This window comes from Dermochelys coriacea, chromosome 12, assembly GCF_009764565.3.
Source record: "Dermochelys coriacea isolate rDerCor1 chromosome 12, rDerCor1.pri.v4, whole genome shotgun sequence".
NCBI classification, from domain to species: Eukaryota; Metazoa; Chordata; order Testudines; family Dermochelyidae; genus Dermochelys; species Dermochelys coriacea.
The window spans coordinates 28,181,533-28,325,711 of NC_050079.1; positions in this window are offsets into that span (position 1 = coordinate 28,181,533).

Sequence of the window (144,179 nt, forward strand, 5' to 3'; positions counted from 1 at the left end):
ATATTGCACAGGGATGTGGGTCTTGCCTAAGCCTAAAACCCCCCACCCAAGCAAAGGCGGAGGGGGTAGGGGTGAAGAAAGCACAAGCCAAAAGTATTGAAACCAAAAACAGGTTCTACTTCACATTTATTCACATGCAACAAGAAGTGTGTGACTGTTTTAAAATGCAACACCAAACTATAAAAGTCTTTCCATACTTTGTTACAAGTAAACTCTCATAACAGGTTTTCCAGCAAGTTTGCTAAAGTTTCTTAACTATTAGAGTAAATCTGGTCAATATTTTGAGCAAGAACAGTCAGCCAATCAATGACATTGCATGAAACACATATGAATACTACCGAAGAATTTAGCACTGGAAGGGATCTCCTAGGTCATCAAATCCAGTCCCCTGCTATTGCAAGCAGCACCATCACACAATCTTATTAATACATTTATCAAGCTCCATTTTAAAATCAGGTCATTATTTTGCCCCCACTACTCCCACTGGGAGGCTGTTCCAGAAACTCTCTCTTCTGATGATTAGAAAACTAAATTTACTCATGGCCAGTTTGTACCCATTTGTTCCTGTGCCAACATTGTCCTTTAGCTTCAGTAGCTAAATACTGTAAATAGTAAATACTAGGATGTGCAGTACATCTAGAAAATAGTTTGGTTTCATCTTGGCACTCACATACGATTTCCAAACACAGCTAAAATGAATTACAGTAGTCATCTGGCACAAAAAATTTTTTTCCCCTCATCATGGCAAAAATCTTTCGTGAAAACATGGCACATTTTTTCACAAACCCCAGCAAACCATTTTTAATTCTCTTTGTGCTATTTGTGCAAATTTTTGCCTATTGTTCTAATGAGAAGTTTAAGTGATAGAGCAAACTTTTTGGGACTATGTAAATATCCCCTCTCTTTATGTCTCATCCCAAAGATTGAAAAGGAGAGATCCTCTCATGGAATAAGTTCTTTTCAGAGGGATCACAGTAAACATTACTGGAGCAGCTGAAGAACGAGTATTTTTATGAATAAATTGGTCCAAACTGGAAAGGAGCTCATTAAATGTAGATTCTCACTCTCTTCCCACCAGTGTTCAGTGTTGTTCAACTCTGGGGGTTGGTTTAGCTGGTCATAGAAATCAGGGCTAATCATGAGATTTGGTTCACATCCATCTCCATTTCAGTCATATACAACAAGCAGCTTATTTACAATTACAGATCCGTCCCCTTTATTCAAAACACTATTTTTAATCAGTGTATTGATAGCAATGGTCGGGATTTCATATGACAAAATATGCATTTAAAAGACAGAACACAAGTCATTTGACAATCAGCTACTTATATGCACACCATGGAAAAAACTTGCTTTCCCTCCAAAACCAGATAAACACGAGCTCATGGATTTTCCATTTTCATTTCTGACCCCTTCTGCAACTTCAGGTTCATGAAGACATGGGGTTTTTTTAATACATTTGAGGTCATGTTTCCTAGTACAATGTTTTGACCATATATGATTATATAGCTCACAGAGTGGAGAAAATTACACAGTAATTTAGAGACAAATTCCAAAGGAATGTGCTCTTCAATTTAGAAAGAAATTCACAGAACTTAGTTGTTTGTGCTAGTTCTAAGCACGGTTTAAATCCACAGTAGCTTGATGTATCATTCAAACAAATGTGATTTTATATCTTTGTCTCTCTCTGTCCAGTGAATTCAAATCAGATTGGAGAAATCATTCTATTGCCACTAAGTACAGAACCCCACCATGTAGTTGATTATGCATACATTTGTAAGAAAGTAAATATAGTAAATCCTCACTTAAAGTCGTCCTGGTTAATGTCGTTTCATTGTTGATCAATTAGGGAATGTGCTCGTTTAAAGTTGGGCAATGCTCCCTTATAATATTTTTTGGCAGCCGCTTGCTTTGTCCACTGCTTGCAGAAAGAGGAGCCCATTGGAACAAGCTGGTGGGGGCTTAGAACCAAGGTGGAACAGCAGCCCCCTCATCGGCTCCCCGCCCCGCTAAGTTCCCTGTGTGGCAGCAGCCCAGCAAGCTATCAATTGCTGCAATTCAGCTCTCCCTCCCCCCCACTGCCATGTGCTGCTCCTGCCCTCTGCCTGGGAGCTACTCCTGGGAGCCTCCTGCTTGCTGTGCTGGGAGGGGGGCGGGCAGTGGCTAATGTCAGGGTGTCCCTCTCCCTCTGCTTACCCCATCTCCATAAAGCAGGGTAGGGACACAACAGGGCTCAGGATGGAGGGAGCTTGCTGGCAGCAGCTGCTGTCTCAATTTTCTGATCTACTTAAAAAGGCAATGTACTTAGAGTGGGGTCAGCGTACTTAAAAGGGCATGTGCATCTCTCTCACACACTGCCATGCCGTCTCATTGCTTTTGTCCAATATGTACTTTCAACTACCCATGTTACTAGCTCCCCCAGCATTGCCTGCATTTATGGAACAGATGAAATCTGGAGTCCGCACTGAGCCAATACAACAGCTTTTCTGTGGTCTATTGTTTCCTGTCAGCCCAGTTTATGATGATGTACAGTTGATGTTAGGGGTGAGGTTACTGCTGAATTAAGCCATTGAGTGGCTTCTTTTGTGTACATTCTCTTCTCCTGTTTAATATGGTTTTAAAGGATGGGGTGGAGTATGGAAGAAATAGAATAAGCTCCAGGGCTCAACCCAGTTATGACCTGAACCGTGGCTGCATGTTGCCACAAGGCACATTAGCTATGAGAAAAATCTGAAGGACACAACATAAGTAGGGGGTTAGATGTGAAACTAATGATGCAAAACTTTGATTTATCTGGATTGAAGGTCCAATGTGAGATGTGACAAGGGAGATTAGTTTTGGGTGGAACAATATGCCTTTCATTCCAGCCATATTGAGATGCATTAGAAGGAAAGCAAATGTGTTTGGTTTTGCTGCACTACACACAGAGTTGTTTATGTGTTTAATCTCTAAAGAAGAAACTGGATAATCACACACCCTATAATTCACACTAAAACGGCCTGTCTCTCTCTGGTCCCAGCAAAGATTTAATAGCAAAGCACTGTAGTGAGGCCACATATTATTACAGTGTTATTTTATTTTAGTCACATAAAAGCACTGTGCATGTTATATGATGCATAGCCTTGCTTTTTTTAACTCTGTGTTTGTTCACTTGAGACCCATTCTCCTTTCACTCAAATCCAGGGGAATTTTGCTGTTGATTTCAGTGGGTGCATGACTGAGCTCTGTAGTCATTTGCAATTGTTGTTCCAGTAATAATTCTTAGTTGTTCTCAAACAAGGTGTATCTAGTTCTGTAAATTTAGGCCTTGTCTATACTACACATTTTTGTCAGCCAAACAGTGGAGTGTACGCACTATAATGCTACTTCAGCCAGCAAAACTCTCTTGCTTTGCTGACAAAATAAAACCATCTCGATGAGAGGCAAAGAGCTTTTTGTGGCAAAGTTACGTGGACAAATTGTCACAGTAGATACGGCATTCATTTTGTCATTGTAAATGACCTCCAGGAAGTATCACACAATGACCATCTGACTGTTCTAGTCAGAAATTTAAACTTCGATGCCCTGCACCCAAGTACACAGGCATCCGCCCTTCCCCCTTTAAAGGCCCAGGAATATTTGAAATTCCACTTCCTGTTTGCTCAGCATGGACAGCTCACATCACATCTTCCCAGCTGACCATGGCAGCTCCACGCAGCAAATCATTTCCCACTTGGAGCACAGTTGTTGGATCTGTTGGCACTGTGGGGAAAGGAGGCTCTGCAGTCCCTGCTCCACTCCAGCCATGGGAACTTCAATATCTATAGGCAGATTTCTCATTGCTTGTTGGATAAGGGCTATGGATAGTACAGGCAGCATTGCCATGCAAAGATAAAGGAGCTGAGGCAGGCATACCAGAAGGCAAGAGAGGCAAACTGATGCTCTGGGGCTGCGCCGAAGACCTGAAGATCAAAGAGCTTCTATAAGGAGCTAGCTGCCATTCTGTGCTGTGACCCCACCTCCACCATCAGGAGCCCCATGGATACTTTGCTGGGGCTGGAGGCGCCAACAGTGGACCTAATCCTGAGGACGAAGTAGTGGACGAGGAGGTCAAGTTGCAGGATGATGTGGAGCACACGCCAGGGTTGTCCAGTGGTGTTGCAGGTCAGGTCCTCTTTTCACACTCTGGAGGGGTCTAGGCATCCCAGCTGTCCATCTCTGGTGCGCATGATGCAGGAAGGGGAGCCTGGTAAGTGAGCTTTTTGAGTTGATGCTGCTCCCTTATATGAGATAGAGTTCATATGTCCTTTTCTCTTTATATTCTAGAAGTGGGTAAAATGTACAAGACTAGATGTGTTTGAGTGTACTCCACATTCCCCTGTGCAGCTAAGTAGTGCAGTGGAACAATGTGTTAATGCACACCAAGGTTTCACAGGAGTCCTCCAGAGAGATCTCTAGAAAACTTTCCTGCCGATACTTGCCAATCCTCTGCTGAAGGTTCTTTGGCAGAACTGTTTTGTTCCATCCTCAATTGTAGAAATCTTTGCCACACCAGTCAGCAATCACTTGTGCAGGGACCAAAGTAGCACATAGGCAAGCAGCACAGGGACCAGGTCTGAAGCCACATGTGTGCGGGAGATGCACTCTTGCATCATTGCTTACCTGCAGGAGTGAGATATTGGCTTCAATTAACCCTGCCTATAGAAAATGGTTGCAGAACTTACAATATTGTCTCTAGTCACTTGCTTTGCTCTCCTTAAAAAGACACCTAGTCTCTTTGCCCCATCTTGAACACCCAACCCTCACCAGGGCTGAACTCACCATGTTTAGAGTCTTCGCCAAGATGTGTGCTTGCCAAGGGACATTTAGAAAGTGATTGGCATGTTAAAAGAGGTGTATTTTACCTCAATAATTTGTTGCTGTGCATGAACAAACAATCATGCTTCTGTATATTGCTTCTTGTGCTTCTGCAGATTATGGCCTCCAGGGAGACCCCCTACACACACACAGGCAGAGCACCTCCGATGGATAAGGAAGCAATCAAGGAGGAGCAAGGAAGATATGTTCTGAGAGGTGCTCCAATCTTGAGAGGCCGGAAAAAAGAGAATGCAGGAAATGGAGAGAGATCCTGAAGGAAAAATTTAAAATGGAAAGGCAGGACAGAAAAGAGAGTGATCAGCACATTGCAAAGGGCCAGGAGTTAATGATAAAAGTGAAGGAGGAGAAAACAGAGATGTTGAAGTCATGCTCCTGGCAGAACACATGCATGCTCATCTCCCCACCCACCCTACCCTCAGCCAATACAGAACTGCTTTCGACGCCCTCCCCAAACTCCTCCCACACATTCCTTGCAACTTCCCAGAAGATCTCAATACCCTGTTCACTCCATCCCCTTGGACAGCTTCCAAAATGATAGTTGGACTTACACACAGCTATGAGCACCTACACTGCCCTGCACTGTTATTGCCTTTCCACCAAGCCTTCTGTGTGTTGTTAATGCATATTTAATAAAATACAACATCTTTAAAAGATAACCAATTTTATTTGTCTCCTACACATGGTGGTTGCTTCTGGTAGTAGTACATAGTGGCACTTTGATCGTTTGCTGACTACAAATCCCGGTCAGGAATCACCACAATTTTCATGCAAGGCATCAAGTTAACAAAGCATAGCAGAGTGCTATATAGAAAAAAACATTACTGGGGCTCATTATCAAAATGTTGCCTCAAAGCCTCCCTGATTCGAATAGCCCCATGTTATGCCCCTCTAATAGACCTGGTATATGGCTGCTCAAATTCAGGAGCCAGGCATGACACCGCTGCACACCTCCCCAGGGGAAACTTTTCATCCTTAGCCTTATGATGGAGTGCAGAGCAGGCTGCTATGACCATGGGAATGTTTTCCTCATCTACCCTACCATAAAGGCAGCACCAGCACATTTTTAATCTGCCAAAGGCACATTCCATGGTCATTCTGCACCTGCTCAGCCTATTGTGGAAGCATTCTTTGCTGCTGTCTGGGTTTCCTGTGTAAGGCTTCATGAGCTATGGGAATAAGGTGTATGCTGGGTCTCCCAGGATCACTATGGGCATTTCTACATCCCCCACTGTAATCTTCTGGCTGGGAAAAAGTCCCTGCTTCGAGCTTTCTATACAGGCCAGTGTTCCCGAAGATGTGTGTGTCAGGCACCTTCCTGGGCCACCCTGAGTTGATGTCAATGAACTGCCCACAGCGATCCACAAGTGCCTACAATACCATGGAGAAGTACCCCTTTCCATTGATGTATTCCATCGCAAGATGGTCTGGAGCAAAATTTGGAATATGCATGCCATCTATTGCTCCGCCACAATTAGGAAATCCCATTGCTGCAAAGCCATCCGCTATTTCACGCACATTGGCAAGAGTCAGTCCTTCATAGCAGGATGTGATTAATGGCCTTACACACTTATGTTAATGCAGGTCCAGCGGTCGACATCCTGACTCCAAACTGATTCATGATGAGTGGTAGGATTCTGGAGTTGCCAACTTCCACACTGCAATCACCACACACTGCTCCACCAAAAAAGCACCTCTCGATTTGGTGTCCTTGCACCACAGTGCTGGGATGAGCTCTGCACACAGTTCCAGGAAGGTTGTTTTCTGCAACTGAAAGTTCTGCAGCCACTGCTCATCATGCTCGACCTACATAATGATGCCCACCACTCAGTGCTTGTTTCATGAGCCCAAAAGCAAATGTCCACCTTGTTCAGCTGCTCCATGAATGCCAAAAGTAATCTGGTGTTTCTTTCCATGGCACACAGCAGGTCAGGCAACTCTGATTCACATTCAGATAATTTGACCTGCAAAGTACTACTCTTAGGAAGGACTAATCAGTTGCACACATTCAAAATGGGAAATGACTGCCTAGGAAGGTGTACTGGAGAAATAGAACTGGGGTCATAGTGGACCACATGTTAAACACGAGTCAACAGTGTAATACTGTTGCAAAGAAAGCGAACATCATTCTGGGATGTATTAACAGGAATGTTGTAAGCAAGAAACAAGAAGTAATTCTTCCACTCTACTTTGCGCTGATTAGGCCTCAACTGGAGTAATGTGTCCAGTTCTGGGTACCATATTTCATGAAAGATGTGGATAAATTGGAGAAAGTCCAGAGAAGAGCAACATCAATTATTAAAAGATCTAGAAACCATGGCCTAGGAGGGAAGACTGAAAAAAACTGGCCTTGTTTAGTCTGGAAAAGAGAAGACAGAGGGAACATGATAACAGTTTTCAAGTACATAAAAGATTGCTACAAGGGGGAGGGAGAAAAATTGTTCTTAACCGATGAGGATAGGATAAGAAGTAATGGGCCTATATTGCAGCAAGGGAGGTTTAGGTTGGACATTAGGAAAAAACTTCCTATCAGGGTGTAAGCATGGAATAAATTGCCTCGGGAGGTTGTGGAATCCCCACCACTGGAGACTGTTAAGAGCAGGTTAAACAAACACCTGTCAGGGATGGTCTAGATAATACTTAGTCCTGCCATAGAGCAGGGGACTGGACTAGATGACCTCTCATGGTCCCTTCCATCAGTGATGTGTCCATAATGGTGACCACAACACTAGAGAGTAGTGTGGGACCCATCCTTTCAGACAGAGATGGCAGGTGCACAGTAAACAGGGGCAATTAGAAAATGCTGTAAACCGCAATTGGAAGCCCATGGAATGCTGGGATGGAAAGAACTGCATCATCGGACACTGAGCCCGCACCCATGATGCACTGCAATCCACTCCATCTTCCCATACCTCCTATCTGTAGAAGGTAGTGAGTAGCACAGTGGGATAGCTACCCACTGTGCACTGCTCTCACTCTCGATGCTACAGCACCAGGTATGGATGAACTCTGGTGACAGAAGGAGCATAGTGTGACCATGTACAAGTGATGTAATTATATTGTTTTTTGATTGTCAGCTTAACTTGCATTGACAAAACTCTGTAGTGTAGACAGAGCCTAACACAGTGCAAAGGAATGCAGGAAGCCTTCAACTGCAGCCCCTGCCATGGGATCTGAGATATGGAGCAATGGGTGTACTTTGTGAGCTGAGGATAATTAGTGTAAAGGCACAAAAAGGACAAAAGTGATTATCTTAATAGTCAGTGTTACCTGTTTTGTTTTTAAAGGCTTAGAAAAATCTTTAGTGCAGAGTGTGACTAAAATATTAATAATAAGAGAGGCATTAAAAGGCCTGGATGAATTTAGTAATGTTAACTTTATTAAAATCAAACATATAGAAAAAACGAGAAATTTATTAAATTATTTACATTTTTGGCAAGCAAAACTTTCAGATGCCTTCTCCAGGTCCCAGCACACACTCCGGATGCACTCCACTCAGAAACTTCCTTTTCTGTTAGGAGAGATGCTGAGGTTAAGTAAATAAGATTGTTTCCAAGTGGCTGTTCTCTCCATTATCCTCAATTTCTGTTTGTATATCAAACAGAGTAGTTTCAAAACCCGACATGGCACTGTAGTGTGACCAAGCAATTGGCAAAAAATAATGGAATACTTACCAGCTTGGTGGCTTGGCTTTTATTTTGCACCCTGATGGTTTTAGGTTTACACTGTCAATTTCAACAGCTACTAAATATTTTCCCAGTGGGAAACATCTGGTTGCCTAGTAGCAACAACAGAACATGTTTGAAGCAGCATCAAAGAGACCATTTTACTTTGTATGTCCTCTTGCCAAAAATGTAAAGTATCCCTCCCAGAGACTCATGTAACAACAGGTATAATTAAATAAAGAACTTAAATATGGAGAGAATGTATTTACTGTTTTTCTTCCCATAACGGTTTTTCTTGTTAGAGCAATTGATCTGGGTTACAGCTGTAGTTACTTGGCACTGCAAAATTAATTGTTAACCACCCTATGCAGTAACATCAATTACAAGATCATCAATTTTGATAAGTTGGAAAATGTCAATGACCAGCATGTGTGTGTGTTTTAAAACAGCTTAAAATCTATGTCAAATATACAAAAAGGAAACTATTTAGACATTGCTGTTTGATCTGTTATGTACATCCCCTTCATCCCTGGAAAACCCATTGCAAATCTGAAGCACGGCAAGCTACAGAGTACAAAAATGAGAGCTGAGAAATTTCCAAATATATTTCAGACACTCTCTATCATAGAGAAGAGCTCAAGACACTGGCTGATAAAGGGCTCAATCCTGCAATCCTTACGCAGGCAAGGTTCCACTTAATACTCCCAGTAGAAGTTTTTGCTTGAGTAGGGCCTGCAGGAATGGATCCAAACAAATATCACTGTGTATTAAAATAAGGGCATAGAGATCCTCTGAATAGTTTTCCCATGTAGTGCAGATCTCCTCATTGCAAAGGCATCTGGGTGCAGATACAGAGAGTGGGATTTCCAAAGCTGCCTAAGGAAATTAAGTGTCAAACTCCAGTTCAAACCCAATGGGACTTAGATGTCTGGGTCACTTAGGCCCCTTTGAAAAAATCTCAGCTAGGATCATTTTATAGCCATTCATGAGAAAATTTCTCAGAAGAAATTAGATATTAATTCTAGCACCATGTAATGACTTTTTTTCAGATGTATAAAGTTAGTTGGGACACAAACTGAATTAGTTATAGTGAGTGGTGGAAAAGGGGTATGTGCACTGATCTGCAGAGAGTGACTTTTAGGATGGAATTTCTGTTGTGTTATGATGCTATGACACAAAAAAATTACAATATTGTGGTATTTAGTCATGGGGATGTAACTCACAAGTCTATGTACCATATCAACAATACTGGGCTACTCATGCCATTAATTTAGCTGCTAAAAAGTAAATGTTCAAATGCCTGATTGTCATGGATTTTAAGAATCACATTTGAGGGTTGTCTTCACAGCTAGATGTGGTGACAGAAAATAAAGGCCCAGTTCTGTATCCACTGAAGCAAATTCCCATTCACTCTAGTTACACAGGATCCGACACTTAAAGTTTTTGCAGGATTGAAGTCTATGAATATACATAAGTTTTACCATTGTGAGTAGTCTCGGACAATTGACACTGGTAAAGTTAAGCATGTACCTATGTGTTTACTGGTTGGGATCTTTTGACAATTTCAATAAATTTCCTCCCTTTAAAAAAAAAAAAAAGTTGAGATACAAGTTTCAAAGCTGTCAAAAAATTTGTAGAGCAATTTTCTAAACAGAAATTAACAGTTGTCTAATTCAAAATTACTTTTCCCCCTAAATTAAACTAATTAGATTTTAAAAGATTAAAGCAAAAAGGGAAAAATTGAAATGAAATATTTTCATAGAATATCAGAGTTGGAAGGGACCTCAGCAGGTCATCTAGTCCAACCCCCTGCTCAAAGCAGGACCAATCCCCAACTAAATCATCCAAGCCAGGGCTTTGTCAAGCCTGACCTTAAAAACTTTTAAGGAAGGAGATTCCACCACCTCCCTAGGCAACACATTCCAGTGTTTCACCATCCTCCTAGTGAAAAAGTTTTTCCTAATATCCAACCTAAACCTCCCCCACTGCAACTTGAGACCATTACTCCTCCTTCTGTTATCTGCTACCACTGAGAACAGTCTAGATCCATCCTCTTTGGAACCCCCTTTCAGGTAGTTGAAAGCAGCTATCAAATCCCCTCTCATTCTTCTCTTCCGCAGACTAAACAATCCCAGTTCCTTCAGCCTCTTCCCATAAGTCATGTGTTCCAGTCCCGTAATCATTTTTGTTGCCCTATGCTGGACGTTTTCCAATTTTTCCACATCCTTCTTCTAGTGTGGGGCCCAAAACTGGACACAGTACTCCAGATGAGGCTCACCAATTTTGAATAGCGGGGAACGAGCATGTCCCTCGATCTGCTGGCAACGCCCCTACTTATACATCCCAAAATGCCATTGGCCTTCTTGGCAACAATGGCACACTGTTGACTTATATCCAGCTTCTCGTCCACTGTAACCCCTAAGTCCTTTTCTGCAGAACTGCTACCTAGCCATTCTGACCCTAATCTGTAACTGTGCATGGGATTGTTCCGTCCTAAGAGCAGGACTATGTACTTGTCCTTGTTGAACCTCATCAGATTTCTTTTGACCCAATCCTCTAATTTGTCTAGGTCCCTCTGTATCGTATCCCTACCCTCCAGCGTATCCACTTCTCCTCCCACTTTAGTGTCTCTGCAAACTTGCTGAGGGTGCAATCCACACCATCCTCCAGATCATTAATAAAGGTATTGAACAAAAATGTATCTAAATGAAACATTTGAATTGATCAATTAAAAAAATCAGTTTGTCTGTGGAATATTTTTGAGATTTAGAGTTTGTCCCAACTCATTATGAGACAAAATTTCAAACTCCAAAAAACAGTTGTGGGATCGAAAAACTGTTTCCCATCCAGCTCTAGAAAAAGTTGGAGAGCAGACTTTAAAAAGATAATACTATCTTCTGTCTCAAACCTGCCAATCATCTTCAGATAATAAATTCATATAGTGATCATTTACCTACATTTTCAGCATCTAATAGGTACACTATGTTAACTGCCTACCCTCGGGGCTTTTAATTATTATTTTCAACAGCAGATTCCACAACTGAATTCTGATTCCAGCTCTGCCCTATTTTCCATAAGGTTTAAAGATCAGAATTAAGAAGCACATTATCATTTTACCTGGTGGAAAATAGTAGTTATTGTATTACATTGGGGGGGAGGGGAATCAAGTGTTTTCAGATGTTAATATTTACATTTCATTGTTAATACAGTAGCTTTTTGTAGAACCTAAAATAAATGTGCAGGCCTTTCCTTTTAATGCAAGATAAAATATATTCTTGTCAATCAAGAGCCAGAGATGAGTGGGCCTCAAAAGAGTTGGATCCTTACTTTGAGGACAAGCAGTTTCCAATCAGTTTTGATTTTATCCAGGTCATTATGAAATCTGTTTTTCAAGCAAAATACAAAGAAAGAAGCCTATCATGATCCTCTGTTTCTCACTGCTGTAAGGAAACAGGGAACCTGTGTGCCAGACCTGCAGACACTTGCACAACGAAGACCCCTTAATTTTTTTAAAACTGTCTCACATAAGCATCTGTTTTCCCCATATGATATAGTTGATCCTTTGTAGAAGTACAGTAGATTCATTATGATAGAAACATTACTCAGATAATTCTAGAATCTCTGAAGTTACAAATCAATACTTAAAATGGGCTTAAAATGAATAAGCAGAAGGTTTGCAGATTAGCCTTTCTTTAAAGAGAGTTAAGAGACTATAATATGGAACAGGATATATAGTATTAAGAACTAGCTATTCAGCACAAGCTTAATTGTGCTGCAATCTGATTGTTTTGCCATTGGTTCATGGTTTGTTACCCAGAATGTGGAGTCAACATAAGGTCATGACCCTTGTTTCATGAATATTCCATCAGGCAAATGGTATGACAGGATTTTAATGTGTGCAAAATGTCTGTTTTCACAAGAACAAAACAGATCTGTTGGCTAAGATGAGCCACAAAGATTAGCATGAGGGGCTTTGAGATTTCCATTGGAGCTCAAATACTAAGAAGTCTGATATTCAGTTCAAGACATAGAACCTTTGGTGCCAACTAGAACAGACAAATGGGGCCACAGTTTTGCAGTGATAACCTGGGTTGGATATCTGCATTATAGTTCACCAAAGGGTGGCATCTGTGGTCTTTACCAAGAACCAGTAGCCCCATGGCTCATCACAATCATTGCAAAAATGTATGTACAGATAATATATAACTCCCTAAATAGCTATTCTGAAAATTATGCTCTTAAGGACTTAGAGTTAATGCAGGTCACCATGAGGTGATGTACTTTGGAGATTTTCCTTCAGGCAAGGAAGTAAAGGACATCCATCTTCCTGTCTAGCCATTTATACATTGTATGCTTCACAACACGTGCTTGTTGGCCCAGGCGTGAACTGAGACACTGAGAAATCTACAATAGAAAAAAAAAATCTACAGGAAGAAAAAGTGAAACCTTAGTGCAAAAGATTTAGAACAGAGTTTGGGTAGAACCATACTGACCAACCAGACCCACTTTAATCAGACAGACTGAGCTGAAACTCTTTTCCCTTAATCTGTGTATCACAATCATTTACGCTGAGAAAACAAATTTCTCCCCATAGCTTGGACATTTCTATTAGTAACAAAAACAAATTATACATTTATTTAAATATCACTTTCTAACAATGACAGGAAAATGCTTTACATACAATCGTGCCAGATCCTCAGCTGATGTAAATCAGAGCTTAGCCACTCTACACCAGGTGAGAATTTGATCCATTCATTCGGAGGGACTCCTACTTTCAGTGAGATTGCTATAGAAGCAGAAGCAGCAGTATGCAGCAGAATCATTACACTCTATAACTGGTTGTACCAGGCCCTTTACGGCCCCATGGTCCTACTGCACTCTGCCCTAGGGAAGAAGCAGTGAAGGTGGATCCTCCAGGCCTGCCTCAGGAGGCTGCATAGAAGTAGCCAATCTGATCCCAGCAAGCTCAGATAAAAGGAGCTGCAGGGGCTGAGCAGGACCAGATTTACTGGGCCTGGGAACAAGAGGACCTGACAACTGTAACCCTACGGTAACGAGTGAAAAGAATGGGGCTATGGGGAATAGACCCAGAGAATAGCAATAGCAAACTGAAGGCACTGGTACATGACTGCTGTTTATAGGGTCCCTGGGTTAAGACCTGGAGTAGTGGGTGGCCCTGGGTTCCCTCACTGGCCACTGGGAAAATGGTCTGTGCCCCAAGAAGGAGACAAGGATCCTTTAAAAGTCCGAGTGAAGGGTTGTATTTAAAGGGCCCAGATATAGGGCTGAAAATGCTGGTGAGGGCAGATAGTTTGTTGGACTTCTGCTATGCCAGAAGGGGTTCATCCATATTGACTGTGTGACTTGGCTGGAGGGCTGAGCCCCTGAACACCCACCTAGTGAGGCTGGCAATTTACAGAGGATACCATAAGTAGGGAAAAAAAGACTGCAGCACCACACCTGGTTGATAGGAGACATTCACGAGAGGCTAGTGTCCTCTGTCACACATTCATTTTAGTAACTCATAAGTTTAGGCACAGAGACTTTAGTAATTTGCCTGAAGTGACAAAGTGGGGTAAAAAGAAAATACGGCAGTTTATAAAGTAGAAAAATAAAATAGGTAAAATAGATAATGATTTTAAAAAATGGAAAAATTAAATTTAAGAAGAGACATGGGATAGAGCTAGATAACACATGGAAAACGGACAAGGTCATCACCTCACATTTTTCTTGTCTGATTGCTGTTTGTCTCAGCTCTGTATATTGTAAGCTCTTAGAGGCAGGGACCATGTCTTTGGGTGTCTTTGTGTAACGCTGACAGACCCCTGTCATCAGTGGGCAGGATTGAACCTGGAACCTCTAGAGCTTAGTGCACGAGCCTCTACTGCATGAGCTAGAAGCCGGCTGTAGAGCAGACTCATTAACCCTCTCTCTCACTCTTTAAGTAGTCTCGGTGCCACTAGATGGGACAGAACGCCACACTCAGGAGGTGTGTGGGTTACATTTGTACAATACCTTACTCAATTGGAAGTTATGGGTTTGACGCAGGAATTACAAGTGAAATCCTATGTCCTTTGTTCAGCAGGAAATCAGACTATAAACTCATAATAACCCTCAATAAGGCCTAAAAATCTATGAATGGACCCCACTCCTGATAAGGGTCTCTCAATGCTACAAAAGTAGAAACAAATACAATTTATCAGTAAAATAATAGGCCTATTCTACACTTACTTCCATGCTTAACTTTATACAAGTGAGTAGTTTTGCTGACTTTGAGGGGCAAATTTCACTGGGGGCTACTTCCTAGCTAATAATTCTTATAGAATTTTAATGTATATCTACCCAAATAATGGAGCAAGAAAAAAACATGTACCATGAATGAATAATAATTTATCTGAAAATTTCCCTAGTGTTTCAACCTCTCTCACTTACATACACTAATGTAAGGTTGAAGTAACTCCATTGGTTTTAATGGAGTTGATCTGGATTCAGACCCGATATGAGACTTTAACTCGGAGAAAGTAAAGCTAGAAAAAAAAAACCTACAAGAGGACTTTAAGCCCACCCTCCTGCCAATATAAGATTGTTCACTGACATTATCCACTGCTTTCTCTGGTCCCTTTTTAAGGCCAGGTCTACGCTACAAACTTATATTGGTATAACTACATTGCTCAGGGATGTGAAAAATCCACAGCCCTGAGCGACTTCATTATACCAACCTAATCCCCTGTGTAGACCGCACGATGTCGATGGGAGAGTTTCTCCCATCAACACAGTTACTACGTCTTGGGGAGGTGGCTTAACTATGCAAATTGATGGAAGAAGCTTTCCATTGATGTAGTAGTGTCTTCACTAAAGCGGTGCAGCTGCACCACTGTAGCACTGTACACGAAGACAAGTCCTCAGTGATTTAAGCCAATCAGCTAATCACAATTATACTCTCAACTGAAATAAGGATAAATAAGTTATTTTACCACATTCTACTTTTACAAACTATAGATCAATTAAACTAAGTAACGAGGCCAATTATACAGTTCATTCAGAAATGAAGGTTTTTAAACCACTTGCAAATTAAAGCCAAAGTAAAATAATGGGACCCAAATTTTGCCTTCTGAAATCAATAGTGTTGCACGGGAAGACAGAACTTGAATTCAAGTGTACATTGTGTCAACAATTTAATAATTAATTACCTTAATTTAAGTGCACGAGCCTCATGTCAAAACATAAGATCTTGTCATTGACTCAATAAAGATAATAATATTAATCATAAATTAGGAACTAAGGGCTCTGAATCAGACTCAACTAGTATAAACATTCACTCTTTTTTCCTGTTTTTCTCCTCTGTTCTTTTCCTGTTTCATTAAAATTTGTATTTGCAAGCTAGGGCTCTTTCTGATTGTTTACAGTTACACGGTACGATTTTTTCACCACAAGCAACTTGAATACTAAGAAGAATATAAATAGAATCCTTTTAAAGCTCTCTGCCTCTCCATCCTTTTGCCTTCTTCTCTGTAGGTGAGTTGTAGCTTTTATATGAACATATCTAATTAATATTACATCAGACAAAACAGATGTAAAGTATATATTGCAATCCACATTTGTTTGCTAAATGTCTCTTTTGTTGTTTTTAGGTTTTTGGTCCCTTAACTTTGTCACATTTTAATATTTGACAGGAGGTGTAATGTGTCCTGTCAAAAAAACAGATGGTGGACAGAAAAACAAATACTTTACTATCCTTCATCTTGACTGTAACAGACAGTACAGCTAAACAACTTTATGGGCAAATTCTGTTCTCATTTACACTGCAGTAAATAACTCTATTGAAAGGGCTAAATTACAAAGATATATTGTGTGGGACTAATCCTGCATTCTTTATCAATAAAATACTTATTGACTTCAGTGGATATTTTGCATTTATGAAGACTGAAGAACCCAGTGGATATTATACATTATATCCATATATTCCACCTTTTCCCATTCCCCTAAGCCTTTTGCGTCTCTGTATTCCTCCACTAGGCCTCCCACAGTTCCCTGCACCTCTCTCCTTCCAAAAGTCCAGTTCCTCCATGTTCCCTTGGTATGCTGCAGAACTCACTGTGACCCCATTCCATCCCTCACCCACACTCCTCTATACTTGGTTAGCCTTCATGTCCCTTCTCTTTTTTCATGCCTTCTAGCATGATCCTGCACAGCCTTCCATCGTTTGACCCACTGCCTTATATCCAACTAGTGCCTTTCATCACCTCCTTGCCTGCCTCCTTGCCTTCCTGAAACACCCTACTCTTCTGTTCTTTGTTCTTAATACCTTTTGACCCCGGCCCAAACTCTGTATCCCCTCTGTACTCTCTAGTCTCCTGACTCAGGCCCAACCAGTCTACTGTCCCCATTCCATGCACTCCCTCCCCTTCTTCCTCATGTGTCACCCCACTCCAACACTTGGGCACATCACCCTTCAAACTGATATCTCTTCAACCCCTGCTCCACTACCTATCCACATCAATTCCCCACACTCCTACTCCTCAACATTTCTCTCTAGTCTCCTACCCTTATTCTCTGCCTTTCAAAAAAAAAACCTATATCTTCCTCTGGTTCAGCCCAGAGGTGCTTCAGCAAAGCCAGAAGTTCAAATTTATAAGGGTTTTTTCATCTTATCTATATTTTAAACATGCTCTATACACATGCAAAATATTTCATTATAGCTTTAAAGTCCCCACTAACATGCCAATTCCCAAAAAAAAGCATTTTTGCTCAGCAAAGCCAACAGAACACCTGTAGAATTTGCAGACCAAGCCATTTTGGAGATATGATGAACCAAATGATTTGGGAATCCTTTAAAAACCAAACAAATGCTGAACAGCAGGTACCTTTCTGATGAAGCCTAACATTCAAACTCCTTTCTATTTTTTCCAAGTTGATAGGCCTCTTATTGAAGAAAACAACTACACGATACATATTTTAGGCACTTGTTTGTAATTTATTTTACCACTGCTGTCTCCTTCAGATTTCATCTACACACATTTATCCTCAGGATGCACTTTAATCAGTTATCTATATAATCTAGAAATTATCCTTTATGTGCTACTCAGATCTATTTCACATAGAATTTAGCATTATTTTTAACAGTAAAATATATTTTAAACTGAAGTGGAGCTGATAAATTCACTGAATTCAGGGAATCGGAATACACCACAACAGAGTACAAATATGACCAATCAAAGGTAGTTCCAGTTAAGTGTCATAGGCTGTTACCTTTTTTATTATTATTCCATTTCCCAGTTTTGTCACAGATCCTATAGGCACTTCCATAAGTATATTCGAAAATACACTGAACATGAACAAAAATTAGAAAGATTTTGCAACAGTGCGCTTCCTCTTGTTGTTATCACTGAGGATTTCAAATTCTAAAAAAAATATTTCCCCATGATCAGACAGCTATACTCGGCAGTATTTCAGAAATTATGACCAAGATTTTCATAATGACTATTGATTTTGGATACTTTAATTTTTAGTTGTCCAATTTGAACAAAGGACTTGATTTAAAAAAAAAGTGAGCATCCACTGTATAAGAATGTGGTCCCTGTCTCAAGTTGGGCTATGAAAGATTAAGGCTCTCTAAATCACTGGTCACTTTTAAAAGTCACAGCAAATATATTTTGACTCAAGTGTAAGGATAACAGATGGTGGGCAATACAAGAATGACATTAGTATTGGTGTCAAGAGGTCCCATTAATCCTTTCAGCTGAAAAAAGGAGTGCAAAATTACTGCTAAAAGGGGAAGAGCAAGCAGAGATAAAATGGTGTTTCTTGAATGAAGGGGTGGAAATTCTCAATCACTGCATATATTGGGACAGGCACAGCTTTTCATAAAGAGAAGCTAGGTTTGACATCTTGGGGTACCACATTAACACCATCACCAAAAATACACGATGACAAAACCATCCTCACATAAAATATTACTAAATCCCCACCTGTGTAGTTTCTATGCTATAAAGGGTTACTCCTATGTATAGATTGAAATATGTCAAAGGTGGTTTTGTATAGATGTGAGATTTCTGCTGCTCCAACCAGGTTTTCAAGAACATTCACTAAGAAAGGTAACATTCTTAACTGCTTAAAAAAAGTGTGTCATTCAACATCAAAACTTCATATCAATATTCTTCTGATGTTAATCACTCACTTTAACTCGTTGCAGACCAGCTGGATTGCAAGATGATTATCAGTTGACTGTCCTTCAGTGCTATGTAGTTCTGGACTGAACACCATTGAGTGGCATGATGGGAATTTGCAATTATCACATTTGGCTTGTCAAATAAAATAATATTCTGATGGAGGATTATAGGAATAAGAAAAAATATTTGAAACAGGGCCTCAAAGTTTAAATAGCAAGAGATTATCTTGAAACATTTTCTTCAAACACTTTAAGAAAATAATTAAAGCCATTGAAATATGTGACTTATTTCTGTATACTCTTTCCAACATGGAAGAGAGACATTCAGTTACTTTACTCATGACTCCCCATGATTTGAGAACCGCAGATTCTGCTTATGTAATGCATTATTATGCCAAGATGTCTCTAGGAGCATAAAAGATGGACAATCATTTATATCTATGTAGGTTTTTAAGATTAGAGCACTGACAATGTAACTTATTTTCTGCACACTCATTTTTACCAAATTCACAGCTGTTGTACTGTGTCTCCCCCCCGCCCCACACACAATGAATCCTTCCCATACTTATAAACAGTTAATCTAGAAAGAGCATAAGAATAGTCCTGGAAACATAAGTTGTTCATCCTGCATTGTGCATTAAAATGGCAGACCCATGTGTAGTGTATATTCTAGAAATGAAGAAATTAAGCTGTAGTTCCCCCTCCCCCAAATAATGATTATATCCCTGCCTATCAAACCAACTTGTGTTCCTGTTGGAGGATACTTAGTTATTCCAAAAATAAATCACTCAGAAAGAACTGTTGGGGCTTAAGCGATGTAAATACTGCAGCAAATGTCCTGTGGTAGGTAGACTATGTTATACTATTACCCCTGGATCTTGCAAGGGAAGAGAACTTGACGGAGGTATACGGTAGCTTTAAGGCAATCTTGTTTATACAAAAGGAATGTATGAAGTCTAGTTTCCCTGAACATAGGGGGAAACAAACAAACAACAGGGAATGGTTTGTTAGCTTTACTGAGGTAAATAATAATAATACTCTATATTCTAAAGATACCATATTCAATCTTACAAAAGGCAGGAAAAGCCTCAAAACTCACAGTTAAAGAGGAAGTCACCATTTGCTGCCTGTATTTAGGAATAATGCAGTACTCACATTTTAAAGAGGACCTCAATATGGCAACACAGGAGGTCATGGATAGATTTCAAAGTGCAAGAGTATTTTCAATGTTGGTTGCAAACCAAGGATTTTGTCAGGTCTGTCTTGATATAGAAATTGCAAAACTTTGCATCCTCAGCTCCCCTTTTAGTAGAAATGTGTCTCTCTGGGATTGCTTCAAGTATACCAAAACAGCACATCCTAGATCTCTATAGAACGGGATAGGAATGAAGTAATTCTTGATGATTTACTGATTTGGGTTCAGCACCACAAGGACAGACTGTTCTGCATCATGTCAAAGAAAAGAATGTTACACTGAATAGGAAGAGAAGCTCTATATAACCGCGTAATGGCCAAGAAATTTTATCAAAACTAAGGAAACTGAAAGATCCCCAAAGAAGGAGGCCTTAAGAAGATTCATGACTGTGAAGTTCATGGCATTCATACAGAGTTAAAAACACACATACATGTTCCTCTGAAAGGTTGCAACATAACACTACTTTATTTCTTAGAATCCAGAAATCTAGCATCAACCAAATAAAAGAGAGAGATGACAGGCTGCTGTCTAAGGACAAGAGGCATTACTCATCCCACCTTGGTCCAGGACTGGCTCTTTTACAGACTGACTTGAGGACGCAGATCACATGCTTCCCTGAGAGCTCCCTAATTTGCAAGAGAAACCTCGAAGCTCTTAGAATTTAAAGTGATAGCTTGTATTTTAGCACAATTTTCAATACACTACATCATACTAACCTATCTAAGAAAATTCATCCCTAATTTGTCATAATGAAATGATCAATTTAGAATATTGATTGAGGATAATATAGAATGGCACTGGAATATTTCCCAAAAGTTTTGGGGAACTGAAACTAGTAACCACAGAAATGTTTCTAACACTAACTATTTTAAGATTAAGAGAGTTTAAGATCTCAGTAAATGCTATTTAATATATTTTAGGAATTCTGCTTCTGCAAGATGAATATCTCAGTGACATATGCATCCAAAGGGCTGACTGAAATCCAAGAAAACTATACTCAGACTGAAAAAAAAATGCTGGCAATTGATTTTGAGTAGTTCCATGAATATATTTAGAGGCAGAAATTGGTTGACACAGAAACAGATTACAAAATATTTAGAAGCCATATTACAGAAACCTTTGTGCAAAATAATAGCTAGGTATCAGAAAAAAGATTATGAATTTGCAAGAGTATTGGTTAAATATGAAATGCACACCTGATGAGCAGCTTCTTATAGTGGGCATATTTTCAAGAGTGCCTATAAAACACTGAAGAGAAGTTTGAAGTAAATTATTCAAATATTACCCATTTCTGAATCAAAACTGAACACCCTCAAATAGAGGGGACACAAAATAGCTGAAGTTTACAACAGCTTGAAAGATAGTTAGATGGCCAACAGTGAAGTCAAAGTACTTTCAACTATAGGGACTGTAGAAAAGCTGAAATTTTGTAAGCTCTCTTACATTTCTAAACTTATTCTGGAAGCAACCTATATCTCAGACTTGATTATAATCTTATTTTCCCAATGGTATTCAGGAATAGTTTACCTGATATCAGTGTAGTTATCCTTTGTAAACCCTTTGTAAATGAGATCAGAATCAGGCCCACCATATTTATGGGGAGATTACTTAACAATACTGCTATAAGTCATGGAATAACACATTTAAAACCCTAATGGACCATTGAACCCGGATGATTACACAGTGTTTGTTACCATTAAATTGAGCCTAGATATGGTATAGTGGAGAATTTTTCTAATTTAACCTTGTATCTCGAAAATAGGCTAAAATCCTAGATCCAGAAAAACCTGTGCAGAATGAGAGACTACAGTACCTTCTCTATGATCTAGAAAGAGTAGAAACATAATGTAGTTACTCAGCAGCACAATTTGGAAACTTAAATCAATGGTTCCATAACAAGAAACTATAGTTCCAAAGGCAAGAATAGCCTCTTTCTGGTACCTCTTCAAAGCATATATATGGGTCAAATATAAATCCTTTAATAATTACAGCTTCTTTGAGCTCTTTACATAAAATTCTGTTCCAGCTCATGAATGTTTCTTCTAATCCGATTTTTTTCAGAACTAAAAATAGGTGCCTCCATTTTATCCTATGAAATGTCCTCCCTTCTCTTAAGCTATATCCAGAGAGAATTAAAAAAAATAAAGCGTGTAATTTAAATAATGACAGATACTGTTAGATGAAAATCTGCCAGGCACATGTTCCATTTGATCTACCTTAACTAAGCCAGAAAGCATCCCAAAATATGATCAGCCTTTGAGATTCAGGCAGTTCTTTTTGAACTGCTTTTCCTGGACGTTCCCTCGGGAAATAGGGAAAATAGTTTTTTGGGATGGTTCGATAAGTCCCAAGCAAAAAAATTGGGCAATTACATATTCTGGACAGGTTATGGCCATTTATGCACAAAACACTTTATAAATATCCATCTATCAAATAAAAACAAGACACTTTGGGGATAAGTCCAAGCACGTTAATTTCAGCCCCACAGAAGTTTTTAGAAAGTTATGAACAGGAGTTTTTGATGAAGGGGAAAGTAGATGGTGTTATCCAGTTACCCAGTATTTATTTGAAAAAAAATCTGGCTCACAGCTGAGTATAAGTTGTGACAACCTTAGATGTACTACATTTGATGACTATGAACCTGTGACCATTCTAATTCTTAAGGAAGGGTGGTTTGATGATTAGGAAACTAATTAAATCTAATCAATCAAACCTTTCAAAAATTCCTACTTGAAATATTTTTGCCATGTTGTCCATTGACTGTAGTTCCAGAAATGTATTATACTGTACTTCCATGAATGAGAGAACAGAGGAGTATCTTGTTCAAACCAGCATAGTTGCTGTTTGGACAGTGTTTATGTCATAACCACCTTGGTTGAATATAGTGCTTAACAGTTTGTAAACAACCACTAAAACTAACAGCCTTTCCAAGATAATGCATAGAATGAGGCCTAGAACATATAAGTTATGTTGTTAAGCCAAAGTTGTAAGTGGTATTAAAATACATTTTTAAAGCTTACAAATTCATTCTTATGTACCTTTCAGACAGGCAACACTGAAACTAATTGCAAAGATCCTATTGTACTATGTAAAACCAATGCTTATGCACTCCAATGTGTTTCAAAAATAAAGTTATTGAACATTAGGGTGTATGGAGAGTACAAAACATTTGACAATGTACAAATTCCTGCATTGCTGAGACTTTAGGAGAGCAATAGGAAAAGATGGTATTGTGTGACCAGAATGGTAGTAAGGGCTAAATTATGCAACTTTTTCAGTGTAAAACACACTCATGATGGTGTCTGAGTCTCTAGCCTTTTTCTTCTTCATATTTATTGATTATTCTATTAACACCTTCCTTGCTGGATTTGTGCACATGGAAGCTTCCTACACCTAATTGTACAAATTATTTACAAAACAGAAATCTTGGGCACATGCATAAATCTTGAGCACAAACAGATCCTTTTAATAATTCTACTATTTCTGTGCATTATGATTAACAAAATTATAAAAATATAGCTTTCATAGTCTTCCTTCTCTCCACTTTCCAAACTTTCAACTTAAAACACCTTCTCTCACTAAAGTTCTTTATGACAGGTATTTACCAGGGATGCTGTTGAAAGCAGGTAGTGAGGGCAGCCAGTAGCACCAGGTTAGAAGAAAAATAAATAAAAGGAAACCACGTTCTACCGGTGGCAAATGCTCTGTTTATTTTGTTTTCACCCCAACACGAAGATGACAGAGAACAGGAATCCTAATGACCCAAAGCAGTAGTCCATTCACAACATGTGAATTCGGTGTCTCCCCTCATTGATTTTTTTTTAAAAAATCCACATAGTGCCTTCCTTTTCTTCATCCTAAATGATGGTGCTATTTACAAATATTAGCATTATTTTTTCCACTGTATCTTTCCATGCAACACAGGTTGCTCACCACTACCCTAGACCACGTCCTTCATTCGTGGAAAATCTACTCAATGGTTGTCACAGATGTAAGAGGCGCCTTCAAACTCCCACGTTGCTTGGAGGCCCCCCAGCTTATTAATGCTGCCTCAGCATGATACCCTTTCATAGCTATGTTTTTACTATGTCACTAATCTCTGACAGGCTTGATATTTTAGCTTTAATTCAAACCAAAGCTCAAAATCAGATGCTGTGTTGGTTTGGACTGATTTTTGCTGCCATTTCAAGGTTTTATGCTCATAGTCTTTTCCTCTTGGCAATCACAGTCAATGATTTATATGCATCATAATACTGCTCAGAAGACACTAGCCTGTGTCAAGCTCTTTGAAGCAAGCCATAAGAAGCTGATCTTGTTTTGGTCATCCAGCTTTCCTTTCCATAAGGTAAATAGGGATATTAACCTTCACAATACTGTCAAACCTTTGCAGTTTAAGCTTGTTGGGGAGCTAAGCTATTTTGTTGTAGTGCTGCTGAATATCATGAGACAGCTAAAATGTTTTCTAGAAAGAGTTAATAAATCTAGCTGTTTACTTATCTTTGTTAAAGCTAAAAAAAGACTTAAAAATGAAATCACATGCATATATCAAGTCAACAAATACACATGTCCTCTGTGCTTTACAGATTTTTCCATATCTCTAGCAAGTCAAATCCATGATTAAATACATATTTTAAACTCCTTGCATCTCACTGTAAGTGAGAGTTAAGCTGCAGCCGCTTGTGGGATGATGAATCCCACATAAATGGTCTGTCTTACCATACAGTTTTTCTGTTTACTATTTCTATTTGCATTAAATTAGCATAATTCTGAAAAAATGAAGTAGTAGAATCTTTTCCATATCCAATGGCAGATTAATGCATGGACCCATGGGTCCCATGTCCAGGGACACTGGCCAATTTTGGGGCTCCCACAGGAGTGATTGAACCTGTGTAGAAGCGAGGGGTCTACCAGCACATGCACTGTGGCCTTACTCCTGTTCCTCCTCTTCCCCCCGAGGCCCAACCCCCATGAGGGGGGCAGGGGGCCTGAGAGCAGCCCCAAGCCCATGTCCCCACTCCCCAGATAGGGTTGCCAGCTTTCTAATAGCACAAAACTGAACACTCCTGCCTCTCCCCTTCTCCAAGACCCCCCACTCACTCCACCCCCCCCCCATTGCTCACTCTCCTCCACCCTCACTCACTTTCACTGGACTGAGACAGGGGCTTGGGGTGGGGGAGGGCTCCAGCTGGGGGTGCAGGCTCCAGGGTGGAGCTAGAAATGAGGGGTTCAATGTGCAGGAGAGGGCTCTGGGCTGGGCAAGGAGTTGGGATGCAAGAGGGGGTGAGGGATCTGAGGTGGGGCTGGGGATTGAGGGGTTTGGGATGCAGGAATGGACTCAGGGCTGGGGCAGGAGGTTGGGGTCTATGAGGAGGCTCAGGGCTAGGGGTTGAGGGAAGGGGTGCATGTTTCAGGAGGGGGTTCTGACCTGGGGCAGAGGCTCAGGATTCAGGAGGGGGATCAGGGTGCAGGCTCCAGCACGGCAGCGCTTATCGCAGGCAGCAGCACAGCAGGGCTAAGGCAGGCTCCCTGCCTGCCCTGGCTCCGCACAGCTTCTGGAATCAGCCAGTATGTTCCTGTAGCCCCTATGCAGTGGGGTCAGGGGGCTCTATGCTTTGCCCACACCTGCAAGCCTATGGGCTGTAGTTCCCAGCCAACAGGAGCTGTGGAGCTGGCACTGGATCAGCACGCAGAGCTTCCTCGATCGCCCCTCCACCAAGGGGCCACAGGGACATGCCACTCACTTCTGGGAGCTGCGCAGAGCCAGGGCTGGTAGGGACCCTGCCTTAGCCCCACTGCGGCACCAACTGGACTTTTGATGACCCCGTCAATGACCCTGGACTTTTAATGACCCTGACCAGAGCCGCCAGGATCCCTTTTCAACTGGGCTTTCCAGACACCTGGCAACCTTACCCCCAAGGTGTGCCATCAGGGCAGGTGGAGGGTCCGGGTCTCCCTGGAGCAGCCCAGGCTCCCTGGGTGGACCTTAAAACTGCCCATCTCCAGCTTTGGGCAGGCCAGGAGGTGGGGACTTGGGGGGAGAAGAGGAGCAGGGCCCCATTGCAAGTGGAGGCTAAGGCCCTTCTCAGCCCCCCACCGTAAAGAGGCTAGCACTACCAGCAGGGGCTGCACTTTGTGGTGGGTGAGCCGATAACCTTATCAGTCACCCCGCCCAAGGCTATTATGCCCATGTTAAGAAGTGGGTAGGCGAGGCCCCCCCACACCCAATTTCAGCATCCCTGGGCCCCAGGTTGTGGGGGCCCAAATGTTCTTTGTGTCCCTGAACCCCAATAAATCTTAATCTACCTCTGTCTATAATTAAGCAGTGATGGAAACAGAATATGCTGTTCCTAGTACCTGTGCTTATTATCTTCCTACAGGTTCGGCACATGTTAAAAGTAGTATTAACTATAAGCTTCTTTCTCTATATACACTTTCTCTAAAAAAAAATTAGGCTGAAACTCTGGGTCCATTAAGGTAAATGGAAGATATCTCATGGACTTCAATGGGACTAGGATTTTACCCTAGGCTTCTTTTCTCTTCTGCTATTATTATAACAAAATGTTGTTTATGCATTTGGGGCTAGATCCAAAGAAGTCAATGGAACTATTCCAATAAATTCACAGTAAATCAACTTTGGATCAGGCCCAGGGGGAAAACACAGATTAATGTTTTCAAAAATAAAATCCTCTTAAAAGCATAGCCTAATTTGAAGAGATCTATTTTGTGGCTCTTACCAAATGTGGTTTTTTTTTTGTGCTATTTTTCATTGTACTGTAGGCAGAGCTGACAGCATTGTCTGTAGTTAAGGTTACCTAATACTTTCCATTAGGTGCCTTGGTTTTCAATTGCTCATAATATTGCCAAACAGACTATTGGGCTTTACATTTTCCATGCCAGGTGTTTGCTTCAGGCTGATTTTTTTAAGTTTCAGCAAAAATAGTTTAGCCATTTCCAAGAATGAGGTTAGGAGAAATTGTTTTGCCAATGTTATTCTTCCAAAATTAAAAAAAAAAAAAACAACCGCACAAAACAAAACCCACACAATTTCATAAACTGCTTTGTTTAAAAGCACCCCCATTCACTGTAGCAAGGACTCAAAATTTGGCGGGGAGGTGAGGAAGGAAATCATGGTGATGTCATGAAATTGCCTTTTGCTATTCTGTGAGTATCCACCCAAATATGAAAAGAATTTAAGACTCAGAAAATCATTTGTTAAGTATAGGCGTGTTAGAGTTTGGAAACTAAATTATTTAGTCACAGCTGAGTGCACTATTGTAACTAAAGACTATCATAATGCATAAGCATAAGGTGGCCATAAGTGTGGTTTTTTCTAATTTCTGAGTGGTTAACTTTGCAATGTTAACATTCTTTTGTATGAATTGTCTGAAAGTATCACAGTAATCCTGTTTTAAACAACAATAATTTACATTGCTGAAAAGATGTCATTACAAATTCAGGCATTTTGAAAAGAAAAAAAAATATTGAATTGTGAATGTAGATTATAAAGTGACCAGCCTTGAGGGCTAACCAGTGACTCTTTTGATCAAAAGAGACCTGCAAATAAACAGCCTGTATTTTGTTCAAATTTTAGGTCATCAAAATGGAGTTTTAAGACTACGATACTTTACATGAGTGCTTTGAATTTCAGAAGTGCTTAGTTAACTGCAGTAGGGGTTATTCTGTCTTGAAAGAAGCACTGTATTTGTTGTCCATTGGGCTGAATCCTGGGTGAAGTTACACTCTGAAATAGAATATGAACTAAGTCGCATCTAAATGGCTGATGGATCTATTCGCTAACCTCTTCTACATTTATCTGTTTATGTTAAATGAGAAAAAATTAGTTAACATTTGTATTAAGGATTTTGGAGTTAGTGATTCTGAATTGAGGAATATATTCTAGTTAGCTAGCTTCATTTTAATACTATCACAGGGTCTACGCTGGCACTCCCATTTTTGTGCCTGCACTCTGTGTTTAGGCTGGTATAATAAAGAGTCCCACCACCTTCTTCAGTGGTTTCACCTTTGTGTCTTTATTTACAGTGTTCTTGTACAGTCCCAATTCCCACAACAACAATTGCACCACAGACCCCTCCCAGGGTCTTCTGGCCCTTGAGATTCCTTCCAGTAGGTAAGGAGACAGAAAAAGCCCTCCTGTCTCCTCTCCAGTCACCCCCTCACTGAGGTTTTCCCAGGGCTTTTATAGCCCTCCCAGTCTTTAGCCCAGCTGTTCCCACTCGGCCCAGCTTGTTGCTCTGAGCTAGCCCTCATTAGGGCTTACAGCTGAGCTCCCTGCTGCATACCCATGTCTCTCTGCCTGGCCTTTCGACCAGAGAGCCATCTGCAGCCAGCATTTTGGCAGGGCTTTAAAGGGGGTTTTACCCCTGCCCTGCCCCAAACACATACACATACACAAGGGGAAGGAGAAGAGATTCATAAACATACAGCATTATTTCTAGAATAATGCAGTGTTGCAGGAGATTTAAGAGGAGAGTGGGCAAAACACTTGAATAGACTGGCAGGGAGAATTACAAGGCAATCTAATAATTCTTTTCCATTTCTAGTTTTCCTAATTCTGTGCCTGAGCTGGATTCACTCTTCCTCCCCTCCCCCACAAGCCATCTGCACTAGCAATAGTACTAACTGCTAAGAAAGCAGAACTTTCAGAACGAGTTGTCAGTGGCAGTAGCATAGATGTTGTGAGGGTAGTGACAGTGCGGTCACAGTCACTGGACTGCATGGGGACTTGACAGATCCAGTTATATCTTTCTAAACGTTTCCTTGAGCACCTAAAGGCTGCTGGATGTGCTTTCAGTTGCATTGTGACTGTGTTATCCAGCTGTTTCACCTTATCAAATGCTTCTTCCAGGTCAATTCAAGCCCTCAGCATAGTTGCTTTTTTTTAAGGAGGAGGATGCTCTCGGATAACCCTATTCTCCAGTAGCTGATCTTCAGCTCCCTATGTACCTTTCTTGACAGATCCTTATTGCCACTTTAAATGATGCTGGAAATAAACATTATATGGTATTTCAGTTACCTGCCTTATTCCATTGTTTTTGCAAGACATGTTACTAGATTTCAGAATAGCAGCCGTGTTAGTCTGTATCCTCAAAAAGAAAAGGAGTACTTGTGGCACCTTAAAGACTAACAAATTTATTTGAGCATAAGCTTTCGTGAGCTACAGCTCACTTCATCGGATGCATATAGTAGAAAATACAGATTTTATATACACAGAGTACATGAAACAATGGGTATTACCACACACACTGCAAGGAGAGGGTGATCAGATAAGGTGAGCTATTACCAGCAGGAAAGAAAAAAAAACAAACCTTTTGTAGTGATAATCAAGGTGGGCCATTTCCAACAGTTGACAAGAACTTTTGAGGAACAGTGTGTGTGGGGGGGGGAGGGGAAAATACACATGGGGAAAGAGTTTGGGGGCTGAACGTGATGGCTAGTGGTGTTCTGTTATTTTCTTTGTTGGGCCTGTCCTGTAGTAGGTAACTTCTGGGTACTCTTCTGGCTCTGTCAATCTGTTTCTTCACTTCAGCAGGTGGGTACTGTAGTTGTAAGAGCTTGATAGAGCTCTTGTAGGTGTTTGTCTCTGTCTGAGGGGTTGGAGCAGTTGTAATGTAGAGCTTGGCTGTAGACAATGGATCACATGGTGTGGTCTGGATGAAAGCTGGAGGTATGTAGGTAAGCCCGTTGCCAACTGTGCCCACATATCTATTCAGGGGACACCATCATAGGGCCTAGTCACATCAGCCACACTATCAGAGGCTCTTTCACCTCCACATCTACCAATGTGATATATGCCAGCAATGCCCCTCTGCTATGTACATTGGCCAAACTGAACAGTCTCTACGCAAAAGACTAAGTGGACACAAATCAGACGTCAAGAATGATAACATTCAAAAACCAGTCAAAAAACACTTCCATCTCTTTGGTCACTTGATTACAGACCTAAAAGTGGCAATTCTTCAACAAACAAAAAAAAAACACAACTTCAAAAACAGACTCCAACAAGAGATTGCTGAATTGGAATTAATTTGCAAACTGGACACCATTAACTTTGGCTTGAATAAAGACTGGGAGTGGATGGGTCATTACACAAAGTAAAACTATTTCCCCATGTTTATTCTCTCCCACCCCCCCTCCCCCCATTCCTCACATGTTCTTGTCAACTGCTGGAAATGGCTCACCTTGATTATTGCTATAAAAGGTTCCCCCCTCCCCTGCTGGTAATAGCTCACCCTCATTTGTGTGTGTATGGTAACACCCATTATTTCATGTTCTTGGTGTACATAAAATCTCCCCACTGTATTTTCTACAGCATGCATCCGATGAGTGAGCTGTAGCTCACAAAAGCTTATGCTCTAATAAATTTGTTAGTCTCTAAGGTGCCACAAGTACTCCTTTTCTTTTTGTTTTAAACAGGTGTCAAGAGCTCTGATTTTCTTAGTAATCATCTCAAATTGATGAAGGAGGAAAAAGCAATGTGCAGCGAGTGGAAGTCAGTAGAATATGACGCCAGCTTTTCTAATGTTTGTTTACCATTTGTTACTGGCCTATGAATTGTCCACACATAAAGTTAAAGAACTTAAAAAAAAATGCAGCTTCAGCTATTCATGTACATATTTCCTACCTCGTGTCTAATTTTTATACCCTTAAATGACAAACCAGTGCTTCTCAAGCTTTTTTTTTTTGGTTACCCCTTTCACACAGCAAGCCTCCGAATGCGACTCCTCCCTTTATAAAATGTTTTTTTAATTTATATTTATTATAAATGTTGGAGGCAAAGCAGGGTTTGGGGCTGGAGGCTGACAGCATGTGATGCCCCATTAATAACCTCACAACCCCAAGGTGTCACAACCCACAGTTTGAAAACCCCAATGTAAACCATCCATCTCTGTAACCCAGTCAATAGGGGGTAAGAGAGTCTGTGCTAAGACATGTGCTAAAGTTCATAAAATGTAAAGAAAAGGAAGCAGAAAGCCAGAAGACAGGAAAAGTATATGTTACAGCTATACTCTGCAATGTAAAGTAGGGGAAACAAAAATAAGAATTATGACAATATGATCCCATCAGTGTCTTATAAATATTGTTCTACTGAAGAGTGTTGATGACTGCGAGCAAGTGTCTGATCTCTGGGCAATGACGGACCTCACTGAAGCTGTCCGGTGTGTTACCTTTCATTTTCCTGCTAAATGAATTAAGCTCCTTTATGGAGTAAAACAGTTGAAACAAAAGCCAGCCAGCCCAAAGCAAGGACCCCATGGAAGGCCTGAGCTAGAATTAACTCAAGAAGAGTAAGTTTTTCCCTCTTAACCAATTATAAATGCAAGGGATGAGGCATTGATTGTGTATCTCAGAAGCAAAACTCTAGCAGGAAAGCCACGAGACAGAGAGAAGCACTAGTATTGATGCCTTGAGAAAGAGCTTCTTTTGGGGCAGAGTGCTGGTTGGAAAAGTAGGCTTGGAATTGTGAGCAAGGAAAATGCCTCCTACTCTGTTTGTTCCTACTGTGCTCTGGAAAAAGGGACTTGCTTGTATTCTTTGTAAATAAGGAAGGTTGCACTGAAGAAATGTGACTTTATAATGGGAGGAAAAAAAAAAGATTATGAACAACCTGCAAGACCCCAAATATTGGCTAACTGCTCTGGCCAAAAGGAGCAACCATTAACATTTGACTTCCCACTAAAGGCACTGGAGTTTCAGGTGCTCAGTATGATGCTTCCTGAGGAGGAGGAGGAGGAGGAACAACAAGACTATGAATCACCTTGTTACTCCCCTGCCTCCAGTAAAGGGGGAAATTCTTCTGATTAACAGGGTGTCAGTTCCCTGACATCACCAGTCTGTTAGCTACCCTAACAATCTCTTCAGGGTAACAGGTTTCAGAGTAGCAGCCGTGTTAGTCTGTATTCGCAAAAAGAAAAGGAGTACTTGTGGCACCTAAAATTTGTTAGTCTCTAAGTTGCCACAAGTACTCATTTTCTTTTTTCAGGGTAACACTAGCTCTCACTTTGCTTTGCAGGTTAACAATAGGTGCACCCCAATCTCCAAGCCCCTTTGAAGCATTTGCCGGGGATATCCAGCTCCTGTTACGGGCTACTCTCTGAAATACCAGGTTTGCTATTCCAAAGGGGCGTGTGTACACAACAGCTTGTTTGATTCAAGTGAGGATCAGCTCCTCTATCTCATCACTTCAGTAGATATATTTATTGATTTCTTATATAAACAGTGCTTCTATTGTGTTGGTTGCAATGCTTGACATACATGTGAACTGTGATAAACAGGTGACTATATATCCTTTGGCAGAAACCTGTCAACTGTGTGTTAATACAGAGTTGTATGTATAACATACATACACACACAAATCCTTACGTAGTACTAGTATATACATTTTATGGGGATATTCATAACCAGTGTGAAAGTTGGCTTTCATTTAAGACTTTATATGATATTCTTTATGGATAAATACTATGAAAGTGATATGCTAGGCATAGTGAGTTTGTCAAAACCTGCTAAGATTTGCTGTTACAGAACAGCGAACACTTTGCTAGCCGGCCCCAAAGGGCCTCCTTCACACTTAGCACCTTTGAAAGCCAAAATTCCTAAATTTGGATTTGAGAACCTAACCCAGGTTTTTCTATTCCAGCTATAAGTTTCTGGGGCAGAGACATTGGGCCAAGGTCTGTTCTTATTTATGGTAGTGCAAACCTAAAGTAACTTTACTGAAATCTGATTGGGGTTACTTGAATTTACAATGATACGAATGGGAGAGCTATTTGCCCTTTAGTTCATGGCGCAATTAACTCCAGTGTCCAATTATCCAAAATATTAAAGACAGCATATCGAAGATGAAGTCACCATTAATTGCCTTTGCAATTACACTGCAGATACCTGGGAAACTGGATTAAAGGTCTTTACCTTTCATTTCCAATAATATTGTTGATTCTCTCTACCCTGGAGGACTGGGAAAGGGAGCACAAGGCAGCCCAGAACTATTAGTTTGTTTTCTCTTCTCCTTGAGAGGGTCATGGAAAGAGACAAGTAGACAAAAAAAAAAATTCACCAGTGTCTGAAACTGAAGTTGTTGCAGGGTGACTGAAAAAAACAAAAATCACCCCTTCATTGCTGAAAATTGCACCATTGAATGCAGGAAGTATTTGACCCAAAGGAGAGGCACAGCAGCCTGCGCAACCAAACCTAGGTATACCAATACAACGTCTGAAAACTACTTGGAAAGTCACTGAACACAGAAACAAGAGGAAACAAAGTACCCTTGGGGAGCAAGAAATAACTACCTCAGCACTTAGCAGCAGTTGTACCAGGAGGAAGCCAGTCTAAATAGTAAGAGGGTCGGACAGCCAAGTAGAGCAGAAAGAACAAGCTGTAGAACTCCTAACAAGGTGGTTTAAAACAAAACAAAAAAAACACCGACCAACCCACCCACCTTTCCAACTCTCCTCCACACAGGCTATAGTTCTCAGTCCTCCAGTCCCTCCCAGCAGAATAGACACACCTTCTGTCTCCCAGGGCAGCATGGCTTCTGAAAATTGCTTTCCCCTTTTTCTCTCCTGATTATTTCCTCAAACTCAAGGATGGTCTCTCCAGACTTGCCTGTAAAACTTACCAGAAATGTCAAGTATAGCTACTGCCTACAGGCAGGGCCAGCTCCAGGCGCCAGCAGCTTACCTCTCTCTCCTGCTGTCTGCAGTGGCAATATATTTTTTTTTCACTGCTTGGGGCAGCAAAAACAGTAGAGCCGGCCCTGCCTACAGGCCAGATTTAAGACCACCTTGCATAGGTCCAGTGTGAGGTATTGTACATCCCAACCTTCTTTACGGCCCAGTAACACTTATGCATCTTTGACTCCAAATACGTACACAGGAACTTTATAAAACAAGAGCACTTAGTAATAAAGTTTTTTATTTAAACAATAAATTTTTGGAATATCAATACTAACAGCCTAGTCTGCATGGAAAAAGATATCCCTATAACAATATCAAATTAATAGGTGACAAAATAAGCCATAAAGTAAACAATTTCCATCTCAAGCAAGGGCTGAAGAAGTGTGTGGAGGGGAAAAATGATACTTATCAAAGCACTTTCCAATTAGCATTGGACGTGTCACGGGAGCACCACTGACCACCAAACTGGAGCCTCCTTTTAGTCGCTTTGGGGATTAGCTCAAGGCTAATGCACCCATCCGCAGTCCATCTCCGCATCCTCTCTCACAGCTTCAGCAATCACACCACCCTCTTCACGACTCAGCTGTCCGGCTGCATCACCATCTGTGTTCCCCCATTCCAGGGGATAGTGTTTCAGTCCAATAATCATACCATTTCCCCAGTGGAAAGTGGGTTAGGGTGGACATGAGCCTGCCAACTACTCCAGGTCCTAGCCCAGAGACCTTCTAAATAGCAGCCTCTTGCTGCAACTCTTTAGCTTCTTACCATGCTGCTAGTCTCCCTGCATCACTTCCCCACAGCCCAAGCACCTTCTTTGCCCTTGCCTCAGCGTATGTAGCTACCCAGTCTCTGTAACAAGTGTCCCTCTTTCTCCCCCAGTGCCTGCCAACAGTTGCTCTGTCCAAAGCGGATGCAGATGTCTCAGGCTGCTAGAGATACAGTCTACACTCCTTGAGCTCCCAGCAGCAACTGATCTCAGCTCTACCCTGCAACTCCTTTTATGGGAGCCTGCTGTGCTCTGATTGGCTGTTTCTTGCAGCTTCTCTCCTATTCGCTGCACCTCACACAGCCTCTCCGGACAGCTTGGAGGACTCAACATCTACTGCTCCCTGCTTAGACTAACCCTTTCTGCACTTATATGGGGAAAACACCCTATCACAGGAAGCAGGAAGCACTGTTAAAGAAAATAAAGTCTCACCAATATGGGAATGACTACAGTGTGTGCATCTCTTTAGAGCCCAGCCATAACAAACAAAGCTAACAGTGTTGGTCACTTCTAGGATGAGCAAATACATTCCTAGATGTGAAGAAGTTCACAAAAAAGTGTATGCACAGGCAATTAATATGGAGCAAAAATAAGCCAGGCCCACATTAGTATACACAGCCAAACAATCCACCGTACAATCTTTTTGGGTCTTCCCACAAATCTTAAGATATAACATGTTATGAAATTTTTAAACCATTATAAACTACTCATCTTGCAAAATGTTGCAAAACTCTACTTTGAAAGTATCATTTAAGTGTACTGTAGTATACTAAGAAATACCTTTTTCAAAAAAGCATCTTGAGTAAAATATGTAATAAAACTAATGCTTGCGGTGCTTTTCATCTTAAAGTGTTTTAGAAAAAGAGATCAGTACCATTACTCCATTTTACAGATGGGGAAACTGAGGCACAGGAAGGGAAGTGACTTGTCACAGAAAGCCAGTGGCAGCTCGAAAATTTAACCCATGCCTCCTCATGCCCAGTCCATTGCTATTTTGTTCCAAATTTCTAACAGCTCTGTTGACTTGATCTGGTAGTCATGTTGCACCTGAAATTCATTATTAAGACATAGTCCTTTTATGTTATGTAACTGTGGCCTAGATTTCCCATCTGGTGTATCTGCACAAATTGGGGCAGTTGTTGTTGTCATATGAAGGCCTTAAGATGAAGCATTTATCTTGTCTGTGCTAAAGAACTCCCATAAAGCTGTGCAAAAAGTAATGCTAAAAAGAGATCATATAGAATTATTAGCAAGTAAAAGCTAAGCTGCTTAAGTGAAAATATGTTTAACAACATGACCTTTTGTTATAGCTGTATGACCTTGTTTTAAATCGCATATGTGCTTGCTAGATAAAATGTGATTGACTAAACAACATGAACAACAAGTTATAAACCACAATAGAAACAAGAAGAAAGGGATAAGTAGATTTAAAAACATTGTAAAAATTGGTGAACAAAACAAAAAGTTAAACATGATGGAATATAACATTAAGAATGACTAGTTGACAACTTGTTCTGAACCCAGGTTTAAGTAGGTAAAAGTTTTCATGCTTTTTTATGGCTGGAAATTTGGGGCAAGGTGGAATTTGTAAGATGTTAACATTTGTTAATAGTTGGATGACAGCAGCTATGCTAAACCACAAGAATTGTAATATGGGATAAACAGGGAGAAAGAATATATATAAATCCTTAGGGTCATAGCCCACTTCAGATCAGTGTGAGATGGCAGTCTTGTTACCCCAGAATTGGTAAGTTAGGCTTTTTCTGTTTGATCTCAGATGTTTAGTCTGGTTGATAAACCAAACTTGAGCTTGACCAGTTGATGTCTTAATTAAATAATGAACAGAACCCCTTAGTTACATGATGCAAGTATGTGTAATGAGCAACATGTACGTGTATCTTTGGGTGGGCTAGAGTTCATTTCATTTCCCATCTCCAATGCCTTAAAAAAAAAAATAAAAAAAAAAGCCAACTCCCATAGAAAGTAGCTAGAGACCCACAGTTCAGTCTCTAAGGATTTATAGGAAGGATTACATAAGGTCAACCTCCCCACCCACATTCAAGTCCTAAAAAGGAACTAAAGAAATGAATTTAATTAAATAACTTCATAAAATCTTATGACAAAGAAACAAACAATAATCTAATTTTTACAGCATGACATGGCTATTTTATAGTCCACAGAAATTACCTTCACAGTTCTACATAAACATAAAGAAAACAAATTAAAATCTGAACAGATCAGTCCCCACAGAAATACAGTGAGAAGAAACTGAAAGTTCCCAAAAGCTTAGGTTTTGTTCACCTAAGTCTCAGTCAGAGTCTTTGATCACCAAATTTATACAGTCTTCTGAGTCTAAAACAATATCTTCTTTCCACTTGCTTGTAGGAATCTTCAGTTGGAATCCATGCAGATTGTTCCTCCGCTGAAATCACTGGTAGCCAGTCAGCTAACTGATTAACCAATCACTCAGTTAAGTGTAAGGATTTAAAGAAAACCCTGTTATAAGAAAATACAGAACTGAGAATAGTGACATATACATGATTCTTTCCCCAGTACTATATTTAAAGAAAAGTTGGTGACTCAGACTTGTTGAGACAATTGAACTAGAACAGTTTGGGTAAAATCAAAACAACATTCAAAGCATACAATTAAAATAGAAGTTATTTTTCCCTCCCAATTTCCCCCTGACTATAATTAGCATTGTCCAGGCTTCCCTGCTACAGGGTTAACAATATCACTAACCTGTTTCAAAATGCTTCAGAGTTAGGGACAACAGCCTGCTTCCTGCTCCTAGGCTCAGCTTCTCCCAATGCACACAGGGTAGGTGGTCTTCTGCAAAACAGCTACCCTGACCACTTGCCCTCATTGAATCTGACCCTGCAATAGGGAATCTATTGGAGCATACCCAAAACTACCACACCCAATTCCAGAAGTTTCTGGATGTGGAGTGCTTAATCGGCCTAGCAACATTGAACCGGACACAACTCACTACTACCTCCCCCGAATGGGTCTGTTACAGAGATATCTCGCTATTAGGCGCATGGGTTACATCCAGGGTAGGTAAACTTTTTGGGCCGAAGGCCACATCCGGGTGGGGAAATTGTATGGGGCCAGAGCAGGGGGTTGGGGTGTGGGAGGGAGGGCGGTGTGCAGGAAGGGCTCTCAGGGCAAGGGACTGGGGCAGAGAAGGGGTGCAGGGTGTATGAAAGGGCTCAGGGCAGAGGGTTGGGGCACAGGAGGGGTGCGGGGTGCAGCAAGGGGCTCAGGGCAGGGGGTTGGGATGCAGGAGCAGTGCGGGGTGCGGCAGGGGTCTCAGGGCAGGGGGGTTGGGGTGCATGGGGATGCAGGTTGTGGCAGGGGGCTCAGGACAGGGAGTTGAGTCTAGGAGGGGTTCAGGCTCCAGCCCAGCGCCGCTTACCTAAAGCGGCTCCGGGATGGCAGCGGTGTGCATCGGGGCCAGGGCAGGTTCCCTGCCTGCCCCGGCCTCGTGCCACGTTGCTCATGTCCCTGGGGGAGAGGGGAGCGCGAGGCTCCACGCACTGCCCTGGCTGTGCCTCCAGGTACCTCCCCCGAAGCTCCCATTGTCTGCAGCTCCCCATTCTCGGCCAATGGGAGCTGCAGGGGGCAGTGCCTGGAGGTAAGGGCAAGGCACGGAGCCCTCTGCCCCTGCCCCCCACCCCGGCACGTGGTGCCGGCCACTTCTGAGAGCGGCGGGGGACCTGTGGCACCAGGGGGCAATCCGGCGGGCCGGATCCAAAGCCCTGAAGGGCCGGATCCGGCCCACGGGCTGTAGTTTGCCCACCCCTGGATTACATACACCTAAATCAGATACACCCAAAATTTGGGAGTATAAGCTGCAAATAAAAGATTTATACTGAATCAGATTTCTTTGCCTCCATTACTTGGAATTTGAGTAAACAGAAATCTGACTGGGAAGAGCTCACCAGTGGAGAATCATAAAACTGTGCTCATAGCGCTGTTTTCTATGGAAAATTAAGTTTTTGACCATTTTGTTTGTTTGTTTGTTTTTGTTTCGCAAAACGTCTGCTTTCTACAGAAATGTCAACAGTTTGTTAGAAAAAAAACCCCATGCAATGCTCTCCAAAATTTGATGTGGACATACTGCAACAGCGCCACAGGGGTTTTGACATTTTTGTACCTAATCCCCAAAGTTCCCCTATATGGGCAAGCTTATGCCCAAATAAATCTGTTAGTCTTTAAGGTGCCACCAGACTCCTCATTGTTTATATAGGCAACGTTCCCTGGCTGGACTCTATCTCCCATTGTACACTGCAACCTGGGGACTCATGAAGCACTGCAGTGGCTTGGTAAGAGAGGAGACGATGATACGTCATGGAAACTCTAGTCCCGCCAAGGAACCTTGCTCATAGAGTTGAATGAGGAGATGAGGCACCTGAACTACATCTCCTTTTAGCAACCGTACCAGAATTTCCAAATTAAAATTTTGAACTTCAGCTGAAAAGCCAAGTTTTTCCAATGAAACCCCTCTCCCCCCAAAACACAACCAAACCCACAACTTTTTCCATCCAGTTCTACTCATTGACAAGATTTCTTGAGTTTCATGGCAGCCTCTCCAGTTAGACAAATATTACCCAGGACATGTTCCTATCTTAAACAAGTACATATTTTCAATTGTGACATCAGATATGATCAGAAAACAAGATATGTTGGAAACAAATTACATCTATGCAAACGTTAAAGTATTATAGGTTAGCCATTCAACTATAATCAAAGAAATGTGCATTGTGCACTCTCTGTGTATCTCCACTTTGCCAGAAAACTTGTGAAACTAAACTTCATAATTGTTTGAATTCATCTGTCAACGTTTATTTAAACTTTGTATTACCATAAAACACCATACATTTCATTTAATTCAGGTTAATTAAGGCTTTAATAGACTTTAATAAAGTTGTATTTAAACAGAAAAATATTATTTGACTGAACTCAAAATGTTTAGTTCAACAGATTAATAACCATTTTATGTTAAAATGAAATTCTTACTTTATTTCTTTATTAGTTTAGGTTTAAGTACATGGATTTGTGTGAATTAATTATCTGTGGGTTCCAACCATATGTAAGGGTTCAACTTTACACAGAATTAACTACTTCAGGTGATTACAACAATTTTTTTTCTCTGCAGTACAATTATATAGTTTACTGAAAACAGTGAGTTGACCAATTTGTCAGATGCTTCATTTAAAATACAACATTGACCTTCAGAAGTTGATTTTTTATTATTTATTTTAAATTTATTTAATTGATATTTGGCAAGTATTCAATGTGTTTTAAATCAGTAAAAATAACATTTTCTGGAAGAAATTTTGGAGGCCTATAAGCAAACCAAAGTAGCAAGGTCAACAAATTGACTTCTTGTATTTAATTATAGATCAATTAATAAATAAGTTTTTCAGTTTCATATCTAGTGTCACAACTGATCTATGATTTATGCCTCTTGATAAACCTTGCTATGTGCAAAAACATGCAACAGGAAGCTACATTTGGATGGCTAATGTTTTCAATAGATTTCCTTACTATGCATGATGGAAAAAGAGGTTCAGGGTGGATCTCACTGTGTACTGATCTTAAAACAATAATTATTGACTACACTAAAATACCAATATTTGAACTGAAAAAAGTATATTCAGCGTTACACCACTATACTATAGCTTCTCTTTTTATTTTTCCAGTGTTGGAATTACACAAGTGAGCATTCACATTTACAGTGTCTTTCTGCTCTGCATAGCTTGATTACCTATTGTACAATACATTAAAATGTACATCATTAAATGGAAATGAAGTGTTGAATCATACTTAGCCTGACAGTTAATATACCAGAAAAATGAAGGCTCTCACTAACATGCAGAAAAAAGTTCATTATATCCAGTATTTATTCAGAGATGTGTGTGTACTGATTATGTTCCTTTGATGAAGGCAACTAGGCATGACATATCACTCTGATGATGAATTTTAAAAAGGCATTTTGTATTCTCTCCCTCATACACATGGTCACATACAATGCTTAACACAGGACAGAATCCTGAAGTCTTTTCTCAGGCAGAACTCTCTTTCCTGACCATGAGTTTTGCCCAAATAAGGAAAGGAGGATTTGGCTCATACTCATTACTAATTAAGCAATGGCAGTTCAGCACTGAAGAATGCAAAACATAAAGGCAACTCCTTCTCCCACATCCCTGCAAGATGAACCCGCCTTACAACAGGCATAAGTGTACAAACTCCAGTGACTGATTCACCACTGGCATAAAGATGCCAGGTTTCCCTCCCTTCTTCACTCCCCAAAGGGATGCAAAATAATGACATATAAAACACTAATTTCATTTGTAGATTGACACTAACAGGCTTGGTGGAATAAGCACATTTGAGAGAAGAGATCAGCTTGAAGAGTATGGGATCACTTGACAGGCTAGAAGAAAAGGAGTACTTGTGGCACCTTAGAGACTAACAAATTTATTTGAGCATAAGCTTTCGTGAGCTACAGCTAACTTCATCGGATGCGTTTGGTGGAAAATACAGAGGGGAGATTGATATACACACACAGAGAACATGAAACAATAGGTTTTATCATATTCACTGTAAGGAGAGTGATCACTTAAGAGAAGCCATCACCAGCAGCAGGGGGGGGGAGGGAGGAAAACCTTTCATGGTGACAAGCAAGGTAGGCTATTTCCAGCAGTTAACAAGAACATCTGAGGAACAGTGGGGGGGTGGGATGGGGGGGAGAAATAACATGGGGAAATAGTTTTACTTTGTGTAATGACTCATCCATTCCCAGTCTCTATTCAAGCCTAAGTTAATTGTATCCAGTTTGCAAATTCATTCCAATTCAGCAGTCTCTCGTTGGAGTCTGTTTTTGAAGTTTTTTTGTTGAAGGATAGCCACCCTCAGGTCTGTAATCGAGTGACTGGAGAGATTGAAGTGTTCTCCAACTGCTTTTTGAATGTTATAACTCTTGACGTCTGATTTGTGTCCATTTATTCTTTTACGTAGAGACTGTCCAGTTTGACCAACGTACATGGCAGAGGGGCATTGCTGGCACATGATGGCATATATCACATTGGTAGATGCGCAGATGAACGAGCTTCTGATAGTGTGGCTGATGTGATTAGGCCCCATGATGGTGTCCCCTGAATAGATATGTGGTCAGAGTTGGCAACGGGCTTTGTTGCAAGGATAGGTTCCTGGGTTAGTGGTTCTGTATTGTGGTATGTGGTTGCTGGTGAGTATTTGCTTCAGATTGGGGGGCTGTCTTAAGCAAGGACTGGCCTGTCTCCCAAGATCTGTGAGAGTGATGGGTCGTCCTTCAGGATAGATTGTAGATCCTTGATGATGCGTTGGAGAGGTTTTAGTTGCGGGGCTGAAGGTGATGGCTAGTGGTGTTCTGTTATTTTCTTTGTTGGGCCTGTCCTGTAGTAGGTAGTGGACACCATGAAAGGTTTCCATGAAAGGTTTTCCTCCTTCCCCCCCACCCCCCGCTGCTGGTGATGGCTTATCTTAAGTGATCACTCTCCTTACAGTGTGTATGATAAACCCATTGTTTCATGTTCTCTGTGTGTGTATATTAATCTCCCCTCTGTATTTTCCACCAAATGCATCCGATGAAGTGAGCTATAACTCATGAAAGCTTATGCTCTTATAAATTTGTTAGTCTCTAAGGTTTCAGAGTAGCAGCCGTGTTAGTCTGTATTCGCAAAAAGAAAAGGAGTACTCGTGGCACCTTAGAGAATAACAAATTTATTAGAGCATAAGCTTTCATGAGCTACAGCTCACTTCATCAGATGCATTTGAAGTGAGCTGTAGCTCACGAAAGCTTATGCTCTAATAAATTTGTTAGTCTCTAAGGTGCCACGAGTACTCCTTTTCTTTTTGCGAATACAGACTAACACGGCTGCTACTCTGAAACTTGACAGGCTAGGAAGGGGACAGAGTTCAAGGGACCTAAACTAAATGGATGGTCAGCTCCCTGGAGCAACACCTCCATGACAGCAGTTGGGAGCAGGAGTGAGGACCAGCTGCTCTCACAATTGCTTCCCCTTCCCCCTAGACATGGACAATAGTGGACTCTTATCATCCAGGGGACCAGGCCACAGCAGACTCTCCTTTCCCCATCCGTAGGGGAAAGGCTAGGGGATAAAGAGCTGGAACTCCTGGCAATGCCCCAGGACCAGACACTATTCAGGAGCTGCAAGTGGCAGTAGGGCAGCCTCTATGACACAATCCTGTTGGAACACCAAACCACAGGGTTGGGCAAGCCAGATGTCCTGGTGAAAATCAGCAGGACCTTCCTGGAGTGTGTCCAGACTTGTGGCAGCAGAGACTTCCCCAGCAGAATCTGATAGGAGCAGCAGAAGCAGAGCTAGAGGACCTGCAAATTAAAGACCTGCACATTTTAGCTCCTAAAGTTATTTAAATAAATAATAGGCCTGAAGCTGAGGGTGGGAGAAGGAACTTAATAGTGTAGTTGTGCAAGAGGCTTTATCAGAGTGGAGGGAATTATAGAATCATAGAATATCAGGGTTGGAAGGGACCTCAGGAGGTCATCTAGTCCAACCCCCTGCTCAAAGCAGGACCTATCCCCAACTAAATCATCCCAGCCAAGGCTTTGTCAAGCCTGACCTTAAAAACTTCTAAGGACGGAGATTCCACCACCTCCCTAGGTAATGCATTCCAGTGTTTCACCACCCTCCTAGTGAAAAAGTTTTTCCTAATATCCAACCTAAACCTCCCCCACTGCAACTTGAGACCATTACTCCCCCTTCTGTTATCTGCTACCACTGAGAACAGTCTAGATCCATCCTCTTTGGAACCCCCTTTCAGGTAGTTGAAAGGAGCTATCAAATCCCCCCTCATTCTTCTCTTCCGCAGACTAAACAATCCCAATTCCCTCAGCCTCTTCTCATAAGTCATGTGTTCCAGTCCCCTAATCATTTTTGTTGCCCTCCGCTGGACTCTTTCCAATTTTTTCACATCCTTCTTGTAGTGTGGGGCCCAAAACTGGACACAGTACTCCAGATGAGGCCTCACCAATGTGGAATAGAGGGGAATGATCACGTCCCTCGATCTGCTGGCAATGCCCCTACTTATACATCCCAAAATGCCATTGGCCTTCTTGGCAACAATGGCACACTGTTCACTCATATCCAGCTTCTCGTCCACTGTAACCCCTAAGTCCTTTTCTGCAGAACTGCTGCTGAGCCATTCGGTCCCTAGTCTGTAGGAGTGGATGGGATTCTTCAGTCCTAAGTGCAAGACTCTGCACTTGTCCTTGTTGAACCTCATCAGATTTCTTTTGGCCCAATCCTCTAGTTTGTCTAGGGCCCTCTGAATGATGATGAAATAAGTGCAGGAGAAGAGCCCTGATGGTGAGGATGAGAAATATGAACTTCAAGGAGAGGAAGTTAGTGGGAGAAGATTCAGGTAATATTTTAAATTTGCAAAGTCTTTCCACAAATATGTGAACCAGGAGCAAAATTCAGCTCTTTCTATTTAAACTTTAAGGAGATGAGATTTGTGTGAAGAATTATTTCGGGAAGATGAAATTCACCCATTCATCCCTTCAGCAGCTGTTATACCATACCCTGGGCTGGAAGGATAGCCATCATCTTTACCCCTGCACATATTTCCTGTCCCAAACATTTTCTTCTGTGAAAACTTATAATGAACCAGCACAAAACCCCACTGCCCTAGTGTACAAGAGGCATAGGGAACACCCTATGGCTCCTACCTATCTTCTCCACCCACTCCCCACTGCAGGGCTTAGGTGGTGGGAGGACCTTGCACTGACTTTTTGTACTTACGTAACAGAGCTGGTGGCTCAGTATCCACATGACTCAGAAGACCTTGGATCCCTAGCGCTCTAGCAAACAGCTGATGTGCATCTTCATCTTTAAAGTAACATTGGGTATTTTTATTGTTTAGGACTAAGTGTGAATTAATATAAATTATTTAAAACATAGATAAATACACTGGAGCTCCATTAATGTTAATCCAAAATGCATTAGCACATTGCACTGGGGATATTATCTTCTAGTAACAAAGTACTAAAAGTTCTGTGCCCTTGTGGGTTACATACAGATCATATCAAAGATTATTATTTTCTGATTTCTTTTAATAATGTGCTAACACTTAAACAGCCCTGGCTGTTTAAAGGAGAGCAAATGAAAACAATGAGAAAACAATTAAAATAAAGAGCCCCAAACTTCCAATATGCTTTAGGTGCATTCTAAAAACAGTCTTGATTATTATTTAAGAGCAATTATTTTTACACTGTTTACATTCGTGGAAGTGTGCTATGAAGCTCTGTAGAGATCTGAGAGATATGTGCTAACTCACCTATGTGATTTGTATACACCGAGTTTGTTGTGGACAGTGAACAGAGGGCAGAAGCAGAGTAATATGACAGATTTCATATGTAGTCCTAGTGAAATACTGTTGCCTGATGGCTCTGGCATCCACATGCAGATTATGACCAGACTTAATAGATTTGGATAACTGCTAATGCTACATATGTCATTCACTCTGCAGTGCATTTTGCAACTAAAGCGTGTTACTGATATCTCCCAGATTTCACTTTATGAAAGCTTTCCAATCTGTGGGTGTATTTTATAGACAAGAAAAACTCAGATTAGGAATGAGTACTTTTGTTGCAGCCCAGAGATTTCCCTATTTCTGCTAATGTTTGTTTTCATTATTAAGGCAAAATTACTATTCACATTGAACAACCTGCTGCTTATCACCACGTGGACACAGACAGAATTCCTAATTAGTAGCACTCATTCAAGACTGCCCCTAAATTAACCTTTTTTTAAAAAAAGGTAAGGGAAAAATGCTCTATTACTGTCCAAATTAATATACTATTTACAAAGTTTTTCCTTCTTAAGTAGATTGTCAGCAAAGGGACTCATTTCACTTTTTCTCATCTTTTCACTTTCTTTTACGCAATATCAAAATTTATTTGTTTGAAGTACTAAAGTGATTTAGACACATATAACATATTTGAATCTGAACTTCTAAACATTATTTTAAATTGTTTTTGCAGAACCATGGGAACTAGCTAAGGACAGAATGTTGCTCAAGAAGTCTGGGCATTTGTGGCACAGATTGTAACTGTACCCAGAATCCATTAGCCTATATAGCTTTTGCACACTAAAGGATGTGAACAGTGATGCCATGAAATGGATGTTGTTAGAGCTGAAAGGCCAGATCCTCAGCTGACGTACACCAAGTAGCTCTATTAAAATCAATGGAGCTATGACAACTTATAGCAGCTAAGGATGTGGCCCAAAGTACTCCACAGCACTAGTTCTAAAATGTGGTTGCTGGAAACAATGGAAAAGCAATTATAAAGTTTAATATTTTATATAGACATGAATTTAGTAATGTTGGGATCTGGAAGAAACCTGCAAGCCATTAAAAGAGAAAATAAATCACAGTGAAAACATGGAGTGTATGAATAAACTTGAAATGACAGAATAAGGTGAAGAAATGAAGATTAGAATCAATATGGACAGTATTCTACTGTTATGCATTACACTGCCGGATTACACTGACAAAGACTTTTGCAGATTGAATAAGCCTCCCACTTTAGTTGCCTAAACTGTGATTTAGAATAACTTCTCTGTTGCTGGTATTTGAAAAGTGAATGTAGAACCTTAAGGTTTCTGTTAAAACTCAGAAATATACTGTATACTTAAAGCCAGATTTTTAACCCTTAACTAGTACCTTACACTCTGAGTAGTCCCATTTTCCTCAATGGAGTAAGGCACTAAATAAGAGAACATTAACAATTATTTGTGTGCAAATATTTCTAAACTCAAGCTAGCTAAACCTAGACAAATTGCATTTTTAGTGCTCAGCCCAAAGATATATTTTAACATAATCAGCTAATACTTTGAATTGCTGTCTAAATTGCTAAGCAAATTTGAAAGTGGAATGATGAGAAAGGAGCACTGTGGCCACCACTCACAGTGGTCAGGATGTGCTACCTTGAAATTCACATATAACAGATGTCCTTGAAATTGAAATGAGGTGGGGAAATGAGGTGAGAGAGTGTGTGGGAAAAGCCTTATGCAAAGACAGGTCAGGGAGAATCATTTATCTCAGTGAACCTGTCTGTCAAGTGAATTGAGACTCAATGACTTTTCTCACTCTGCCTTCCAAATTTTTTACATCTTTTTTTAATTACTCAAAGGAAGAAGTCAGGGAAGATGTCCATTTCATTGTAAATACTTTGGAGACCTGCACTTTAAGTAGAGAGAATTAAGTCATTAACTAGAGAGCTATTGATAAGCCACCTTTGGAAGCAGAGCATCTGTTGCAGTCACTTTTTAGAAGCTGCATTCACCAACCTGGTTTATCAGCTTTGTATCTTTACTCCTTCACTATTAAAGGATAGCCACTCTTAGCTTAGTAGCCTTTCTAGAGAAATAAGTCATATATATTTAACTAGTATTCAAGTTAGATACTTGCCTGTTACTAATTTTTCTCCTTTTAATTCACTGAGGGTGTATTTTTAATCTTACCATTACAAGACTTGGATTTTTTTTCTTCCTTTTCCTTATGTTTCAAATCATTTGGTGCTTTGAACATTTACCAGCCATTCAAACTTCAATTTACATTCTGCTTAAATGAACACATCTTATTCTGAAGATTGTTTTCCTACCATGATCTTCATAATTTATTAACTAAATTGGGACCAGGTACACAAATCTAAGGGCAGAACCTCGCCCAAAGTGACAGCTTATTTCAGTTAAAAATGGATGGATGAAAAGTGTCACATACATTAATGACATATCACCATGATCATAGGCCCTGATCTAAAGCCTACTGAAGTCAAGGAAAGACTCCCATTGACTCCAGTGGGCTTTGGATCAAGGGAGTAAAATGCATTGTGTGGGCATGACTATCTTTTGCAATGCACATCTTCCCAAAGAAACAAGGTTACTCATGTTTGTTATATTCTGTTAATATGTAGGGTACATATAAATCTAAGTAACAATTCTAAAGAATGTTTCCATGCACAAAAAAGGGGCATATTTTTCCTCATATGCTGAGTTTATACATTGGTTACAAAATTAGTAACGTGTTAAATACTGCACCCCTCTGGTTAAAGTAGAAATGTCTTCTCATTTAATGTTTATTGCATTATCCACACTTTCTGAATCATTTTAAATTAGTTTAGGAACTTCACAATTCTTGATTATTTTCTTTTTATTCATAATAGTCAACTTACTTTAATGGGCTGTGTCACTAAACTGGCATTGGAGGTCCAGAAAGAAAAGTTTAAAACGGGAACTATTTAAAACCTGGGCCAGCTCTAGGTTTTTTGCCGCCCCAAGCTCCGAGAGCGCAACTGCCCAAGCAAAAAAAAAAAAAAAAAGGTGACCGGAATGCCGCTCCTGGAATTGTGCCTCCCTAAGCACGTGCTTGCTTTGCTGATGCCTAGAGCCGGTCCTTTTTAAAACCTAGGGTTTTTGTTTTGTTTTGTTTTGTTTTTTTCTTTTGTGGCCAGCTTCTCAGTTATTCAAACACATTAGCTTCATACATTTTCTAGTTTAGAACCAGATGAAAAAGTACAAAAAATGATCATTATAGTCAGTAACTGCTGGCAGCAGGACTGTAACCACACATAGTACCCTGCCAAAGAGAATAATTTACCCTCTTCATGTCAGCCCAAAGTAAGAGGCACAGTAGATCGAGTGCAGTTCATAATTAAAAGATAAAATCTTAATTTAACATGATCTAACAAACCTACATAAACCAGTAATCATTCTTAATCTATTGCACATCCAGAGATACTGGATCTGCTTCACCTCTTTGGCTACAAGGTGTTTATAACTGCAGCTATGCCTGAGGGGGAAATTTATCCCACGGGGGAAACAAATATGGAACAGATGCCACACACACTTCTGGGATTTCAGCTATGTAGGATCAGCTTTAAAACTCTGGCCAAAACTCCATGGAAGCCAGGATGCCTGGGAAATGTACAGATGAGCACATATCGTAGGTGCTCTGGCCCCAGTCTTCCTGCCCACTTTGAACCATATCCAGAGTCCATTGAAATCTTTGGGACTCTATTGATTTGAATGAGCTCTGAGAATGGATCAAGCCCTTTATGGGTTGCATTCGCCAGCTTCAGAGTCTCAAAATACAGACATTTCTCCCACAGCAATTTTTTTTTTTGAAAATGGCTTTCTCAAAGTTATTCTGAGCTACTGCCTCAAACAAGCTGCCCCCTATAGGACATCTGGTAATCAAGGTTATAAACCAAAGAGAGCTGACCCTGGCAGCTGAAGGAGAGGACATAGCAAGTTTGCTCTCCAGTATAATGCTTTGGGGCCATATTGTCAGAGATAGGCACTGGCCCACTGTTGGGGAGTGGCGCACAGCTGCATTATCACAGATGGATTATGTTTCCACCAGCTCCCTGGTATGCAGTACGATTATATATTATAGATAAATGCTAGTATAGCCTGTATTCTCTTAGTGCAACTGATCTGCTACTCAGACCAATGCAAAGAGTCTAGTGAGATCATGGCTGTCCAACTTCCTCTCTCCTTTTCCACTCTCTGTGGGTGCCTTGGGCATTAGAAAGAAGCATTCTCTACACTGTTTAGAGTATGGATTGTTCTTGCTTTTAGACTTTGGGTTAGGGCCCTTAAACCCTTCATTCAATGTCAGATAATAGAACATTCAATAGTGGTGACTGTTTCCTGTGAAGACAGGTGTGTCTAGTGCTTCAGGACAAATAAAGATGGAAAAAGAAGCATGTCTAACACATCTTCAGAGACTGCACAGAAAACAACTTGAAGTAGCCAACATTCTGATTTTAAAAGTGGTGAAAGCGAATCTAAGGAAAATACTATGTGACCTGTCAACTGTACATGCAGTAGTCTCAGGAAGTAGTAAAAATGTTACCAGACAGAATTAAGGGAAGGCTCCAGAATTATGCAAAATAAACCAAATTAGGTTTTTGGATATCTAAGCCTGAAAGAAGAAATAGCTGAAGGCTCACATAACATAGAAACAAGTAAGCATTGCCAGAGATGAAACAACAAATTAAGTGGGGGAAGGAGAAAATGGAGGTCTAAGAAAATGGGTCATTCAGATAGTGTCAGGTTCTTGGAGATACCTGAGGGCACAAAAACAGGTCAATGGAAGCTTTTGTTAAACATATTTTACCTATTATTTTGGACCCAACATCTTTCTTGATCCATTTGTCGATGTGCATGCAAAGCACTAATACAGAAAGCAAGCCCAGGTAGTAGCCAAGTCCAATTATCCTAATATCCCAATTACAAAGATAGGGATCAAATTCTCAAAGCCACAAACCAGATAGGGAATATTGAATAGACAGCATTAGTTTTGTCTTTCTATCTTGATTTGTCTTGGAAGCAAAGAAGAAAAGAAAAATATTCCAGAAGTAAATCAAAAGCTAAGAGAAAGGACAAGAGGCAGGCTCTGCATTGCCCATCCATACTTCGAGTACATTATGGATGACAAGTAGCATTCCTCCAGTAGCCTTGAATATTTTTTTTTTTTAGGTACAGATCCTTAAGCAGTCTATAAAGAAATATGCTTTCAAACAAGCTAGAAAACATTTGGGATTATTGAGTATTTGGAGAAAAACTCATCTAGGGAAAGTGATTTTCAATTTTTATTCTTCAGGAAACTAATTCTTTTCAAGACTGATTATAGATGGGTTTCCCTAGAAGAAATATATATATATATATTTAGGGATTATTACCTCAAATAATATCTGATCATTTTCCTGTAATTCTCTTTAAGCAATCTGTTAAGGTTCCAGACCAAGATCATCTACCACTGGAATTCTTTCATTGATATCATCTCAGCAAGAAGGGTCAAAGCAGTCAAGTCTATAAGGATCCCCCCAACACTCATGAAGACCTCAAACCTGGCATATCACAGGGAGACAGAGAGACTCAGGCTATCTGTGCAATCTCCCCCCACTACCCCCAATATTTCAGGCCCCTTCTAACTCCACTGAGGATTGTGACTGCCCTCTGATCAGGATGTAGCGTAAGGGTTGCAAGGAAAAAAACAGAGGGAGGACAATTTGTATTCCACTCCCAGACCACCACTCTAAATCCCTCCCCCAGTGTGGATTTAGGACAGGGCAGGTCATGGAAAGAAGAGTATTACGGAGATGGTTTAGCATCCCTTTTGTATGAAAGTGGAAAAATCCATGCATGGATCTAGAGAGCATGATCTCTTCCTTTATTATTAAAATATATGAAACAAAGAAGTTGGGACTTGTACTCCTTAGGAATCATTAAAGATTTAGTTAAAAGGACTATTCATCTGTAAGAGAAAGAAAAAGAAAAAGAGTAGACTGGAAAATGAATTAGCTGAATTGAAAGAAAAGATGATAGATTTTAAGACATCATTTAAGTGAAAATAGTACATTGTTGGGTACAGGTGGAAATTAAATTGTTGTTGTATGTTTAGTCTCAAACATGAGACACAAATAAAAAAACCCATATGTATCATTTTTCACATCTCATGGTTTATGTTAATCTCGTGTTTGGTTGTTATATCTCATGATTCATTTTTGCATGCTGGGGTTGGCTATGCTGGAGACTTTATGCATGTGGCTTGGATATGTAGATTGCAAAATTTTCTCAGAAGTTATTGAACATATGCAAGACTTGCTGGAAGTGCTTGGTTTCTTTAATCCAGATATTTGTCCTTTAAATACTTTAGTTATATTATTAACTAGACATGAAAAAAAATGTAAGCTTGTAGTATTGACAAAGTTAGAAGCATTTCTAGTGAGACATCAGATAAAATAAAATATGCCTTCTATTTCCAGATGGATTAAGGGTATAACCTCATGTACTCTATTAGAACATATCAATTCAGAGGACAGGTAAAGTAACTAAGGATCACTTTATTTACAGTATAAGTTATATTTATTTCCACAAGTTTTTGAACTGATCATCTTGCTAAAACACATGGTATTTATATGTACAATTTACATATAAAGATCATCTTAGAGTAAATGGAGTATACAAAGCCAATGTTTCAAGATTGCAAATACTTATGCATGTGTAGTACTTTTCACATAAATAGTTCCAGCAGCTTCAATTGGACTACTCCCAGGAGTAAAGTCACATCTGTTTGCAGAATCAGGTCCTGGCATGCATGCACACATTTATTCCTGCATATATACATACTCCAACATATAATTTAATTGACTAAGGGCATGTCTTCCATGCAGCCAGGCATGTGAATGACTACCTCATTTAGATCTACCCACACTAGCTACATTCTAGCTAAAACGCTAGAAATAGAAGTGAGGACACCACAGCAAGGAGCGTACAAGCCTTCCTGCTGACACTCCCTCTATAGTTGTATATACGATTGTATGCTAACAGTAGAGTTTGTAAACAGCTCCATCACCCCCGTGGTCTCATCTGACATTACTGGTTTCAGACTCCTAGAATGAAATATAAATAGTGCTATAAAAATAATAGTGAGCCTTGAAATTATTTTAACAAGGAGGTCATTCATACACAAAGGACCCAGTGTGTGTTTATTTTGTAATTTATTGTATGTGATCTTTCACTTAAAAGACACACAGGCACTGTTGTACGTCTAGAAGATGCCTTTCAAAATATAGCAAATCAATACTTAATAAAATAATTTAGAAAAACAGAAAAAAATATTGCATTTGAAGACTAAATGTGTTCATATCTATTTATAAAATTAGTTTTGCCGAAGGATTACTGTACAGCATACACCTTAGGGAAATAAAGAAGTGCATTTTTCATTGTCTTCAAATCTATGTTATGCTCCACTGGAGTCAGCACCAAATTTGAAGCAGAGAAATTATACATTAATAGTAGTCACTGAGTAGGAAGTTTAGTAGAACATTTGATGGGAAAGTTGGGGGTATATATTAAGTTGCTGAAACATGTTTAGAGGCCCTATTGCTTAAATCCTGGCCATGTATACAAGATACATATGTATCTAACAACAGAGTGAAGCATTTATATCAAAAGCTACAAAGTAAAAGTCTTAGGTTGTTCAGTTTGTGTTTGATTTTACTCCACATATAAATAAAGAAAATAGAAACAAAGAAAATAAACAAAACAATGTGCCATATAAACATACATCCCATGTCCCGTAGGATCCCATTTCATTATTTATCCAGAGATATCTGACCTGCTGTTATTATTTCCTATCGTAAGTTTAGGGAAAATCTTATGGCATCTCAAACACAATATTATTGTAATTGAGAAAATATTCACTGTCTAATGGTGACTAGTATATAGTGCTGTGCAGTAGTTGTGTCATTCAGTATAATATAATATGACCTTAACCCAGCACAGTGCTTAAGCACATACTTAAGTGCTTTGCTAGATGGCAGCCTATTGCCCTCTTCTGGCATGATGCGGGATCGGATATAGTTTCTAATACATTTTTTATAGCAATATGAATTAGGAATGGTATGTCAACTAACTTTGAATTTCCTGGCTTTTGTCTGTTTTAATAATTAAATCAAGTTGTGTTAGGTTTAAATCAATTCTGTTTTAGGCAGATGACTTGTAGCTAATAGTCTGCTCACCTAAAAATCAATGATTAAAGGTTTTCTTATAAAAATCTATCTTCCTCTGCAAGGAACGAACTGAACCATATCACTAGATTTCATTGAATACACTCCTGATCTTTGAAGAAGGCATTTTCAGTGCCTTTACAGTCCTGGTGCAGTATCTTTCAAATTCTCCCCAAGAAACATTTGTAAAGTCTCATTTGGCTTTTTTTTTTTAGCCACAAAAATGATCTATGCAGAAAAATTCCCCTAGAAGATGAAAAATAGGAAGTCAAAATGAATTGCAGCAGTAGATATAAATGAAGAAAAATTAAGGCAGGCAAGAGGAAGAGATATTTGGTAATTTTTAATGTACGTAAAGAAATACTTAACTTCAAAAGACTTACTATTAGTATACCTGGCCAAATGTGCCTAGCTAAAAGCATGTGATTGTCACCATCATTTTAAAAAACTTGAGGGTCTTTATCATTCAGATATGTATAAATAGGTATTGAGCCATTCCCCTCTCTATTTCTAGTGAAAAAATCCAGCCCACTAATAGCATGTTATTGGTTTGCTGCATCCACAGCACAAAGGACACCACCGTTCATTGAGCTACCTCCCTCTATCTCCTCAGACATCCAGGCTGATACCAAGTCTTCCCTCTTCATCTTCTACAACAGTTAAAAATCTGATAAAAAAAATCAGCTTCCAATGGACCAAAAATCCAGTTGTCGAGAACTAAAAGCCTATTAAGGCTCATGTTGGTTTGGATCCCGGTGTACCTCTTAAGGCTTTAGTGATGGCCCCAATGCACTTTTCCTAAGGTTCATTTCAGGTCTTGATTCTCCAGGTATCAACAGGTCCACAGAAAAGGGAGAAATGTCTCCCTGTTTCTGTTCCTCAAATCTCCACTATCTCCAAAGGCACCAGCAAAGGTCCTATGGTATGCAGAAACAAGATCTCCAGAGAGCAAGTACTGGGTAAGCCCAGGGTTCATGGGAGAGCTTCCTGTCTTTTTGCTCACCTAGCTCTATGCATCCTGTCCCACATCTGCCTTCTGATGCTCTCCAGAGCATACAGCTGAGTAACAAGCAAGGAACCAGATATAGCTTAATGACAGAGCACAAATTATGCCAATATTACTCTTTGGTTAAACTTATTTTAATCAAATAAATCCTTGGTCCTGGATACTAAATATTACCTAGGGGAGTCCAGAAAACACCATCAGATTTACATGCACAAAAGTGAGGGCTGTGTGCACGAACACCAGGTACTCTAAGCTTAATACACTGCTAGAATGCGCTCAGATATTATGGTGATGAGGGCAGTATAAAGACCTGTATGGAATAGAGTTAAATAAAACTCAAAAACTTCCAGACACAATTTTAGAGGCAGGTTTGTAGTATAAAGCTGTTGGTAACTAAATAATTGGAACTATACTATGGAGTAAAACTATGGAGGTTTTTGTTCGTGCTCTCTATGTGTTCCCTCTCAAGACAAAGAGAAAGACCACGCAAATAATCCAGCTCCGGCTGAAATGATAAATCTAAAATTACAGAAATAGTAAGAAATAGCAAGGAAATACATTAGATTATCTTTTGTTTTAGCTTGTGAATTTTTCCTATGCTAACAGGGAGGTTTATTGCTGTTTTTTGTAATTTTAAAGTTTTTCCTAGGGGGAATCCTCTGTGTTTTAAATCTTATTACCCTGTAAAATTACCTTCCATCCTGATTTTACAGAGGTGCTTCTTTCACTTTTTTTCTTTATAATAAAGTTCTGTTTTTAAGAATCTGATTGGGTTTTAGTGTCCTAAAAACCCAAGGGTCTGGTCTGTGCTTACGTTATTTACCTGTTTGTTTGGTATATTATTCTCAAGCCTCCCCAGAAAAGGGGGTGAAGGGACTTGGGGGATATTTTGGGGAAACAGGAACTCCAAATGGTCCTTTTCCTGAATCTTTGTCTGGAGGGAACCCTGACAATGCCACTTCACAAAAACAACATGCACATGGAAGAAATGAACAAAAAGTAGTAGAGAAAGTCTAGAATTGTAGCATGATGTCAACAGAAAGGAATGGAAGAAACCAAAGTATTATTCATCTCACGAGAGCCAAATTTAAGGAGCACTGAGCCTCTTGGCAACCATATCAAAAATTGCAGCTTGGGTAAACATTCCAGCTATCCACCAGAACTTGAGGAATCTGAGGGTTTCAGCTGAAAGTCTCCAAAGTTAAAGGAGGTTTGTCATGGCAATAGGTAACCCAGAAGCAATAGGGAAAGAATGCAAGAGTACCAGGCCTGTACAAGGGAGATGGGGTCTGAGGTAGCCTCTGAATGAGAATTGGTTGAGGTCACTGAGTTATCAAGGATGAGTAAGGTTGGACAGTGGGAGGCACTGTCAGACCTCACCACCTTATCAAATGAGAGCCCATTTATTCTTTCTGTTCATTAGATACAAGCCTGTCTAATAGTCCTTTCAGCTTCTGTTTGCCAGGTGAGGTTTTTAGCCCAGGAGTGGCTGAGACCACTATGATGGCATTACCCATATGGCCTGGGGTGCAGCAAAGACTCAGGCATTGTGGGACTCAGTAAGTACAAGAAGGTGACAGACCTTACACTTTTGGTCTTGATCCTGTATGATACCGAGTGGTTCATGGAAGAGCTCAGAGCACTTCCCCAGGTGCTCTTCACACCAGGTACAGTCAGGCCCTAAGAAGTCTTCATGCATTTGTAAAATGGAACAATACAGTTTGGCAAAGGATTTGAATAAAAGCTTCTTTCCAAAATGAAAGATATTACCAAATAATACTGGATGGATTGTGCCATTTGTTCAGTTATTAAACCAGGAAAAGGACACTGTTGTCAAGAAAAATAATGTTGAGGGGGCCCCAGGTCGATAGAAGATACAGCTCTTACTGTTCTGTAAGAGACTAGCTTTTTTAAAAAGTGATTTTGTGCTCATGAATATTTGAAAAAGCTTTAAAATAAATTCTATCGTGGTTAAGAATTTATTTACTGTGTATGAAAATAGTTCATGTGCTAGCGTAAGTACTCTGTGCTGGAAAACTGCTGCTTTTTGTGTGTGTACTTTGTCCACAAGTGAAAATGAATTAAAAAAACATATTTTGACATAGCATACCTGCAAAGGTTTAATCCTGTTCCCAGTCATGCTGTTGGACACCAGTTTTGCAATTTTATCCTTCAGTGCTTTTCATTATTCTTTCACATTTATTGATTGTTGACAGTATTTACTATTAAGAGTAGATCTAATCAAAATACAGGATCAGAGCTATGAGCACCATAGATAAAAGAAGCGGTTTAAGGATCATTTCTAAATATCTGAAATATTATAGCCTATGGAATACAACATGCTATTATGAAAGCGTAATTAACCTTGACGCTTGAAATGCAGTAGTTCTAGTTAGTACTGGGGGATGAGAATTGCAGATCAAGTTAATACAACGTTTTAGCTCTTGTAAGATGCTCAGGTCCAACAGTGTTACACATACTACCAACCTGACTAACTCAGATGGGTTATTTGTACGGGCTGGGAAGAGGATATCTGTAATCTTCCTGCTGTGCTGGAAGGAGGAAGGACCCCTCCCTTTCTCCAACACCATACCTAGTCAGTGAATACAGTAGCTCTGAATGACCAATTTTCAAGCTGGCTTGCTGGGAGTTGATGGGCCGTATGTTTCCTGCTCATGAGAACAGCCATACTAGGTCAGACCAAAGGTCCAACTAGCTCAGTATCCTGTCTTCCTGTAAAGGGTTAAGAAGCTAAGATAACCTTGCTGGCACCTGACCAAAATGACCTATGAGGAGACAAGATACTTTCAAAGCTGGGGGGGAGGAGAAACAAAGGGTCTCTCTGTCTGTGTGATGCTTTTGCCGGGACCAGAGCAGGAATGCAGGTCAGAACTCCTGTAAAAAGTAAGTAAGCAATCTAGTTAGATATGTGTTAAATTCTGGTTTGTTTAAATGGCTGATAAAATAGCTGTGCTGAAGGGAATGTATATTTCTGTTTTTGTGTCTTTTTGTAACTTAAGGTTTTAGCTAGACGGATTCTCTATTATTTGAACCTGATTACCCTGTAAGGTATTTACCATCCTGCTTTTACAGAGGTGATTCTTTTACTTTTTCTTTAATTAAAATTCTCTTTTAAGAACCTGATTGCTTTTTCATTGTTCTTAAGATCCAAGGGTTTGGGTCTGTGTTCACCTATGCAAATTGGTGAGGATTTTTATCAAGCCTTCCCCAGGAAAGGGGGTGTAGTGCTTGGGGGGATACTTTAGGGGGGGAGATGTTTCCAAGTGGGCACTTCCCCTGTTCTTTGTGTAACACTTTGGTGGTGGCAGCATTTAACCTAAGCTGGTAAGAATAAGCTTAGGGGGTCTTTCATGCAGGTCCCCACATCTGTACCCTAGAGGCCAACACCAGGTGCCCCAAAGGGAATGAACAGAACAAGTAATCATCAAGTGATCCATCCCCTGTTGCCCATTCCCAGCTTCTGGCAAACAGAGGCAGAGGCTAGGGATATCATCCCTGCCCATCCTGGCTAATAACTGTTGATGGACCTATGCTTCATAAATTTATCTAGTTCTTATTTGAACCCTGTTATAGTCTTGGCCTTCACAACATCCTCTGGCAAAGATGTGAAAAAAGACAGAGCTCAGACTGGGTGTTGTGCTGTGAAGCGGGTACCAGTTTCCTTCCCCTCCTTTCCTTTTCTGTCAGAATTGAGACTGGTTCAAGAGTGGTAAGTTAATTCAAGGGTTGTTGATTTTGTGGCTGAGGCTAGACATTTGGTTTCAGCTATCTCCAAGTCACACTTTGGGGTCAGGAAGGAATTTCCCCAACTGTGGATTGGCCAAGAAGTAGATTTCTTTTCCCCTTCCCCAAGACATTTGATAAACCTCAATGCTCAAAACCAGGACTATTATGTGTTGCAACTATGGGGGCTGACCACCACAGAAACCATTGGTGCAGGAGGCATATACCTGTCCCACCTGAGTACCCATCTAAAAGTTTTGCTTAGATCCTGAGGTTGGTCAGTTCAGAAAGGGGAAGGCTTCCAGGTCAAGTACAGACTGAAAAACCTCCTTGGGTGGGCCTTTATGCAAAGAAAAGATGTTTGATGTGATTAAGACCAGAGGCTTTAATCTATGGCATGGCAGGCCTCTACTACAGGTAATGTTCCCTATCTGTGATGGCCTTTGGCTGCTATCTGGTTATATACACTGCAGCATGTAACATCCAGGTGAATTGCTTGCTTACTCTATTTTCTTTCACTGCATTTATTAATAAAGTTTGCAGCCACTGTTTCTTACCTTACTCATTTTGTCTATCTCCTTCCCTCAGCATCTGGGCAATAGTACAGAAACAGAGAGACGTTGTAATATTTCAACATCAAACAGGATGGTACCTGATGGAATTCTATCAGCATTTTTACATGGATTAAATGAAGATTTCTTATTTCTTTATTATCCAGCAGATTCCAGATGAAACAGAGGAAAGTCTTAGCATCCATCTGAAAATCAACATTTCAGCAAGCAACCAACAATGGACCAAATTCAGTTCCCAGACACAGGCAACTTCCACTTAAATGCAGTCTTGACCTCACCCCTGAGCGTTACTTTGACACTGCCTACCTTTAATAGATTCTGTCATCACACCTTATTTTGGCTGGCAATCTGGCCAGTGCTGTGGCTTTGACAGCAAGAAATCTGATCCTCCTTGACCTCCATTTGAGTTCATTTCTCTTCCTATCTAAGAAAGATCTTGCAAAAAGTGTATTGGAAAATGGAACTATTTTTACTGCTGTTAGCCCTTGTAAGCAGAATCTTCCCCTTTATTCTGTATTTCCTGTATTTTTCTTTAAGATTGATTTTTTTAATTTAGTGTTTTAATTTGTGTCGGGGGGGAGAGGGTGTTAATTGTGTGAGGTATCTCTATACCAGTGGTGGGAATGGTGAACCTCAGCCACTGGGAGCTGCGGGTGGCCATGCTTGCAGATGGTCAATGTAAACAAACTGTCTTGCGGCCCACCAGCGGATTACCTTGATGGGCTGCGTGTGGGCCGCAGACTGCCCACCACTGCTCTATACTGTTGTACAGTGACTGAGTGCCTTATTGGGATGTAGTATAAATAGGACTATCACATAATGACATTGTTTGGCCCAATGTTTTTAAATTTCACTCACATGTAAAGATATTATGGGCAGACCCTCAGCTGATTTAAATCGGCATAGCTTCATTGACTTCAATGGGCACAAGTTTGAGTGTCTGATTCTGTGTTTACATTTCTATAACAGAACAGATTAAAACATTCTAGGGGATGTTTCAATGACACAAGAAAGAATGCCCCCCCCCAAAAAAATGATGGAGTCAGGAACCTCTAGAACTAATACCTCTAAAACTGACACAGTAAGTAATAAACACACATGGACAATATTTTATTGTCCTCCCTGAATTGGCCAATCCTTTTGCAAGAGAAATGAAAAACAATGTATTAATAATGTATCATTGCAACATTGGGAAGGATTACTTACATTCAGCAGAAGCAAATGCCTTCCTCCTAATTTATTAGGACATTAGAAAGGACCTCCATTTTAAATAGCTATGGAAAATTGAAGGCATAGTATGGGGAAGATTTTTACCAGTTAGAACATGTTTTATTTTATGAATAATATTCCATTGCTTCTTCAAATATTCATGAACACTAATCCACTATTTTTATAAAGGCTGCTCCTCCACTACAGTATAGTATAAGATGCATGTATTTTATAGATTTTTTTTGGACTGACTACTCATTTTTCCCCTTGACAAGAGTGTCCTTTCACTGCTTTAATAGCTGAACAAATGACATACTCAATCCAGTGTAATTTGGTAAGTATCTGTCATTTTTTAGGATTTATGCCAGATGCACTCTGGCAGCATTTGTAAAGTTCACTGCTGAAATAAGACTGGGGCAAGAAGCAGGTATCAGCCCATCCTTAGTTACAGTGGATGATGGATTAGAAAAGACATCTGTTCAGAAGGACAGCATCAGCAGACTGCCTAGATGCTCTTGTTTTTAGAAAAAGTATTACAGATTTGCTACTTGATATAGATTGCCATTGAAACAAAACAATAGTCAATTTTTTTGTTAAGATCTGAGTTTGGTTCATTTGATAAAACCCCTATATAAAACTCTTTATTTGAATTTAAACAAAGTAACATGAAAAACAGTGACCCTGAGCTGTAGGCACCCTGGTAGTCAGTTTAAAAATTATCAAACCAAAGCAGCAGCACATTTCCCCCCTTCTCTGCCACACACTCAACAAAACATAATACAAATATATATCTATCCCTAATTTACCCCAAAGCTACCATCCAAAAAGCCTAATCCCTTCTATAGAAATCCAAGAATCCTGCCTTCCCCAAACATCTGGCCAAATAGAAGAGTTTTGCCCCATGACCAGAAGGACAATAAATTTGGGTTTTTCAAAACCCAGATGGAGAGTGAATTCCAATGGCAAGGGGTCTTCATAAAGAATACCCTGCCAACAGTTCCCTTTCATATACCAAGGAATTGACGTCTCAAGCATATTAGCTTATCTCAACTGTGGCAATGTATCCAGGGGAATGAGTCAGAAGAACAACTGCTCAGCACTACTGTGATATTTTGGGGATCACCCAAACCCGTAAGCGGTTCTGTCACTGCCTGCCTTGTAATTTTGGGTTTCTTACTGCTATGACTTAGACCCCTGACACCCCTGGTCAGTCCACAATCATAAAGGTCTCATCTCTGCTTCCACCAGCCTGGTTACACCTCTTGGGTGACACCAGCCTCCATCTACTCCAAGTTCTTAACTACCAGACACTCAGAATTTCCTCCTCTAGGAGAAACCTTTCTCCCAGTTACCAGTTAACTTTGGCACATGCATTCCACATGGTTTTCACACTAGAGCCTAGTTCAGCAGTGTGCAAAGTCTTTGGCCTGAGGGCCACATCTGGGTCTGGAAATTCTATGGTGGACCATGAATGCTCATGAAAGTGGGGGCTGGAGTGCAGGAGGGCACTGGCTGGGGGTGCCAGCTCTGGGGTGGGGCTGGGGATGAGGGGTTGGGGGTGCAGGAGGGTCTCCAGGCAGGGACCAATAGGTTAGGAGGATGGGAGGGGGATCAGGGCTGAGGCAAGAGTGTGGGAGGGGGGTAGGCTCTGGGAAGCACTTACCTCAAGCAGCTCCCAGAAACAGCAACATGTCCCTACTTTGGCTCCTACATGGAGGTGCGGCCAATTGGCTGCCGTTCCTGACCAATGGGAGCTGCGGGGGTGGCGCTTGGGGTGGGAGCAGCGTGCAGAGTCCCCTGGCTGCCCCTATGCATAGGAGCTGGAGTGGGGACATGCCACTGCTTCTTGGAGCTGTGTGGAGTGGGGCAAGACCCCAACCCCGCTCCTCAGCTGGACTTCTGGAGCTGGGAAAGCTCCAGACATGACTTCCCGGCCGAAGCTCGAGGGCCTGCTTAAAATGTCTGGAGGGCCGGATGTGGCCCCTGGGCCATAGTTTGCTCACCCCTGGGCTAGTTTATGGTAAAAATAAATAAAACATTTATTTAATAGAAAAAAAATCACAGATTCAAAGATAAAATAGTTAGGAAAAGTAAAAACAGATCCAAGTTACACAGAAAATAAACTCAATAAAATACTCAAAAATACTCAATATCAGGTTTTGCACTTCTATATGCTTGAGATGTTACAGGAACACTCAAGGAAGACAAGACCATTGCAAAGAAACAAAATAAGTTCTTTGCATCAGTCTCCATTGCAGATGATATGAGAGAGATTCCCACAACTGAGTCATTTTTAGCCACCATACTGATGACTAATAACCAAAGACTCTGTTATGAACAGGGTAATCATCTGGGAATATAATATCGCTCACAAACCTCTCTGGAAAACCACTGGATTTATTAGTCTCCAAAGGCAGAACATTAAAACAGGCTCCTTGCCCAAAAAGAAGATGTGGGGAAAACATGTTAACAACGTGTAGAAGAGATACTAGGCATGGCATTCTAAAAGATATAAAGTAGGAGCTGCAGAGGAAACATTAACCATTGTCACAGAGGAGAATGGATCATGAACTACAGCTAAGAAATGAGTTTATATGTCACCCCATTGTACAATCTATTTTCTTTCAAATTTTTCTTCTGCGACAGGAGAGCATTTTCAGCACTACTGCTTAGAACGCGAGAGATAAATCTCCTCAGCTTAACTCTTGAAAAGAATTGAATATCTTCAGATATGTCTAAATTATGCTACATTAACTTTAGCCCCAGAAGTTGGCCAACTTTTATACCTATCATTCAGCAGAGTTTTCTGATTTTGTTCCATGTCACATTTTCTGTTACAATAGTGTGAAAGTTTGCTTGAATGTCTATTATTCACTCAGCATGACTAACTGACATGTTCCTCCTCGTGCTCTGTACTGTAAATATATCCATAAGTTACATAAATGCTCGTGCTACGTAAAGAAGATGAAACAATGAGTCTTCTCATTTCACTTTACTACATAAGATAAAAATATCGTACTGTGTATTTAACATCAGAGACTATTTCTTTTCTTTTATTTACAAAAACTTTATTAGTGGTAAAAAGGGAGAATTGCTCAGGGATGAAAGAGTAAATGTGAGTCTCTTAAGAAAAAAATAATCACTAGAAGTAACTTAATCCCTAGTTTTAAAATGCTGGGAAGATGAGAAAAATTGCCACAGAATAGCAATACTTCCTCATTTCCACATCTGAGAGGTGCAAATTCATGCATTACTTATTGCTCAGAGTGTCCCTACCACCATGGTGTCTTGTACATCGCCTACCTTGTAGTTAGCACAATCAAGGGTGTACTTCTACTTTAACGGGTCCAAATCACACCCTTCCACATGCAGTGGACTAAGTCCCCCAACAGTGGTGGTTGTGATTGGTTACAAAAATGAATACGAAAATATAATGGTTTCAGGTTTATGTTGACTGCAGTTATTTTTAATGAAACATGCATAAAAGCTGCCATTTGGCAAGAATATTAACATATGAATAATTCTGTTTTGAGAAAGCATTAGCATTCTTTTCCTAATTTCCTACAACTTTAATACCACATGAATGCTTAAATGCTTAGAAATATTAAGAAAGTTGATCACTTTGTAGTCAAATAATAAAAAAACCTGGTTCTTTGTTCACTTTTAAACATTATAAAACAAATAAATTAAAGCTTTTTAAAACAACCAATTAGGTAAAGTGAATTGTTTCAGCACTTCTCACTGGACATATAGAGACGGGGGGCAAAATATTAAAAAAAATCAGAACCTAAAATTAGGCTCCTAAAGATAGGTTTCAGAGTAGCAGCCATGTTAGTCTGTATCTGCAAAAAGAAAAGGAGTACCTGTGGCACCTTAGAGACTAACATATTTATTTGAGTAGATCATTAAGTGTCTTCCCGTAGGGCTAATGGATGCTCAGAACTTTTGGAAAAAAAAAACAGGTGACTTATTTAAGAGCTCCTCTTTTTGAAAATTTGGGCTGTAGTGCAACTAGATGATATGTTGATGTGACATACCACCAGTGAAGTCAATGGCCTCGGTGGACTTCAGTGAGGCCAGATGTGCACCAGAGTTGTATTTGTTGACAAATGAATATAAAACAAAAAGTTTGACACTTTGGTACCCAACTATACGTGTGAATCCCTTGATGTTTATGCACCAGCTGGTGTTTGAATGCCTACATCTATGAGTATAATTAAGGCTCCGTGTTTGTCACAGAGGTCACAGAAATGGATTCCATGACTTTCCGTGACCTCCATGACTTCTGTAGTGGCCCCTGCGATTGGCCCAGGAGCTACATGAGCAGCTCGGGCAGCCCCTGGGCCAGTCACACTGTCTGCTGCTGGGGCAGTCTCGGGCCTCCTCACCCCGCCCCCCGCAGCAGGAGTTTGGGTGTGGGGGGGCTCAGGGCTCGGGGTTGGGGTGTGGGGTTGTGCTTACCTGGGGGGAGGTGCTTACTTGGGGGGGTTGCTCCCCAGAAGGGCAACAGGAACTCCCCACCTTCAGCTCCTAGCTCCATGTACTGCCTCCGCCCACAGGCACCGCCCCTGCAGCTCCCATTGACCGCTCTTCCCAGCCAATGGGAGCTGCAGAACCAGGACTTGGGGCAGAGCAGAGGTAGCACATGTAGCTAGGAGCTGGAGGTCACCATTTCCCAGGAGCTGGGTAGGGAACCTACTCTAGCCTCACCAACACCCCCCTCAGCACCCGTGGTGCCCCCCCCACCATATGCCCCCAAGGACTTGCAGTGCTCCCCTGGGCTGCGACCCTGCCCTGCTCTGGGGAAGACAGAAACCACCAACACTTCAATTTGGACAACCTGGCAGTGAGGGAAAAATTTCTTCCCAGCACCCCACCCCCACCCCGATAAAGGAGCGATTAGGGTTCCACTGCCCACAGCGAATCCTAACAAAAATTGGTGCTTTACTGCTTCCATAAGTGGGAGGTTGGGTGCTACTCCATCTGGTTCAGGTAAGAGAGGGCTTTTCCTGCACCAGCATGTACCCGTAGAGTCCCCCCTCTCTTCCAGTCACCTGTGAGGTGATCAGCGTCCCCACACTGAACTGGTGTGCTGCTGCAGTCAAAAGCTTCTCTCTTGCTTTCTAGCCCTGAAAGGGGCACACACCTTTCCCAACAAGCCAGACAAAAGACCTCACTGCTTAAATGTGCGGTGAGGTCATTGAAATCAATGGAAGTTATACCACTGGGAGCAGAGTTAGGTCAATACTGAGTGCTTTCAAAAATCCCACCCCTTATGTCTAACACAAGCTACAAAGAGAGTCACATTATTTAGAGCTGCTGGACTGGCCAACAGTAATCCCATTACCCAAGGAAGGATGCCATCGGTCAGTGGACAAAGTGACACTCCTTTTGGGGTGCAGCTCGACCTGCTGATTCCAGTCTCTCAAACAAATGCAAGATGAACATCTTATTTTATATTATTTAAATGCAAACTGGTTATGTGCCTACAATGTATTTTGTCATTTGTGTTCTGAAGAACCTGTTGAGCATTTTCATTAGTGAATAATAAATAATGAATCCCAAAGAATCAAAGGTTTCTTTTTGAAAAGCCAATAATAAATCAGTTTGTTTTCTCTTATCTGAATAATGTAAAACAACAAAAAATAGCATAGTTCTAATTTCAGCTTCCTAGAATACGATCAGATTTTCTTAGCATATTTTCTAATGCAGTCTTAGGATTGCACATTAAATCAATCAAATGTTGTAGCAGATGTCTAATGTAGTCCCTTCATGTGAGCCAAATAGTAGGGAGTAGCATCTGTGTCAGATGCAAGCATGTCCTCTTGCCAGCTATGTTGGCCACAGGAACAAGCTGGATGTTTGATTGACAATAGCTATCAGAGGTTGAATCAAAGTTGGACAGAAATCTGAAGAGGGTTATTTTAAGGATGAGAAACATATGTTTCTCCAAAGATTTCATTTCTTTCTCTTCTGATTACAATAAAGAATACAGTTTTATTGGAGAATTGACAAATATCATATAGATTTTAAAAGATGTGCATTTTCTTCTATTTATAAATCATAGGGTATTTTTTAATATGATGCTCTGGTGATTGTTTTTACTTAAAACTATTAGAGTACAGATGTATCAGTGATTTATGAGACTGGTATATTTTGTTAATGGAAGATAGATCTTATTAAAGCTAACATTATTTTAAAGGGAGAATATCCACATTGTATCACTACTTATAAAAAGAGGAGCAAAAGATATAAAGTTACAGGGGGAAGAATGATTTTGTGATAAGGCAAGGACACTACCACCTGTAAAGTGTTAAAAAAATCCTTGCCTGTCACATGACTACTTGGGGCAGAGCATAAAGGAAAAAGAAGCTGGGTCAAAGGGACATTAACAGGATGGGTGTGTCCTCTACGTTCTTGGCTGTTATTCTAGGCAGTACTGCATGATCCAATCTCTCCAGCAGCTCCTCCCGAGTGTCTCAACATCAACTAAAACAATGTCCTCTCATGCATTCAGGCTGTGGCCAAATTCTGGTGTTTCTTCCTCTGAATTTCTAAACTCTCTGTCCCTTTAGATAAAACCCCCCATCTTCTTTCTTGATTTCTATAATTTCCTTCTCCTCAATGAACTCACTAACACACATCTTGCCCAACCAATCCTTATAAAACAAAGCTACAAAGAAAATCATCCTTATCCGGACCAGGCCACCTGCCTCTTTCAATAAATCTACTGGCTTCCCTTGTTCCACCATATCATGTTGTGATCAAACTTCAAGGCAACACTTAATTCTGTGCCTTCTCATTTATTTACCCTCTCTTTCAGATTGCTCCTGCATCACCTCTGATTCACTTTAATCCCAGCCCTGACAAACCCTTTATCCACTTCTACACAAGTCTCTGCACTTTCTTCCATACCACCCTCTCTCATTTGGAGCCTTGTCCAAAGTCCATTAAAGTCAATGGAAAGATTCGGTAAGGCCATTACCTTCTCCACATAAAAATCCCCCCTGAAAATTGATTTCTACTTTGACAACTATAAGATATTATCTGACTAAAGACAATAAGAATGAAGGAAACAATTAGGAATTATATCACAAGATCGGACCATTATAAAGTCACCTAACTTTCCAATATAGAAGATTCTTTCAACCTTTTGGGGAACGGCTCTTCTACTGTTTATAGCAGAGCTTTGATCTTTGGCACAGGGTAACCTGGGGATCAAGGAAGTGCCTTTTGCTGGTCCCATGAAATGCTGGTAATTATAAGCTTTTGAAAGTCATGATTTCCTGTTTGTGGCTTGTGTTATAGAGCTTGATTTTGGCAGCATGATAAAACCCAGAGCTTAAAGGCCTGCTTATATAGCAGGCTGGTGCCACCCTGTAGTATTCTACTGAGAGCTCAACTCCAGACAAGATACTGCTGCACTGGGAACCCCTAGGAGCAGAGAATCAACCAGATGCTACAAAGAAAGTCAATGTCAAAGCCAGGAGTGGAAGTCAGAAATTTGACTCTCGACACTCTATTTAGTCCATTATTTCATGCTACCTCCCATTGAGAGTTTCACTTTTTTTCAATGCACTCACATATTACTACTAATTAGAGCTCCTGGATTCCATTAGAACATGACTTTCTGAAAATTAAAATTGCATTTATATCATTCCCAGAAATCATTCCCAGTACTGTATGGGTAAGAGGGATATATTATTCTCCCAAAGTTATAGTGTACATTGCTTTGTCATTTTAGAGTAATTCTGCTTTCTGTAATATGATTTGGTTTAGTATAGTACAGCGATGTCTTCTTTGAAAATGTCTTAATTTCACAGAATCAATTGCAATGAAAGGAAGGGAACACAGAAAAGCCTGGCAATAGAAAATGGTCTAACAAAATTATCCCTCTGAGAGGTTAGCTTTCTACTGCCTTTGACATTTAATAAACTCAAGTTTATAGTGTTGAAATGTGCTGGTGCTTATCACCTGATAACATATTGACATTCATGTTTCCTTTCCCGTTATTAGTTTATGGTCATGCAGCTCAATGTAAGCTTACATAACAATCTATCTAAGATCTTGCAGAAAGTGCACTAGCAGTCACCACCAAATGCACCGTAACATTTATAGCATAGTACAACATACATTTAAGGACTCTGAGGCATGCACAGCTTTCAGTAAACTTGGCCTACATTTTCAGAAGTGATTAGTGGTATTGAGTGGCTCAGTTTATGGGTGCCCAGCTTGACACACCTTGAAGAGGCCTGATTTTCACAAAGTGAGGACAAGTGTTCAACACTTCCTAAAGATAAGAGCCCTTTAAGATGTCTCAAGATGGACACTGATAAGTTTAGCCACCCAGAATTACTAGCAGTTTCTGAAAATTGATACCTTCCTTTTTCCAAGGTTAACTATAAAGATTCCTTTTTTCTTTTTTACTTGTGCCCTTTTATGTTCCTTTATGATGTATAAAGATGGGATCAATGGGGGGAGGCATTTTTCTCTCTTCTGTTTGTTTTTACTTTAAAAATGGCAAGAGCATTAGCTCTGCTTTTTCCAAGAGCTTTTTTTCCCCCAAAAAAATTAATGAATGCGGTCAGAGCACTCATAATTTATATGTTCCAAAACTCTGGTGATGTACATACAAAGGTAGCACTCTGAAGCACTATATAATTATTTTCATTGCCATTGGTGAAGAACAGAAAGGCATGAATTTTCTACTGCAGTCAGCAAGAAAGCCTTCAAGTTCCCCTGTGTTTCCTCCACTAGTACAAGCACAGTCTCCAGAATGGATGCTGTAATTTTGGTTTCCATGAACATGGCAGTGCAAATAGCTTTTAGATTCCATAGCAACAATCCCTTTTTTTCCCATCCCATAATCCCAAATCCTTGTAGTAGCACACAAGACATGATGTGTGGAGAAAATGCTGCACCTTTGTAAGATACAGCTGCTTATGAATTTTCCATTTTTTCAGTGAAAAATACTTTTATTTTAGTTATCTAAAGAACAAATTTGCTTCTGTCTCTCCATAAAACAAAGGAAAAAAAGTAAAACTTCTAAAAAATAAAAATAAAAATGCAAAGAAGAGCAGAATACAAAATATAATGTAGCAATTTTCTATTCAGCAATTTGTTGGAGTTTTTTGCTTTCTTTTGTTTTTAAAACCACAACAATGCACAAACACATCTCTAGAAATGCTTTCAAGAATTCCTTCTGACTGTGATTTTTTTTCTGAGGCAGACAACAAGGGGGAAAAAAGGAACTAAGTGAAAGAAAGCCACAGACATCATTCTCTTGATCTTTGAATAATCTGATACATCACACATGAGGGGAGTAAGTACGCTATTGGTGCTGCGGAACTGCTTGAGTGGATAATGGACAAGCCTGGTTATTAAAGAGAAGTACTTATAAGTGAACTTAGTTTGGTATGAATAGAAAAGACCAGTGAAGTGCACAAAGATCAATATTCAGACAAATTTTGTTTATTTTATTTAAATCAATAACCTGGGAGAAGCAACATGCAAGGAGAAGGTGAACATTTGCGGATTGTAGAAAACTGGGGTCAAGCTGGGAAGGGAAGATAACCAGTACGCATAAGAAGAGAACCACCACCAAATTCAGAACAACACGCTAAGAAGAGGAGAAGAGACTTGCCCATACAGTTTACTGTGAAGAATTGAAAAGGGAAATACAGGGACCCTGGGAAATAAAAACACAACAAAAAATGTCAGTGTAACTTCTGTGGTCATATTCTAACACGCTGATTTGCCTCATTGTCTCAGGATAACGGTGTATAAATAGCTACAAATACACCAAGAGCAAAAGCATGGTAGTTTAATACTTACACCATAAATAGAGACAAATGTTAAAGGGAAGACAATATTCAAACACTATTTATTACTGGTATTCTTATTTGGTATTTGGAATACCTTTCACAGATTAGATTACATTATTATGTAAAATATATTGTAATATGTAGAGAGAGTAGAGCAAGGTCAGTCAGAATGCAAAAGAATTAGCCAAAGGTAGAGTCCTATATTTAAAAACCTGTAGATTAACAGATGAGCTATATACAATTATGCAGTGAAAACAAAATTATATTCTGCTAGGCTTTTTATAATAGTATCTAATACAAAAATCAGAGGCACTGATTTGCAATCAGCTCAAAGAGCTGGACACACACACAAATGTGTGCAGACTTTCTTTCAATAGAATAGTCAATATAGAGAATAAACGGTCAAAGCATATATTTTATTCCAAGTCTTTGGGGCGGGGAGGGGGAAAAAGCATTATTCTAGCACAGATGTAGAGTTAAAGATGCTGGAAGTATTTGCATTCTTTCTAAACGGGCTACATGTAAAATTATTTTAAGAAAATGTAAAAAAATATTTAGAATAAGCCAATGCTGCTGCTGCTACTAATAAGACCTTGATTCTTTATCCTTATCATGCTTAAGTTTGTGCTACTCCTGTGCACTTGCCACTCACAACCTGGAGCCGATGGGTGGACTACTGACAGAGCCTTGCATCAGCTCCCATCCAGCAAGGTGGTCAGAGAATCCTGGTCAGGGATTGGCCAGCAGCAAATTCTTAGCCAACGCCTCCCCCACCTCCTCCCCCACACACCCACACACACCATGGAAAGGAGAAGCAGAGAGGGAATTTTCTTCCTGAGGGTGCAGGAGGCATAATAACTCCAGAAATACCCTTGGGGTGGTGCTTATGCATTGCAGCTTACTCAGCACTGAAAGCACAACCTAGCTGTAAATACTTAGACAATTTATTTAAAATTTGTTCTCTATTTCTGTGGGGAGGAATAAATACCATGTAAATATTTCAGTGACTTTCAGTTTAAGATTTATTTATTTTTGAATAGCAATTTATCTTTATTCCAAAGAAGTTACCTTTAAAAAAAAATCTTAGGGGACCAATTTGGAGAGAGTGAAGGCCAAGATACATATGAAATAAATGCATATGTATACACCAATATTTATGCATGCAAACCAGTTAACACATGGACAAATGTAGGTTTAGAGTTTTATCCTGTAATTTGCAGAGTTCCCTTATCTCCCATGGACTTAACTGGGAGTATTCAGTATTTTGTACAACTGAGCCCTTAAGGGGGCAATCCAATTCCCATGCAAATCAATATAAACACTCCCATTGACTTCAGTGGGAGTTGGACTGGGCACATAAAGCATCTGTTTGTGTACCCACCAGGATTTTCAATCAGACATGAAGTGTAACAAAAATTATTTTAGTGGGAGAAGAATCAGGCACACGATCACATTGAAACATTATTTTATCACTGCAAATATAGAGCTAGGATTTGCAGATCACTATTATGCAAAGCTTTATACAGTAATTTTACAAGTAATCGTTCATTGTAACCTCACAGACTTTGAAAGCATCAAGGATTTTGTATCCTGCCTATGTATAACAGTGTCCTTGAGAAAACTTTATGAGAGAAATATTATTGAATACATAACGCAGCATTAAGGAGCAACATCAATTTAGTCAATACACGATGTTTATGATACAATGCAGAATTTTTTCAAGGGTTCAACTAGGGTGAGAATTTGCAGCTTCCTCCCTTCTCCCTCACCTCCTGAACACTCATTAAATCTAATGTATAAATCTAGTCTAGTTTATATTTGCATCATTTTGAGAAATTGCACTACAAACAGCTGCTGCTGAACTCGATTACAGATAGTTGGAAATATCAAGGTGAAAGAAACAGTTACTTACCTTACAGTACACGGTTCTTTGAGATATGTTGTCCATATATATTCCAGTGTTGGTGTTCATGTGCCCAGTACATCGATTTTGGATTCTTTTAGCCATCTGTTGGGAGATGTGACTCAAATAGCTGCCCTAAATACAGAGCTTAATTTGTAATGAAAGAGGTGCCAGTGCTCAAGCAATTATTTTAAATATTATACCTGATGCAGCAAGCTCAGAGGTGCTGGGGCTATGAACTGCCAAGCCTAGAGGTGCCAGGGTTGAGCTCTGGCACAAATTAAGCACTACCTAAATATTTCAAGTTTCAGAGTAGCAGCCGTGTTAGTCTGTATTCTCAAAAAGAAAAGGAGTACTTGTGGCACCTTAGAGACTAACAAATTTATTAGAGCATAAGCTTTCGTGAGCTACAGCTCACTTCATCAAATGCATCCGATGAAGTGAGCTGTAGCTCACGAAAGCTTATGCTCTAATAAATTTGTTAGTCTCTAAGGTGCCACAAGTACTCCTTTTCTTTTCTAAATATTTCAAGTTTCAGAGTAGCAGCCGTGTTAGTCTGTATTCGCAAAAAGAAAAGGAGTACTTGTGGCACCTTAGAGACTAACAAATTTATTAGAGCATAAGCTTTCGTGATGCATCCGATGAAGTGAGCTGTAGCTCACGAAAGCTTATGCTCTAATAAATTTGTTAGTCTCTAAGGTGCCACAAGTACTCCTTTTCTTTTTGTAAATATTTCAAGTATTGGATTCAGAGTGGTAGCCATGTAGTCTGTATCAGCAAAAGCAATGAGGAGTCCTTGTGGCACCTTAGAGACTAACAAATTTATTTGGGCATAAGCTTTCCTGGGCTAGAATCCACTTCATCAGATGCATGGAGTGGAAAATACAGTAGCTGGTATATACCCAGTACATGAAAAGATGGGAGTTGTCTTACCAAGTGGGGGGTCAGTGCTAACGAGCCAATTCAATTAACAGTAGAATACCAAGGGAGGAATACTTTAGTAATGAGGTAATGGGGGTGGTCCATTTCAAACCGTTGACAAGAAGGTGTGAGTAACAGTAGGGGAAAATTAGTTTTTGTAATGACCCATCCACTCCCAGTCCTTATTGAAATATCTCTCAAAGAAGTTACAGAATGTGCTTGAGCTCTCAGAGAGTCACCTGTTACTCTCTATAGGAGGAAAAAGGCCACTCAGCTGGGAGATCCCAGTTCAAGAGCCTACTTCAAAGACTATTTATAAGTAGTGGAACCCCTTCAGAGAAGGGATAGTGAGAAAACTCCAGACAATAATTTCCCCCGGACCCAACGCTAGGGCACTTTCCAGCAGTGTGGGAGACGCAAGTTCAAATCCCTGTTCCACATCAGGTAAAGGGGGGAATTGAACCTAAGTCTCTGACCTTCCAGATGAGTGCCCTAGTCACTGGGTTAAATGTTATAAAGAAGCCGCCACCACTACCACCTCTAACCAATTAGTGAATCTTTTGCATTTGTAAAATTCCCTGAAAATCAAACCAAAATGAAACATCTCATTATTAAAAATGTTTTGACCAAACTAAAAAAGTTGAAATTAGTTAGCAAACTCTACCTGAATTTTTTTCAGAGTAGCAGCCGTGTTAGTCTGTATTCGCAAAAAGAAAAGGAGTACCCGTGGCACCTTAGAGACTAACAAATTTATTAGAGCATAAGCTTTCGTGAACTACAGCTCACTTCATCGGATGCATTTGGTGGAAAAAGCAGAGGAGAGATTTATATACACACACACAGAGAACATGAAACAATGGGTTTATCATACACACTGTAAGGAGAGTGATCACTTAAGATAAGCCATCACCAGCAGCAGGGGGGGAAAGGAGGAAAACCTTTCATGGTGACAAGCAAGGTAGGTTAATTCCAGCAGTTAACAAGAATATCAGAGGAACAGTGCGGGGTGGGGGGTGGGAGGTGGGAGGGAGAAATACCATGGGGAAATAGTTTTACTTTGTGTAATGACTCATCCATTCCCAGTCTCTATTCAAGCCTAAGTTAATTGTATCCAGTTTGCAAATTAATTCCAATTCAGCAGTCTCTCGTTGGAGTCTGTTTGTGAAGCTTTTTTGTTGAAGTATAGCCACTCTTAGGTCTGTGATCGAGTGACCAGAGTGATTGAAGTGTTCTCCAACTGGTTTTTGAATGTTATAATTCTTGACGTCTGATTTCTGTCCATTCATTCTTTTATGTAGAGACTGTCCAGTTTGGCCAATGTACATGGCAGAGGGGCATTGCTGGCACATGATGGCATATATCATACCAATGTATGCCACAAGTACTCCTTTTCTATTTCCCCATGGTATTTCTCCCTCCCACCCCACCCCCCCACACTTATCCTCTGATATTCTTGTTAACTGCTGGAATTAGCCTACCTTGCTTGTCACCATGAAAGGTTTTCCTCCTTTCCCCCCCCTGCTGCTGGTGATGGCTTATCTTAAGTGATCACTCTCCTTACAGTGTGTATGATAAACCCATTGTTTCATGTTCTCTGTGTGTGTGTTTATAAATCTCTCCTCTGCTTTTTCCACCAAATGCATCTGATGAAGTGAGCTGTAGCTCACGAAAGCTTATGCTCTAATAAATTTGTTAGTCTCTAAGGTGCCACGGGTACTCCTTTTCTTTCTACCTGAATTTGTGAGTAACTTTGGTCAGTGCAAAACAGCATATTTTGGCAAATAAGCTATTGGAGTAATTTCACCCACCTCTAGTGCCAAACTAACAAGTCTCAACTGAGACTATGTGAACTGCATTTTGGAGGTTTATAACGTGGCCAAATTTGGATGGCACAAAGCAGAGCCCTGACACTAGGGAGATGCCCACTGCCAGATTTGAAGTCCCCGCTCCCAAACTAGTTGAGGCTTTAACACCTCCTAAATGATTGCAAAAGTATTTTCCATTTGGGAAAAATGACATATTTTACCACAATCTCAATCTTGGAAATGCTGGAACTGTATTAGCTGAAATTGAAGGAGTGGAAAAAAACAAAACCAAAACAAAACAAAACAGACACTCAGCATGGAAAGTTTCAGGCCAAATGCTTAAACTCTGAATAAGTTATAAGCAACTGAAAACAAGGTCATATAATAGGAAATATCAGATAAGGTTAAGTCTAGGTAGTGCTACTTGAGCCATCTATAATAATTGTGCAGTTGAGTGGTTGTTTACCATCAAAGCAGTATAAGCTTTTTGTGTCACTTATATTCAATATGTTAAAAAACAAATTCCAACCCTGGACTGAGAAAACACCATTGGAATTAATAAATTTGGAAATCCGCACAGTCTGGATACATTCAGAAATCATTGACAGACACTACAAGGGGATGAATTGTGATAAGGGAACTCGAGAGACTTGAAGCAGACTGGTTATTTGTAACCAAGAGATACAAAGTATTTAACCTCGCTAGAATTATCAGATCATTACCAGACATTCAGGAAGTCAACCACCAAGGAACCTCTCTCTCTGGAGAACAAGAAAGCTACATCAGACAAACCTGATGAATGTCCCTGTGGTGTGAAACAAGCAGTTATCAAGAGAGCCTCTTCAACCATCCTAAGAAGGCAAGCAGTCTTCACTGACAGCTTCATATTGATAATTCAGCAAGGAGAGGGACAACAAAACGGTGTGCTGTCTGCCCAGAGTTAAAGTATGAGATATAACTGCAAGATAGGGTAGGATCATGAAGTCTCTGGCAAGTCTCTACTGGCGATGATATAGTCTGACAAAGAAGAGAAGGCAGAAATACTGAAGGTTACCAGTTGGCTGTGCAATTGATGTGAAGTTGAAAGTTTTGGTACACTCTCCCACATTCCTGTTGGAAAAGGGGCTGTATGAAGAGATGGCCTGCATTTTACAGGTTGGGGGTGTGTGTGTGTGAATAATCTTCTCCATTGGAGACTAGCTGGAACATCCAGAATGGTGTTAAAATGGCACATATGGTACAAACAAACTGAGCAGTGTAGTGAACAAGCTGAACTGATCTGACAAAAAATGAGAAGAATTTTTTTTTCAATTGCTTAGATACTAATGCTGTGAGTCTGGATAACAAACAAGAGTAATTGGACATTCTCTTTAATGAGAAAAAATGATACAATTGGTATATGGGAAACTGATGGAATAATTCACATGACTGGAATATCAAAATCATTGGGTTTGACCTGTTTAGGAAGTACAGAGTGAGTAAAAGAGGAGTGGAGGGGTAGCAGTCTACATTAAAGATACCATTACCTGTCTTAGATGTATCAATAACTCAGAACCAGAGGATTTTGAATGCATATGGATCAGTGTCCTAATTGAAAAGGCCCAAGAGAGGGCACTGGGTCTGTTACACACTACCAAAACAAACCAGAGAGTAAGATGAGTTATTCCTTCAGAACCCATCTGTAAAGTGTGGAAAGAAAAAAAAAAACAGTTGTTATGAGGGACTTCAATTTGGGATTCATATGCTTGAAGTCTCATGAAGCCAGTAGTAAAATATTAGTGTTTCTAAAAATTGTAGCTGACATAAAAATTATTGCTCCCAATATAAGATAACTATTGATCTCATTATGATGGATACAGATGAATTAATCACTGGTCTGGAATCACTAGTAGTAACTTAGGGTCTTAGGATCATGAAAGTGTGAATGAATATGGGAAATTCTTTGATAACACCATCTTTAAATTGCCAAAAGTATAATTCTATAATCAAGAAAGTGGACAACTTTGGCTATGCGCCATCCTGGTTCAGTGGTGAAGTGAAGGCAGTTATTACAAATAAAAGAGAAATATACACCAAATGGAAATAAAAGGGGGAAATCTATAGTTATTGATATCCATTAGAAGTTATGAAATACAGACAATTTATAAGGAAACTTAAAGACATCAGAATAAAATTCATGACTGGGACAATGACTATAAGTATTTTTAAAATTATATTAGGAATAAAAGAAATCCTAGCAATGATATAGACTCTTTACTAGATAGAAGTGTTGTTGGTGATGCAGAAAAGACAGAGATGTCGAATATATATTTCTGGATGTGGAAAGAAGGAGACTGCTGTACTCATATCATATGAGAATGAAGTACTTTACAGATTATTAGTAGTGGAGCATGTTAGACAACAGCTACTTAAGGATAAACATTTTTAAATCAGCAGGCGCTGATAACTTGCATCCAAGAGTTTTAATAGAGTTGGCTAAGAAAATCTCTGGTCTGCTGATGTATATTTTTAATAAAACTTGGACTACTAGAGACATTCCATAAGATTGGAAAAGTGCTAAAATGGTGCCAATGTTCGAAAAAGGCAAGCAGAATGACCCAGGTAACTATAGGCCAGCCAGCCTGACATCAGTCCTGAGCAAAATAATGGGAAAACTGGCATGGGATTGAAGTGATAAAGAATTAAAGGATAAGAATATAACTAATGCCAGTCAGCATGGCTTTATGGAAAATAGGTGGTATCAAATAAACCTAATTTAATTTGTTAATGTGAGTAAAGTTTGGCTGCTAAAGATGCCTGCGTACTCGTAACACTTCAATTTTTATATGATGTTTGACTTAATACCGCACAACATTTTCATTAAAAATTGGCATTAAACAGTATCAATAAAGCACATGTTAAATGGACAAAGAACTTGCTAACAGTGAGATCTCAAAATGTTGTTGTCAAAGTTGGAATTATCATCAAATAGTTGTTTTTCTAGCAGGCTTTCCAAAGAGATCAGTACTAGACTAGACACTATTTTCAATCAATGAACTGAAAAATATAAAATCATTGCTGATATAATCTGTGGATGACACAGATTGACAGAGTGGTAAATAATCATGTGGATAGGGCACTCATACAGAACAATCTGGATCATTAGGTAAACTGAACCACGTCAAAGACAATGCATTTTAGTACAGTCCAATGCAAAATTATACATCTAGAAACAAGGAATGAAGGCCATACCTGCAGAATGGGGGACTGCATCCTGGAAAACAGTGTCTCTGAAAAGGACTAACAGGTCATAGTGGATAAACAACATGATTTGTCCTATGCTGTGGCAGAAAGGAGTAATGCAATCCGTGACCGTATGAACTGTAGAGTAGGATTTTTAACTCTGTATTGTGACAAAGCTCTGTCCTTGCCTCCGAGGGTCCCACATTTCCTGGCGGATTTCGCTAGCCTCAGAGGCTCACTGTGACCCTCCATGTAACCCTTCTTTCTCTAGAGACAAGGGTCACAGTCTACAGAGCCATTTTCATCATAAGCCAGCGAGGGAGGTGAGGAGAAGTTATCCTTCCTTGCACAGTCTCTGTTGTCTCCCAGTCTCAGTGATTAAACAGGGGCTAAGGAGGGGGGGGAGCCCAGGCCCACCCTCTACTCCGGGCTCCGGCCAGGGATCCTAATAGTATGAGCTATGGTAGCTGACCTTTTAGTAACATGACATGTACAATTCCCTGGGCTACTTCCCCCACAGCAGCCCTCACTTCCTCAAGCTCCACTTCACCCTTACCTCAGGGCCTCCTTCCTTGTGCCTGATATGGTGTGTACTACTCAGCCTCTCCAACCGCGCAACTTCTTCCCACAGCTCCTGACATGCACCCCCACCTGACTGACTGGGAGGCTTTTAACTAGTTTCAGCCAGCCCCTGATTGGCTTTACGTGTCCCATTCAACATAGCCTTCTCCCTGCCTTCTGGAAAGTTCTTAATTGGCCCCAGGTGTCTTAATTGACCTGGAGCAGCAGCCATTTCACTTATCCTGGTACCAGGGATTTGTTTAGCCTGGAGCAAATCTCTCTCTCTCCCACGACTCTTCCATAGCCTTCTAGCTTGGTGGGAAGCTGCTACTCCTGCTGCTACTGGGCCCTAAGCTCTCCCTGCTGCTGCAGCTGTTCCCCTCCCCCCCGTTCTCTGCTACCTGGTTGCTGGACTCCCCACTCTCGGGTGCTGTTCCTGCTCCAAATGCAGCCTCGGCGGGTGGGGGGGCTGCTAGCCCACTCCCCAGAGAGGAGGAGTGAGGGACCCCAGCCACTGCTGTTGTGGACACCACCACCACCACCTGAGAGGGGTCCTTTCTGCGTGCCTGGACCACCACCTGGAGTTCCTGGAGCTGCTGTTGCCGCTGCAGAGTCTGCTGCCTGGAGCTGCTGAAGACCCGAGGAGGAGAAGAAGGGGACCATCTACCAGTGGGCGAGCACCTAGAGACTTTGCAGATCACCGTGGAGGGGACCCTAAGACTGAGTAATTTTCAAACTGTGCTCTTGTGGTGAGGGTCTTGACTGTGTTTCCAGAGACACAGGGGGTGTGGCGTGGAGCTGCCCCCCGATCCATCTGTGTGTCCCCCCCAACCCCCACCACTACTACCACCACCGCTGCCCCCTCCACCACCCCCACTGGCTGTATACCATCCGCCTCAGCTCCTGCCTCTGGACTCAGCTGCTTGCTTGGCTTGCCACGCCCTATTTCCACCCTTTGGGTCAGAAGCAGCAGCCAGCCTAAAAAGACTTGTGCAAGCGCATGTGGGTGCACGTGCCCTCCCCCGGACTGCCCACCCCACAGCTTTGCCCTTTACTATCTGACCGATTTGCTACTTGTAGCTTTGCTCCCCCTTTTGCCCCAGCCCCCCTTACCAGCTTCAGTTTATTTGCCTGCCCCACTCATTTCCTTCTGCAGCCTTTGTTTGTTTGCCCCACCCCAGCCTCTGAAGCTAGCCCCTTGGTTTCCCTGTCCTACCTCTAGCCCACTTAGCCCTCGCTCCATGTGCCCATGACCCCTCCCATGCGCTTGTGCAACTCCTCATTGTAGTTTCAACCTTTTTCACTGCACCCCGAATGTTGTTTTATCCCCCCCTCCCCTAGTGCACCAAGAGGAGCTGGAATTCCACCCTGTGTCGGCGACTGATCCCTAACCCCTGATTGCCCCCCGTCCAGCTCACCCCTTTTGGCGCCCTCCTTCCCTGCCTGCAGCCTAGCGGGGAGGAGTGGTCGACCTGCTTCCCCTCTCCCCTCCTCCTTTTGGTGTCTCCCCTTCCCTCCCTGCTCATGATGGTGGGGGATGAGAAGGGTGGGGCCCCTCCAGCAGCCCGAGCTGCCCCTCCCCCGCCTGCCCCTCCGTCAGCCCCCCAAGCTTCTACCTCCGCTGCCGAACCATCTGCCACTGCACCCGCTGGGGCACCAGCAGCGACGGGCATTGGGGTGACCTCCACTGCTGCCACGTCTCTCAGCCCCTCAGATTCGGGGGGAGCCCCCCCAGCCAGCAGGAAGGGCCAGGGGAAGAAGAAGGGGAAGGGCCCCGCTAAAAAGACCAGGCCCTCCATGGCAGGGGCTGCTCCCAATGCCCCAGCCCCATCACTGGCTGGAGCATCCCTCCCCGCTGTTCCCTCCACCAGCTCTGCGGGTGTCCCTCCCCCGGCCCCCAGGGCATACGCCCAGGTGGCAGCAGCCCCCCCTTCTGCCGCTACATCATCTCTCCTGCCCACCGCCTCCCCCACCATCTATAGCGGCCGGGGCCCCTTTCCCACCATGACCAGGAAGCATCTCTGTCATCAGCCCTCTCCCGTTGGGCTGCAAAGACCCCGCCCTCCATCACGTCCTCTCGTTCCGCCGGCAAGTGCAGCTTCAACTGCTGCCGGCGGCACGTGACGGAGAGGCACTGGAGGGATCCTTCCTAGTCCCCTACCAGGGGGCCCATTACCGGGTGCATTATTCCACGGGGGAGGCCCGGTGCTACCTCTGCTGGGCGATGGGGCAGTCCGGAGGGACTGCCCCTTGACCCGGCAAGGAGGGGCATCCGGGATCTCCGAGCCTCGTCAGGGCACCGGACCCGTCATCGCCAGTGCCCCTGGCTGCCACCTCTGGGACTGTCTCCTTCCCTTTGCCAATAGATGACCCACAGGGAGCGGCCTTTGTTTTTACCCGTCCCGACCCACCAGGGGCTGCTATCCTCCCTCTGCCATCCCCTATCGCCCTGGCATTCAGGCCAACCTATCAGGAGCCCCGTCGGGGGTCCTCACCCTGTCTGACCGTCTCGGTGGGCCACGGGGCTGTACCCAGGGCCCCGTCGGGGAGTAACCAGGAGACCGTAACCCCAGCCCTGCATGCGCTGCGAGAGGAGTTGCGAGAGTTTCTAGAAGACGTCCGTGGCTCCCGCAACAAAGTACAGCTTGCTCTCCAGTGATGGGGGGACTTTAATCAAATCCTCTGGGCCACAAAGGCCCTCATGGGGGAGGGGAAAAGGACCGGGAGGCAGGGCGCCGCAGCCTACCAGCGAGTCCGCCTCTTCCGTGACTCCTTACTCACCTATGGGGTAGGTCACGGAGTGCTGCGCAGCCCGTCAGGAGCCGTGAGCATCCCTGCCGGCGAGGATCCCCCCCAGCCCTCCTCATGGCACCTCTTCCCATTGAAACATTGAACACCCATGGTTGTAAGATGGGTCTCCGCAGGTCCCAGGTGCTCTCCTTCCTTCGGTTTTCTCTGTGGTTTTCCTGCAAGAGACCCATACGGATCCGACTGCCGAAGACAGCTGGCGGCTGGATTGGGGGAACAGGGTCTACTTTAGCCACTTCACAGTTCGTACGGCTGGAGTGGCGACCCTGTTCTCCCCCGACCTACGGCCCGAGGTGCTGGGGGTCGCCGAGGCTGTGCCAGGCCATCTGCTGCACCTCCGGGTCCGCATGGAGGGGCTCGTAGTCAACCTCGTCAACATCTATGCCCCAGCAGCGAGCCCGGAGCGGCTGCAATTCTATCAGCAGGCATCCGCCTTCCTCGGCACCTTGGATCCTCATGAGTGCCTGGTCCTGGGAGGGGACTTTAACATCACCCTTGAGGAGCGAGATCGCTTGGGGACCGAGCAGAGCCCGGCCGCCATCGCCGTCCTACAGGAGATAGTCGAAACCACTCCCTGGTGGACGTCTGGTGCGACCACCACCCGGATGACACTTCCACGTTCCACTTTGTCCGGGTGGAGGCCCATCAGTCGCGCCACTCCCGTTTGGACTGCATTTATTTATCATGCTTTCATCTTTCACGAGCCCACTCCTCCAGAATCCAGCCGGCCCCATTTTCTGACCATCATATAGCCACCATGACAGCCTCCCTCTGCGCGGAAAGGCCGGGGCCGTTCTATTGGCATTTTAAGAATAGCTTGCTGAAGGACGCGGGCTTTGTGGCGTCCTTCCGGGAGTTCTGGCTGGCCTGGCGAGGGCAGCGGCATGCCTTTCCCTCAGCGCGGCGGTGGTGGGACCTAGGGAAGGTGCGCGCCCGCTCTTCTGCCGTGACTACACCCGGGGCGCCAGCCAACGGAGGGATGCGGTAATATAGCAGTTGGAACGGGAGGTCTTAGAGCTGGACAGGCGTCTGACAACCAGCCCCGAGGATCCGCCCATCTCCGGACTGTGCCGGGAGAAGCGGGAGGAGCTCCGGATCCTCGAGGACCATCATGCCCGGGGTTCCTTTGTTTGATCCCGCATCCGTCTCCTTCGGGAGATGGATCACGGCTCCTGCTTCTTCTATGCCCTAGAGAAAAAGAGGGGGGCTAAAAAACATGTCATCTGCCTACTGGCAGAAGATGGCACCCCCCTCACGGATCCAGTGGAGATGTGCGGGAGGGCGAGAGCCTTCTACGCAAGCCTTTTCTCCCCGGATCCGACCGATCCTAACGCTTGCAGAGTGCTCTGGGAGGATCTCCCGATGGTCAGCGCAGGTGACCGAGACCAGCTAGAGCTGCCTCTCACTCTGGCCGAGTTCTCAGAAGCCCTCCGTCGCCTGCCCACCAATAAATCTCCAAGCATGGACGGGCTGACCGTGGAGTTCTACCACGTGTTCTGGGACGTCCTGGGCCGAGACCTAGTCACCGTCTGGGCCGAGTCTTTGCAGAGCAGTGTCCTCCCTCTTTTGTGCAGGCAAGCCGTGCTCACCTTATTGCCGAAGAAGGGGGACCTCCGCGATTTATTAAATTGGCGTCCCATCTCGCTCCTCAGCACGGACTACAAAGTTGTGGCAAAAGCAATCTCACTGTTGCTAGGGTCCGTGCTGGCGGACGTGAGCCACCAAGACCAGACCTACACCATCCCGGGCCGCAGCATCTTCAACAACCTATATCTGGTCCGGGACCTTTTGGAACTCGGGTGTAGGGATAGTCGGTCGTTCACCCTCCTGTCCTTAGATCAGGAGAAGGTGTTCGACAGGGTGGATCATGGGTATCTCCTGAGCACTCTGCAGGCGTTTGGCTTCGGACCCCAGTTTGTGGGTTTTCTCTGGACGCTGTATGCCTCTGCAGAGTGTTTGGTCAGGCTCAACTGGACCCTGACCGAACCAGTCAGCTTCGGGCGAGGAGTACGGCAGGGGTGCCCCCTCTCAGGCCAGCTATACACTCTGGCGATCGAGCCCTTCCTCTGTCTCCTCCAAAGAAGGTTGACAGGGTTGGTGCTTCGGGATCCGGAGCTGCGGCTGGTCCTGTCGGCATACGCTGATGAAGTTCTCCTCGTGGTCCAGGACCTGGACGACTTGGTGCGGGTGGAGGCTTGCCAGGCCATCTATTCGGCAGCCTCCTCCGCGCGGGTCAACTGGGTCAAGAGCTCTGGCTTGGTGGTAGGGGACTGGTGGTAGGCAAGCTCCCTCCCACCTGCACTTCAGGCCATCCGGTGGAGCACAGGTCCCCTGCTCTATCTGGGCGTTTACCTTTCTGCCACGCATCCCTCTGCGCCGGAGAACTGGCAGAATTTAGAGGGTGGGGTGATAGAGCGGCTCCGGAAATGGACAGGACTACACCGGTGCCGCTCCCTTCAAGGGACAGCGCTGGTGCTTAATCAACTAGTCCTGTCCATGCTCTGGTTCCAGCTCAACACCTGGGTCCCGGCCCCGGGTTTCCTGGCCAACCTCCGGACATTGATTCTGGAGTTCTTTTGGTCAGGATTGCACTGGGTCCCTGCAGGGGTTCTCCATCTACCCTTGGAGGAGGGAGGGTAGGGCCTGAAATGTCTGCTTACTCAGGTCCATGTCTTCCGCCTCCAGACCCTGCAGAGGCTCCTTTATGGTGCAGGTAGTCCGGTGTGGAGCATACTGGCGCACACCTTCCTGCGCTGCTTCCGAGGGCTCCTATACGACCGGCAGCTCCTTTATCTTCATCCGAGAGGTCTTCTGCGAGACCTCTCCGGGCTGCCGGTCTTCTACCAAGACCTGCTATGGACCTGGAAACTCTTTTCAATGACCAGGTCCGTGGCAGCCACCGAGGGAGCAGATCTCCTCGCGGAGCCCCTGCTACACAACCCCCAGCTCCGTCTGCAGGTGGTGGAGTCCTGCTCGGTGCGCCAGAGGTTGGTCTTGGCAGAAGTCACAAGAGTCGGAGACCTCCTGGACTATGACCGGGGAGACTGGCTGGATCCCCTAACACTCGCTCAGCATATGGGGCTCTCCAGACCTTGTACTCCCCGACGCATACTTCAGGAGGTGAAGGCCGCCCGCTGCTCGGGTTTATCTCAACCAGGTCCTGCACGAGGGCACGCTCCGCCCACCCCCTACCCCAGGCCCGCCAGACCTTTTAATTGTACCCCTGCCCCGTGGACCCAACCAACCCCCTCACCCCTTCACTGTAAGCCAGCTGCACGAGATGCAGCCGGTCTGCTTTCAAACTGTGCCAAGAAAACATCTATTCACGCTCATGCTCCATACCCTTCACATCCTAACCCTTGTGTCCCACCCGAATACAAAATGGCATGACCTCCTGCCACCTTTGGAGGGTGAGGAGCCCCGGTGGGCCAGCCTATACTCCACCTTAGTCCCGAGATCCGCCGGGGATGTCAGTTGGCAGCTCCTTTATGGAGCCGTGAGCACGGGCATGTACTTGGCGCAGTTCACTTCAATCCCAGACTCCTGCCCCTTTTGTGGCGTGAGGGAAACCCTGGCACATATATACCTGGAGTGTACCAGGCTGCAGCCCCTATTCCGGCTCCTCCCCAATATTTTATTACGCTTTTGGTTGCACTCTTCCCCTCACCTTCTTATCTATGCACTCCCTGTCCATGGTCTTACAAAGTCACAGGATCTCCTGGTCAACCTCCTCCTGGCCCTAGCTAAAATGGCCATCTATAAAACCAGAGTGAGGAGGTTGGCCGATGGAGTCTCCTGTGACTGTGGGGCCTATTTCCGATCCTCGCTCAGTTCACGTATCCGCGCAGAGTTCCTCTGGGTGGCGTCCTCTGACTCCCTTGATGCCTTTGAGGAGCAGTGGGCGCTGTCCGGGGTTCTCTGCTCGGTGTCCCCGTCCGGTTCCCTTCGTTTGACCCTTTGACCACACTCCTGTCCCTGTTATTTCATTAGTTGTCCCCTGGAATTTTTTGGGTATCTAGGTCCTGTGGATCCCCCTTTTAGGCTGGGGGGGATCCTTTAGCGGTGGACGAGCTTTGCCCGCCCACTTCCCGGATCCCAATAAGACTACTCTTCCATAGCCATCTGGCCTTGCCCCATCACAGTATATAGCATTGGTCAGTCTGATACTGCAATAATTCATCCAGTTCTGATGTCCACAGTTTAATAAGGAAAAATTGGTGAGGCTGCAGAAAAGAGCCATACAAATGACTCAAGGGCAGGAAAAAATACCTTACAGAGCGAGAATTAGAGAGCTCAATCAGTTTAGTCTATCAAAAAGAAGATTGAGAGGTGACTTAATTACAATGTATAAGTACTTTCACAGGAAGAAAATACCAGTTAGTAAACAGTTTTTTAATCTAGCAGAGAAAGGCATAGAAAACCCCCAACAGTGCTGAAAGACGATATCAAACAAATTCAGATTTGCAGCGTAGTTTTTAGTCTCCTGAATGTCATCCAAGAAATATACAATTGATGTGGACACAGGAGTAAAATGAGGACAGACACATGCATGACATTAAGTGCAGGCTCAACTTTTATTAAACTTTAACACAGGGGAGGGGCCCTACCTGCCCATCACCCATACTCTCCAGAACCCTGCATGTAATTGGTTCCAATGTGGGGGTTACAGGTCTCCTCACCAAACAACCCCACAGCATGAAGTGGCTTTCCTCAGCCTACCCTCTGGGCTCAGCTCTCTCTCAGTCCTAGCACCCTCCTCACACAGAGGGTGCATCAGGGGAAAGTCCTCAAGGCACACAAGAGCCACAAGGTCTCACCCTATCTCACAAGCCCAAGGCCAATCATCAAAATCTCAGGTCTTTTACTTCTGGGAACTGTTCACTTTATTCTTTTAACCTCCCTGGAAACTGGGCACAAGTTGTGACAAATAAACTCCATTCCAGTACCTCAGTTAGGTACTAAACCCATTCTTACATAAACCACTGTGGCTTGAAGGTGGTGTGGCTTGAAAGCAAACAACTCCCTGGTCCTCTACCAATTGGCTCATGGGAGAAAAAATTCCTTCCTGACCCCCTAAACAGATGAATGGCTAGACCCTCAGCATCTGTCAGGCTGGATTCCCATTCCTAGTTGGGGTGGGCTGGGTGAGCTGCTGGAACAGAGCCGAAAGGGGCTCCACATGGCCCCTGCACTAGGCTATACCCTGGGAGCTGGAGAATCAGACCCCTCTCTCCCAGCTGGGCAAGGGGTACCACAGACTCCCAGGGGGAGGAGCTATCTATTGTCCCTCCTTCCCTTGCTACTGGGACTATCCCCCCTTCACTGCCAACCCAATCAATTTCCCCTTCCCATTGATGTGGGTGGTGGCATATATTAAAAATTAATCTGATCTGAAAAATGCTAAGATGAAATAATATTTCATGCCATTCATGTTTACTAAAAACCTATTGGAAATAAAGTGCCTCTTTTATATTATAACATAATACAAAAGGACCTAGGCACAAATCAAATGGCAAAATTTGTCCCATTGATTGACTTGTCTTCCTGGCAAGGGATATTACATACTGTGCAGTGTTTTAAAGGAGGAATATCTATAACTTTCACCATTAAAAATCACAGCTGGACAAAATGAACTCCCAGTGGTATTGATCCCACTAAGGCCAATGGCAGTTTTGCCATTTCTTCAACAGAAGTAAGGTCAAGCCTTCAGGGAGTTCAGAAAAACTTAGAACAGGAAATAACAGTTATGATATAAGGAAACATAAGTGAGGTTTTTCGTAGGAGAGGGTGGGTGAGATTCTGTGGCCTGTGCTATGCAGGAGGTCGGACTAGATGATCAGAATGGTCCCTTCTAACCTTAATATCTATGAATCTATGAAACATTGAGCCAGATGCAGCCTCATATAAAGACTGATTTGTGTTTCCAAAACCAGTATTAAAGATCATTTAACTGGGAATTTCTACACTTCCCAACATGGAAGAATCCCTGGCTAGTGTGGAACTGGCATTGCTGATGGGAGTTTACTTCATTCATACCACCCCAGTGGAGGGATGAGTCTAAGAAAACAGTGAAACTGACTTCTCACAAAATGCTGTCAAATGTGCTAAGTAAAGAAAATGGCATGTATGTGTGAGAGAAAAAATTCTGGTTTATTTCAGTTGTAATAGTCAATGATAATAATGGATAAAACAGAGAAAAAAGGGATATTAGTAAATCAAGACTGTCTTCACAATTTTAAAGAAGTGTTTACTATCAGATAGAACATTAAATCTAGGCACTGGTTACTTATTCAAAATATTTAAGTAGGTCCTTATTGTGAAGTGCTAGTAAAGGGCCTGAACCCAAAGCCCTTGTAAACTACTCCATCTGTGACAAATTCACTAATGAGTCAACATGTGCAACTCCATGGAAACCATGCTGCCTATATGAGGGAGCGTTTCATCCATTCCTTGTTGTTATCTGTTTAAATGCTGCAGGTTCAGGTCCAAGGGTTCTGAGGGAGTTTGCTGATGTGATTGCAGAGCCATTGGCTATTATCTTTGAAAATTCATGGTGATCAGGGGAAGTCCCAAATGATTGGAAAAATGCAAATATAGTGCCCATATTTTAAAAAGGGAACAAAGAGAACCAGACCAGTCAGCCTCACTTCAGTCCCTGGCAAAATCATGGAGCAGGTCCTCAAAGAATCCATTTTGAAGCACTTTCAGGAGAGAAAGGTGATCAGGAAGAGTCAACATGGATTCACCAAGGGCAAGTGATGCCTAAGCAACCTGATTGCCTTCTATGATGAGATAACTGGCTCTGTGAATATGGAGAAAGTAGTGGATGAGATATATCTTGATTTTAGCAAAGCTTTTGATCCGTTCTCCCACAGTATTCTTGCCAGCAAGTTAAAGAAGTATGGATTGGATAAATGGACTATACCATGTATAAAAAGCTTGCTAGATTGTCGAGCTCAATGACTCAATGTCTAGTTGGCAGCCGGTATTAAGCAGAGTGCCCCAGGGGTCGGTCCTGTGGCTGGTTTTGTTCAACATTTTTATTAATGATCTGAATGATAGGATGAATTGCACTCTCAGCAAGTTCACAGATGACACTAAGCTGGCGGGAGAGTAGATACACTGGAGGGTAGGGATAGGGTTCAGAGTGATCTAGACAAATTGGAGGATTGGGCCAAAAGAAATCTGATGAGGTTCAACAAGGACAAGTGCAGAGTCCTGCAGTTAGAAAGGAAGAATCCCATGCACTGCTATAGGCTGGGGACCAACTAGCTAAGCAGCAGTTCTGCAGAAAAGGACCTGAGGATTACAGTGGATGAGAAGCTGGATATGAGTCCGCAGTGTGCCCTTGTTGCCAAGAAGGCCAATGGCATATTGGGCTGTATTAGTAGAAGCACTGCCAGGAGATTGGGGAAAGTGATTATTCCTCTCTATTCGGCACTGGTGAGGCCACACATGGAGTGTCCAGTTTTGGTCCCCCCACTACACAAGGGATGTGGACAAATTGGAGAGAGTCCAGCAGAGGGCAACGAAAATGATTAGGGGCTGGGGCACATGACTTATGAAGCGAGGCTGAGGGAACTGGGCTTATTTAGTCTGCAGAAGAGACGAGTGAGGGGGGATTTGATAGCAGCCTTCAACTACCTGAAGGGGGTTCCAAAGGGGATGTAGCTAGGTTGTTCTCAGTGGTGGCAGATAACAGAACAAGAAGCAATGGTCTCAATTTGCAGTGGGAGAGGTCTAGGTTAGATATTAGGAAACACTATTTCACTAGTATATTACAGTTTTATATTATTTTTATTTATGCAAATTCACCCACCAATCTGGGGAAAGGGGACCAGTTTTTATAAATATTGTAGCAGTTATTGCAGTATTAGAGGGCACTTTTGAGAGACGGGTCCAGATTCTGGTTTCAGTGACACTTGTGAAGCTAATGGGGTTACAGATTTACACTGGCATTTCTCTGAGCAGAATCTGCACCAAATTATCACTGTATAAGAGGGAGAGTTTTACAGTTTTGCTGTTGATTAGTTTACATCACCAGCAAAGTGTTACGTAAATAGCTAAGGGCTGATTCTGATGTAACTTACACTAGTGTAAGTCAAGAAAAATCCAAAGTAAAGGCAGGGGGTATGATGTCCTGGGTCTTGAACCCTGGTCTGGGAGTCCCCAGACTCCACCCAATGTCTATTGAAGCCTGCTGGACTGAGAAGCTAATAGGGCTATAGCCTCAGCCAAGGCAGTGACCACAGGAACCCTGATTGGAAGATCACCCATCTCCACTGATTGCTCCAATTACAGTACTTAAGGCAGAAGGAGGCACAGGACATGGGTTTGTGATTTCCTGTTGTGGCTGTGTTGGATGCTGTTGTGCCCACACCCAGCTCTGTTTCTTATTCCTGGCTTCTGCCACACCCCTGTCTTTGCTCCTGTTCCAACTGTGCTTCTGCTCTGTGCTTGATCCTTACCTCTCCTACAGCTCCTGATCTTATGCCTTACTTCCAAATGTTGATTACCAGTTGTGGCTCTGATCCCTTACTCTTGCTTGACTCTTGGCTCTGGCATTTGGTATCTGACCTTGGCTCTTGACCCCCAGCTTTGATTCCTGGTTCTGACTCTGGCTTGATTCTTGACTCTGGGTCCTGACCTTTGGCTTCATTCCCCAACCTGAATGCTTGCTGTGCCCACTAGACCTGACTCCTGCTCTGACTCTAGGCCAGACTGCCTACATCCCAGTCCATAACACTGAGTTAGAGTCTCAACTACATCAAGCTCATGCTTGGCATAGCTTTGGGCTAGGTGAAATGTGATCGGAATCTATCTTTACTCCTTCCTTGATCCTGGACATATCCTGGACAGAACAAATTAGAGTAGCAACCCCTCAGGATTGTTCCACCCTTCAATTTAGGATGTCTGGAGTGTGTCAGACCCCTTCCATGCCCCTCCCTGTCCCAAAATGCCCGCTACACCAAAAGGAATAGGAAGGCATGTAAAGCTTTGGAATTAAGGCTACTTTAAGTTCTCTTTGAGTCACTGGAGTAGAGAAGAGGGGACAAACCTAGGATCCAGGAACTGGCCCAACAGAATTATACTGCTGTAAGAAGATCAGAAACAGATTGGCAGTGTGAGAGGACATGTAATGTTTGTTGGGCTGACATATCCAGAAGCATATCTTTCACAGCTATGATCAGTCTGTGAGAAATAAAAGGAGAACTTGTGGCACCTTAGAGACTAACAAATGTATTTGAGCATAAGCTTTCGTGAGCTACAGCTCACTTCATCGGATGCATTTGGTGGAAAATACAGTGGGGAGATTTATATATATACACACACACAGAACATGAAACAATGGGTTTTATCATACACACTGTAAGGAGAGTGATCACTTAAGATGAGCCATCACCAGCAGCGGGGGCGGGGGGGAAGGAGGAATACCTTTCATGGTGACAAGCAAGGTAGGCTATTTCCAGCAGTTAACAAGAACATCTGAGGAACACTGGAGGGTGGGGTGGGGGGGGAGAAATAACATGGGGAAATAGTTTTACTTTGTGTAATGACTCATCCATTCCCAGTCTCTATTCAAGCCTAAGTTAATTGTATCCAGTTTGCAAATTAATTCCAATTCAGCAGTCTCTCGTTGGAGTCTGTTTTTGAAGTTTTTTTGTTGAAGGATAGCCACCCTCAGGTCTGTAATCGAGTGACCGGAGAGATTGAAGTGTTCTCCGACTGGTTTTTGAATGTTATAATTCTTGATGTCTGATTTGTGTCCATTTATTCTTTTACGTAGAGACTGTCCAGTTTGACCAATGTACATGGAAGAGGGGCATTGCTGGCACATGATGGCATATATCACATTGGTAGATGTGCAGGTGAATGAGCCTCTGATTGTGTGGCTGATGTGATTAGGCCCTGTGGTGGTGTCCCCTGAATAGATATGTGGACAGAGTTGGCAACGGGCTTTGTTGCAAGGATAGGTTCCTGGGTTAGTGGTTCTGTTGTGTGGTGTGTGTTTGCTGGTGAGTAGTTGCTTCAGGTTGGGGGGCTGTCTGTAAGCAGTCTGTCTTGGCCTGTCTCCCAAGATCTGTGAGAGTGATGGGTCGTCCTTCAGGATAGGTTGTAGATCCCTGATGATGCGTTGGAGAGGTTTTAGTTGGGGGCTGAAGGTGATGGCTAGTGGCGTTCTGTTATTTTCTTTGTTGGGCCTGTCCTGTAGTAGGTGACTTCTATATTTCCATATTGGCTCTCTACCCAACATATAAAACAAAGTTTCTGTTAAGGAAGACAGGGAGAAAGATACATTCTGTTATGGTAGATTATAAATAATATTATAAATATACAATATGTCCAGCAATCAATCTCCACCTTTAGGGTGAAAGGCATTCAGCATTTTTTTCTTTTAAATACCGAAAGTTGAGAGAAGAGTGATGTTTTTTGTAATGCTGCACATGTAAGAGGGATGCCCAGATAAATGGAGATATCATATCATATTAGCAGTAAGACTATGGAACTAGAGTTCCCAATCAGGTACAGAACCACATTATTGTTGGTACTATACATATATTATCAGTAGTATTCACTACTCCTAAGCGTTTACAACAAAAGGGCTAGATCCTGAAAATGAATCTGCTTGGTAAATCCCATTTAAGCTAATTGGGTTTCAAGCATTCATGCATTGGCTCAACTGAGAACAGTGGTCACAAGTGAGCATGAGAAAACAAAGGAAGGAAAAAGAGGGGAAGGATGAAAGTAACAAATATAAGATCACGAGGTTACATAAATTACTTCTTGCACAACTTGAAGGTTCCCAGTTTGTTTGTATATTTTATATATGAAATCCAGTATAATATGAAAATTAATGCTAATAGCAAGGAAAAGAGGTGTTACAGTCTGACCAGGAATCTTACCTGTTATTGTAACAGATGTTAGGTAAAATATTCCTGATGGATTTCCTTCTTTATCTATATCTGTATGAGACATTTCAATAGGCTATAAAAGGAATATTTTATACTGTCGATTATAATATATTAGGTTGTACATTTTCATAAAATTGTATATTTTCATAAAATATACAATCAGATCATAATGAGAATGTTTAGTTTTCTACCACATTTTATTCTCATTTTCACAGGAACAGAATTTATATTATGTTTTCTGCTCTTGCTACTAGCTTTACCACCTAAACAACAAATCAGATTAGGTGATGTATGCTTCATATATTCTATGAAAGTTAACAGCAAGCTGTCTTATATTGACATTTTTAATGTCTTGCAATTTAATTTGTCATCTCCATTTTCCTTTGTTTACATGCTCAGGAACCTGAGACAGAATATGGATACTCATTAAAAACCATGGGATATTTGAATGAACAACAGTGCAACACAATCTCAATTCACGCATTATAGTAGAAATGTAACTATAACATCCTGCTCAAAAGGCAAAAATGGAAGTGAAAATTAGAGGCATCTTATTATGAATCTCTCAAGTCATCTAAGATATCCTGCCCATTGTCCTCCCACACTTTTTAAAAACCTAAAAATTATTCCCCACTGACTCTTTAAAAATTACAAGAATTTCAGCCTGCAGAGATGAGTTACGGAATAAAAGCAAAATTCACTAGAATCTGGGGAAGGCCACATCTAAACTTTACAGCTGTTCCATAACTCTGGAGTGGACTAAACCAGAACTCTAAATACAGACATTAGCCTCTGAATTTTGCAGGTTAGACCTTCTTCTGATTGTTTGAATGTACATTTGAGTAGAAAAGTTTATATGAATTAATGGATGTTCTATGAATTTTGTTGTTATTAAAGTACTGTTTGTATTTCATTTTAATCTCATTATGGGGCACATTTTCAAAAGTAACTTCTGAAGTTTTATGGGTTTTTATGTAGAAAATAAGTTTTTGTAGAGTTGGGGCTCATGCGTACCATCTGATCCATGATGTGGACAGAACCCTAATTACTTTAATGAGGCTCTGCCTGGACCTAAGTGTCTGCCCACGTGTCAGATTGCAAGAACAGATCCATAGATAAACTTTCTGCATGGTATAAACTTTATGTTGGTAGAAACTTAATCCAGTTAATATTCACAAATCCTTTTTGCATGTGCAAGAGTTGTTTGCATGTACAATTGAGATGCTAGGCTGCAGTCCCTTTGAAAAGTAGGCACTATGGACCTAATCTTTCAAAACAGAACTATATTGGGAATGATCTGCAGCTAGGCTGAGCCCCACTGATGTCAATATGTCTCTGCCTTAACTCAGGGTTCCATCTGCTCAGTTCTTTTTGGGTGGCACAGGGCCTATGTGTTCTCTCTAGCTGCTGATCTGACATTAAAGTGGTCTCGGATACAACTCATGTTCAGCGCCTATAGGGTCAAATCCAGTTAGAGCAATGGTCTCATTCAAAACTCAGTAAAGGCCAGAAGGAACTATTATGATCATCTACTTTGACCTTTTGTATAATACTGGCCACAGAATTTCATCCAATAATCCCGATCTTAAATCCAGTCACTTCTGATTGAGTTACAGCATGTCTTTTAGAAAGACAACCAGTCTTGACATCATAGATTCATAGATCCTAAGGTCAGAAGGGACCATTCTGATCATCTAGTCCGACCTCCTGCACAGCGCAGGCCACAGAATCTCACCTACCCACTCCTATGAAAAACCTCACCTACGTCTGAGCTATTGAAGTCCTCAAATCGTGGTTCAAAGACTTCAAGGAGCAGAGAAGCCTCCCTCAAGTGACCCGTGCCCCATGCTACAGAGGAAGGCGAAAAACCTCCAGGGCCTCTTCCAATCTGCCCTGGAGGAAAATTCCTTCCCGACCCCAAATATGGTGATCAGCTATGAGCATATGGGCAAGATTCACCAGCCAGATACTACAGAAAATTCTTTCCTGGGTAACTCAGATCCCATCCATCTAATATCGCATCTCAGGGGATTAGGCCTATTTACCCTGAATGTTTAAAGATCAATTACTTACCAAAATCACATTATCCCATCATACCATCTCCTCCATAAACTTATCGAGTAGAATCTTAAAACCAGATAGATCTTTTGCCCCCACTGCTTTCCTTGGAAGGCTATTCCAAAACTTCACTCCTCTGATGGTTAGAAACCTTTGTCTAATTTCAAGTCTAAACTTCCTGGTGGCCAGTTTATACCCATTTGTTCTTGTGTCCACATTGGTGCTGAGCTTAAATAATTCCTCTCCCTCTCCTGTATTTATCCCTCTGATATATTTATAGAGAGCAATCATATCTCCCTTCAACCTTCTTTTAGTTAGGCTAAACAAGCCAAGCTCCTTAAGTCTCCTTTCATAAGACAAGTTTTCCATTCCTCGGATCATCCTAGTAGCCCTTCTCTGAACCTGCTCCAGTTTGAATTCATCCTTTTTAAACATGGGAGACCAGAACTGCACACAGTATTCTAGGTGAGGTCTCACCAGTGCCTTGTATAATGGTACTAAAACCTCCTTATCCCTACTGGAAATGCCTCTTCTGATGCATCCGAAAACCGCATTAGCTTTTTTCACAGCCATATCACATTGGCAGCTCATAATCATCCTATGATCAACCAATACTCCAAGGTCCTTCTCCTCTTCCGTTACTTCTAATTGATGCGTCCCCAACTTATAACTAAAATTCTTGTTATTAATCCCTAAATGCATAACCTTACACTTCTCACTATTCTCACTTCTCACTATCATGAAGATTTAACCACATCCTTTCTTGGTAAACTATTGCAATTGCTAATTATGCTCACTGTTAAAAATGTGTAAGACATGAACTAGAGAGTGAACATGATCATCTAAATAAAAGTACAAGTAACTTTGTTAAGAAAAGAAAACCTCAGAGCCAGAATTTCAATGGAACATAGAAAGGATGTTTCCCTATAACAAGGTACATACATCTATTTCGCTCATAATAGTCTGCATTAGTCCATGTAGCTAATATAATTGGTGGCACAGATGGCCATAAATTGTACATTGCCAGGTTTCTGTATTTCTTCCTGTGCAAATGTAGGATTTTACAGATGAAATGGATGAACTCACATTTAAAAATTTGGTCTGTCCTGTAACAATCACATTAAAAGTAGTACTGGTAGTATTCATTTGCCTCTCCTCGTCTTCATATGATCTTGGCTGTCTTCAAAAGGGGCAGCACTGTCCTCCATGAAGTTACCATTTCTAGTGGAACCTGACCATTTTGTGCTTTGTCCCCAAAGATGACTGCTACAACAGAGCCTTTTGGCACTCAGTACCTCATATGTATCTTGCCACTGATGTGGATGAGATATTATGTAATTATGTTTCCTATTACATTAGTCCAGATGCATAATAAAATGTAAGGCTGGTTATTTTTTGTTTCCAAATTTGCTTTATACCCAACCCAGGGAAGATATTACATGTGATTCATAAACAAAATTGCATTTTAGGATGTACTAGCATATTTATGGAATTATACTGCATACCAAATTATGTACTAAATTCAGATTTGGACATGGCAATTTCCCTTGTGTTGACAATGAGGTAGTAAGATAATTATTCCTTAATCAGACTCTATGACAAACATACTATGATCATTAGAAATACCAAAGGCTTTTGGTCATTAGACATTAAAAAAAGACTTTCTTGCAAGAACCCAGAGGAAGGTTAGAGGGACAGTTAATGACAAAAGGGACCCGTAATATGTAGCAAACAAATTCCCTTGGGACATTAAAGACTAAACATACATGTTTCTGGCATTTCCCTATTGGGACTTGTGACTCAAGTCTCAATTTGAAGTCTTAAGTGAAATTATTTTGAAGTAATAACAGTATTCATCACACAACTTCCGTGAATAATCTGCTGTGACCGGCAGGCTTCATTTTAAAAGGCCCAGGGATAACGGTATAGCTAGAGTGCATCTCTCCTTGCTCCTTTGAGTGAGTACTTCTTCTGCATTGAGTTGGAGGTCATTAACTGGGCAAGATGTGGAGGGAAAAGTGCATGCTGCCACCTGCGGTATTGCTGTCAGTAGCTAAAACAGAGACTATTTTTTTGTGGGAATAATTACTATCTGAAACCAGATATTATAGGAATAACAGTAACATGGTAGAATAGTAATCATGACTGGACTACAGGTATTGAAGGTATGTGCTGTTTAGGAGAAACAGAAATAAAGGCAAAGGTGGTGGAGTAGCATTGTATATCAATGATGAGGTAGAATGTAAAGAAATAAGAAGTGATGGAATGGATAAGACAAAGTTTGTCTGGGCAAAAATCACATTGGAGAAGAAAACTACTAGAGCCTCCCCTGGGATAGTTCTTGGGGTGTGCTATAGACCACCGGGATCTAATTTGGATATGGATAGAGACCACTTTAATGTTTTTAATGAAGTAAATACTAATGGGAACTGCGTGATCATGGAAGACTTTAACTTCCCAGATATAGACTGGAGGACAAGTGCTAGTAATAATAATAGGGCTCAGATTTTCCTAGATGCGATAGCTGATTGATTCCTTCATCAAGTAGTTGCTGAACCAACAAGAGGGGATGCCATTTTAGATTTGATTTTGGTGAGTAGTGAGGACCTCATAGAAGAAATGGTTGTAGGGGACACCTTGGCTTGAGTGATCATGAGCTAATTCAGTTCAAACTGGATGGAAGGATTAACAAAAATAAATCTGTGACTAGAGTTTTTGATTTCAAAAGGGTTGACTTTCAAAAATTAAGGAAATTAGTTAGGGAACTGTATTGGATTTAAGAATTTATGGATCTAAAGGCAGAAGAGGCCTGGGATTACTTTAAATCAAAGCTGCAGAAGCTATCAGAAGCCTGCATCCCAAGAAAGGGGAAAAAATTCATTGGCAGGAGCTGTAGACCAAGCTGGATAAGCAAGCATCTCAGAGAGGTGATTAAGAAAAAGCAGAAAGCATACAGGGAGTGGAAGATGTGAGGGATCAGCAAGGAAAGCTACCTTATTGAGGTCAGAACATGTAGAGATAAAGTAAGAAAAGCTAAAAGTCATGTAGAGTTGGACATTGCAAAGGGAATTAAATAGTTAAAGGTTCTATAGTCATATAAATAAGAAGAAAACAAAGAAAGAAGTGGGACCGCTAAACACTGAGGATGGAGTGGAGGTCAAGGATAATCTAGGCATGGCCCAATAGCTAAACAAATACTTTGCCTCAGTCTTTAATGAGGCTAATGAGGATCTTAGGGATAATGGTAGCATGACAAATGGGAATGAGGATATAGAGGTAGATATTACCATATCCGAGGTAGAAGCAAAACTCGAACAGCTTAATGGGACTAAATTGGGGAGCCCAGATAATTTTCATCCAAGAATATTAAAGGAATTGGAACATGAAATTGCAAGCCCATTAGCAAGAATTTTTAATGAATCTGTAAACTTAGGGGTTGTACCGTATGACTGGAGAATTGCTAACAAAGTTCCTATTTTTAAGAAAGGGGAAAAAAAGTGATCCGGGTAACTACAGGCCTGTTAGTTTGACATCTGTAGTATGCAAGATCTTGGAAAAAATTTTGAAGGAGAAAGTAGTTAAGGACATTGAGGTCAATGGTAAATGGGACAAAATACAACCTGGTTTTACAAAAGGTAGATGATGCCAAACCAACTTGATCTCCTTCTTTGAGAAAGTAACAGATTTTTTTAGACAAAGGAAACACAGTGGATCTAATTTACCTAGATTTCAGTAAGGCGTTTGTTACGGTGCCACATGGGGAATTATTTGTTAAATTGAAAAAGATGGGGATCAATATGAAAATTGAAAGGTGGATAAGGAATTGGTTAAAGGGGAGACTGCAATGGGTCATACTATCAGGCTGGAGGAGGTTACCAGTGGAGTTCCTCAGGGATCGGTTTTGGGACCAATCTTATTTAATCTTTTTATTACCGACCTCAGCACAAAAAGTGGGAGTATGCTAATAAAGTTTGCAGATGACACAAAGCTGGGAGGTATTGCCAATTCAGAGAAGGACTGGGATATCATACAGGAAGATCTGGATGACCTTGTAAACTGGAGTAATAGTAATAGGATGAAATTTAATAGTGAGAAGTATAAGGTCATGCATTTAGGGATTAATAACAAGAATTTTAGTTATAAGCTGGGGACGCATCATTTGGAAGTAACAAAGAAGGAGAAGGACCTTAGAGTATTGGTTGACCACAGGATGACTATGAGCCACCAATATGATTGGCCGTGAAAAAAGCTAATGCAGTCTTGGGATGCATCCGGTGAAGTATTTCCAGTAGAGATAAGGAGGTCTTAGTACTGTTATACAAGGCACTGGTGAGACCTCACCTGGAATACTGTGTAGTTTTGGTCTCCCATGTTTAAGAAGGATGAATTCAAACTGGAACAGGTACAAAGAAGGGCTAATAATATGATCCAAAGAATGGAAAACCTGTCTTATGAAAGGAGATTCAAGGAGCTTGGCTTGTTTAGCCTAACCAAAAGAAGGCTGAGGGGAGATCTGATTGCTCTTTATAAATATATCAGAGGGATAAATACCAGGGAGGGAGAGGAATTATAGAAGCTCAGTGCCAGTGTGGACACAAGAATAGGTGGATGTAAACTGGCCATCAGGAGGTTTAGACTTGAAATTAGATGAAGGTTTCTAACCATCAGAGGAGTGAAGTTCTGGAACATCCTTCCAAGGGAAGCAGTGGGGGCAAAAGACATATCTAGCTTCAAGACAAAGGTCAATAAGTTTATGGAGGAGATGGTATGATGGGATAGTCTAATTTTGGCAATTAATTGATCTTTAACTATTCATGGTAAATAGGCCCAATGGTGATGGGATGTTATATGGGGTGGGATCTGAGTTACTACAGAGAATTCTTTCCTGGATATCTGGCTGGTGAATCTTGCCCACATGCTCAGGGTTCAGCTGATCGCTATGTTTGGGGTAGGGAAGGAATTTCCCTCCAGGGCAGATTGGAAGAGGCCCTGGGGGTTTTTCGCCTTCCTCTGTAGCATGGGGTACGAGTCACTTGCTGGAGGATTCTCTGCACCTTGAAGTCTTTAAACCATGATTTGAGGACTTCAATTGCTCAGACATAGGTGAGAGGTTTATTGCAGGAGTGGGTGGGTGAGATTCTGTGGCTTGCATTGTGCAGGAGGTCAGACTAGATGATCATAATGGTCCCTTCTGACCTTAATGTCTATGAGTCTATATGACAACATTTCTACATAGAAATATCTTCTATTAAATCTAAAGAGCAGGTACGATTCTTCTTGGGGCTCTCTCCTGCATTAAATACTCCTGACATTCTCCTCCACACATAGAAGAAAACAGAATGACCTATCTGATTATATCAAAACTGCTCTTGTTCATTTTTTTGTTCAAATGCTCATTTAATTTTATTTTCAAATTATTTCTTCCTTGTAGATTTCTCACAGGAGTCCAAGAATTGTGCATTACATTGAGGTGAGTACTGATTTATGTTATGTTCTTTAGAATCAAATTAGTATTAAAGATGGGAGCTGGTTGAATATTGAAAAAAATCATTGTTTGCTAATGTTGTTGTTTGCTATTCATACATTCACATGAATGGATTTGGTTGACAAATGTTGGAAATAGAAGTTCTTCATATAAGTATATGTGTTTGCTGCAAACAAAAAATATTTGCACATAAATAAGCAAACTGGCTATTCATTGTGTCTTCTTTGCCATTTGCTATTCTCCTGTTTCAAAAAGTTTGAATCATCCCCCTATGACTTGGTGATATATCACACAACACAAAGAACAAAACAGAAAATAGTGACTAGTCATTATTGATAGCGGCAAAGAACACATTTACTGAAACACATGAACTAGCTGGCAAATATTTGCACATAGTAAAAACATTTGTATAAGCCAGGGTCGAGCTGTGAACAATATGCAACCAGAATGGAGGACAAAGGATCTGACCATATCCCACTGAAATCAATGAGAGTCTATTAAATTCAATGGGTGTTGGATCAGGACCTAAAAAAGCTCTATTTTAGACATATCAGGTGTTGCTATCAAGACTATGTGACAAAGACAATTCTGGATTTTGCTATGCCACGCCAAGAACAATGCACAAGCATCAATTTGTACATTGGAAGTTTAACTAGGTGGCATATTACAGAAGAAATACAGATTAGAGAGGGCACTCTACAAAAGTCATTACTGAAGTATGATTAGTAACAATTAAAAAAATGATGATAAATAACATCACACAACCAAAAATAAGATATTCAACAGAAGATATCCAATTAGCATCAAAGTATATAGTAGTAATGATTTGAATTTATATCACCTTCGTCACTGAAAGCACTCCCTTCTTACCTGACACATGCACATTTTGTGATAAACTCAAAAAGGGTTTTCTGAAGTTGTGGATGGAAACCAAACCAGGAAAACATAAATGCTCTGGATAAGTTCACATATTTGATGAGGTGGTACATGAAGTATCTACTCTTGCTACACTCATTTGTTCTGTTCAATGAGTATGGATTAGCAATTAACCACAGCTACATTTGAAGTTAAGATATATTACAGGAATACATTCAATGTGGATTATGCGATGTGAACGTTTTATTGATCAACTTGCAGAAACTCACCTCAAAACTATTGCCAGCTGTATATGATTGGAATTACTTGTTTTATTGTTGTGGTATCCAATTAGGTCAGATCAGTCATTATAGATGTGGTAGTGCTGGTAGGAAGCCATTAGTATTGGAATGGTTCCAATATATTATTTTTAAATGGGTATACATTTTTACTCATATTCTTCTCCACCAAATACCTAATATAGGAAAATGGCTTCATCTCATTTAACACACTTGTTTTGGAAGAGAAGAGTCTTCATGCTGTGGTCTTTGATTGCAAACAAAATAAGCAACTGCTATAGGTGCATATTCTGTAGTTCACTCAACTTTGGAATTATGGCAAATATGCATTTCAATGGGAAACACCTACACACACAAGCAGATGTTCTTTTGCTATCTCTCTGTACAGACCAGGTCTTTTCCTTTATGTGGAAGGCATGTATGCCATTTATCACAAAATGGAAGAATACAGGGGGAGGTGCTTTAGTTTAGATAGGTACCAGAACAACTAGCAATCCAGACCTAATAAAGAGGAAAACAATCATGAAGTCATAGTTCCTTACTCATCTTATGTGAAGTTTTTATTTAAATAATCTACTATGGGAGGAGGCGATAAGATATACATAATATATTAAGAGACGAAAATGACTTAAATGCAATTCTAACAACTTCCATCCATCATTTAAGAACACTATGCAGTATCAAATTGTTATAATTTGATAGATTTTAGCATATAGGGTCTATTCTAATCTCTTCAGATTACAAATGCTAAACTCTATACTTATAATTTCATTGATAAAATTTCAGAATTTACCCTCAGTGCTCCCTATGCAAGTTTACCCACTAGCCCATTAACACCCTCTTAGGATGAACACCTGTCATGGCTTTATCCTCAAAACATTGCACTGTAGAATTAAAATGCTTAGCTACATGGACATAATGCCTGTTATTTACGTTTGTACAGTGGTTGTGAACAAATGAATGGATGTCACTGTATTAATGTTAGTCATTGTCCAATACTGGGCATTCAGCTCATCAAGCACTTATTTTACCAAATAATATAAAATAGCAGGGACCACTGTTTTGAAGGTTGCTTAGGTAGCCAAGATACTTTCCTGTTAGCCAACAAAAATTATGAGTATTTCACATCACATTTATTATACTATATATTGTTAGGATATAGATATTCAGGCCTGCCTGTAAAGGCCTATACTTTAAGAATGTAGGTATATGTTTATCATTTAGCTAGTAATAGAGGTATACAAGAAAGAATCTGTGTAATGGCCTTCTCTCACTGTGACAGTCTGAGGCCCTGTTCTTAGGCTAATGCCTTTGGCTAAGCAGCAGAGGCAGCCATAAGCTGGGAAGCGACCGGTCACCTCCTCACATTCCAAACTAGTCAATATGGGGCTGTTAGGAAGGTGATCTGATCTATCACCTCCAGAGAAAGGGAAGAACCTAGAAGATGTAAAAGGAAATTTAGGTTGATAGTTTTCTGTTGGGTAAGAACTCACTTATCAATAGACACAGCTGGGAAACCCTTATGTCTTCATAGATGTAGTTGTCATATCCTCAATTCTGTATTGTTTTGCCCACTTTGCTATTGTTTATTTGCATGGTCTCTGTCTAGTTCTGTGATTGTTTCTCTCTGCTGTATAATTAATTTTGCTAGGTGTAAACTAATTAAGGTGGTGGGATATAATTGGTTAGCTAATCATGTTACAGTATGTTAGGATTTGTTAGGTAAATTTCAGTAGAATGATTGGTTAAGGTATAGCTAAGAATATTACTATATAAATTAGGGACAAACAGGAAGTAAGTTGGGATTCGAAAATAAGGAAGGAACTTTGATTTAAGCTTGCTGGAAGTTCACCCCAATAAACATCAAATTGTTTGCACCTTCGGACTTAGGGTATTGTTGCTCTCTGTTCATGCAAGAAGGACCAGGGAAGTGGGAGAGTGAAGGAATAAGCTCTCTAACATATATGAATGTCAGCTAGTTATGAAAGGTTTTGTGCTATGAATTGGTATTATATTTTCCTCAGAATGCCATGCATTCCTGTTCTCTCATGCTAAGATATATCCCATAACATTATGCAACAGTTTGGTACAGAGAGACAAATAAAAAGCCTGTCAAAAGCAATATGTATGAATGGTATGGCCTGGTACAGTTAGGAGGTGTCTTCACAGCCCACTGACACCTGGAAGATGGCATTCAAAAGAAAGATAAGGAAGGTACAGGACAGGACAGAAAAAAAAGAGGTACAGGCTGGTGGGTGATGTATAGTATGCTCTCTAATCTGTAAACTATTATGCTATAAATACAGGCAGTCTTCAATTTATATTTTTGATGCAGATCTATATAAAGTGAATGCTAAGAGATTGCTTCCCGGAAAAGATGATATGTAGGTGTCCTTTTCATGCTGTGCCACTTGGTCTTTGGACTAATAAACCGACTTTCAAATATTTTTAATATTGAACTGTAACAGTAGTCCAGCAATTGGCTATATCTAGTAATTATGCTTCCTTTTTCCATGGACTTCTCTACACCACTACATTCACAGCTGCCTAAAATTCAGGCATAGTATTCAGTTTCCCATTAAAACATTCTGTTTCTCACACTTTGTTGATTAAAAATATCTAGGACTCTGGAACTGCTTGAAGTTTCTGCTAAATGATTCAAGTGTAGCAAATGAAACAGTTGGACACTATCTCAATCTGCTCTGAGTTGATTATGAAAAAAAATGGCACCATATGGCTACTTTAACATCTCCAGGCATGTCACAAAGGTTAGATGTTTAAAGAATCAAGTAATGCTGATTTGCAATAGTAAAATCATTTTGATTACTTGCAGGTTCAGATTCTGTCAAAGAGGGGTCATGGAAGACTCCATTTAATTTAAAAATGAAACCATCTTTCAGCCTTTTATAAATAGCTGATTTTTTGCAAAGCAATAGAGAAAATCTAACGAGATTCCATTTGTTGGAGCAGAACCAGATTATACAAATGTGATTGGGATGCTTTTTCTTAGGGAATAATAATTAGTGTTTGATGTTGGGAAATATATAAAACATGACAGTTTTAGAATGTTGCAGTGCTATCTTGTTGATAGAAATTATTATTTTTAAGGTTGCAAAAATGCATCCATATTCTTGTCAAAAAGCAAAATACAGAGGAAGCCAAACATAGAATAGACAAGAGAAATGAATGAGATTCTAGGAAGCATGATAAACTATATGTGACTGTATTTTGTCTCTCCTGAATGCCTTCAGTGGCATATTCATTAGTCTCAAGTAATATTTTTTATGGACTTAAAGTCAAAGAAATGCCTTAGGAATGTGAATATGAGTTTGGTTAAAAGAAAGGACCTGAACTTTTGCTCAAAATTTCAGCAGAATCCTAAGCCTTTTCTGAGATTCTCAGGAAAAAAATGTTTTTTTCCCCCTATAAACTTGGTCTTCCATCCCTTTGCTCTTCTTAGGTCAGGTGCAGCTACAAGTAGAAAATGTGGAGAAGCCTGTTCTCATATGTTTTCCAGGTCACTTTTCCTGACCACAAGTGTTTGGGGAAAAAATGGAATTGAACTGACTTTACTCTAAATGATTTAGATTTCCAGAGTTACCAATCCCACAATTTAAAAAAAAAATTCAGTTCATATATAGATGAATGTGCAGTATGTATTGTTATTATATATGCAAGTCCAGAAAAAATGAAAAAGCCATATTTTGTTACTGTAGTTAACAGAGCACATCAGTAGTTCTTCATCAAAAAGATTTTTGGATGTAAAATACAGTTTCTACAAAAAAAAATCTAAATTTTTCATTCTCCCCTTTGAATAAGCTGTATGGTACATGTTGGGAATCACACAACTTCAAGTGCATCATGGAAGATGTAGTATAGTCAGGGGGCCTGGCTCATAGGAGAGAATAGGGATAAACTAAAACTACACAAGGGAACAGAGAAACACATTTTAATATTGAACTGACTCAACCAAAACATATTGGTTTGACTCAACAGATTAAAGCAAAACATCTCAATATTTCCAAATTTGAACTTCTGGTTCCACAAAACAGTTTCAGTGTTTCAACTTTTCATCTGAATTTGGGACAAAAACAGATGTTGAAATATCAGAGTTTCCCATGGGACATATATTTTGATTTTCCCTCAGCTCTGGTATTTACCAATTGATAACTCAGAGAAATCAAGTAGAAAACTTAATTACTATTTTAGGCCTCAATTCAGAATACTTAAGCATGTGCTTAACCTTAGGAACCAACAGGACTTAACAACTTGTTTAAGTGCTTTCCCTAAATTGGGGCCTTAGTTGACCCCAGCTGGTTTTTTAAAACTGAAAGTAATGGAAACCATAGGGAAAAAAATCCTAAGGAAATTTATTAATTATATCAAGTCATTCTTATCAGAAGAATAACAAAACACCTCTGGTTATTAATTTGGATACAGCTGAAGGAGTAATTATTAAAGAGAAAGGCTCAATATGCATAATTACTACGGGGTAATTTTTGTCTCCCTTGCAGGTTAATGAGATTATTTCATTTCTGTTAAAAGGGTGCCTAAAGTCATTGTGCTCAGTCATCTTTGTTTTCTTTTATTCTCACTGACAACATTTTTTTTTTGAAAATGGTTGTGATGGAAAGGGTCTTGATTACGTGGATTTCCATTATTACAAATAACATCAAATACCCAAAATGACATACCATCCTTTTGTGATATTATTAAAACATGACAAATCAGTCAGAATCTGAATTTTTAAATAATTGCCCTTTGTGCCATTATCAGTTAGTTATATTAGTAATAACATTTTTCATTTACATTCAATAGCACCATTCATTCTAAAAGGACTTTATATAGTGTGGTGCATACATGTTTTGAAAGTAACTAGGCTTTAGATTTTGTTACAAACTTGAAACACAGGCCAGGTTTGTGCGAAAGTTCACAGATCTAGACCTTATTGGACTGGCTGAGTTTCATTTTCAGATATGGGTTTCAAATCCGAGTCAAAACATAATTCAGGGACTGACCCAACGCAGACTGTAATTGAAGAAAGTGTTCACACAAACACCTGGAAAATTAAGCTGCTATGTTTAAAACAATTCTGTTTACAAGTATAGCACACTGACATATAAATTATACTCAGGTCTCACTTCAGCTGTCACTAACACGGAGATACTTCTGATGCCTATTTCAAAAAGCACAGAAGTATTAAAAAGTTTCCAATAAGAAATGAAGACTACCTATCCTATTTAAAGGACTGTAGCATGTAGGCCTTCTGGTAGAATGTAATTACATAAATTAGGACAGGTCAGAATTTCAAATTTTACATCCTTAATACTGTGAGAAATACTTTAATGACCACAACTTGCAATTAAGAACTTGTTTCCCCTTATCTGGAATACAGCACCTTTGCAGCATAATACTCCCAACATCGTGGGTAGCTTATTTGTTCATTAATATCAAATAAATCCTATGAAATGCTGATTACCTCCTGAGGCTGAGCACTGGTTATATAAATCAATAAAAAATACAATACATACATTAAAAAAACATTAGCAGTCTGGTCTTAGCTGGTAACAATAAAATAGTGAGAAAGGAGTGGTTGAGCTAGATTGTTTTATTAATAAAAGTTGCCTTTATTATTTAAGAATAACACATAACAAGAGAGGAACAATACCCAATCCTTGGGGAATCAAGCTTGCAGCTGATGACGGTCTGATCCCTCTCTGTCTGGTCTGATCAATAATTCAAACCCTTTATTCTTTTATAGAAATCTTTTGACAATCTATTTGTTGACAGTCTATAACTTTCCTTTTCCCCATACATATGACAGTTATGCAAATCTCCTTTGTCTAGTACATATTGTAAATTTCCAAACATATTGCAATATTCAAATGTCTCATACTAATGTGGTTAGTACATTTTTCAGTTAGAACACTTGTTCTGATAAACAGTATACTGTGCTAAACATGAGGCAATTAAGCTTTCCATTCTGACTAGCTAAAATTTGAATAAAGCTTACATAACAACTTTATTATGACACACAATTCTTAAAGCTTGCTGGGGTTTAATTCACTTGACAGTAGGTCTTTGGGTTAGCCATCAACCCTTTGGCCTAATGGTCAACACTACTTCAAGTGCCATCAAGTCCAATATTTATTCAGGGTATTTTTGATGAAGTCTTGGCCCTATTGAAGTTAATGGGATTTTTGCCATTTCACTCTTTGTGTGTATAGTATGAGTTTCAGCACCTTTCTCTTACTGTGGTTTTATGTATCAATGTGTCTTGGCTGTTGTTGTCATTCCTTTATTTCTCAGTTATTGTAGAAAGGCTTTTGGAAAACAGAAGAGATTTGCAATATATTCAGGAGTCAGGCTCATTCTTATCTTTTCTGGTAAATTCCTCCACAACTTAAGGACCTTTGATGTTCAGTTCTTGAAAGCTTATTCTGTACATTGCATTGTCTATAAGAGCTCAACTGTCTCACTGGCCAAAGACACTGTCTAATATAACCTGGCCCAAATATTTTAAGGGCTTTAAAGTGACACTGGAAGTGAACTGGGAGCCAGTGCAAGATGAAGACAGTGTTGTGATGTGTTCTTGGTAATTTTTCTTGCTAAGAGGGTAGACTGATGCATTGAGGTCATTGAATTATGAACACATGGTTCACTGTTTCTAGGTCCTTATTGAGAATCAGGGATGTCGTTTCCTGGCAAGCTTAAGGCAAAAGATGGCATTTCTCACCATTCTTATTATCTCGGTATCAAGAATGAGTCTAGTAAGACCCAGATACTTTGTGCTACCTTAACAAAAGGAGAGTAGATTGTTTAAAAGGAAGGAGAGGTGTCTGTGTTTTGGCTAGCTCCTATAAGAATTCCCTTTCTAACCCGCATCACTTCAGTCTTGCTTGAGTACATTTTAACCAGCTGTTCTTCATCTCAATACTAATCTCATGCAGGCATTGTGACATCTTTCGGATGAGGCTGACTGAGTTTGTGAAAGAGATGTAGAGATGGGAGCCAGGAGCATTTTATTGGCCAGGAAGTCTGCTGTGAGTCTCAACCCATTTCCAAGAAGTGTCAGTGCACTACTGCCCACTCCTTGTTACAGAATAGTTTGCCAGAATTTGTTTTCATGTTTTAAAAATGTTATTAAATTTGGCTGAAAATCTTTGAATACAAAACATTCTACACCAAAATATTGTTTATTGGAGATACCATAACACAAGTGGACCATAACTCAAGAGGACTAGATTCCAAAGTTTTATGTAGTTACATTAACATCCTATATTTCCTCATTATGTTTCATCTTTAATAGGTAGTAATACTCCTGTAGGGGGCCTTTTGCTTGACAGATCTAGAGTCACTATTTCAGGACTATGCTAATAGCTGGTATTTCATATCCCAAACTACAGTATTGTAAAGAGATTTTGTATTTGAAAGCAAATAGCCATACCACTTAATTCGTATAAATAACTAGTGCTGCTGTGATCTGAACTCTGTGTATTCAGCAAAGGTCCTCCTTTTGGCAGAATTTCACTGGCATTTTCACTAATACTGTGGGATTTGGGTTTGGTATTTTCGGTTTCAGACTTAAAGAGTGAATAAGAATTAAGGTAATATTCCTACATCTTTTAAAGCGGATCACAAATAAATATAAATGTTTAAATATACCATTTTTGAATATGCAGTATTAATTCATATTTAGTCTTTAGAAGTATAACTTTTCTGCACAAATCACAGCAATAGGATTATCCAAATGCATGACTTGGATTTTGTTAGTGTTATACTCAAAAGTAAGATTTTCAGCAAAATTATGTCTTTGACAGCTAATATCATAAAGTCATTGCTCATATTTCCTTTTATTAATGGGCACCTCTTCAACATTAGAAAGTTTGCCAAGTCTTTCCTATTTTTTTTATACTTTCTCCCCAGTGGCAGTCAGGCTCCAAAGTGTTCCGTGTGGAGCTCACAGGCAAATTCCCCTGTAGAAAGGGGAAGTCAAGAAGCTTTTACTACTACTTTATTCCCTGAGTGGACCGAAACAGGATTTCCAGGCATATCACCCCACCTTTCAGCTCTGCCAGAGGAACATATCATGTTCCTTTTCTGAAGAACCTTAGGAGCATCTCTACTCCTGTTGGATATAGAGAACCTCATCATGCTTTCAATCAAGTCTGACAACACTCCCAGAATCATGGTACAATACATTATTCATGCAGGATCCTACCCATCTGATTAACTTAAATTCTGAGAAATACTATATTCTGGAAATTAAGCAGTTTAACATATGTCTTCCTTATCAGAGAATATTGTTTTAAAGATTGAAATACTAGTCACTGCAAGAGTTTAAACTTGATCAATTCCAACAGTTTTCTGAGTCTAAAGCAGGCATGTATGATCGATCATCCCTATTAAAAGTGTCTGTTTCTTCAACAGCAGAAATAGGACAAATAGTTAGTTCAAAACCTTTTAAGTAGTGCAGCCAATCTATCATTATTCAGTGCTGCATATGCTCATTTACAGAAAAGGGCAGAAATAAAGATCTCAAATTATTCTCAGAGATGGCAAAGATGTCACTAGGTTGCTCCATGTATGAAGGGCCCCTGTTGTAGTTGCTCAAGATTTACCATACAGAGCACACAAGGCTCAGAACTGCCATTATCTGAACAAATCTCTCCCTTAATCCTGCCCTTTTTACACAAAGATGCACAGTGATAAATACTGATGTGTTTGTGATGTATGAAAGTTTGGGATTAATTGACTATAAAATAGAAGAACAATAGACATTTGCTCAACCGTGCAATTAGAATCTCCAGAAACAGATCTATTTCTCCTTCAACCCTGACCCAAAGCTTCGATGGAACTATCAGTTTTCCAGGGGGAGATGAAATCCTTTCTGGGAAAATGATACATGTAAAAGAGGGGGAAGGCACTGCATCTACTGTGCATTTGTACAATTTTAGCATAATGGGGTATTAGTGCTGAGTTGGGAATTTGGGCACTACTGTGATACAAAGAATAATTCAAAGTATTATTACAGCAAGTCTGTGTGGGTTGCTCTCAGTTTGTTCCCAATTTTTAATAATATAAATTAAAATTTCAGCATTGTTGAATTTGTACATTACTCATGAATAGAGAAAAATAGGAATATGAAATAGTTTATGGAACTGTAGAGAAATAGTTTCTAGAACTGTCAGGGGTTAGGGTTTTCCTAGCCTGAAATGTTTATAATACAGCACTTAGGTACAAGTTATAATCGTACCAAGTCAGCTAAAAAAATAGGTAATTCAAATAATGTTTTTTATAAAATGCCAGCAACTGTATATTTCTACAGTAGTTAGCACAATGAAGCCCCAACCTGGTAGAAGCTCTAAATGTTACCAGAAGACAAATAATGATGGCCCTATACAGTTTGGTAATTGATATAATTAAATAGTTGAAAGCTTTTTTTAAAAATGAGTGAATAATTTTATTTTAGAACCTGTTTAACATTCTGCATTGCATAAGCTCATTAAGCAAAAGAAAAGGGTAATTAGGCTGAGATTCATGCATTGTACAACTTCTTACTGCTTGACAGTTTTGTATTTCACCAAATGTCTTAGGACACAATCCTATAAACTGTGAATCATCTTTAGAGGCTCTGAGAGCCCTCCACTCCAACCACTGAAATCCATGGGAGTAAGGGATCTCAGTATCTCTCAGGGAGAGCTCAGCACTTTTGCAGGATCAGGATCTTACATAGATAGCTGTTTCTGTTCTTCAGAAGAAAAAACAGTCTGGATAATATTGCTGTATTTTAAGCCTCAGCAAGCCAGAATTTTAGCCAACAAGAATATTTTTCATTTTTACTGTAAAGGAAAATGACTATAGATTTTTAGATTTAATGTAGAATTACATTAGTAATCAGTCTTTATGTTTGGACTAAGTTCAAATGTTAATCTCTGTGCTTAGAATCCTGTTGAAAAGATATCATTTTACTTTTCCCAATAATCCACCTTTGGAAGTAGGATTTAAAGGATTTTCCCACCCTTTTATAAGTGCAATTGGAATCTCCCAAAGGAGAAAGGAAAAGTTTCATGAAAGCCAACATAACACAAAAATTGCATGTTAAAATGTCACTATGAAATTTTATGATGAATTAACAATAGGGATATTTTTAAAACCACTAAATCACGATGAGACAGCCATTTAGATACTATTGTACTTGTACAAAACATGTTCAAGCTGTTCCCCAAACCATAAAAAACAGCCCAACCTGGCAAGAGAAAGTGATCCAGAGTTTGTTTTACTCCAAGATATTGTCTAACATCTGGACGAAAATTCCTCTAGACATCAGCTAGCGCCTAAGCTGCAATAAGAGGCAAAGTGAGAAGGCTCTCCATTGGCTTTCATAAATTGGAATGAATTTAAGAAGTTTACATTTAATTGGGTTCTCTCTACTGAAATATATACTAGATGCAAATGAAACAAATGTGCTGTATCCAGGTTGAACCCCATTTCTAGGACTGTTTGCATGGGGTTGTGCCCCCACAAAAGAAAGGAGGCTCCCCCCCCACCTTATCCATTGTTTTTCAGTGACATTATTGTGCGAAACTGACACTTTCCTTTAAGCAGTGTTCTCCAATCTACGTGATAAGTTCCAGAGGCCTTGCAAGATGCCATAAAGGGTAGATAGGTGCATTCTGGCTGGAAACATGGCTGCTGAGCACAGCAAAGGAGGAGTGGTGGGGTGGGAGGTAGCTTAAAGATACCAACAACCTTCCTGCTAGGAATGCTGAGGTCTTGAGTCTGTGTTCATTGAAATCACATGACACTCCCCTTGACTTTAATGGTACAAGTCTGAGCACACATTTTGGTTCTTCTATCACACAGTAAGGAGAGGAGCTGAGCAAGAGCACCAGTAAGTGGAGAAACACATCCTTGCTCCCAGCCAGTCACTTCCACCACTGAGAGCTGCTTCTTGAAATGGGGATTTTCAGCAGCAGAAGCAGCCCAAGCTGGCCATTGTCATGACTGCACCAAAGGAGGAGAGCTGAACTCATGGTACTCTCATGTACATGAGGATCCTGCAGATTGTTTTTACCAGTATTTCAGTTAAACCTGATAAACTGGAAGTAAAACAAGATGAATCAGTGGTAGTATTGTTATTTATTTAAAGATTCCTCAATGTAGGCTTTATTGAAATCAATGGGAATACATACATTAGTAATGGTTATAGGAGCCTTAGTACTGGAACGAATTAAAGCCATGGTTTTAAATGTGAACCATCAATAGAAATAGAATAAAAGCTAGATTGGAAATGGAAATGCAATGACCCTAGTGACTGAAATAAAATAAGGGCTGGTATCCGGGGAGGTGTCCTGATAACATATGGTTAAGTATTTAATTGAATATATACTGGCTAAAAGGAGTTTATCACTAAAATATACTTCCGAATCACAAAAGCAGAGATTATATAACTAAGGCTGTTAAAAAGAAATGTTAGTGTGTCCAGAAAGTGGATCTCTTGTGTGGACTCGTCCAGGCTGAGGTTGATGGTGGGATGGAAATTGTTGAAATCATGGTGGAATTCCTCAAGGGCTTCTTTTCCATGGGTCCAGATGATGAAGATGTCATCAGTGTAGCGCGAGTAGAGTAGGGGCATTAGGGGATGAGAGCTGAGGAAGTGCTGTTCTAAGTCAGCCATAAAAATGTTGGCATACTGTGGGGCCATGCGGGTACCCATCGCAGTGCCGCTGATTTGAAGGTATACATTGTCCCCAAATGTGAAATAGTTATGGGTGAGGACAAAGTCACAAAGTTCAGCCACCAGGTTAGCTGTGACATTATCGGGGATACTGTTCCTGACGGCTTGTAGTCCATCTTTGTGTGGAATGTTTGTGTAGATGGCTTCTACATCCAGAGTGGCTAGGATGGTGTTTTCAGGAAGATCACCGATGGACTGTAGTTTCCTCAGGAAGTCAGTGGTGTCTCGAAGATAGCTGGGAGTGCTGGTAGCGTAGGGCCTGAGGAGGGAGTCTACATGGCCAGACAATCCTGCTGTCAGGGTGCCAATGCCTGAGATGATGGGGCATCCAGGATTTCCAGGTTTATGGATCTTGGGTAGCAGATAGAATACCCCAGGTCGGGGTTCCAGGGGTGTGTCTGTGCGGATTTGTTCTTGTGCTTTTTCTGGGAGTTTCTTGAGCAAATAGTGTAGTTTCTTTTGGTAACCCTCAGTGGGATCAGAGGGTAATGGCTTGTAGGTGTTGGAGAGCTGCCTAGTAGCCTCTTGTTCATATTCCGACCTATTCATGATGACGACAGCACCTCCTTTGTCAGCCTTTTTGATTATGATGTCAGAGTTGTTTCTGAGGCTGTGGATGGCATTGTGTTCTGCATGGCTGAGGTTATGGGGCAAGTGATGCTGCTTTTCCACAATTTCAGCCCGTGCATGTCGGTGAACGCACTCTATGTAGAAGTCCAGTCTGTTGTTTCGACCTTCAGGAGGAGTCCACCCAGAATCCTTCTTTTTGTAGTCTTGGTAGGAAGGTCTCTGTGGGTTAGTATGTTGATCAGAAAGACTGCTGAATTGGAATTAATTTGCAAACTGCATACAATTAACTTAGGCTTGAATAGAGACTGGGAGTGGATGGGTCATTACACAAAGTAAAACTATTTCCCCATGTTATTTCCCCCACACACACACTGTTTCTTAAATGTTCTTATCAACTGCTGGAAATGGCCCACCTAGATTATCACTACAAAAGGTTTTCTTTCTCCCCGCCTCCCTCCTGCTGGTAATAGCTCATCTTAAGTGATCACTCTCCTTACAGTGTGTATAACACCCATTGTTTCATATTCTCTGTGTATATAAATCTCCTCACTGTATTTTTGACTGAATGCATCCAATGAAGTGAGCTGTAGCTCACGAAAGCTTATGCTCAAATAAATTTGTTTGGGTCTAAAGTGCCACAAGTACTTCTTTTCTTTTTGAGAATACAGACTAACATGGCTGCTACTCTGAAACTGATAGGAAATATATGGAATGGTACAACTGAAGGTCAACAGAGATACAAAAAGCAGCCAAAAGAGATGGAGATCAATTCCTCCCTTTCGCAGATAAAGTACAATTTAGCACCAAATCAATTCTTTCAACAGACAATTGCAAGATTGTCTTCAAAAAGTGACATGTAAACAGCAGCAAAGATACCACATTTATAATAGAAAACAAGTGAATCGACTTACAAATAAATTAAAAACAGAAAGGGTGAGTGATAAAAATATGGAAAATTTACCTAAAAAAGTAATTTTAGGAAATCTATATAATGAAATACTGATCATATATCGGTCTGCTGTATTTGCCTACTCCTTTTGTTATTTAATTGAGCTATTAGTTAGTTAAGAAAGCTCTGGTGTGAATGAGTGAAATTAATATTGGCTATGTAATTTATCATAAGGGTAACACACTAGGAGACATGTTCTCTGTGGAATTCAGCATGGAATTTGTTCCAATATGGGAGTACATTTACACTGTAATCAGGTAGTCATAAAGTTCATATACACGGTACAAGAACACCCTCGGTTCTGACATTCTACAATGTGGTTGTGTTTTACTACATGTTTGTACAGTGCCTAAAAAAGAAGGCCACTGATTGCTGTTTGGGGCTTAAAGGTATTATTGTAATACAACCAAGCACATTTTTTGCACCCCAAACACGGTGGCATTTCATTAATGTTTGAAAGTATCCCTGTAGAGTGGAACCTAGATTAATGATTACCAACGGAAGACCAATGCCTGCCTTAAAGGAATGATCATGATTATGTATCCCTACAACATATGTAGTATAATTTTGCTCAAACTCAAATTAAAGACTACTTTTAGCAGACAATTTGTGATTGCTGCTCCCTTGGGTGGTGGTTTAAAACAGGTTACATTTTATGCTCCTTACCTACCTCAAATAGATTTTGTAAATGTGAGATGTAATTAGTCCCTTTCTTCATAGAAGATTAAAACCGTTTGCAAACTACAGAAATGCAAAGTATTACTATTTTTGTATTACTCTGATTTTGTTAAAAAACAAACAAACATCATAAACTGGAAAAAATGTTTGTTCACTGTCAAGGAATGACAAAAGTACCCACCATAAAAAAATAGGGAGAAGGAAGTTAATTATTGGTATTAAATCTTCTCTCAGTGTGATTATTAGAAGACAACCTAATGTCTCAAATTGTCCTGATCCAGTTTTATAAATCTGTAAAACAGAAGAAAAAACTTCATAGCATGTAATGCTTCGGTGTGCAAAAAAGAGTGGCTGTGAAGTATGGATTATACATCTTTATCTTGCTTGTATTTTAGTAAAAATAATGATATTTTTTCATAGATATAGAATCCACTGAACAAGGTAAGCCTGTTATTATCTGAAGGATACAAATTCCCATGAATTATACATTATTCATGATACTGATCTTAGTTTTCATTCCTTATCAATCAGCACTGAACCCTTTTCGTGACAAACCAATGTAACGCTGAGATATAGCAACGTGAATATTGAAAAGTAGATGAATTTTCAAAACAAACTAGTGTTAATTTTTACTCTTAACTAATCATTAATCTTCCATTTTTGTCCCATTGATCTTTTACGATACACAACACACATTCTCGGATTGGTGATAAAATTTGGCTCGAAACCAAAAAGCTTGATTTCCATAATTTATAAAAGAAAATATATCAGGTTTCATACACAGCTAAAATCTAATTCCCAGATAAACAGTAAATCAGATTGGGATCTGTCACATACAATTCTTTGTGCTGCCACTGCGCTATTATTTCAGCCCCACTCTATCTAGTGATCAAGTCCTTTTATATCACCCAAAAGCCTCACACAGTATTGTGAATGGATAGGTGAGGAATCTCTCAAAGAAAAATCCAAACGTTTTCTTCCTCTCCCATCCCCCACAAGTTTGAGAAAGGTTTGGGAAGTCTCCTTTTGTCCTCCTTTGTCCATTTGTCTTTTGCTGAGCAAAACCCTACAGTTTCTCTTACTACTGGTGGCAGGACCAGCTTAAAGTAAAGAGAAAGGCTGCCCACCTCCCAACTCTCCAATTCAATTTTAACAATTATGTCACAGGAAGACCTTAATTTATTTGCTGGCCTTCTGCAACACCTCTCATCATGCTTTGTAGTCTGTTTTCCCATAGTTCCACCTCAGAATTCATTGGACACTTCTGAAATGATAGATAATGGTAGTTGTTAATTTTCTGTAATGTAATGCAAAATGCATTCTGAGATGAAAGTGTCAGGAAGTCCCAGAGTGAAGCATCATTAAGAAGAGAACTCTTATGGAAAAGCACAGCAGAGAAGTTACTGTACAATGCTGCCCATCTATTGCCAGAAATGAAGATCTGCACACAACAGAGTCTGCAGCGAGAGAGACGATGGGGAGCTGAATGTCCCACAGTTGTCAACTAACCACATACATGTGGTATAAGAAATAGAACTCATGACATTTTGGGGGGTATGGGAGTGGGATGGGGTAAGGAAAGTGGAAAAAAGTTATTAGAACTTCTGAAACAAATACCTTCCATTATCTAGACATCTGTACCAAGACTTTGCTTCATCTAGGTTTTTAAAACTAGTGTAAATATCTTGTAAACAGTGTAAAAGGACCATTTGGCAGCTATATAAATGTCATGATGCTGTCCCTGTGCCCCCTCTCTGGCCTGATGCAGCAGTGACTATTTCTTTCTTATTCCCCAAAATAACCTTTTTCATGAAGGAACTCTCAAACAGCAGTGTAGTCCAAAGAAAACACAAAACTCAGGGTCTTCTGCCCCTGGGGTTAACCTTCCACCACACTCTTGTCATATGCTGACCCTCCAGACTTTTTCCTTAGAGGCCCAGCTTCTTCCAAAAGCAGTCATCCTCAGGGCTTCTTCTCTGGAGTCCTTCTCCTGTCTAGTTCTCCTCAGGTAGTATCGTTAATCATACTCCTACATCTTCTCATCTGAGCCTTATAATTGACCCAAGTCATCTGCTCTCCAGCCAATCATGATCAGTATGGTGGGTGCGGTGGGAGCTGACCCATCACAGGCAAGGCATTACAAACATTACAAAGGAGCCCAGCTCCTTTTAAAGGGCCAGCCAGCCCATGACAGATGCAAACACTCTGTTAGGAGGAACACAAAAGTTAACTATTAAGGTAGTGATGGCTTTATCCAAATATACATTCTTTTTAGCTATTATGTTAGAAAATGCATTAAAATAAGGTCTATTCTGTAATATTTTTCATTAGGTTTCTTCTGTAAAATTAGACCTTAGCAGAAACAATGCTTCAAAAACAAAGAAACAAAACAATTTGGTTCTATCTAAGCCGGTATTTTGTTTGATTGAACAGCTGGAAAATTAATGTACAAGCCAATATATTATAGTGCCATCAGTTGCTTCTCTGTTAATGATCAATCATTATGTTCATTATGAGTCGAGCATGTGGGAGAAGAGAAACACATCCTACTCAACCTTGTAGTTGTGTCTGGTTCTCTTGTGCAGTTGGGAAGTGTCAGCTGCTGCTGGGTGTGGGGAGAGGTGGTGGAGGGGGCCACTGCACTCCTTACCTGTTGTTTTGACCACTGGTTCTGTGCCAAGAATATATACATTATGAAAATTACATACACATGGTCAGTAACCATTGCCAGGATTGAATGAAATACTTAAACTTTCTTGTCAAAGATTGAAAACAGCTAATGAAATTCAATGGACAGTTTAATGAGCCTTTAAGGGAGTCTTGATTTTATTTTATTTTTATCTTGGTAACTATGTTACTCATTTGTATTTCCATTCTCATTGGCACTTGCAATCCCAACTACTTATCTCTGCGCCAAGTGAGATCTGGAGACCTTAAGGAAAGATACTTTGTGTCAAACTCCCAGGAAGTCAGGGAGAAAGTTAAAATACATTTGAGATAGAATTGTGTTTGTCCTTCCATAGAATTATTGAATATCAGAGTTGGAAGGGACCTCAGGAGATCATCTATTCCAACTCACTTCTTAAAGCAGGACCAATCCCCATTTTTTTTGCCCCAGATCCCTAAATGGCCCCCTCAAAGATTGACTCACAACTCTGGGTTTAAGCAGGCCAATGCTCAAACCACTGAGCTATCCCTCCCCCAATAAAATTGAGTAGGGCTGAAACATCAAAGGAAGAAAACTAACTGGACTGCAATCCTCTTATTGGGTTTTGACTAATAAAATGACTAAATTGATATATCAATATGTTATATCCATTGACTTTACCAAAACAGGGCCCAATCCTGCACAGTACTGAAGACTTCTTATGAGCTATAGTTTCCTCAACTTCAAAAGTTCTCAGTATGTCAAAGAATTGGGTTCTCTTCCCCTGTATTTAGCTGCATTTCCTCATTTCCAAAAGCATAATTTTATTTCTGATTTTATTTTATTGATTTTTATTTCAATTTTATTTATTTGTAACCCCCGAAAGAGATTACATAGATTCCTGGGGCTCTGTCTGTTGGCAGCTCAGGGAGAGGCGCACTGTCCCTGGTAGGGGGAGCCAAGGCAAACTTAGAGTCACCCGGCAACCAATAATCAATAGGGAGTGAGAGGCCCTCCCAGGGAGTTCAGGAAAGGGGAGAAGCCATTTTTGAGTCAGTCTGGAGCCAGCCAGGGCAAGGGCAGGACTGGTTGTGTGGGGGACTGGTAAGTCCCAGGCCTGCATGCAGGGTTCTCCTGAGAACTGGCCTTTAGGGACCTGAAAGCAAGATCCCTCGGCTGGGCTTTTCCTTCTCCACTGATGATTCCCAGTTTGTAGAGTTTTGCTGAGAAACTTCCCCAGCCAGGCTGAGTTAGTCCTCCAGCTCCCTAGGTGAGACCAGTCACCACATGGTCAGTTCTGCTCTGTCCCCTAGTTCAGGGCTGCTGCCTGCTGGGACTGTGTCTGGATGCTGGGCTAGTATATCCATACTATAGTTTAGATTTTAGTATAGTTGTGTAATCTGCACCTTGAGCCCTGCATCTCTTTGTGGTGAGGGGAAATCCTGGGACCAGAAGCAGCCTGGCTCCTGCCTGAAGAGGATCCCTGCCAGGAGAAATGAGCTCCTCTGCAGTGACTGAGGAGTCCAGAGTCATCTCTGAACCTGAGGATCATTCACAGAGTTTGTGAGTGCACCATCTTTTAGTTAGAGAATTTGTTTTGGGGACCCCTACTCCCTGAACTATGTCTCAAGCCAGGGAGTGAGGGTTTAGTGATTTTATAACCTGCTGCATATTAAACCTGAGGAGGAATTTACCACCTTCTCCCACTTGTGAGTCCTTTGGGCAGTACTAAACCCAGTCAGCCACACTGCTAAACCACTGCAGAAAAGAATTTTGTGGTCAGAGGTCATCAAGGCCTGCAAGAAAGTATCCGTACCAAAGGGACACTAATCTTACATTTGCTACATCAGGTCCCGTGACTGGGGAAAGTCACAGGTATTATCAGTGTGGGCACCGGTGACCCTTAAAATAGTGTTTTACCCTGTTGTGTACATTTGTCTCCTGTTTAATATGATTATTGTGTTAAATATATTGTATGTGTTTGTGTTATTTCTTGGAAGTCTCCAACTATCTGGCAAGTAAGTGGGAATTACCCTGTGGTTAGAGTTTTCCTCCCAAGCTGCCCCGGTGACCCTGCCAGGAAGGAGCGAGGGGGGTGAAGGTACGGCCAAATAAATTCATAGAAAAAAAATAAAGAAGATACACCCCTCTGAGTGGGTGGTGAAATCCAAAAAAACCCAGACCTGTCCATCAAAACCTGTAAGCAGATTGGCATAAAAAAACGTAACCGGGTAGAGAGGGGGTGTTATATATTTATTTAAATTCAGCAGAAAAATTCCTGTTGGCAATTACTTAACTTTTTCTTCAAATTTTTGGCACGATATACAAGTTTAATAAATGGCTAGCGTGATGTTTGGACAACGTATCCACACGGGAATTATCTTCCCATCTCTTTCATGGTAAGTTCCTGTGCAAACTCCTGGACATTGGGTCCAAGAGCCACGGAATAAGTGCTCAGGGTTACATGTTTGTGGTGGACAGGAAATGGAAGAGCCTTGGCTTCACCCCATTCCCTGGCAGAATAGCTGAGGAGTTAACAGTAGATTATCATCTACCAGGAACAAGGAGGAAAGACTGCAATTTAGAGCATATTCCTCGGGCACTGCCTTGAGTGCAGGGGTCTGGACTAGAAGACCTCGAGATACCTTCCAGTCCTATGATTCTATGTCTAAAGTCAAAATCTAGTCCAAGCCAATTAGCACGGAGAAAGAAGGAAAGCAAGTGCCTCACATTGTTGGTTCCTTCTGTAATCATATTTTAGATTGAAACTAGATACTACATATTTGCCACAAATAGAATTGCTCTTTCATTTCAATTGTTAGGGAATGTTTTAGTACACATTGTAAATCACAACTAGAATTCCATCCTTGTATTGCTTATGGCACTGATTAAAAAAAATCCTAAAAAATTATCAGTGTGAATTCAATGAATGCTAATGGTGTAGTTTTCTGAAATTTATAGAAACATTGGGTTAGATGAAAGTTGCTTGAAGCAACAATTAACTGAATATATCAGAGGAAACTTTGGTAACCATTGAATGTAGCACCATGTGATGCAGATGCTGCATGATTTATATTTTTATATATATAAGAAAATAATTCTATACAATGTATCTTGCTAGCGGGCAAATAGGTCATGCACATCTCAGAGCCAGAAGGAAATAAAAAATTCCTTGGGCACCCTCATGCTTCCTGGGTTAGCAAACAGCCTTTTGTGCCAAAGAAGTTACCCTTGATTTTCTAGTAGCAAGTGCATGCCATCCTTCTGTCCAAGTGCCTGCTGTTTGGCTGCATCTGTCCCCTTCAGTGCAAATGAACTGCAGCTCCCATTCCAACCTCGGTTAAAACAAAGTATTTTACTGGTTACTTTATTAGAGCTGGAGTAGGGATTTCAACCACTATTCCCACTTAAAATGTTCTACTTAGAGCTGTAAGAGCAAATTTATTTTCTGCCTACAGCAGGTGTTATTCAGAAACCTTAAACACAAGTGTTTAAAATGCTATAAAGGTAATGCTTTAGAGGTTTTATGTAGTTTGGGTTTTTTTGAGTAAATGGTATTAAATTTTTTCTTCCTGCACCTGCCTACTCTTTGTATTAGCATAAGTATTCATAGCTTTACAAATATAATGTGGCATTTGGCTACATTAAAAGAAAAATAGAAGCTATGTCCATCTGCAAAGCATCTGCCATGAGAGGAACATGCATGTCTTCTCATTATGCAATAATAAACAAAAGTTTCAAGTTTTTTTCTTTTTAATGAAATGTTTTAAAATACCTGAATACAGAAATTAGACGATCCATATGCATTTATTTTTTCATGAAATTTGTCTTGGAATTGGATGGTTTCATTAAGGTTTCATGCATGTTCTAATGTACTTTCATCTAATCAATACTGTTAAAAATCACACCTGTAATAATTTTCAAAACTAATTGTAATGACTACTTGGCTAAAATCATTATAATCACTATATGGGCTTGATTTATTTGAGAAATATGTTCCATGATGAATGCATATGTTTTACATGTCATGTTAGGTAAGAGCATGGAACCAAATAATGTTCTATTTAACAATGGGCTAATCCAATTTAGAACACTTCAGGGACCTCCAAACACATGCAGCTTCTGTGGAAGTCAATAGAAGCATAATGTCCATCAGAGAGTTAAATTTGGCCTCTTACTTGAATAGGCAATAAATACTTTTATTAATAAAATACTTTTCCCTAAGGTTGCTGTCTAAAAAACTATTGTTACTTTCTCTTCACTTTATTCAGAGCCAGCTTTTGGGGTGATGCTAGGGCAATCTGAATTAACTAAGGAAAATTCTGTAGGGTGAGATTTAGCTTCAGCAATAGCAGAGGAGATGGCTCTCTGAGCCTCAATGAAGGATTTTAGGAAATATTTACATTTGAGTTATACTGTAACTTTATCAACTTCAAGAGCAACTTTTTCAATTTGACCTGCAGTTTGAGTTTAAGACGAGAACTGAACATTCAAAAGTTCATTTTATACAAAAAGTTTTCCCTGTGAGGCTATGCAAAATGGGGACATTAATTGGCTAGGCTGACGGATTTAGCAATCTGTTGAAATGTTTGGGATGAGAAAATGGACACAAGCTAAAAAAAGTAGCCTGGAATCTCATCTTATTCTGTGACAATGATTTTATATTCGTATAAATATCTCCCCTCCTCTGAAAATGCCTCAATTTTCACATAAAAATATTGCACAAATAGAAGTTTGGATTCAGAACAATGCAGTTTCTGTTTAAACAAACGAGTAGCTGTTCCTTTCTTCCTATGATAGAATCTGAGGGATACTACTGAAGGAATAGTTTTAATAGATAGCGTGGTGGTATCATCTATCATATTATAGTACATTTAGAAAGTTTGTGGGCGATACCACGCTGGGAGGGGTTGAAAATGTTTTGGATGACAGAATTAGAATTCAAAATGATGTAGACAAATTGGAGAAATGGTCTGAAATAAACAGGGAGAAATTCAATAAGGACAAATGCAAACTACTACCCTTAGGAAGGAATAATCAATTGTACAAATACAAAGTGAGAAATGACTGCCTTGGAAGGAGTAGTGTAGAAAAGGATCTGGGAGTTATAATAGATCACAAACTAAATATGAGTCAGTGATATAATACTGTTAAAAAAAATGAACAACATTCTTGGATGTATTCACACAAATTTTGTAAAGAAGACAGAGAAATAATTCTTCCACTCTACTCAGTTCTGATAAGGCCTCAGATGGAGCACTGTGTCTTTTTCTGAGGACTACACTTTAGCAAAGATGTGGAGAAATTGGAGACAGTCCAGAGAAGAGCAACAAAAAAATGATTAAAGGTCAAGAAAACATGACCTACAATAAAACATTGAAAAAATTGGGTTTGTTTAGTCTGGAGAAGAGAAGATTTGCAGGGGCAGGGGGGGATATAATAACAGTCTTAAAGTACGTAAAAGGTTGTTATAAAGAAAAGAGTGATAAATTGTTCTCTTTAATGACTGAGAACAGGACAAAATGTAATAGACTTAAAATTGCAGCAACGGAGATTTAGGTTAGACGTTAGGAAAAACTTCCTAACCGTAAGGGTAGTTAAGTACTGGAACAAATTACCTAGTTAGGCTTTGGAATCTCCATCATTAGAGGTTTTTAAGACTAGGTTGAACAAACACTTGTCAGGGATGATCTAGATAACACTTGGTCCTGGCTCAGTGCAGAGGACTGGACTAGATTTCTGGAAGTCATTCCAGTCCTACATTCCTATTATACGTTGGTTATTTCCTTCTCATCTCAACACTTCATTTAAACAAAGTTTTTTTTTTAAAAATCCACCATTTTTTTCCTGATTAGCATTTTTTCTTTATTAGCATTCTTTTTTCCATTATGGCTCACGCAGCAGTTATTCCATTACAGAAATATTACTATATTAGTATAAAAACAGCACAAAATAGAAATGGTGAGTAATAATGCCATAAAAGATATCCAGTACTATCATCTCATGTGCTGAACGATACAGGAGATTATAGAAAGATAAAAAAATCATTTTTGGCATGTGAAAGGTTTCATACAAAGAGGAAGATGTCAGCTGTAAACTGTGTTCACACACAGAAATATTACTCTCAAGTACTATTACTCTCTAGAACTAACTGTTCTTTACCTAGTTGTAAACAAATATAAAAATACATCATTTTCATGAGCCAGTTATGTTTGCTGAACTAACATAATACTGTAGATCAGTGGTGCACAAACTTTTTCAGTTGTGCCCCTCCTTCCCCCCTTCAGTCGCACTGCATTGTCATCATTACTTCTGCGCTGTTGCTGGTGGTAGTGTGTCTTCAGAGCTGAGCGGCAGACGACCAGCAGCTGCTTGCTGGAGTGTCCCTGGTGATTGCAGCGCAGGAGGGCTATTTTTCAAATCCCACTCCCGGCCCGCCATACCCATTCTTTTTTTATCCACTCTTTCTTTTATGGCAGCAGGTGCTGTGGGATTCATGGGGTCCTAGTTTCTTGGCACTCCTCCCCCCCCGAGAACCTCTTGTGCCCCCCACTCTCTCCCACAGTTTGTGCATCATTGCTGAAGATGTTAATAGTTTGATTTTTATTTCAAAAAGACAAAATTATCCATAGATATTTGCCCATTAGGGCTTACTCCTAAGATATATATGTAATTAACATATTTTCCATGTTCTTTTTGAACAATATTCTGTATTAAATTCAGTAGCTACAACTGTCACACACACCAGTCCCATCTTACAGCTTTTTGCCCTCTCCTGTGCAATGAAACATCTGAAGTAGGTTTTACCATATATTAGAGACTTGGAGATTCTGTATGATTATGCCAATTTTCAAGGAATAAATGTTAAAATGCTTAGATAAAATGCATTTGAAAATCAGCATTTTATACAGATCACTAGATTCAGGCTCATTAGGCTATATCACCTGCCCTCTAGACATCAACTAATGGAATGATTAGACAATGAACAGCTCCCAGATCTTTCAGTCTCCTTTGTAGTCAAATTAGATGGTGGAGGGGAAGTATAGGAAGAACAGATAACAGAATTTCAGGAGAATGTGCAAAAGGATTTTTAATCTTTTGAAGAGTAAGTGCCAAAGGCTGTACCTAGAAAATGGTAAGAAATGAAACACTCAGCCAAACTGGGAACTACCCAAGTACTGATTCGGTATTTTTATCAACCTGGCTTCCACAAAGAAGTCCTTGACAAGTAAGGTTTGGATAGAACACATTTGCAATATAGCTAGATATGCCCTGAACATCCTAATATTCCTTTAACTTCACCAGAGCACTAATAAAGCACAGCAGTCTTTGGACGCCTTGAAGCCCCAGAAAGCTAGAGCAGATAACAAGGGCATGAATCAAAAACAAGCCTCACATCTAAAACTGCTGATCACTACCTGGGATCCCAGTTTCCTGGCACCCCACACCATCCCTGAGAATCTCTTGTGCCTCTCCTGCCCCCAGTTCGTGCATCATACCAGCATTATACCAGCATCTGAAACATCAAATGTAGATGTCCTGCTGGGCGTCCCTAGATTTGAACATCTGGGACTGCTATTATGGACTTTTACTGACAACATATCAATTGCACACGGAAAGAGATTGTTTTTCAAAAAGCTTCCTATGGCCAACCCCACTGAGAAGTCTGGCCACAGCATTCTGTACCCACTGGATCTGCTATCTGGTCTTTAAGGCTAAACAGGTGGGTTGCATTACAGTGACCCAACCTGAAGCCATGAAGGCTTGGATAACTGCCAAGGATGGCATTTTGGGGAAAATTACTGTGGTCACCACACTCAGCACAAAGGGAAATACATATTTTTGGTAACCTGGGACTCCAGGAGCAAAACTGGGGACTCAAAAGTACCTTTAAATTACAAAACTCCTGAAAGGCTAGATAAGTGTCCTCAAGAATAAGAGCATGCACTACTTCAGTTACACTTTCAGGTTGTTTTCCTAAACTAACCAGCATCCTCTGTTTTACTTGCATTACGCATTAGATAACTCACATTTACCCAAAGTTCATTTAAGCCAGGCATTGGAACAGACTGGTCATCATAGCACTGTTAGGTCCAATGTGTATCATGAGCATTCTGCTGGTATTCCATATCAAGGCATCTAATTATCTCCTCCAGCTGTCTCAGATATACATGGAACAAGAGGGGTGACAACACAGCTCTCTGAAAGTAAGAGCCCTCCGCAGCAGATAAATAAGTTTCCATCATGGCTATTTGGTATCTCTCCAATGGAAAAGAATGAACAATCCCATTTGCCCCTGCCAAGGTCTACATTTGAGCTGACAAAACCACATGGACAATAGCACCAAAGGCAGCTGATTTAAAAGAAGTGCCTTGGCACCTTACCTTTTTTCATCACTAATGGGAGACCATAAGACTGGTGTAATCTCTTATTCAGCCTGAAACCAGAATGACCAGCCTGAAAGAAATCTGTAGACTCCAGATATCAGAGTTTCTTCACCTCCACCTTCCTAATAAACTTTCCCCAATAGCTGTTTTCAGTTGGTGCATCTCTATAAAAAGGCTAAAACATAGCTGTGTTCTTCAAAAATCTATTATATTTCATATATAGTTAGTAATTAACTACTTTGAGATAGAAGCAAAACAGGATCTTATATTGTGGCCTTTGTAAAGATCAATTGCAAGGACTTTTTAATTAATTACAATTGATGTAAAGTACTTTAAAGTTAAAAAAGGGAAAGAATAATAGTAATTATTGTGAGTAGTAGATAATACACTCATTAACATTCCTACTGTATCATTTTCTAAAATATACTGATTTTTTGCCAAGATTTAAAGACCAGGGAAGGAAAGAGAAAAAAAAAGTCTTATACATTTGTTTAGTTTGTTAATCAAAATTTAATCTTTAAATTCATTCAGATCTTGAAAAAAAGTAGATGCATAAATTAAAAGAGACCTCTCTACCAAAAATAGTTTAGTTAAACAATATTAAAAGTTGGAAACAAATCTTTAAAGGTTCAAGGGATGCCCACAAATATTTGTTTCTCTTTCACTAGAACACTGCATACTTTTGACCTAGTTAGATTATTGATTGGGGATGGGGTGGAGAAGTTGATGGCTGGTTTTACCTGGCACTGAAAGCCATATTCTCAGTGGGCTCCCATTAATACACCTGCAAGTTTTATAGGTGCATCTATTCATATATGAAGCATTCTCTGTAAAGAACAGATCAGAGGTAACTTGGAAAAATAACAGCAATAATGAAGGGGGTCACAGGTATTGATTTACATGGACACACTAAAAAACAGAAGACCAACATTTTCAATCCTGAGTGCCTACAGTTGTGTTCCTAAATAAATATGGCCTGACTGATTATCAGTTAAACAAGTTTAAGCAGAATAGGACACACTGATTCAATTACAACAGAAGTCTGAAGCATCATTTGCATCCTTACTTTGGTATGCTAATCAACATGAAAGACTAGATTATTTATTTCAGATCACTATCACTTGTCATCTATAATCAAATCAGTCCATTTCTTTTTTCACCTCAACAAACACAGGAAAGCTCTCCATTTCTTTAGCCATTATTTATTAAATCAAAGAGACCCATATAATCATGAGATCAAAGACAATCCATTTTCTTCTTGTTGGACAACTTCCCTTTTGAAATGCATAACCCAAATTGTAATTTAAGAACATAAAACTTTTGCAGTATAATCATATCCTGTTCTTGTTTCATAAACTCATAGCTGAGTCTCCCAGATTGCACATTTCTTTGGGATATTTAAAATTTCTTAAATGTTAAAGCCATGCTTATAATGGTTATTTCTTAACAGAAATCAGGGAATCTTTGAAAGCACTTTATTAATTGTTATTATTATTATGACCTGAAAGTCATATCATAGATATAAGACACCTCATTAAAGTTCCAGTTATTTCTTTAACAGCTACATCTATGTAGTTTTATGCAGTTTGATATATTTAAAGATTGTGGGCCTGTTACTGATATCCTGATACAGACAAAATCCTTTTGACTTAAGTAGTTGAGTAAATTCTACTGATTTTTAAGATGAGACAAACAAATATATCATTTTCTTTGGTATTAAAGAGAGAATGACACACACATTGTCCTAATTAGACTTTACAATCCGTGGACCTGAGCCTATACAGCCAATAATCCAATTGAGGTCACATTCTTGGGACATTCAATGGGATGTTTGTCTAAGTAAGGTGGTTTTGCTCATTGTTATATGTTGGTCCAGTGATCTATTGAAAAGAGTTGGGCATCCTTATTATACAACCTAGTTTTCAGTTGCTTATAACTTTGTCAAATGTTTTCTATCTGACCTGAAATATTCCTTACTGGGTATCCATCTCAGATGGAATTGGCTTGGAAAATACCTGCCAAAATGGTCCAGCCATATCAGAGAATGCGAGTAGGGGAATATACATTGTCCCTCCCACATCCCAAATGAAAATATTCTGGCAACCTTTTCTTTGAACAACAGCCAGCGATGCACAAAATAATTAAATAAAGAGATTTTATTTAATTTTTTAAAATGTAATTTAAATACAGGTTTATTCTTTATAAAAGTAAACTATTTAAAATTAAAGGCCTAAATTTACTATAATGTATTAAAATCATATAAATAAAAAAACAACATTAAGTAGTACATATTTGCTGTCTAAGTTTTAAAGAAAGATAAACCATTGAACTGGTACAAGTCACTATCTAAGCACCTGTGACACCAGTTTGTAGAAGTGCTAAACTGTTTTTTGACAGCAGTAGTCACTTCTGTAGGTGCAGAGAGAATATTTTATCCATTTCAGTTTAATCAATCAGTTCAATACAATACTAGTTCACTGAAAGCTTGTTTTCCTTTTCCAATCTATGACTAAAAATTTATGTGAGAGGATGAGATCTACTAGTTCTAAATTCTTGAAGGGCAATGGATCAGAAACAATCAGTTCAATTCCCTATCTATAGATAATACTTTGTTTAATAATTCAGTTAGTTTTAAATGAAAAACATATTTGATAATATTTTTATGTATACAGCACATTTAACTAATAAAAAATAAAAGGTTTGCATGCATTTTAATTGAATTTGAATTTCCAGCCAAATGGTAATTAACATACCTAAAAAAGGAAAAAAATTAATCGAGTAAGTAAAAAATTCATAATTGTTCTGTTTTCCAACTTAATAAAAAATAAGAATTTGAATAAGCTTAAATTAAGCTATATTACTGTTTAAATACATATATATTGATGGTGAATATTCCGGGTTGGCAAAAAGAAGCACCAATTTTAGTGTAAAGGTTATATTTAGTTGCACACGAACATGTTTTTAATAGTTGACAAATCAATGAAAATCAACCTCTCTCTAAGAAAATAAATACAAATGCAAGACAAGATTAAAATTGATTATAGGAATTACAGTTTCTTCCTTGCTGATTTAAATCATTATTAAAATTGGTGATTTAAAATGCTTTGATTAAAATCAATCCACCCTGGGAATGGCACTCCCATGTTTTGGAGCAGGAACTTGAAATTTGTCAGGGGGTGGTTTTTGTGTGAAGGATGTATCTTTTGGGGTATATGCATTATGATAGTTTTTTAATTACTGGATCACACGCTGTTTTTTTCCACAGAACCTCTACGTTATTCAGTGCACAAGAAGTGCACTGAATGAACAGCTATTCAGTGTTTTCCTCTCATTATTCAATATGGTACACCTACCTTATTTACAGGTTTCAGAGTAGCAGCCGTGTTAGTCTGTATTCGCAAAAAGAAAAGGAGTACTTGTGGCACCTTAGAGACTAACAAATTTATTAGAGCATAAGCTTTCGTGCATCCGATGAAGTGAGCTGTAGCTCACGAAAGCTTATGCTCTAACAAATTTGTTAGTCTCTAAGGTGCCACAAGTACTCCTTTTCTTCTTTCTACCTTATTTAGTGCACACTATTCAAAAACCTTGCTCTGAGAACAAAACTATTAAAGTTTCCTCATAGGCTTTCCTGTGTTACTCATCCCTGTAGCATGGGACGTACTGGCCGCCACTTCCAGTAGCTCCCATTGGCTTAGAGCAGCGAACCGCGGCCACTGGGAGCCGCGATTAGCTAAACCTGCAGACATGACAGGTAAACAAACTGGCCTGGCCAGCCAGGGGCTTTCCCTGCACAAGCGGCGGAACAAGTTTGGGAACCACTGTCCTAGTTTTACAGCTCAGGAAGTAAGGCTCACAGTGATTAAGGTAATAGAGTTTAAGGCCAGAAGAGACCTCTTGTACAATCATAGATCATCAACACCATGCCCAACTACTGAAATGAGACCAAACCCACAGGAGGCAAAACTACAACGCATGGGAGATGAGACTATTATGTGCCATAAGAAGAGAATCGGAGGAACTGAGGTGCACTATTACTCAAGGCCCTTACTATTACAGGGAAATGATTAATTGATGTATACCCAGCTAGTTCCAGCAAGTGATCCACATCCACATGCTGCAGAGGAAGGCGAACCCCTTCCCCACACACAGTCACTTCCAATCTGACCTGAGGGAAAGTTCCTTCCCAACCTCATATGTGATGATCAGTTAGACCCTAAGCACATGAGCCAGACAAGAACCTAAGAGAGAGAATGTTCAGTGCCATCTCAGAGGCCTGGCCCACAACAGCCAATATCCCATGTGCTGCTATGTCCATGCCTAATGCTTCTGAGGAAGGAGATAAAAAGAACCTCCTAAAAATACATTGGGGTGGGGGAATCCCTTCCTGATCCTTATTGGTGATCAGATGAAACTCTGAATAATGACCTTTAGGAACATAAGACATAAACCAGAAGTGAGCCCCAAGGAGCCCTGTACCCCCTACCCACACAAGTAACCCCATCATACAGCGGCACTCAAATTCCACTCCAGATCTCTCTTTAAATTAATTAAATTGTTTGCTCCCACAGCTCCCACTGGGAGGCTGTTCCAGAACCTCATCCCTATGATGGTTAGAAACCTTATGATTTCCAGCCTGAATTTGTTCATTGCCAGCTTATATCCATTTGTTCTTGAGCCAATGATGTCCTTTAGCTTAAACTGCTCTTCACCTTCCCTGGTATTTATGCCTGTAATGTATTTATAGAGAGCAATTAGATCCCCTATAGATCTTTTTGTTAGTCTAAACAAGCCATGCTGTTCAGTCTCCTCTCATAAGGTAGGTCCTTCATTCCTCTGGTCATCCTAGTAGCTCTTCTCTGCATTTGTTCCAGTTTAAATTAATCTTTCTTGAACATGGGTGATCAGAATTGTATATAGTATTCAAAATGCATTCTTACCAATGCATTGTACAATGACATTAATGCTTGTCTCTTTACTGGAAATGCATCTCCTAATACATCACAGGATCACATTTGCTTTTTTCACACCCACATCACATTGGTGGCTCATAGTCAGCCTATGACCAACCCATACACCCAGGTCTCTCTCCTCCAACTCGTGAGCCCCAGCTTATATCAGCAATTCTTATAACTCTAAGCGCATGACCTGAACTTTGTACCAATTAATTTCATCCCATTTCATTGCATCCCATTTCACAGGTGCTTAGATAGTGACTTGTCCCAGTTTTCAGGATTATCCAGATTTTCCTGTGTAATATTCACCTAGTCCAATATGAGATACCTAGAATCTGAATTTTCAGAGTATTTAGTATTCTTTAGCATTTTATACATTCAAAGCATTTCCCCTATTAATTTCAGTTGTAGTTATGAGCGCTAGGCACTTCTGAAATCACATCCTAGGGTCTCAACTCAGGCACCCAGAAAAAGAACACATAGTTAGTGACCACCTGTGAAGAGCCTATTAGGCCCACCTAACCCCTAGACTTAGGCATTTAAAATCCCATTTTTAGGTGTTACTGTGATACAAAAAATCCCTGCTCTGCTGCCTGTAGGTGCCTAAAAATCACTTGGCACCTAAGTTTTTGCAGTAAAAGTTCCCTAGACCCCTAAGTTTCTCTTGCTGTGCATGTGCAGTGCTGCCTCACTCTAGATGTCTTGGTGCCTATCTCCTTCCTAAGCCCCAGAGTGATCCACGAACAGGAGGAGGGGGAGAGATGCTCCTCCACTCAATCCAGTTGGCATACTTAGAGGCTGCCTAATTCTACACAGAAAATCTGTGGGGGGGAGAGAAAAAGAGGGGGGTCCTCCATTATAACCTTTATCCCAGTGGTTAGGGTACTCACCCAGGACATGGGAGACACCTGGTTCAATCTGCACTCCCCTTCCTAATGAGAAGCAATTTGAACAGGAATCTGCCACTTTTCATGTGAGTACCCTAACTACGGGCTATAGATTCACTTTCTCTGGGCCAATCAGTATTGAAAATTATTCAATTATTTAGAGTAAAGCAACTTCAATAGGATGAACTGAGGGAGACTTACATCAGACTATTCCAGTAGAACATATGTACAAATAGTTTCAGTGTTTGCAGAATTGGCCCCAACTCACTAAAATCAGTTTAACATTTGTTTTCCACCCCAGATTTGTAGCCTGAATACTGCCTTTTCACTGTACATACAGAAAATCCCTAAGCAAAGTTAAAATACATAATAAACATGGAGCAACATGTGACAATCAGTTACCTAAAACATAAATGTCAGTTATTGTATCTTGTTTAATAATGATCAATGCTATGTTGTGACTAAGTTTTAAGTTTGCTTGAATATCTAGTGGTAAACTACCTCGCATTTATCAAACTTCAGTAAGCTTACCGAAATAATTAAATCCATAAAACATTATTATATCAACCTTACAAATATGTTTAAATGCAGGCTTAATCAAAGAAAAGCAAAAAACACAATTACTATGAAACAAGGAGAGCACACTACAATCACATTTTAAAGCATTGAATGTTAAGACCAGATACAGCTAAAGATTTTTTTTTAAAAAAGAATAAATTATATCATGGTCCAATTACAAAACCAAATTTAGGGTATCTGATTTTATATCCAGTGTTCAAAAATCTTCCTTTGTCATTATTAATCTGATCAGCTAAATACCCAGAAAGGACAATTATATTAAAACTGACAGCAGGGAAGGATGGAAGGAATTGGGGAAACCTCAAGGAAATAATTGAAAAGTATAGCCATTAAGTGCATGTACCAATAAGTTATTGCAGAGATGGTTGAACAAAACAATGGAACAGTCTAGAAAATAGGCAGACTACCCCTTTTGAAGGTTCACTTTTGAACACATTTAATCCAGTATCTATTCTGTCCAATTCTGGCTACCTTTTCCCTATTTTTGCTTTGCTGTTATCCTACAATACTATGTAATCTTAGCAAATCTGGTAGTAATGGCTGGATCAGTTGCAATCTTCAAAACACATGTGCTCCTGGGTTTCCATGGATTACAGCAGTCCCCAAGATGTACTATACACTTCAGATAAATGAAAGACCCAGCGTGAGAGTGCTATGAAAATTAAAATGTATCCAGAAGAGACTGACAGACCTGCTGAGTCCCAAAGATGTACTGTATTTGGAATGCCAGAATGGATGCTTGGTTTAAAAGACAATAGATGAGGATGGGGTAGGAGGAAGAGGAGGACAAGGCAGATGGAGAACAAATGTTGTGACATCCAAGATTGAAGTTGGATCAGCTAGAAACTAAACTGTGCTGTGAAGGAGGAGAGGAGAGGAGAGTAAAGTCAGGATAGAAGTAAGGAGTCTAAGTCCCTGTCTACACTGGCAAGTTTCTGTGCAGTAAAGCAGCTTTCCGCATTTTAACTTCCCAGGTGTACACACTGACAAGCCACTTGGTGTGCAGAAACTGCACAGTTGATGTGCTGTAAAAAACCACCCCAATGAGAGGTATACAGCTTTCTGCTCTGGGGGTACAGCGCCATGGGGCCAGTGTAGATACCCTGGTTGATTACAGAGCTGTGATTGGCCTCTAGGAGGTGTCCCACAGTGCCTGTTCTTGCCTCTCTGGTCATCAGTTTGAACTCTGCTGCCCTGCCCTCAGGTAACCAACTGTCATTCCCACCCCATAAATTCCTTTGGAATTTTGAAAGTCCCCTTCCTGTTTGCTTGGTGACATGTGCAATGGTCTCAATGCATCTTGCCAAGCGGCCATGCCTGCTCCATGCACCAGGCGATACCCCACTTGGAGCAATGTCGAGCTGCTGGACCTCGTCAGCATTTGGGGAGGGGAGGCAGTGCAGTCCCAGCTGCGCTCCAGCCATAGGAATTATGATACCTATGGACAGATTTCATGATGCATGACAGAAAGAGGCCATGACTAGGACACACTGCAGTCCAAGGTCAAAGTGAAGGAGCTGCGGAACCCCTACCACAAGGCACGGGAGGCAAACTGCCAGTCTGGTGATGCACCCACAAGCTGCTGGTTCTAAAGAGAGTTGGATGCGTTACTTGGTGGCGACCCCACCTCCACTGTGAAGACCACTATTGATACTTTGGTGGCTTGTATGCCAGTTGAGAGTGGACCGAGCCAGGACGAGGAAATCTTGGATGAGGATGTGGAGGGGAAGGGGGACCCAGAAGCAGAGGATGACTCAGAGGCCAGAGATGCATGCAGCCAGGAGCTCTTTTCTACCCCGGAGGAGGATAGCCAGTCACAAATGTCAGATCTTGGTGAAGCACAAACAGGAGAGGGGACCCCGGTAAGTGGCTTTGATTTTGGGAATCGCTGAAGCGAATTGTTGGGGGCAGGAGGGTTGCAGAAAGCAGACTTGTGTCTGTATGATGCACGTACCACCACATATCTAGTCTGAGTGGCGGAACAGGGTGTTGATTGACTCCCTCACTTCAAAGGAATCTGCCTCAGAGACCTCCAGGAAACTCTCATGGAGAGACTGGGCAATCCGCTGCTGCAGGTTCTTTGGCAGAGCCCCCTTGTTTCTTGCCCCATTAACAGTAACTTTTCCACGCCACTCTGCCATCACAGGAGTCAGAGGGGAGGACCATTGCTGCACACAGGTGACCTGCATAAGGGCTAGGGCGGAAGCCACAGTCTTGGAGAAGACCCTCCCTTGATTTCCTGATCACCCTCAGCAGCAAGATATCTTCCATAATGAACACAGCCTGTGGAAAATGTGGGGACAGGAATGATTATCAGGCCCCCTGTACAGCCATGGCTCCCCATAAGAGCCACATGCCAATGTTCCCAGAAGGGTCTGGTAACACTGGTTTACCCTTCCCTGCAGCTACTTACCATTTTTGGATGTCTTGTGGGTCATGTGTGCTTGCCTGGGGTCAGCCAGTTAGTGACAGGTATGTGAATACTGGCTTTTAAATCACTGAATCAGTGATCTGTGTGTTGAAAATAATACTGGGTCTGTAAAATGTTGCGTTGTGGCTTCACAGAGATGACCTTGGGAGCCCAGCTTCCCTTTTTGTTATGGCCGGCTGAACGGCTGCACAGAATTAAAAAGTGGCCACAAAGAACTAAGGAGGACTTTCTGAGTGACTTCAGGATGCACTCTGCGGCCAAAAAACGTGAATTGAAGGAGTGATGGGATAGTGAGAAGAGGGACTGAAAGGAGAAAACGACACACCAGAATGAAGCTGTGGAGCGGCTCTTAAATGTTATGAAGCACCAAGTGGACATGCTCCAGGCGCTACTAGCACAGCAAACTGAGTAGCTCCACACCCGTCCTCCCCTGCAGCCATTGTCGCAAAACTCTTTCCCATGCATGCCCCAGACACCACCAACACACTCTTATCAACTTCCTAACTCCAGGCTATACCTGTGGCTTTCCACTCCTCCTCCTTCACAGTCCAACACTGTGGACTCCCACTACCCTCTGCACCCAACACCTATCCCTCTGCAGTTTGGCCCTGCTGAAGTACAGTACCTGCTGCACTGTACTCCAAAGGAGGTTGGATATGATCCCTGGACATACACAGTTAAAGATCTGTGTATGTCCAGGGATCCTCCTCGGATGTGTAACCTCCTCCTGGGCCCTTCCTTTCTGACATCCCCCTCAGTGCTGATGTGTTTTTTTGTTTGACTCTATCCTCCAGTTGTGGTTTTTTAATAAAAGAATTGTGTTGGTTTGAAAGCAATTTTTATTCTATTAATTGAAAGCAAACAGAGCCCTTCAAAGCAACAGACAATTATCTTAAACCTTCATATTGCATCATCTGCACCAATCACAATAATCTCCTAGCATTACAAGCACAGCACTCCTGAGCATAGCAACAAATATTAATTGCTTTCACCTTCAAATTGCTGCCTCAAGGCATCCCTGATCCTTATGGCCCCGTGCTGCGCCTCTCTCATAGCCCTGGTCTCTGGCTGTTCAAAGTCAGCCTCCAGATGCTGAGCCTCAGCGGTCCAGGCCTGAGTGAATCTTTCACCCTTCCCTTCACAAATATTATGGAGCTTACAGCACACAGCTATAAGCACAGGAATACTGTCATCGGCCACGTCCAGCTTCCCATATAGGCAATGCAAGCAGGCCTTTAAACGGCCAAAAGCACACTCAGTAGTCATTCTGCACTTGCTCAGCTTGTCCTTGAACCGCTCCTTGCTGCTGTCAAGGTGCTTCGTGTATGGCTTCATAAGCCATGACATTAAGGGGTAGGCGGGGTCTCCCAGGATCACAATGGGCATTTCAACTTCCCCCATTTGGTAATCTTGTGGTCTGGGAAGAAAGTTCCTGCTTGCAGCTTTCTGAACAGGCCAGTGTTCAAAAGATGCATGTGTCATGCATCTTTCTAGACCAGCCTGCGTTAATGTCTGTGAAAGACCCACAGTGATCCTCAAGTGACTGGAGAACCATTGAGAAATCATAAATGATCTGGAGGATGGTGTGGATTGCACTCTCAGCAAATTTGCGGATGATACTAAACTGGGAGGAGTGGTAGATACGCTGGAGGGGAGGGATAGGATACAGAAGGACCTAGACAAATTGGAGGATTGGGCCAAAAGAAATCTAATGAGGTTCAATAAGGATAAGTGCAGGGTCCTGCACTTAGGATGGAAGAATCCAATGCACCGCTACAGACTAGGGACCGAATGGCTCGGCAGCAGTTCTGCGGAAAAGGACCTAGGGGTGACAGTGGACGAGAAGCTGGATATGAGTCAGCAGTGTGCCCTTGTTGCCAAGAAGGCCAATGGCATTTTGGGATGTATAAGTAGGGGCATAGCGAGCAGATCGAGGGACGTGATCGTTCCCCTCTATTCGACACTGGTGAGGCCTCATCTGGAGTACTGTGTCCAGTTTTGGGCCCCACACTACAGGAAGGATGTGGATAAATTGGAAAGAGTACAACGAAGGGCAACGAAAATGATTAGGGGTCTAGAGCACATGACTTATGAGGAGAGGCTGAGGGAGCTGGGATTGTTTAGTCTGCAGAAGAGAAGAATGAGGGGGGATTTGATAGCTGCTTTCAACTACCTGAAAGGGGGTTTCAAAGAGGATGGCTCTAGACTGTTCTCAATGGTAGCAGATGACAGAACGAGGAGTAATGGTCTCAAGTTGCAATGGGGGAGGTTTAGATTGGATATTAGGAAAAACTTTTTCACTAAGAGGGTGGTGAAACACTGGAATGCGTTACCTAGGGAGGTGGTAGAATCTCCTTCCTTAGAGGTTTTTAAGGTCAGGCTTGACAAAGCCCTGGCTGGGATGATTTAACTGGGACTTGGTCCTGCTTTGAGCAGGGGGTTGGACTAGATGACCTTCTGGGGTCCCTTCCAACCCTGATATTCTATGATTCTATGATTCTATGATTCTACCCCTTCCAATTAATGTACTCAGTGGCTAGGTAGTCTGATGCCAGAATTGGAAGATGCATACAATCTATCACCCCTCCACAGTTAGGGAAGCCTTTTTTTGCAAAGCCATCCACAATGTCACACACGTTGCCCAGAGTCACAGTCTTTTGGAGCAGCATGTGATTAATGGCCCTGCACACTTCCATCAACATGAGTCCAATGGTTGACTTTTCCACTCCAAACTGATTGGCGACTGATTGGTTGCTGTCTGGTGTAGCCAGCTTCCACAGTGCAATAGCCACACGCTTCTCCAGTGGCAGGGCAGCTCTCATTCTCGTGTCCTTGTGTTGCAGGGCTGGGGCAAGCTCATCACACAGTCCCATGAATTTGGCTTTCCTCATCTGCAAGTTCTGCAGCCACTGCTCATCATCCCAGATGTGCATCACGATGTGATCCCACCACTCACTGCTTGTTTCCCAAGCCCAAAAGCAGGGTTCCACTGTGGTCAGCACCTCCGTGAATGCCACAAGCAATCCCGTGTTGTAGCTAGTATGTGTGGTGAGATCAGCTCCTCTTGCCTTTGTAGTTTAAGGGATAACTCCACTGCCACTCATGACGTGTTATTCAGAGCGAGCAGCATACTAGTTAACAATGTGGGATCCATTCCTGCAGACTGAAAAGGCAGTGTGCAGAACACAAATTGTTGAAAGATGTCACTAAATGTGGATGGAAGCACAGGGATTTCTGGGATGTGAAGCAATACATCATGGGGCACTGGGACAGGACTCAGGATGCCCCTTGACCCCCTCTGCCTTCCCACAACTTTTAGTGGCAGAAGAGGAAGAGATGCTCTGTGGGAGAGCAGCCCAGAGTGCACTGCTCCTAATACCGCTGCAAGTGCCGCAAGTGTGAACTCGCTATTGTGCAGGCAGCTGACAGTGTGAACACACAACAGCATTTTCCCTTCAGAGATCTCTGAGCGGTGCTGTAACTGCTGGTGCTGTAACTCTGCCAGTGTAGACATACTCTAAGTAGGTTAGAAGGGACAAAGGACTGAATGAGGAAGTGAGAGGGACGAAAGTTAAGAGATTCCAAAAAGGTTAAGATACACATGCAAGGACTTAGCCCAGCTGAATTTGTAGACGATCTCCCCCTTCCCCTTCCCTTCCCCGTCCCCCACCCCCTCCCCCCAGTAAGTTATTGTACTGTCACTGTAGGGTGGGAAGCGATTTATTAAGTACAATTCAGTAGGGCCAACAGAATGGGTCTGAAAATAAATGGTGGGTGGGGGCATTGCAAAATCCATTTGCATTTTCCATCCAAACTTCAGTTCTCTCACCAGCTCTAGTGACCAATACAGAGCTCCTTATTTTCCTCCAAAAACTTTGCTATTTTAGCCTGTGGGCAACACTACTAGTATTCCACTTGCTACGGTTTACATCTTTGACTTTTCTCCTTCTTTCTTCCCATACCTCCAGCTTATTTACCAAGTTTTACTGCTTCTTGAACATAAAAGAATCCGTAAATTTGTCCTTTCTCTTCTGTCCCAGAGACTGAACCCTAATTCATTGATGAATTAATGTATATTGTTCTGAACACTTAGGACTTGATCCACCTCCAATGGATTTGGTCCTCTGAAGCACTATATAAAGGCTACTATTATTTGGTTACTTTCTGCCTTCATTACTGAAACCTCCTCGAGTCACATAATGATTTCCTCTTGTCAATATAATTGAACAACTTCCTATGGGTCTCCCAGTACATGTTATCTTGAGGCTAGCTCCTCAGGGCAGGCACTGCCTGTGTTTATGCATTGTATAGAGCCAAATACCTTGTAGCCACTTAATTAAAATTTACTTGATTATTGAATATGTTACTGCCTACCGTTTACCACATGTGAAGAATGAAGGAGTTATGTATATTTTATTCTAACAGTTTAACTTTTCACTTTATACTGCAAGGAGTTAAATCAGTGGATGCTAGTGGGGGCTTTCCCAGGAATTGAAATTGGAGGGGGGGGTTATTCAAATGTATGGGTGTGGTTGGAAAATGACTTGTTTGGCCAGGTGTACAAATGAGGGGAAACAAACCGGAAATTAAACAATGGCAAAGATAAGATGCTGTTCATAGAACACCAAGGGTCTTTAAAGCAACAATGGAGAGTTGTGAATTGGGGAATACCCTTGCCTTCCAACTGGGGTGGCTTACTTACTAAAGCTTGCAAGGAATGATTAAGATTTAGGTAGGGGGAAATATGTGCATTGGCTTTTTTAAATCCCTCTACCCTGCATGATATGTACCTCTGGGTTAATGCATAAATAATGTTTTGTTTTGAAGCAGCTGTTTTTGAGTGTCTTCTAAATCAACTGCTGGCACAGGCTCCTGGGAAAAAGGGCTGACAGGTGCAAAACGAAATTGGGCTTGTTGGATTCACATAGCTGGTAAACAGGGGGCTGCACCCAGAGATCCAGTTTGAGAAGTAGGACCATGTGGTTCCACTCAGAGGTCTGAAGGTAGCAAAATCAGTCCTTGAATGAGTGCCTAAGAGGGAATAAAAGGGATCTAGACCACAATCACAATCTCCCTGTAATTGTGACACTATGCATCATTGTGTAGGCATCTCACAGACACTGTAAACCTGTGTGTACATCAGTCTATCTGGCTGCATATTAGAGGCAGGTAGCATCTAGAATTTGTCCTGTACTTGCATAGCTCTGACCATTTTAAATATAAAAATATCACCCTCTTCCCACTCTAGCCAACCTCCAAATCCTCACACCCATGGGGAAAAAAAAGAGAGCATCTTATTCAGAGGATTATTTACAATTTCTTCTTTCTGGGAGAAAGGCAGGCACACAACCATTTTTGCATTGACTGTAGTAAACTGGCGAGTACTCATAACCATATAATCCTTGCAGTGGGTAAACAATCTACAGTAGCCAGCAGGTTCACAATATCAAGCTTAAAGCTTGCTGCAGTTGCAAATTTGTTTCCTAGCAGATTTAAATGCTTGTCTTTGATTCATAGAACTGCTCTTGTGCTATTTCTTCCTTTCCCACTTTTATTGGGATTGCCACTCTGATGTTTATAATGTTGTCTGAGTCTCCATAGATGATAATGCAATTTTACATTCTATATGCTTTTATTACTGAATGACCAGCATGCCTTTTACTCAAGCTGCAGTTCCCATTGCATCCTGGGATCTTTTTTCATTTGTTTATTATTTTTGTGTCACCATTTCTGTGGTATTTGGATTCATGACATAAATTACACACACTGATGTTTGCAGTGTTGTTGTAGCTTTGTTGCTCCCAGGATATTAGATATCTCGAGTTTACACAGAAGTCTTCTTCAAGTATGGGAAATGTATTCAAAGTGTCACAGGTAAATACAAGGTAGAACAGCTGGTTTAGCAATAAGTAGTTAATACATATTGTGATAGGCATTTACAGGACAAATACATCTAGAAAGTTCTGTTGGGGAAGGTATTGATCATTGTAGCAGGAGAGATATCTACAGGTTTTGTATCTGTTCTATTGGCAGGGTCTGATGCTGCTTTGAGCTGATGTGTCTTGGCCTGTGAGGAGCTTGTTTCTGTGATGAACTTGGAGAGGTTGGGGGTTAGTTTGATGGCCAGAAGAGGGGGTTTAGGAAAGATTTATTTCAGGATGTGGTTCCCATAGAACATGGGTTGTAATTGTTTAAGGATACCATGATTCCAGTGGGAGGTGACAACTAAGGTTATGCAGTCAGAAGGGGCCCTCATCTAGTGCACTAAATGTCCCAGCAGCAACTATTTGGATGAAACAAGACAATCACTATGCTCTTGCAACACTAATACAGAAAAAGGATAAAAGATAAAAAAAAACACCCTATCACCTGTGGGCAAACACTTCACAAAGTGATGATTCTGTATCTGACCTCTCTGTTCTCATCCTCAGAAAAAACCTGCATAATACCTTCCAATGATGAGCCTGGGAGCTTAGACTCGCAATTCTTTTAGACACTGAAAACCATGGACTAAATAGAGACACTGGATTTATGTCTGATTACAGTAATCTATAACCCACTAAACACCACTGCACTCTGGCTTGGCATCTCTGCCCACCCTCCATGACTGGAGTGGTGTTTAGAGGACATTACATCTTGAATGATCCCTTGAAATGTGTCAACTATTTATGTTAGTTAAACAATCTGTTCCACCCTGTATTTCCCTGTGACAGTCTGAGTACATTTTCCAGACCTGAAGAAGAGCTCTGTGTAAACTGGAAAGCTTGTCTCTCACCAAGGAAAGTTGGTTCAATAGAAGACATTACCTCACCATCCTTGTCACACAATGCTCACAATAGACAGATAACTGCTTGCTATCTTTCTGGATCCCCATATAACTACAGCAACAACCCGAAAAGAGATGCAAATGCTTAAACAAAAGGATATATCCTGAAGGTTAAAAAAATATCCTGCAGACCCTGGCAGATTGCCAGAGAGGTTGAGTTCTATAGCAGTATACCTCTATTCCCTCTACCACATGTGTACATCTGGGGACTCTTGGTAAGTGTGCCTGAGCTAATCTTAGCTGTCACAGTACTACAAATTGAGAGAGAAGGCTCCTAACTGCCCTAACCACACAGTGTTTACATTAGAGCTAAAATTGAGTTATTTAATAATATTTTTCACTTCTTCCGCACATTTGTCCCAGGTTCCTAAAGTGGTTTACAAATATTAACACATTCAATCTCACATTATATCTATTCAGCAGATAATTATTATAATTCCCATTCTACAGATTGAAAAACTGACACATAGAGAGAGGTGAGTGATATACAGAATCACACAGTGAGGCCATAATGGATAACAGAAGCAGGAACTAAATTTCAGTTGCGTGAGTTAAAAGACTATAATCCCCCATTTTTAAAAAGTTTTTCTATACTTGCAATAGCTTCTCTACTTCAGCTTGCAATTCATAGAACACATCTATAATATACTAACATTTGCATGTCCTGTTAAGCAGGCAGACTGCCACATTCTGCATCAGCTGAAGCTTCAGGGTAGCTTTTAAGAACAAGTACTTTGCAGCTGTACAGGAGGATGACTAGCCAGCTATCTTAAAGCAGTCTATAGAAGTCAGAGAGATTAATACTAGTTAATTAGAGGGACCATTCAGGGGAGATGGTAGAATTGTTATTGACCCCCTTGATAGTGGGGATTTGTCAGCTTTTTAATAATAAATGGCAAAATCTAGAGGTTCTCAGCTGTTTTATTCCAGGATGCTTTCTCATCTAGGTTAGAGGAGGATATTGAAATGAGAACCTCATTCCTTTTGTTTATGCCTTTGTCGTTTTCAGACTTTACCATATGAGACAATCTACTGGGGGGGGGGGGAAGATATAACTCTTTATAAATAACCAAAGACTATAGTAAATAGATACTAAAGATCATCTGAAGCTCACTTAGCAAATTTCAGCTAGTGAAGAATGCAGCTGTGCACTTGCTCAGTGGTGTTTTCTGTAGGGAACAAATTACACCTGGTGCTCCATAGTTCATACTGACCTCCACTTTCTGTCTGCATGTAATTCAAGGTGCTAATTTTAACCACATTCTTCTTAATATTGCTTTTGTAAAGTTAGAAGAGTTGTTGAAATGGTATCATTATTAGATAACAGAAGCTACATCTCTGGTGATATCCTCACATTCAATTTCAAAGGTATCTGAATTTTTCCAACTAATATTTCCATGGGGATCAATTATAAACAACAACATAAGATGGATCATTCATGTCACTGTAGTATTGATGGATTTGGGAATGGTTAGTTACCATAGTGATGACTTCGCTAGGGCATGCTGGGAGAGATTAGTCAAAGAATAGGGGAGGTCGTGTTTTGCATGCACAGTCAACGTAATTGATCTTGACATGGTATAGAATAGAGGAGGAGTCCTTGAAAAAACTTTCTTATGTTCAAGGACACAGGAAATGCCTCATAGATAGTCACAAGAAGTTATTTATGCTAAAATGTTTCCCCTTTTTCCACACATTGCTATTTTGCAATCTTTTGCATTGTAACTCAAAAAGGCTCATTATTCATGTGTTTTGTGCACCAGTACTAAATTTAAATTGACAGCCATTCGTATGGGTGTTTTTTCATTGTAAAATGAATGTATCATGTTATCATATACTTCACAGTTTAACAATTTAACCTTAAAAAGATTTCTTTGCACTTGTCTAACATCCTTCAGTTGAGGATCTAAAAGCACTTTAGAAAATGGGGCAAATATTATTTCTGTTATGCAGATGGGGAAACAGAGACACAGAGAGGTTAAATGTTTTGCTCAATTCCTTAAATACATCCAGTCAAACACAGCAGTGAGACTAAAATCAGAGTCCAGATTTTCAGGCTTTTACTATGTCTATTCATCTTTTGTATTTGCATACACAAAGACAGCTATCCATTATTGAAAACATTAACAGTTTACTCATTTTAATTTCTTTTATATTTGCAGATACATTCATTTGTAGTTCAGTGAGCTTGGATTGGGTAAGGAAATAATGTAGCACATAAAATTGAATTAAATATTTATAAAGTTTGTACACTAAAATGTCCTGTAAATTTGGTGTAAATTAGCATCTGTAGTTGCAGGAAAAGAACCTGTTGGATATTGACAAAACTAAACAAAAAATTTACGTGAATATTTCTTAAAGTAAAATTGCCCTTTGATTTTTAATGAAATCATAAATCTCTGAAGCTGGCATTGAGCTCATATCCAGACCAATGATTTCACAGAAATTGCGTTTTATGAATAGAGCTTGGAAAACCCAACTTGACAAGCAAGCTTTAAATATATAACTGCCTTTTTAGGGTTATGAACAGACAGAAAGTTATAGTGTTATGTACTTGAAAAGAATTCAAATCCTAGTACAGTACTTTATAAAATTCCTATAATGCTCTGCACTCCAACTCAGATTGAACAAATCTTTTAATGCTCTCTCAGCTCTTTTCAGGAGTAGCTGTTCACATGATGATATCTCCTAAATATTTTAAAAATTAATGTGTTTGATTCAGGATGGACTATGTGTGTGTGTATTCAGTATACTTATTCTACAGATATGCTTTTATGTTTGTGGTGAATATCTGCCTTATGTTGTTGTGACCGGCTTTTAATTGGCTCAATAGAAGGTTAACTTTTTTCCCTATTTAAAATAAGCTGAACTGTTTCCACAAACAAGTCCAAACCAATTTGAATATCCTCAGATTTTATAACATTTGGATTCAACTACAGACCTAAACATAATTGTGTAGGCCTCTTTAACTATTTTCAGTGACAGATAAAACAACAGGACTTTTCTAAAAACTTGTTTGTAGCATTAAATGTAATAGACAGCTTTTGAGATATAATTCCTCCATTGCTCCAAGATGTGTAGTAATTTGCTGCTGGCCCATATCAACAGCAAATTGTGATATGCCCCCATGACCGCTTAGCTGCACTGGCCAATGAGTACAGGGGGTCTCCTGTATACATTGGGGTTGGAAAGGGCAATGGATACTGAAACAACACATACCGGGGGATTTTTCCCCATATGAAATAATGTAATAAAGGGGGAGATGCGTTCACAACTTCATCACACTCGCCTATAATAATACTCTTTTTGCCTCAACAGTGTAACTTTTTACGACAGGCTATACAGCACACATTTTACACATAAAACATTGAATAAAATAATGTAGAACCCTAC